Below are 143,172 nucleotides of genomic sequence, written 5' to 3' on the forward strand. Positions count from 1 at the left end.
CTGGATAGTATTCTTTGTCATTCACTGGACAGCTGCCTGATTGTATGTTGGTAAGTCTACAGGATATCTTTTATGCTCTAGAACTTCGTAAGGATCAATTTTTGAAAGAAAAATCAAATAAATATTAGGCATGTACGTACAGCTGCTCTCAACTATCTGTATACTGCACACAAGAGCAAGAACATTAAAATTATATTATTTCACACATATCTAGCAGTGAAATCCAGTTTTATGAATCTTGAGTTCAATTCTGCACAGAGTTATTTATGTTTACTAAAACTTCATGGTTTTTGTTAGTACCATCTTTTAACAAGCTCAAAAAACAGGAAATATGTTTAATGGTGTATTGAAATTTCTGATTAGAAGCATATTTATATTGAATACTGTGGAGATACTAAAGAGCAGTAGTTTTTTTTACTATATATTAACAGACCTTTCTATTACTCTATAGTGACTGGGTCCAAACCAAGTCATTTGGGACTTAAGAAAGAATCTAAAATCGTTTGGATTTGTGGAACAGAGGTCCAGAAAATGTGATGTACAAATAATTGCTGAAAAATAAATTCTGATTGATACATAGCGTTTCAGTTGATTTTGATTTACCAGACAAGCCAAAATATTTGTATTAAAATGTATACTGAATGAACTTACTTTTACACAATCATTTAAATAAATATGTATCACAAAAATTTATTTTTCTATAAAATTTTATTATTAAAATCTAGTTTAAAAAAATATTTTTTTAAACTTTCAAAATACAAGTTGTGTATGGGCCATGTCATTTTAACAGGTTAACCATCATGAGGGGTTCCTGAACCTGTCACTGCATTATCTTAAATTGCTGAGAGAAATGTCGGCTGGAAGGCCAATTTTGCTAGCATTCTTTTTTTTTGCTGTTATTAAGTATATTATGTTACTTTATGGGAAAGCATCCAGAATTTTACGTAACTGAACAGTAATAACTAAAAACATATGAGGGGTCAACAGACCTTTCCAGCTGTGGAGTTGACATAAGACACTTTATATTTAAAAAAAGAAATAAAATTCTCTACACCATTTATAAGCCTATGAACATTATAACATTTTGTATTTACTTTACCAGGTAACATTATCATTACAAATTTATGTCTGCCGATCAGTTCACCAACCTACAACTGAATCTACTTTTATTATATTTTAAAAGACTTTTCTTATATCCCAGTCTATAATTTCACTAACAAAATACGTTATAAAACACTAAATGTAAAATTCACTAAAGCACATCACCCATTTAATTTTGTTTTCTTGTCTACTTAGGTTTTTGCAGCATGTGTTTTATTAAAGCATATTGGTAATTAATTTATCAAAATTGGTAATATACATGTTTGTTTATAATCATACTTTGTAACTACATCAAATAAACAAATCACAAACCACAACAGAAAACATACATCTTGATCTGTTACAAATCTCATAAATTAAAATTACATTGTCTATTCAACCAATGTAATAAAAAGTTATGAAAACATTATTGTTTAGTAAGTTGTTCCTAGGGAATAGGTAAGATTTTATTATTTTGATTTAGTGGGTTGTAAAATTTACTAAAATCATGCTTTCCTAATTCTAAGGTACTTTCATATTCTTTGGAGTGTTTTACGCAGTTTAATATATATGTGCTGGTGCTGTATGAATATCTGAACACACCCAATCTGTTTCTCTTATTAGCTGATGTGAGGGATTGTATAACCCTTCAATGCAGTAGCGACACTTTTATCTGGGGGGCATGATAACCCCTTATAGCAATAATGGCACTAACATAACTGTCATGGCAGTCAATCTTTAAATCTCTTAGTGCTTATGACCCATTTTTTCGAAATAGCTTGGAATAGCAGTAACATTTGGAAACTGTTTTGTGTCAGAACATGTATAATCATTATGTGTACAGTACCTAATATACTTTAACCTTAATCATGTTATATTAAACATTTTTTATATAAATTAATCATTTAAAGATGTTTACTAGAAAATTATCAAGTATTCTAATGTGCTATTGCCTTCTAATTTTCTATTTGTTTGATAATCTACTCTAAAAGTCTGAAAGCTTGTACATGGAATTGCAGTCTGTAGATTATTGCATTAAAATAATCTCAAGCATTTGAAATATATATATTGCTTGTAAATATTATACACAAATTCTCCTGAGTGGTGAGGATCTCCATCAAAGTGTACTGTAAGTGCAAGAAACTGATCCCACAATGCCCTGCTCTCGTGTGTGTTAAAGTTGCTACTTTAGATTCAGTCTTTTCCATGTCTGCACATTCTGAAATTAACTTTACTTAAATTATTGTAGTAATAAAGCAATCATTTTTCATAAAAATATGTATTTTTTATGGCTTATTAAAGTTTAGTGACTTTTCCTGACTTTTAAGTCAAAGAAATAATCTTTTTGATTGAAAAATAATATAATCTTTTTTTGTTATATATTCTACTGCAGCTAATTAGTCAGCATTACCATTTTTTTTTCAAATAAATTAATTCTAACTAAAATAACTGACTATATAAATAAACTGTAGCTAATTATTATATAGATAGTAGAAATCTTGTGCTTGCATGACTCATCTGAGAAGAGTTGCCTTTAGAGCAGATGACTTTATCAAAGTCAACAGTCATTGACTTCATGAAGTTATTGGATTAAAAAACAAAAATTAATCTAGAAAACTTTCTTTTCAATTCTTATTGGATATTTTAACTGTGTACTAGTGTGTGTGTATATATATATATATATATATATATATATATATATATACACACGATTCCAAATATATAATATAAAATATGTAATACGCAACTGGAATTATAAGCACAGTAACTAGAAAAATATTTTGTAGGACTACAAATTAAAAAAACTTTTTTTTTAAAGAAAGAATACCTTAATTGATAAAAATAATTATCACCTAAATAAATTATTTCTAAAAACAACTAAGAAACAACTTTGTTTTTGCCATATATCAATTATTTTTTTGTTGTATCAACATGTAAAATCTTATCTTACAAAAGAATATATCTTTGCAAAAACTGATTAAATATAGTCACAGTTAAACATAATTTTTTATATGGTGATAACAAATTAACCTTTCATAATGAGAAGTACTTATGTTGTGACACTTTTTGTTTGTTTTCTCATCTCATAAATAATTTTTTTTAAATTTACAATATTGATTGTTTTATGTAATTAAAACATGTATATCCACATAATATGAGAGTTTAATTTAATTAAAAAAGTTTTTTTTTCTGTAATGTAAAAAATTACAAGCACTAATAAAACATGCACACACATAAACAAAGAATTTATAAATAATTTAAAACTGGTTATGAACTAGTAATTATTATAAAATAAGTTAGTAATAAATAAAAATGTTATAAAACCCATTAAACCAAACAAGTGTGCATCCTTTGCACCACCACATCCTTAAAATAATAATGTGTGAAATCCTAATTTAATGTAAATAAATTCAAACCAAATTCAGGGATGGACTGCTATCATTATGTGGTACAGTCAGGTTGTACCTATACAAAACAAAACTTTATCAATTTTTATGTTGTCATTAAATACCTGTGTACATAATTATAGTTAATATACAAAAGACTGCTTACCAGCAATTGGCTTTTGTAAATTAACTATAATTATGTACTTATAACAATGGGCCATGCTTAATAAAATTACCTGTGTATACCAATCTCTATAAATAATGATTAAGGTTCAAATCCTAGTAAGGTAGTTATTTTTATACAAATCTCAATACTAGATCATAGATACTAATGTTCTTTGGTGCTGTTTCAATTAATCGCACATCTTGGGGATGGTCGACCTGAGACTACAAGACTACACTCCATTCACATTAATGATTTCCTCTAAAGTAATCTTAACAATGGTTCTGGAGGCTAAACAGAAACAGAAAGAGCTTTACTCTGAATCTTATTAAACATAAAAAAAGAGGTTTTCTTAATGACAAAAGAACATGGGAGTGGTATGCTATTACCTAGAGCTGTAGGAAGTTATATAGATATTTATTTCTTTTAATACCTGTTACATTCGATGATCATATTTCACATGTGATCAGAAGCAATAAACTAGCGGCAATTAGGGAAATATTTTATGGCAAATAATAAAAATTATTATAATACCTGAATTTGTTACTGAAGATGAATATTACATGGATATCGTGAGAATTGTTCATTGATTCAATATAATTGCCAAATATGGCGTAAAGCTTCATCAGACTGGTCTAATGCTTAAATTACTTAACAACTGATTTTCGAATCAAAGGTTCTGAGGTTCAAATCCTAGTATAAGTAAGTTACTTTTTTTACGTATTTGAATAGTATATAGTGTATCAGTTTACTTTAATGGTTGAATTTCGATTAACAACACATCCCAGGAATTGTTGACCTTTTATTTTAAATTTTCCCTCATTTTACATTTCATCCATATCTCATTGGGCCATAGGAGGTTTCTCAAAAAAGATTGTAACATTCACAGTAGGACTTGCTTGTACTTATATTAAATTATATATTTTTTTCATATTGGATTATTATTTATTACAATCTGAGTTTAATAAATCAATACATTTAAATTAAAAAAAAAAAAAAACTGTTTCCTTGTATGATCCAAATTTTTCATTAATTAAACTGAAACTAATGAAAATAAGTACCACTTATAAGTGGTACCAATAAGTTCTTATTGAAACTTGTTGCTGCAGTTATGAAAAAGTCCAAAATCCAGATTTTTGGTACAGTTGATTGCAATCAAAAACGGGGGTGTATAACTAGATCCGAAATTTTAACATCCTACGGCTAATCGTTTTTGAGTTGTGCGAGATACAGACGTCACGCCGAAACTAGTCAAAATGAATTTTTCGCGATCACATTACTTCGTACAAGAAAGTAAAAATAAATGACTTTGAAGAACAAACCTAAGAACCAGTTGTTAATACAAACAGAAAAGTAACTTTGACAATCGGTTTACAAGTTTGTTTCTTGCTACATTGTTGACAGACAAGAAGCTAACTTTTATTGGGATGGTAAGGAATGATTTGGAATAGAATGATGGAATAAGAGATTTGCCCTTTTGGAAGAAGATACTGAACGACTGACAAACTTCCTGCAAAGATAGCTTAATTAGATGAAAAATCTGTAGCGCTTAACGCGTCCGTTGGTTCTACGGGAATTACGCATCTGTCGATTCCACAATTTAAGACCGGTAAATTGTACTTAACCCATCATCGCTACCAATATGAAATACGCTTACGAGGTATGCGAGAACTTACCAAAGTTATTTTTTTTCAAACAACAATATTATCCCCTTCAAAGTAGTTCCCTTGGGCAGCTATGCACCGGCGGAGTCGTTGTTCCCACTCCTAGTAGCAGCGCTGGAAGGCTTCAACTGGTAGGGCTTTTAACTGGTCGGTCACAGTCTTTTGAATATTCTCCAGAGTTCCAAAATGACGTCCTTTTAAGACACGTTTCAATTTTGGGAAAAGAAAAAAGTCACAAGGACTCAAATTAGGTGAATAGGGGGGGGTTGAGGAACCGTAGGAATGCGTTTTCCTTGATGGAAATGGCCGTGTAACAGGGGCATTGTCATGATGCATCCACTCTGTAATTCTGGTCTCACGCGAATCTCTCTTTTCCTGAGCCTTTCAAGGACACCTTTGTAAATCACTTGGTTAACATTTTGTCCTGGAGGAACAAATTCTTTATGCACGATACCCCTACTGTCAAAAAAGCAAATCTGCATGGTTTTGATCTTTGATTTGCTCATTCGACATTTTTTCGGTCGAGGAGATGACAGAGTGTGCCATTCTTCGCTTTGTTTCAAGATCGTACTCAAATATCCAGGATTCATCACTTGTGATCGATCACAGAATTGAAGAATTCTTGTTCCTCTCAAGAAGATCAACGCACAAGTTTCTTCGATTGCCCTGTTCCGTTGTGGGGTTTTTCGGCACCAATTTCGCATGTCAAAATTTGATGTACGGTAAAAGTGTTTAAATTTAACTCTCATCATCCTTATTGTTAAACGACGGTCTGATCTCACAAGAACCCTCACACGCTCAACGTTTTCGTCAGATTTTGAAGCTGAAGGTCTCCCTGAGCGAGGTTGGTCTTCAACGTGTTCTCGGCCTTTCAAAAATGATTTGTGCCAGCGGAAAACTTGTACTCTTGATAAGCAATGTTCCCCATAGACCTGTTTCAACTTTTCAAACGTCACACTCGCGGATTCCTCAAGTTTAACACAAAACTTGATTGCACAACGTTGCTCTAAATTCCGATGCTCCATTTTCGTAACAAAAATACAATTTCACTGATTACGCTATCAAAAATAATGTGTTGGCTAAACGGAGTTGAAACTCGTACTGAACATGTGGAAGAGATGAACAAACCGGTCTCCCACAGACCGGTAGACACAGCGTTGCCAGATCGCTCGCAGTGTTACCAATCTCATTTACTTTTCTCACACACCTCTTATGTTAGTCAGATTATTTACCCTGCGATATATTGTTCCTTTGTATTTGTCTCCAGCAGAAGTTAAAAAGGTAACTTCTGTCGGATTTCAACTTTCTTAAATATTTTATGCCAACGGCGAATAATTTATGCTTGGCATTGAATATTACGGACTAAATAATATCAGCGTGTAAACTGAATTTACAAATGTAGCTATAATCATATGGTAACAACTGAATTGCGTTTGCACGATCCTGCTGACGATGTTTTCGAATTTTTACGGCAGTGACATAAGACTTATATATATATAAGACTTATGTATATATATTATATATACCTTGTTCGTCTGGAAATCAACTTCCATTGAATCATTACTATGTGCAGAATCATATCCACCATTAGAAAAGGAAACTATATTAGGTTATGGTATAAAAAACAGTGCAATAACTGAAATTATATTCAATGCAAGTGTACATACAGGATTAAAAATAGTCGTACAAGCTGGTAATTAGCGACTACATAACGTATATTAAACTCAAAGTCATAGAGAAAACTTCTTTATTGCTTAATACTGATTAACGGTGTTTTTTTTGAGGATGTTTTTTAATTTACACCTGAAAAACATCACCGCCCATTAATTGTTTTAAATCCTCGTTAAAATACGTGTCTAACCTTGCCTCATTCCATATATATTTATTCATATATAGATTTGCACCAACCATAAACGGAAACCGTTCGTTTCTGATGCGATCATACATCCCGGATATACATAGATAGACGCTGAAGCTTCGAAGAAATACTTTTTACCAGCATTAGGTGGAGCGTGTAAATACAATTTGTTAAATTTGCCTTTATTTTCTAAAAGATATATTTTATAAATCCGCTAGAAATCGTTTATACGATTTAATTAGAAATCAAACTAATAAAGCAACATACCAAACAATATCCAAATTTTCGTTTGCGTCTAGATACATTTTTCGAAATGTATCGTGATCGCCAGCATTAATATATGGAACATTTCAGAATACATAAACATAACGAGAATATCTAAATTATAAATAAATGTAATTTTTTGAAAAGCGTATTTTATTAGTTTCTGTTTCATCTAATTGTTCAGTAATACTATTCGTTATCCAAAATATGGCATTGATAAGTTCTGACGGCGACATCTGGACTGGAGACCTTTTTCTTTATTTGATCTGTTGTAATTTTCACTAGATTTAGTATTGACAAAGTTCTCGATTAAAACTGAACTAATACTTTCCCGCTTATAGTTACATGTCCGCCACCATTACCGATTGGGTATCTCCCGAATTTTCTCTAGTGGATGCACTTCTAATTTCAAGAAGTGATTCCCAGTAACTTACTGCAATGACCAGGAATAATTTTTACCTTACTCTGAATGAAAATAATTCAGGATATATTACCTATATGATGAGTTGAGCTTGTGGACCTTAGTAACGTGTCGATGTCTGTGAGATCGTTTGTAAGCGGGGCGCCAGGAACATCGACACAAATTTCGGTGTCTTGTGTAAGAGTGTATGAAATGCAGTTATTACAGTCTGAGTTGCGACATTCGTGTTTACAGGTCATCAGCGGATCGGAATTTACGAATTCTAATGAATTTGTCTCAAATTCTTTAAGAATTTTATTTTAGTTATCATCGCTTCAAACGGGTGCGACTCAGTCACGCCTTTCAATGGCATCGTACCAAGGGGTATTGGCTAGAGTGAGTCAACATACTGAAGGTGTCGAAAAGCATTCGACTGTGTTCGTGTTCTTTCACCTTTCTTCTGATGTTTCGTTACGGGATTGCTTGTGGATTTAGTAGAAGGTTGTTTGTAGTCTTCTTGCATGTTTGCATTTTAGTTAACTGTCGAAGTTTAAAGAGTTCTACTTCTTGAGTCCGATAATCCGCAATCTGTTGACTGCCGTCTATGAATTGAGTTTGGTGGTCGGATGAATCCGATGGAGATATTTCTTTACACTAACTGGCTGCGTTTCAGCCTCCAATTCTTCATGTAACTTTTCAGGAAAAATACTTTACTCTTCCAACTGAATGACGTCGCCGGGTGTTTGAGTTCTTGTATATGGATATTTATTTTTGGTTCCTGTTTTTGAAATAAAAATGTTATTTTTTGTTTTTTGTTACCCGCAGATTTTACTAAATCAAATACCATCTTCTTATTCTGATGTGGAATTTTACGTAATTATGTTTCCTTTGTAGTATTATGAATAGCCAATACTGTTTCATTTAAAAAAGATTGTATTCATATTACAAAAATTGAACAGATTGCATGAATTTATGTTTTAATTTACACACACATTCCAAATAAAGATCCCTTGAAATACACGTGGCTGATGAAAAGGAGCAAAAGGAAAAGGTGGTATTATACAAAAAAGGGGGTATAGATTCTGCAGATAAGATGGGCACTACAATTTTTTTTTTGCTTTGCTAAATATTGCTATATTTAGTAAATGCTTGGGTTATCGATGGCAAAACATCCATGCCCAATTTAAAATCCAATTGCTAGTCAGATATTTAAAAAAATTTTAAATTAATATTAAATTTAATATTTTTTTAAATCAATGTAGAACTTTTTTTTATATGTACTAGAAAGAAAAATTCATGTACCACAATTTGATGTAGCAGATTTACTAAAGTACTAATGTAATTTATAACATACTGCAGCAAAGAACCAAGTTTTATTTGGTCATTGGAATAACCAATGAACAAATAACATTCAGTAAAAATAAAATAATGTTTAAATAAATTTAATATTCTAAGATTTTATTTTTTAGATATTAAACTAGTCAGCAAAGTTAAATTTTTTGTTTGTTAAGTGGGAGTGAATTGCTAACTCTTATAATATTTTCTATGCTGATTTCATGTATGTTAATAGCTTTTTTCTACTGAGCTCAATTTTTTAAGAATTAAAATTTTTTTGAAACAAAATATGTAAGGTGAACGTAATATGACAGTACATTACATGCACTTTGTACTCGCCTAAAATCTATTTCTTTTGGATTTTCTGCTGTAATTTGCTATAAGTAGATTCCTCTTAAAATTCCAACAGTAGTCAGCTAACACTTCTGGGTTCCATTTTCCCTGGTATCATAATTGTAGATATCTCCTGGTGAAAGCGTTCTCCATATTCATCACTGGTAGCACCGAGATTGTTAGAGAAAAATTCCAAATGTGAATGTAAGAAATAGATTTTGAGTAGCATGTTACACCCAAGTTCTATACAGTTTTGAAGGAGTTCACTAACAAGTTCTCTGTAGTTACTGGCCTTATGGTTTCCAAGGAAATTGTTCGCCACAGTTTGAAATGATTTTCATGCAGCAATCTCAAAATCAACATTCTTCAATCGCCAGATTACTCATAGTTTTATTATTTGTGGCCCAACAAATATAACTTCCTTTATTTTAGCATCACTTATATTAGAGAATTTGCTTTTTAGAAACTGAATTGCTTTAACAAAATTTTTTAATAAACTACCTTAACGTGTAGTGGTGTAAGATAAACCTTTTCTGGTTTTACTAATGCCTGACTAATATTCTTTTCTCTTACAGTTAGTATTGGCCACTGGTAGTCACTACTGTCTACTGACAGTCAGCACAGACCACTGACAGTCAGTACTGGCCTCCTACAGTTAGTGGTCTTTGGCCACTGCTCTTTTTTCCTATTCCTGCTGTCCCACTCACACAAAAGCAACAGAACTTAGTATAACCAAGTTGCAATCCAAGTGTTTCCATATGCCAACAATTTGCCATAAATATTTCTCTTACTGAATCCTGTTCAATACAAGTTTCATATTTTCATAAGACTCCTTCATGTGAACACGTATGCTAATGGTATTGATGAGTATTTATTTCTAATGTGAAGAAGAACAGCTTTCAAACTTGAAGTTTTTACAAGACAATAAAAATTTCCCATTCATCAGGATGGTGTGTATGTCCCAAAGCTTCCTGTAAATAGTTCACATCATTGCAATATACTAAGTTTTCATACTGAGAGATAAATGTTCAAATTCTGACTGGATGTCACAGAAAGCACTTATTTAGTGTTTGGTTGTAAAAGATGCCATCCTTTCAGTATTGAAAGGATGGCATCTTTTACGTTGGAAAGTCAGCACAAAATTTGGCATCTTTATCTAAGATCTGTGTTTCTGGTGGTACTGGAATTGGAATCTCTTGGCTATGTGGCACCCTCATGGCAGAGGAAATATCAGGGTATTTAACAGTACACCTTTTTATCAGTTATCCCAGATATCTTTATTACACATAAATAACTGTTTGTGGTTTGATTCTTTGGTCTCTCCAAACTTTTGGAATTGCAAATGGCATGTGACAAGATCTATTTAGCCAACTAGTCAGCAATGTTACACAAGAAGCACAGTAATTATAAGGATCCCAACTGATTTGTACTGATCACCTAATTTAATTCAAAATACAGTTTGTATGACATTTTTATCGATGGAGTTATATTTCTTTTCTGAGACTAGAATGTTAACTTACCAGAGATGTAGCAGAAATTATTTGAATGATTAATGCAACTTTGAGGCATTGTTAATATAATACAATAACTAATGTATTTTAAAACGAAACACTTTGTAAACACACTAATTTAATAAAAAAACACTCAATTTAATGAACAACATATACTCGCAAATACGAAAGTCAGCTACAAAACTGAATGTTACACACATGAGAACTCACACTTGAATGAGAATTAAAAATATTTCTACAATCTGCACAACAGTTTATATATAAGTAAATATGACAGAAATAACTAATGAGTAGATGATATCTTTATAGTAAGATGAAAATAGGAAGACCAACCAGAGAATAGAACCACCAAAGAACACCGATATCCACGATCTAGTATTCAAATCCGTATAAAAGTAATTGCCTTTACTAGGATTTGAACCTTAGAACCCTCAACTTTGAAATCAGCTGACTTGCGATGACAAGTTCACATTGGTGGGTCAATAGAGGTATACTGAAATCCAGGTGAAATATTTTTGCTAGCCTTAACTCTATGACATAGAGTTTTTGTACATATGATTATATGAACATTTTTCCTTATTTTAAGCTTTATAATCAATTCCCAAATTATTTCCCCCTAGTCAACATCACTTATTAGAAACTTGCACATATTAACTGTGAAGCTTTATGAAAAATTTATATGTTTCTTTTTAAATCAAACTTAGGATAAGGGTTAATTGTAAAAAAAGGTTTTTTTTAAAGTTTGTGTTAATTTCATTTTGCACTTTTGCAAGGATTCTAATACATATCTGTTTATAGGATAAGTAAAATGTGTATGAATAATGGCTAGTACATATAATGTCATGTTTTTGTGCCTTAATTTTACTTTCTATTCCTTACATGCAAAGTTCCCTTTAATTTTTTTAATAGCTGCACACACAAAAATCAATTGCCAAAAAAAATTATTCAAAAATCAATTTGTCCAAATTTTTTTATTATTATTTATATAATACAATGTATTCATATTGAAATATAAACAATTAAGTAACTTGTTTTATTTTAGATTAACATTTTTTAAACTTTTTCTCGTCTGTCTTTCATAGAAATCCATTGTTTGTAAACTTCATTTGTATTTACTTCTTGACCATTGGCTAAATGTAATATAATTTTCATAAGGTCACACAAGTGTTCATTTTCAAGTATGTTTTGGTATTTTGTTTTTATGGAGAAAATTCACATTTGCAGTCTGCGCTAGATATTTGAAAAGTTCCTGTGTTAAATAGAAAGTTAAGGTTAGATAATTCAGGGTTAGTTTGGACAAAGGTTAATGTATCACTAAAAGTCTTGAACAATCATAGTTAAGTTTTCTCAAGATTTGTAAATCTTAATTCTGAATATTAATACTTTATCAACATTTTTATTTCTCATAAATTCTGAATATTTTTTTTGAAAGCTGTATTATATTTTGCTTCATGAAATCAAAATTGTTTACTGAATTTATAATAATTTCATTATCAAATTCTTGCCAATCTTTGAACCATTGGACCACCATTAGGGAGAATGACAATTTTGTAGCATGTGAAAATACCATGTCTGACCAGGATTCGAACCCTGTACCTCCGGATGAAAGGTTGAGATCCTATGAAAGGCTGATTACTATCATAACTACATTTAATAGTTTAAATGATATAACATCATGTTATAACACTAGAGTTAATTATTCAAAAATTTCTCTTTTTGATGCCAGATCGGTGAAACATTGTGTACACACTTCTAATAAAATTATACATATATCCTGCATACAGTTACATTTTTCCATGTGTCATCCAATACTAAATCATCTCTATGAAACTACACATTGTTGTTAAGTTAAACATGATATTTCTCTTTTAAGAACTGCTGCTAGACCACTTTTCTTCCCGAGTATAACACTGGCTTCATCACTGAGAAGCATTACAACTTTTGTGTGATGAATTGCCGATAACTGAATACTGTTTTTGTTGCGAATAGTTATCAACGCCCGTAAGAAAGTTGCGGTGTATACTACGACGTATTCTCAAAGAAACGTGTTATTCAGTATACCTTAAATATTTACTATAGCTGATTGTAGATGCGCGGAAAATAAATTTCTCTGTGAATATTAATAGCAGTGTCTCTAAAAATATTGCGCGGTCGCGCACCCGCGCAACCTAGTGGAAACTATGCTTATACCTAAGTACATGAAGTACGTAGAGTATGTCAACGGTTATCCGATATGTTTCTTTTCTAATCAACATAAGCAATGTCGACTATCTATAAAAACGAATGATATAAATTAAGTTTGGCTGTGCAACATTTTTAGTTTTATTTATGGAGCATTCTATTTTTAGAAAATTAAAAATATATTAAAAAATACGTTCATTGAAACTAACAAAATTCATATGGTCATAGATATTTTATATCATTTCTTCAGACGTAATTATAGATTAACAATGTGATTTTTGGCATTATAATAAATTACTTTAGTAATAACTTCCCAAAGTAAATATTCTTTTTTTACAATGATTTGTAAGAATAAAATACCTTAACTACTTTTGTTATATATTTTTTTTAAATTAATATTTTTAAGAAGTAGTAATTTATAACTTTATCTCTTTTTCCATAGCAGCGGCATAGTATTTGTCATTGCTTTATGTGGGTGGATAACCTGCTTTCCGTTCACCAGAGTTGAGTTTCTCGAGTTGTGAGGTTATATTGAAATCGTTACATCGTTTATTGTATAAATAATTTCAGAATGGTAAGCTTAAGTTGAATCATTTTATATTCATCCTTTTTAAATAAAATTATATGCATCTTTTAATCATTATAATTACTTATTTAATGCACTTACGACGAACATGATAAACCGGATGGTTCACATGCTTGTAACTGTAAACTAAACTTAGAAATTTGTAATAGTACACATGTTTTGTTTTAAAACATTAGTTTGTTTTTCCTTTGTGAATGTATAGTCGGTTCAGTTGTAAAAATCAAAGGTAGTTAATTATTGAGTGAGTAAGTATGGTTTTTTATAAATATTTTTCATGATTTCGTACTAAATGGTTCATTTCTTCATTCGGTTTTATTTTGAAGTTAATGTACCTGCAGGACGTTTTTTTTATGATTCGGGGTGGTTCTAAAATTTGAGATTTTGTTAAAGTAAAGAGAATATTAATTGGTTAATCCGTTGTCATTGTTATGACACTCATTTATAATCGGTTTTAAGAAATGATATAAATACGTGTGAAATATAATGACGCTATTTTCATTTTATATATATATATAATATCTGTATCTAATATCCTTCTTAGCAGTAAAAATTGCACATTTACGCTGTCACAGAAGATTGATTATAGTCTTGAATGATCTTTTATGTCATTCCCAGGAATGGTAGCAGATTCTGTTTTTTGTATTTGATGGTTGTAAATGCCTATTCTGTATTTTGAGTATATAGAATGATTAAGTTTCATTTAGTTTTCAGTGTATAAGTCTTTATTATTATTTCAGGTATCTGATTTTATTTATTTATTTTTTAGGTGTCATTAAATCCTGTAAGAATATTAAAAAATGAAGCAGCTGAGGAGAAATCTGAAACAGCTCGTATGTCTTCATTTATTGGAGCAATTGCTGTTGGTGATTTAGTTAAAAGCACTCTAGGGCCTAAAGGAATGGATAAAATACTAGTTTCATCAGGACGCAATGAAGGTCAGGTTGAAGTTACAAATGATGGAGCAACCATTTTAAAAAATATTGGAGTGGATAATCCTGCAGCTAAGGTTTTAGTTGATATTTCTAGAGTTCAGGATGATGAAGTTGGTGATGGAACAACTTCTGTTACTGTGTTGGGTTTGTAAATTTCTATTAATTTATTTGCTTAATTCATTTAATATTTCATGATATTTTTTTTTAATGTTTATTAATTTATTTTCAAGAAAAGTTCGTTGAGCTCGGAAACTATTAATTAAAAAAAATTAACTTGCAGTGAATTTTTTGATTTTAATTAAAGAAAATTGTTTTCTAATATCTGTTAAAAATGACATTTATTGGTACTTACTGGTTATCTGCCTGCCACGTACAATCGTTTAAGTGAATGTTTTAACCAAACCACTTGCTAGTCTACTACAATTCATTGCAACTTACCTCACAAGTTTTTTGCAGGTGGCCAATGCTCTTAATCCCCTCAATTATAACGTCAAATGCATCGTTTTCATGAACACTTTGCTCCACATGAACTCCGCTAAGTATGACTCCAGATATAATGGTAGTCTGTGCCTCTGTGCTGCTTGTTCTGCTATTTTATGGAGCGTGTAGTTAGATCGATGAAGTTAAGACGGCTGTTCACTTGTAAGTGCTTGAATTCTGCATCTTCGATTTTATATGTTATATATGCCCTTCACAAGTCTGTGTACAATGTTGATCCTTCCATCACATACTTTTAATTTCTTTCATCAACATTGAAAATGAACAATCGGGAACGCAAACGAGAAAGCTTGGTTTCTTTACATGTATCGCCATAAATCCATTGTTATGACAAAATTCGCCTGGCATTATTTTTGCGCCTTTTAAACATGATTTCGTCCAATTCAATGGTTTTCCAACAATACCAATCTTTCGATCATCCTTTTGTAAGAGAACATCCATGCATATTTCACGTAAATAGTTAATCTAGTCAGCGGTCATTTCATCTGACATATCCAGTTCCCATTTACACCATGTAATCAATGATGTTTCTTGCTCCCACAAATAAATAAAATATACTTCACTTAAGAAAGGTAATCTGGAATTTTGGAACCAGTTTTCAGTACGTTATGCAACCTAACCCATAAGTACGTGGCAGGCAGATAACCAATAAGAACCCATTTATTAAAAAGTATTATTCTAATTTAATAATCTGTTGTAAAAAATTACATTTTCAGAATTTATTACTTTATCAAAAGCAGTTAGTAGAAAAATGTAATGGAATTAAGACAACCTACATTAGCTTTCATAAATCATGTTTTGGTAATTGTGTAATGTTTGTTGTCCACCTTGGATTTTTTTTAATCGGAATTCCTTATTTCATTTCTAATAACTCATTTTAGTCAGAATTTTTTGCTACTTGCAGGTAATTTACAAGTGTCATATAAATTGCTATGAAATGTAGATTATTCCATTTATGTGTGCATTATTTTTTTCAGAATTTTGCCTTATTCATCTACACCATTTTATAATTTTTTAACATTTGCAGGATTTTAGCTGTATCAAATGTGTGGAATGATGAAAATTTTATTTAAAACATTTAGTGTGTTATATTGTATTCTAGTATCTGAAAGTGTCAAATACTTTTTTATTAAACATTCAAAAAAATTCTGTTTACAGTTCTCTACAGTGGTGTTCAAACTAACATTTTCCATTGAATATTGTTAAATGATAGGCTAAATAATAAATGATTAAACAAATTGTATAGTTAAGAACATTTTATTAATAATTTTCTTTTTCATATACCTCAGATTCTTCAACCATTAATACTAACATTTCTTAGCCTATAATATTATATTCCAAAATTGACTTATGTTTATTGAAAATTACTCGTGTAGATAAACTGAGTTAATTTATTCTGTTACAGATTTAGTTCTTAATGTTAGGATGGTATGACATCATTGGTACTAACATAATATTCTGAAATGAGATATCATATATTATATTAATATGTTACCAAAAATGTTGCTTTTCTTTAACTCATAATGGCTTTTTTTCATGTTTGTCCTCAAATCTTGCATTCTTAATTTAATATACTTCTGACATTGCCGATTGATGAAGTTTAGCACAATTACTAATACTAAGGTCAGGTGGTGACAAAACAATATTCCACCATTACTTTTGCAATCACCCTTTACCGGAATAAATTAACAGTGTGGGTGTAAAGTTGCAAAATTGATGTTATGTTTTGAAATCCAAATTAACCTACTGATTAATGCAATGTATGATAATTTGATTAAAGTATGACTAAAAAGTATTAAGCAACTTTTTAAAAAAATTTTGTAATATTACTTATAATAATAATTTAATTAGAATATTTTGATCATAGCATGTGAGTCAAATAATGACGGAGTTTCAAACAGTGGTAGTATTGCAACAAATTATGACAGAAACATGAAGTATATGTTAAAATATGTTAAACTCTCCAAGAACCTTATCTGTTTATTAGATCTGGATATGAACTCCAGTAGTTGCCTTGCAGACATCAAGATGATTTTCAACTTCTTGGTATACAAGGCAGAGAACTGGTTGACATTAAAATAGCTCTGGTGATTCCTTCTTTTAAATGGTGCACTTTTTTTTATTGGAATAAAGAACCGCTCTTGTTTTGCATAACTCCATAAATAGAAATTCAAAGGGGTAAGATCTAGAGACTTTGCTGAGGAAATGTTTAAGATAATTCCACATGAATGTGACAAAATGTGGAGGAGCTTCATCTAACTGGAGAATGAAATTCTCTGGCATTTAGAGCACTGCATACCCTTTTGAGATATCCAGAAAGTTTCTTGCTTTCTGTTATAGTTTTTAACAAAAAGAAAATGAACAGTGTCTCATTCATTCAACTGCGCATCACACATTAACTTTCTGCTATCATGTTGATGTTCTATAATGACATTTTGAGGTTCAATTTTGCATATTTTAAAAATAGTTTAATTTTATCCTGTGGATAAATTTATATAAACCTGAATTTTATATCTGGTAAAGCATAGTTCGTGGCCATTGACCTTTGAACACAACATTGTGTGCTGGTACCAAAACTTATTTCCATATTGAAAACTGAGATAGTTTCTCCTCCTTTTAACTTAAACTTCATGTCCCTGTCATGTTTTATTGCCAAGTTTTGACCAATTGGTATCCCACTACTATTTTACAGATGGCCTTGGATATATAATTTTGATTTGGTGTTATAAAATTGCAATTTTTTAATTTGAATTTCTTTTATAATTTTTGATATTTGTGTATTCATGGTTGAGTACAGTTCACACTACTTGTTCAGACAGCACTGCTGTCTGGCATAATGTGATGTTAAATATTAGTTTTTCCTTCTTTTCAACATAATTTGTTTGTATTTTATTAAATATGTGTTTATTGTTTATTAATTATTAGTGCGTAACATGCAACCATACGATATGGCCTAGTCGCCAAGCTTGTTGGATTCAATCTTATTACATTATCGTAAGATGTGTTAACTTGTGCCGGGCAAAATGTTGAGACACAGCTGCTGGCAATTAACTCTGCCCCCATCTACACTATATAAGCCAGCTCAATATTAGAATCTGCCAGTCTCTCCTTGTCCAGTCTCATCTTGTCTAGCAAGTCTCAATCGATCATTTGAAGACTCATATCGTTCTGTCAAAATTTACACATCATACAGTAGACATGTATATGCATTAAATTATGTATTTTTTTCAACAATGTAATTCAAATTAAATAAAATAATGAACATGTTAATATATCAGTATATTAATTTTTAATTCAAATCGGTATTTGTTTTATTTACAGTCCACTTAACATAAACAAAACACTAGCTGTTAAGAGAGCTGGACAGAATTTTATAGTGTCATTTTCATGTAATTAAAACCAAGATTAATGTAAAAAAATTATATTTAAAATTACTCTCAATCGAAAGGAAATTTGGTGGTTGATTACCTGCATAAAAATTCAATCAACTTCTGTAACTTCTATGTTTGAAGTCACAGAAAGGTTGAGTACATATTTTGCTCTAAGATTCACTGATATTCTGTCTTATTTGTGGTACATATTTATTATACTTTAATGGTATTTAGGTACCAATCATACTTACAAATTCTAAAACACAAAGTGCTGATGTGAATAAAAGATAATTTCATTTACTTAATCTACATGTCAACTATTTCACTTTACATGGCTTGAAATTCATTTTAGTGAAATAAATACATAATATGGGTCCGATTAATTACATTGTTTTAAAGGAGTTTGTTGTTTTTACAGAATATCATTATACTTAATGAGGTTTATCACAATAATGGGATTTTCTGTAACTGTTTATTGGGTGTACTAAAAAGGAGTATCAGGGTTTAAAGTTATACATTCGGATGAAGTGTTAATTTAAGGCTTGAATCAAACCAAAAGAGACAGTTTTAGTTACATGGATGGCCATAGATTGATTCCCTATTTTTACACTTGACTGTCCCACTAGCAAAGATGTGACTCCTGAACAGAAAGCCGTTTGTATTTTACAGGGTTGTGAAATTTAAACCTGTAGTTACAGTTCAACTTACATCCTGGACAGTTTACAGTTATTAAAGGCTTTGAAGCCTACCATCTATGCTGTGCATGCTATCTTCACAATAAAAGTGTTGCAGCATGAAATTACGACTTTCTTGATCATATTGTGTATAGTAATGAATCAGTATTTCATCTTAGTGAAAAAGTTAACTCGTATAATGTCAATATCTGGAGGTCAGATTCTTTTTTGCTGAAGCAAGAGTAATAGAAATTGCTTATTTGGAAATTCTGTATATATAGCTCTTTCCTTGGTTATAAGATGGATCAGAGAATTTCATTTGCAACATGATTGTACGCATCCTCACTGGCATAACCGTGCATGGGATTGGTTGAATGATGTTTTCCTTGCTGCTGGATTGCTTGGCATGGATATGATGACAGAGTTTGCGGCGGTCTCCAAGGTCATCCAATTTGACTCTGTGATTTTTTCCTTTGGGGGTTTTATAAAGGATCTTGTGTATGTACTGATCTACCCATTTTGAGGCTAGGAATGAAACATTTGTGCATTTGTTAATTCCAGACTTGCTGTTGAAAAACAAGATTAACTCTTGTGTTGAATGGATGTATGCTGTGTAACAAAAGTTGTGTTCACATTGAACAAAATTGTGTGTGTGGAGTATTTTTCTGTAATATGTTTTTTCCCTTGAATAGCTGCTGAACTTCTTCGAGAAGCCGAAAAACTTATTGATCAAAAAATTCATCCACAGACCATAATTGCTGGTTGGAGACGTGCTACTGAAGTTGCCCGAAATGCCTTGATGAATGCTTCATTAGATCACAGGTAAGTGATGTTTGTTTATATGTTTACGTAGGTAGATTTTACCTTTATAAAGACAGGTTCTAGTATATTACTAAGTATTTTTTAGTTGGTACAATTATTAAAATCATTTATTTCTTTCATTTACAGATAGCATAATTACAACCAGGCATATTGTTTCTTCTAGGTTTAGAACCCAAATCACTTCCTTTTACTTAAATTCAATTCAATTTTATTTCCTCTTTTTAAATACATAGAAACACACATAATATTAGAATACAAGAAATAATACCTGCAAAGTAAAAACTGAGCGCTGGTATGAGTTACAAAGATTTACGTAAGAATATACTGTTATATAATAAAATTAAAGTTAAAAAAAAGATTGTGTGTACTTATATATGCACGTAAGAAGTTATATTTCTTTGGCATGAATAAAAAAAATTTTTTATACATTCAAACAAATTTGAACAGAGTCAAACGATCGATAGAAGACATTATATACCATGAATAAAAGTTTGAATAAATAACACTTAAATTAAATTAAGTAATATTTATTTTATACAGTTTAAAAATTATTGAAGTATTCGTTGTCATATAAAACAAAGCTCATCGAATTTATTTTGATTAGTTTAGTTCCATTAATTCTTCGGATGACGATTGATTAGGAACAAGGTTTATCAGTGGCTTATGATATGAAAAATATGATACATGTAGTTTTATTTTATAGTAGTGTATTTTTTCAAAAATTTTGTTTTTGGTAAATTTAAAATTATTTATGCAACATCAAGAATTTATCTGATGTGTGCTATTATTTTCTGTCATTAAAAAATATAATTTTGCTCATAAAAATAATACTTACATAAATATAACCTCAGAGCTTGATAATACAATTTTCACAAAAAATTATATATATATATATATATATATGCTGCAATATGAATAGTTTTATGAATATGAACAACAGTATTCACAGTTTAAAATATCCGTCTTCAGAAATCCGTGTTTTAAATATATGTTTATTACAACTCGGTATCTGTTATGTTTACAATACTTGCTAATCACTTAATTGCATTGAACAACTGACTGAATTAGACACTACATGCATGTGCATGCAAACTGATCCACTTGGGCTTGTGCAATCTTCATGGTGTGTTACATCGGCATGCACAAACTTGCTGAAAATACACGGATCAGTTTCTGCTAACGCGCCAAAAGAAGAGTAACTTCAAAAAAATAAAATTAATAAAAGATGTACTCATAAAAATACAATAGTACAAAAAACAAAACACCCGATAAATCAGAAAGTCAATACAGTATACTAGTAATAATTCACAGTAAACAATATCTATTGAAAAAAAACTATACTTTAAAAGAGCCTCTCTGTGATGCAATTCGATACAGTCCATTTTATCATATAATTATTTTTTTATTAAGATGCATATATGAAATTATTAGGGATGAAATTAATTTATTACAAATGCGGTGAATTGTCTTCTACAAATGTTTAAATTAGTATGACATACTTCAAAATATTACTTCCCTGGTGAATAATACTCCTTTCTTGGGGTACCTGGTTTTTTGGCAAATGTCTACATTTTGTGATCCAGCTAGTTCATTTAGACCAAAACACCATGTATATGTATGTTGTATAAGGTCAAATTTTATATCTCAGGATTGACCCAACCGATTTTCTTCAAATTTAGCTCAAATATTTCTGTATATGGGATATTGATCATATTAATTTTTTCAAATTTCATTAGTGGGTGGAGGATATTTTGAAAAAAACCAATTTTGCTCTTTTCAGACATTTTAGAGAAACTTTTATTATCCAAAAAGGATTTTTTTCAAAAAAGTCAATCCTCACCTCTTAAATTTGAAATATTTTAAGAATTTTTAGTTGTTGATCTTTTACTCTATCCCCCTTCAGTTTAAATATTTTTCAAAATCTTTTTTTGAAAGTTTATACTCTTCTGTAAAACTATCGAGAAATGTCTACAAGTTTCTTAAATTATAGAACCAAAACCAAAAAGACAGAAAAATGTTTTAAAAAATTTTGTTTTTCTTAGTTTAGCCTTAATTGAAGCAGATGCTAGATGTAGAGAATAAACTCTACTTAAGCAAATTTGTTAACTTTAACCTATATGAATATTTATAGAAAATTTATGTTTTTTTTTTATTTTCTTCTTCATGTCTAAAAAAATATATATTTGTTTTTTGTTGTTTGGCCCCTTTTAATGTATTTTTATTATTAAAAAGATTTTGCATATTTTTCTTCATCACTTAAAGTAACATTGGCACCTACATTATATTTTGGACCCAAAATTAGTAGAAGTAATTTTTCTTTCATAAAATATTTTTTTTTACTTTCATAAAAGTTATACTTTTTTCTCAATAATTTTAATCAATTCTTTTAAATTAATTTTTTTTTGTTAGGAATCACGTCTTTATAAATTAATTTTTCCTGAGTTTTCCTCACAGAGTAAGGAACCCCTAAATTCAACAATTTTTTATTCAAAATTTGGGAATTTTGTCATGCTTAAATTTTATTTGGGTGATCATGGCTTGACCGACGTAGCCAGAAAAGTCATGCAATACTTTGCCACCTTTTTTTTTTTTAGAATTGCTGTAAAAATTTAATATGTGTGTACCAGTGTTATTTTAAACTCAAAACCCATGGTTATTGAATTGTGGGTGCGTAACAGTGATATTTTACCAAATTTTCTTTAGACCTGAAAATTGTTGTTAGGTTTAAATTTATCTAGATAACTCTGTTTTAGGATGAGATGTAAAGCTTAACATGTTGAGTGCCACTTGATCTGACAAACCAGATTTTTAATTTTTTTAATAGTAATAATTTGGATAAAACAGGAGGTGGTTTATTAACATTTGTACATTGTATCATACATAAAGCCATAAGTGTGTTCAGTGCCATTGGCCTCCTGAATGAGAATGCCTGTTCCATAGGGCCACACACACCATTTGGTGCTGACTGGATTTAATGGTTTTGAAGTAATCGATGTTAGTTTATGTGTAATGTAATTTACTTTATTATGAATATTGCTAGCATACCCCATTGTGACTTTGCCTACAATATAGATGTAGCTTCACTCGCAATGCTTTTTTAATAATAGCAAACTTATTTTTTTATAAATAAAAAAATATTTATTCAACATATATTCAGATTTTCATTAAATCCTGATAAAACTGTAAATAAAAATTTTTAAGGAAAAATACTGAAGGATTATACGATAAACAATGAATTGTTGCCCAAAACTTAAATAAAGGAAAACAAAAAAAGGAAGATAAGAGAATTGAACAATATTTGTTAGACCAATACATTTTATGAATGAATTAAAATAGTTCAATATAAAAGTCCAATAAAGATAAACAAAAAATTTATTACAAGCCCAAATCTAGCATCCCCATCACGACTTCACACGTGCTCTATGGTTACTTGCGCTTGCTGTCACAAATCAGAGGGTCATGCCTTGCTTTGCTCTCCCTTTTCATTTTCTCTTGTTTCCCTTTCCTTCTCCCGCTTACTTCCCTTTCTCCTTCCTTTCCACCCATTTCCCTTTCATCCTTCCTCTTCTTTTTTCCATTTCCTTTTCCTCATTTTCCCCTTTTTTCAATTTTTTCCTTCTTCCCTTTTTACCCTCTTCCTTTATACATTTTTTGATTTTTCCCTTTCTCCCTTCTTCCTCGTGTGTAAATCAGTCCAGTAGTTTTTTAGTCTATAGCGAACATAAATATCAGAAACATTGCAATGGAATCGTAAAATATTTGGTATAGCGTATGTTGCTTTTACGACCAACAGATATAGCGCTGTTATTAAAAAAAACATGTTTTTTTTTATCAATTTAGTTTTTTATCAGTTTGAACCCTTAAAATCAAAATTTTGCAAAATCCTTTCTTAGTGCATGCCCACTTAAATATCTAAGTAATATCAGGGTTCTAAGGTACCCTGAAAATTTCAAGTCTATTTTAATACCAAATCATTTTCAGTTTCAACCAAGTTACCAATTTCAAGTTAATTCCAGGTTACCATTTTCAGTTACCAAGTCATTTTCAGTTTCATTGTGTACAGTTTGCACGGTTAAGTGTCAGTAAGATTTTCTTTTATCTTCACATCATTTTCACTATATGATGTGATATCACTGTCATCTAAATATTTATATTCACTTTCAACACTAAATTCACTGTTACTGCTCTCATTTTCTAAAATATATTTTAGTTCGTCTGCGGATAATTTGTTTTTAACATTAAATTGTTGTCTCTTTTGACAGAGACAAATCCAGAATTTCACAATTGGTCATTACGAAAATAATGAAAAAACCTGGGGACCACAAGCAATTTTATAGCACTAAGTATTTAACTTGCACACCACATAAATCAACAGCTGAACTGAAAGGCTAGCATAAGTAAAATGCATTCCATATTACTTATGCATAGACTGCTAGATGGTGCCGACAGCCCCTGATATAACTAACAGCCATGGGGCTCAACGTTAAACAGTGTGTCATATTTTAAAGCATTATTTTTCTGTATAAAATTAGCCACACAGTTCCCAAAAGTTAAATTTGGAAAAAAAGTCTCTTTACTTTGCTGTTTCATTTATCAGAAGTAGATAAACTATTTTTTAGGTATTGCTCATTTAATAAAATTCATTTATCACCCAATGATCTTCCTCTTCCTGATTTTACAGTAATTTCTACATTTGTAAATAATAATTTCAAAAGATGTATTTTATATTTTAGTTCCTTATTAAACTATTACAAAGGAGTTTCTGCTTCAGTGATTTTGTTTAATTTGTTTATTACTTCAATTTTATAATGTTTATTGCTTATACAGGAATAAGCATGAGTGATGTAAATTGTTTTAATGAACTTTCAGTATTTTAACTAGTCAGTGATTCTATATGATGAAATCATAGCAGTCTATTTCTTCTTAATTTGAAACAATAATCAGTGGGCCAAATCCCTCGTAATGAAACCTATATTTTTAGCTGTTACTCATGCTGGATAGAATTTAAAAAAACGTAATAGGATGTAAATAATTCTTCTTAAAAAGTAAAATAGATTGCATGCATCGAAATGAAAAAAATAATAGTTTTTTAATTACCTAAATTTTGACTTATTGATGTCAGCTCTCAATTAAAAACAAACAATACCAACATTGCATTGCTCCCTTAATTTAGGAGTCAAAATTTAGAGTGATAAAGTATTTTGGTAGAATTTTTTTACATCTTTAAAGTTTATTGCATAGTTTGCATATTTAATTTTGTTTTTATATAAAATTTGGTTAGACGTGTAAAAACTGTGTGACAAAACTGTGTTCTTAGTGTCACAAAAGTTTTGTGACGTTAAGAAAAGGAGTACTGAGAACTGATATGAAGAGACTTGTATCAAGTTCAAGTAAGGCTCTCTGGAATCTAGGAATATCAAGCATTATTTCACTACATTTTGATAGAAATAAGAAATTCAGATAAATTAATTTAAGAGACTGCTAATGAACATGAGCTAAGACTGACTAGAATGTGAGAATATGAATTGTTGATTTAATCTTAGTTTTTTCACCAGTTTTGTTGAATTTTCAAAATATTTTGAACTGCGAGTCATATTTGTTGTATTATTAGGAAATGAGCAATAAATTTTATAAGTAATGATGACCGAAGAAACAATTGTTAAAAAATACCTAAAAAAATAACAATATTGGTATTAAAATTTATTTTTTAATAAAAAAGGATCTTTGAATTATTGAGATTTAAAAATCTTATCCTTAGTCCTTAGTTAACATAGTCAAAATTTACATCAGAATCACAAAAGGAATTAATTACACAGGTCAATAAAGGTTAAGGTTCACTTAATTTAAAAATTGTTACAACAGGTTATATGCTAAACGTATTAGGAAGTAAAAAGTGTTGTCTAAATTATTTTTCCTTTAGTTGATATCAAATTTAACTTCATATATGCTGCATTCTCTTTGTACAGATGTTTTTTTTCATAATACTGTTTATGTTGATTGAATTATGTAACTTTCTAAATTGATTATTATTAAGGTTTAGTGTAATGTAAGTTTCTTTGTTATGGAAGTAAAATTTAAAGCTTGCTTTCATATAATTTTCCTATTAGAAAAGATTTTTTTTATAAGTAGTTATTTGTTTAATGTACTTTTACAGTTTTCCCTTATATATTTAAGAAATTTACTTTATAATGAGAAAAGTATTTCCAGTTCAGAATTTACTCCTTGGATATATTTTTATCAATGAAATATTGACTATTGGTGCCTCATGGTGATACTGATGAAAAAAAATTGTGGCATAAGGGTCACCATTAACAGAAAAAAATTGTATCTAAATGAGCTAAAGTAAGATGTTAATAATTTCAATAATATGATTTTTTTATACATAAAAATATATTTTAAATAAGTTCATTTTTTTCTAGTGGTGATGAAGCAACTTTCCGTGAAGATTTACTTAATATTGCTCGTACGACATTAAGTTCAAAAATTTTATCACAGTATAAAGAACATTTTTCAAAATTAGCAGTAGATGCTGTTCTTCGCCTTAAAGGATCCGGTAATCTTTCAGCTATTCAAATTATACGTAAAAAAGGTGGAACTTTAGAAGATTCATTTTTGGATGATGGTAATTTTTTACAGTTTTATTAACAATTTATATATATTTATAGAATGACATTGAAAAATTAACACTTTGGTGTGCTATTAATGCAGCATTCTGTTCCTAATAAAATAGATTAAAAAAAAGTCCACAAGTTAATCATTACAGGATTAAAAATGTCAGTTGTTTTTTCCTTGAATAAATTGAGGAATTTTTAAAGACAAAATCTTAAATATTCTTATTTCTCAAATAAATAAATGTTTTATATTTATATAAAAAAAACTGAAAGCATACATTTTGGTAAAGATAAAGAAGTGTAAAAAAGGAATAGAAATTTTAAACATAAAATTGGGAATCAATAAAAAATTAAAAGAAATCTGTGAAAGGAGGGATTTCTATGAAAAATAAGCTTCAAAACAAAACAGAGTAATGAGAGAAGAATTCAGGAAACAAACTAGTGGGAAAGGAAAAGGGGATTGGTAAAATGGAACTTTGTGGTTCATAAACTTTCTTATAAATTACTATTCTGTTTTTGCAGTTCCAGTTACCATTAATATGGCAAAAAGACTTCTTATCAACTGTGATGATACCAATTGAGAAAAAATATTTATATAATCAAGTGTAAGGAATTCAGAATCCTAAAGTTTGTTGTTTCATACAACTAAAGTGCTTCTGAGGGTTTTGAACAGAAGGATATGCAGCAGACTTTTTAAATCTGGTGCTGAAGAACAGTTTGCTTTTCAGGAGGGAAGGGATACATGAGATACATTGGATTACTGAAAACTGTTGGTGAAAGGTACATTGTGAAAGGAAGAGATGTATATATAGTTTTTGTAGGCTCTTGAAAATTTTTTCGACAGAGTAGAATCGATAAACTAGTGACCATTATAAAAAATAAAGATGTTGACCTTTACCTTGAACAAAAAGTGAAAGATCAAGTAGGAAATGACTTAGGGAAGAAGACAAGTTTGGAAAAGGTGTTAGACAGGGTTGTTGTTTTTCATCTGTTGTACCCTGTTAACATTTACGTTGAGGAGATCATAGGAAAGTGCAAGAAAGGAAAGGGTGTATGTTTTTGTGGGAAGAGTAGATTTGCTGATGACATAGTATGCTAGCAGAAAATATCAAGACATTTGCAGGATTGCTGGAGAACTTCGATAGAATGGGTAAGGACTTTGGTATGAAAATCAGTAATAAGAAAACTAAATCTATGATGATTGATAAAGAAAAAAAAAGAATGTTAGTTAACCTAGAAGGAGAGAGATTGAACAGGTGGAGTTCTTTAAATATCTTGGAAGCATTGTCTGTGATGATGTGAGATACACAAAGGAAATAAAAACTAGAATTACAGTGGGAAATGGAAGCTTTCAATAGGAAGTGTTGCTTGTTGTGTAGCTTGATAAACATCTGAGAAAAAGACTTGCCAAATATTTTGTATGGAGTATAGCATTATATGGGGCTGAGACAGGGACTTTTTGCAACGAAGAGGAAAGTGCTTGATATTAAGGTAGAAAGAAGTTATGTTCATACAAAAAGGATAGCTGAAAATAGAAAAGAACAGCGAGCTAATGCTGTGTAAGGACCTACTTAATAGTAGAACACTGATGATGATGATGATTTTAATATTTTGTCCTTATGAAGTAGCTCTGATATCATATCATGTTAGATTAAATACTCATGTAATATGAATTAAATTTTCTCTGTTTTTGAAATTTATTTTGACAAAAGTTTTGAATTTTTTCAAAATATGATGTCTGTGTATTACTAATATAAAATAATAATTGATAATGCTAATGCTACAGTGGTCATTTATTTCTACTTTTTTGTTTTATTTAGGATTTTTATTGGATAAGAAAGTTGGTCAGCATCAGCCAAAACGTGTTGAAAATGCAAAAATATTAATTGCCAACACACCTATGGATACTGATAAGATTAAGGTGTTTGGTTCTCGTGTACGTGTTGATTCTATGGCTAAAATTGCTGAATTAGAAGTGGCTGAAAAGGAGAAGATGAAAGATAAAGTGGAAAAGATTCTTAAGCATAATGCTAATGTTTTTATTAACAGGTACATTGCTGTTGTTTCTTACTAGTAATTAGTTTCATTGATATTCATATAATTGCATTTATTGATAAATTTAATTATTTTTTTTTTTTTTTACTATTATTACTTTATTTAATGTTCATTTGTAGGCAACTTATATACAATTATCCTGAACAACTGTTTGCTGATGCTGGTGTAATGGCTATTGAGCATGCTGATTTTGATGGTATTGAACGCCTTGCATTAGTCACTGGTGGTGAAATTGTTTCTACTTTTGATTTCCCAGATAAAGTTAAATTAGGTCATTGTGATGTTATTGAAGAGGTATGTTGTTTAGTGATAACATTTTATTTTATATTTTCTAACAAATTTTACTGCATAAATATCATTAATATATGTACTGTATTAATTATAATGTTTATAAATTATTAGATCATTTTTAAATTACTAAAAAAAATAGATTAAAGAATTTGTGAAATATTGCCGAATTTTTTTAAAATTATAAATGGATGTATGATAAAAAATAGAGAAAAATCTAGAATTATTAGAAATAAATAATAGTAATGAAATTTAATGTTAGGGAAAACATTATTCTTGATGAATATATTTGAGGGCAAGGTTTTGGGTTAAAAACCTAGAGGTAGACAGAGAGCAACCATCATCAATATTGTTAAAGAAGAGATGGGCCTTGGTTTGTATAATGACTTGAAAAGAGAAGTGGAGATGAGAGTGACGTGGCTAAATCGAGAAGGCGAAGCCTTTATTGAATGATGATGACTGTGTTGTTGGTTCATAGTGGTTTTTGAGCATCCCACGTGTTCATCATCTTGAATATTCAACAGTGTTTAAATTCAGCAACCAACTTTTTTGCTGTTGAAAATGAAGGAGGAAGAATCCTCTGAAGTGGAATTTTATCCATTTTTTTAGAAAATATCAAAACTTGTTTATATTGTTTGATTGCCATAAATGAGCAATTATATACAAGCATCTGAAACTTAATAGCATGCCACCTTAAAATCTTATTCTTAACATATATCAAAGTCATTTTGTCATACTTGCTCCATTTCTGTGTCAGGCCGAGAACTTTCTGAACATCCCTATTATATGCGTATCTGTGACTCAACATGATCTGTACCTTCTCATTACTTTTTTGCTGATCATGGAATAGAAATATTGTTAAACACCTGATTCCCTGGTGTTTGAAGATGACTTGATGGTAGACTAATGATACTATTTCATTCAATATGCTTGATCTTGGCAACATGACGTTGTTGGTATTATAGTTCATTGCATTACAGTTACCTGTATTTTTAGTCACTACTGAAATAACAAATATATTGTGGCATTTCTACCCAGGATTTATTTCTACCCTGTGACAAATTCAATAATCCAAATTTTCAATTTATGAAAAGAACCTATACTGCAATATAATTAGTAATATTCATATAAGGTTTTATTTTAGATTTAAAGAATGACTTTAGATTCTAAAGATTTTCAGATGTACAGATTTTGTACATTTTTAAACATGTATCCATTCAAATACACCTACTTAAACAAATTTTTTAAAAATTTGGATTATGTCTGTTTTGTAATATGAATGCGTAAATTAAAAAAAATATCAATTAAGCAGAATATTAAATATGCAGAAGATACTATTATATAATTAAAATGCTGTATGTGGGTTTTTTCTTTCAGATAATGATTGGTGAAGATACTTTGTTGAGATTTGGTGGTGTACCTTTGGGTGAAGCTTGCAGTATTGTAATACGTGGTGCTACTAAGCAAATCATCGATGAAGCTGACAGATCATTGCATGATGCTTTATGTGTTTTAGCAGCAACTGTACGTGAAACAAGAGTTGTTTATGGAGGAGGTCAGCATTATTTTTACATTAACAGAAAATATATTTCGTAAAATACTTTTATGATAGTGATGCATGTTTGTGATATGAACATGATATTATGCTTTTATGATTGGTGTCAATGTAAGAAATGAGCACCAAGTTTGTTTAGATACACTGTTTTGTTGCTGTCACTTAGTGTAGTACTATCTGAGTGTGGCTGGTGTTGCTTTTCACATTTGTTACTTTTTATGATTATACTTTGAACGATGTTGTAAAACTGTTTGTTACGACTTCAGCTGGAATTACATTATTAAAAAAAAAAACAGCAGTTGATGAAAGCTATATACGTTTAACTTAAAACATCTTGATGTTTGTTACATTAAAAGATTTGGTTCAATCCCTCTTAAAACTAATCATTCTGTATGTTATCTAACTTTAAGTTTTCTTAATATTGTTTAATGTATTTTAACTTTTTGCAGGTTGTAGTGAAATGTTAATGGCTTGTGCTGTACAGAGTGAGGCTACCCAAACACCCGGCAAAGAAGCTGTTGCTATGGAAGCATTCGCAAGAGCATTACAGATGTTACCTATTATTATTGCTGATAATGCTGGTTATGATTCTGCACAATTAATAAGCGAGTTGCGTGCTGCACATACACAAGGAAATGAAACATATGGATTAAGTAAGATACTTAATAATGTTGCAATTACAATATTTATAAGTTAACAATAATAATGAACATTTGTTAAAGAAAAGGAACAGAATTATTTATTTCAATATTTAAAAAAAAAGTTCTATAACAGAAACTTCAATCTTGATACCAAGAAAGTTCCGTAGCATTAAGAATCGTAGGAAAGTCAAAAATTCCAAAAAAAACCTCCTAGAGAGCTGACAAGGGTGATTTGAAAAAGGGACTTGAAAATAAAGAAACAGTTACCATTTGTCAATCAATTCACAATATCTCCTGATTAAATTGTTTGATTATAGTCGGCTACAGAGCGTAGCCAGCGGTTTATTTCAAAGAAGGCAGCCCTTCTTACCTCCGGGCGTGTATGCGGGACATTAAAGACCAAGGTTTTGATTCTTGACAAGCTAGGTGGGCTGATTCTTCTACTGGCCAACGGGCATGGTTGGTTATCCTTGTCCCGGGGGATGCGGTCGCGCTTCGACGGGAGCATTTTGTGAGCTAACGACATTGTCGGCGAGGCGTCTCTGGGTGCCGCTTCAGTGGTATGCAGTGGCGTTTTGACGGCGGTTTACGATAGATGGTGAATGTCACGCAGGACTGCGCGATGGAGCTGTGTGGGAGTAGGTGTTCATTCTCCTCTCCCGGGCAGACCGGAGCGGAGTCAGTTAGGAAACTCATACGAGTAGTAAGCGGGGTTCTTTAAGGGAACTAGGTCTAAATTTCGCTGTGTTAAGCTTTTTAGTGGGAAAGTTTTGTTATAGTGGTTGTTGCTTGGATCTGAGATATTCAATAAATTGGCTCATTAATAGTTAGTGCTAGGCGCAGGGTCTTCGTTCCGTGGTTAGGCTTCTAGCTTAGTTCTTGAGGGCGACGTGGTAGCTGCAGGTGTCCGTTGTCTTCTTTCTGAAGGCATAAACACTAAAACTATCTCGGGGTGAATTTTACCGATGCAGATGTCCCTCGGGGCATCTCTGCGGAGCCTGACCAGAAAGCTGTGGTGCGCAATCAGTTTGAGGGCGAGAAGATGTCCTCCGTTAAAGCCACTACTGGCTAGGAGAACGGAGGGGGTGGTGTAGCGACCGGACACGCTACGAGGTGGGATCTTCTCCCCTCGGGGGAACTCGAGATGTTTGATTATAGTGAAATAAAAATCTAATATAGGATTTGGGTCATTGACCTGGGTTGTATATGTTACTCTATAGCATAGAGTATACAAATTTCCACCAAATTTTGTTAATGAAATTGTAATTAAGTACTGCATTTGATGTACACCATAGGTCTATATTTTTTATGATGTTGTTCACCAAAAGAAAAAAAAATTTATGAGTAATGTAATTTAAGGTATTACACATCTGAATTATTACTTGACTCTCCAAAGTATTAAAAGGATAACTTTTAAGTAATAAACAAATAATCACTATTAGAAAAAGAATTTCAAAAATTCATGAATGGAAAAAATAGAAAAAATGGCAAATAGAAAAATATTTACTCTGTTGGTATTGTCATTATATATAACCCATCAAACATACCATCAACACACCAATGGTATGTTGAATATCTACATATCGTGTCCTTATTAAAACTATGTGTATGAGTAATAACATGTACTAATTTACTCTCAAACTCCTGTAAATATATTTCTGACATAATTGCTGATAGTAGAAATCTCATACATAAGATATTCTTTTAATAGTAAAATCACTTATAAAGATATGATTAATAGAACAAATACAAACATACGAGGGATATCTCTAAAGTAAAGACTACTGGAAAATTCTCTCCTTAAATTTGGTGAATTTGTGTCGTTCATGGCTATGCGTAATGTACACACTGCATTGTTGTCTATAAGATGCAGCGTTTTAGTATCTTTGATTACATTTGAGTTATTACGTTATAAAATGAATAGGAAAATCGATATTGCCACTGACTGTGAAATTTGTGGAGTCATACGTTTTTTAAACCATCAAAACGTTAAGCTGGCTGAAATTCATAGGCAGTTAGTTGGTTGCTGTGTACAGTGATAATGTATTCAATGAAAGAAACGTCCAAAAATGGTGTGAAAGGTTTAGAAATAACAGAATTAATGTGTATGATGAAGAACGTTCAGGGAGACCCCCTATAATCACTGAGGACTTTTTGAAACGTGTTGATGATGAAATCAGAAAAGATCATTACTCAATGATTTCCGACCTGGCTTTTCTTTTTCCTGATGTTTCAAGAGCTATTACTGGTCGCATTGTTCGTGACCTTTTAGGCTTCAGAAAGGTGGTGAAAGGTTAATCAGTGGCTAAACGAATTGGTGGCAGAAGAATATGATGAGGGTATATTGAAGCTGGCTTATCACTATGTCTTAATTCATGTGGCGATTTTATTGAGAAATAGTTTGTAATTTAAGAGGAAAAAAATATTTATAAAGTTTTCAGGATAATTTTTTTTACAATGAAATGGTCCTTACGTTAACTTTTTAGGTTATCTTTAAAATAACCTCTCATAATAACAAAAAAAAGTTAAATAATGAAATAAACATCATAAAATAATATAGAGGTTGAAAATGGATATGATACTACTGTAATTAATAATATTTATAAACAACTATCTAAATAATAAAAAAAATAAACTATCTTCAACCGATACATAAGACACAAAAGAGTGAAGAAATGTACATCAAGTATTTTATATTTAAATAATATCATTGAAAACATTACTAAAACTTTTAATAAGAAACATCAAAACTAACATACAAATCTAATAACCATATAATAAAATATCTACAAAACAAAAATAATGATTGTATGGTATTTATATAGGAAAAACAAATAAATCTTTTAAAACTAGATTTCTTAAATATGATAGAAATTACAAAAATAATAAATTACATTTATCTGATACGGAAGACAATCTAGTAAATAATAAAGATTCTATTTGTGATATTAATTCAGATTTAGAAATACAGTAGACTCGCAGTTATCAGAGGTAATTGGGACTGAGACCACCTCAGATACAAAAAAACGAAATGGAGGTTAAGTATGCTGTTGGGCTAAAAATAACGAAAAAACTAGTTAAAAATATACAGAATTAGTGTATTGTAAGAAAAAATGTAAAATAAACAATTACAGACCTGTAAGCATGTAGAAACGTAAGATTATTTTTTTTGTAAAACGTCAGATTGATTTTTGATTCAGCCTCTGTGCTGTTAGATGATGTGCAGTTATGCCAACACTGTAGAGACAGTATATCATGTGGTGTGCACTCTTCAATAATTGTCTTATCGTTGGTCTTCATTGTACCAATCACGAATATCTTCGCTGTTGATTTGATCTTCAACAGGTAGCTCATTGGCTAGTTGCACTAGTTCATTTACATTATCCTGTTCTGGCACTTTTGGGGGGGGGGGTCCTTCTAAGCCAAATAAATTCTTCCAAGATTTTTGAATGGAAGTGGTTTTCATCTCATCCCACGCTGAACCAATCCAGTATGCTACATCTTTTAAGGTGACTTTCTTTAAGGCCTCCCTAACAGTCATTCCTTCATCTAATTTTGCGATCAACGTCTGGAATAGCCTTTGCCAGTAATTTCTCTTTTCTACTAACCCCTGGTCTAGAGATTTTATAAGTGATGTCACATTAGGGGGCTTTACTATCACCACTACACAATTCTTTGGCATCTAGGTGAGATAGCACATTTTCCAATAATAAAATAGCTTTCCTGGGGAGCTTACTTTTCTTTAAAAATGCTTCAGTGACAGGAACAAATTCATTAAAGTACTAGTCACTAATCCATTCATGCACTCTTTGATTGCGGTACGTTGTTGGTAGTCAGTTGACTTTGTATTTTTAAAGGCTCTTGGGTTTTTAGATTTTCCAATAAGCAGAGGACTTCGTTTCAAAGAACCAGAAACGTTGCAGGTACTCAGAATAGTGACTTAGTCTATTTTCTTTAAATCCACAAGCAGTTTTTTAAGGTTTTACTTCTAAGGTTTTTAAAGGTAGCATTCAAAAGTTAAGACCAGTCTCATCAGAGTTAAAAATTTCTTCTGATTTTAATCTTTCCTTGAAATTTCTTCCATTTTAGACTGAAATTCCACAACTGTAGATGAGTCAACTGACACTTTCTCCCCACTAGTATTCAGCTGCCTTATACCATATTTCTTCTTCCATCTGTCCAGCCACACATCACTTGCAGTGAATGTTTCCTCGCTGTCTTTAAAGACCTGGTGGAACTCAAGCGTTTTAGCTTGAAGCAATGACCCACTTACAGGACTGCCCATCCTTCGTAGCTGCGAAAACCACAGAAAAAGTGCTTCAGACATCTGCTCATAGTTGTCCTTCTTCAGTATTTTGACTCAAACTGTTGCCTCTACTCGCACTTTTGTTTACAAATTTTTCAATCTCTTTCCAGTTATGTCTCCAATCATCAACAGTCACTTTCCCAACTCCCAAATCAACAGTGACCTTTTTAATTGACTCGCCATTGTCCAACCGTTTTATTGCATTAAATTTCATTTCAAGAGAAACTACAACTCTAGTTTTCTACTCATAGCGCAACACAGAATTCAGTAAAAGTACAGGCTTCAACACACTAACACAACCACATTTAGTGCAACCGCAGAGATTTCTGAAACTGACAGGTGACTGTGACTATGCAAAGATTGATGGGTGAACCCGATGATTTCTGAACTCAGTTGGAGAGGAGACATTGCATGTGAAGCATATGAATGTCGCTTCCCGCCTTGATTATCTTGCTTTATATTTATGTTTTATCTTCCTGTAACTAGCTCGGTTAACCAGAATTTGGATAATCATGAGTGCACTGTATTACAAATTTATAAAGATTACATAAAATTAATATATTATAAAAATATTACATATATAAATGTGAACAAAATTTCAGTTTGATAAACCATCAAACAGTGTTTGAGGGAGACAGCCTTATAAAAATTGTAACAGATAGCAGCACTTGTGTACATATGCAATCTTCATTATTTTAGTATTTTTATTACTCGATAACAGAATTATTTCAATCATGAGTGAGGATACAGGATCCCATAAAAGTACATACATGAAAAATTAAAATAATATTCTGCACTATGTGGCTTAATTAGTAGAATTGAAATTTATACATTATTATAAATTAATAAGAAATTGATCTCCAGTAGTCGTATCTTTAATTGTGCTTTTTTCTTGTCAGCCAGTGATATAAATTTATTAATTGTTGTTACAGATATGGATATTGGAAAGATCGGTTGTATGAAAGAACTAGGAATTACTGAATCATTTGTGGTTAAAAGACAAGTACTTTTGTCTGCTGCTGAAGCTGCTGAAATGATACTTAGGGTTGATAGCATTATTAAAGCTGCACCTCGTAAACGTGTACAGGATCGTGGTCATTGTTAAACAAATAATAATAATTATTATTACATTAATAATTTCTTATTAATTATATATTTGAAATTTTTCTTTGTAATTATCTTCTAAGAATATACAATGTATTTATTTCATTTTTCCGTGCTAATTAAAACTAATTAATTGCTTAATTATATATACATTACTGATTTTGTATTTTATATACATAATTGCACATGTTGCTGCAGATGTACTTTGTATTATTATTATTAAGTGTAGTTTATTACTTTCACTAAATATTTAATTATATTAATAAAATTAAAACATCAAATTTATAAGTATTATCATTCAAAAGATGATTATGGTTTTTAATAATTTGGTAATAATTAATTAAGAATATACATTTTTTATTATAATAAACTATTCAGCGTAATAAAATTGCATTAATTGTATTTATTTTTGCTTCATTATATTATCTAATATAAAGGAAATTTTATAAAATAAAATTAAAGCACACTTTTGTCTTTTTCACTCCATTTAAATTTTTAAATGTAAATCTGTGATAGCTTATAAAATTTCATTTGTTTTGATTAAAATTAGTAACTCAAAAACTTCATACTGACTACTAATGTAGTTTTCCATTATTAACTGGAAAATTTTTTTATCAAAGGAAATTTTTAGAGTAGTTTGTATTTATAAATATATCTTGAGCAGGTAAGTGAAATAGTAATGCTATCACTGAAAGTCATGAATTTTACAACCAGGAGTTGGAAAAATTATTTTAAAAAATAGGAAAATTATAATGCAGTTGCTAAAAATAGTATTTTTGTCAAAAGATTGTTGAAGTACATGTTGGATGTAGGTTCTTAAATTTGTTTTAAACTTTCTTCTTCGTGTATTTTTAATATTTACCATTAAATTTTAAAGACAGACAAGTTAAATTGTTGCCATCTAATAAGTCTACAAATATAAAGATATTACCTCTTCTGTGTGTCCTTTGTTATAAATTTAATAAGTACAGTGTGATTTAATGGTCTCATTTCCTACATACATTTTGTGTGAAGTTAGGAAACGCAATGTGTGTGGTTTCATGCCAAATAGATTAGATAACGCAGTGGATTTAATTTTGGCCATTGGTTTTCTGGCGGAAAAAAATTAAGAATGTTTTACATAAAGTTGGTTGTTGATATAATTTAGAGAACATTTTATGATTCTTTGAGTAGGAAAAAGTACTAGAAAAAAATGACTAAATTGAAATTGGTATCATATTATTGAGAAAGAATGCAGATAAATGATTAAGGAACTCCGTAGATTAAAGTAAGAACTCTTCATCTGTAATGATGGAAGTTTTCTATCTATTGTTCAGCATTGCAATGAAAGGAGTGAATAATTAAGCAAAAAGAATTAAGTAAAATTTTAGAAGGTTTATAAAAATTAACTCTTTAAGGATTTTATAACTTAATTTTATTTTATCATCATTGTGTGAAGTGAAGATAAAATGTCTTTTGGTGATGTAATGATAACAGCAGAAAAAGTAGAAAATGTAAAAAATTGGCTTAGTGTTTTGATTGATGTGATGAAATTGCAGTCATAAAATAAATATAGAGAACAAACTGAATATTTTTGGAAGAGATATGATAATAGAAAAAGAGAGTGCTGTGCAGGAAGGGCAAACTGTGTGAGTGTTCAAAAGTTTTACACGTTCAGGTAGTTAGATTTTTTAAAAGGGAAAAAATTGTAAATTTAGATGACTGCAAAATGTTTGTGCTTAAATCATTTTTCATGGAAACAGAAGGTACTGGAAAAAAGCCAACATTCTCCAGTGATGTAGAGAATGAACAACTATAAAGTCAGAGAAATGAAATCCTTGAGAGCACTAAAAGGGATACAAGAAGATATGGAGTGAGAAACATTGATGTAAGAAGTGATATTTAGCAACAGAAAATTTAGGGGTACGGTAAAGGTTATGATAAGATTGGTGTGTTATGAAAATGGACACAGAAAGGTTATTTTCCATTAAATTATGTTCTGCGAGTTATAACTAAATGTTATGCAGAAGTGAAATTTTGAGAAAACTAAATCTTATTTTAGTATTGTTATCAAAATTGGTTCAACTATATTATTGGTATATTAGCTATATTAGATTTAAATTTTTACTTACATTTTTGTAAGGTAGGCAATTGAGATAATATTTCACAACTGGTGCTATCTATTTAGCGTAATATATAATTAAAATTTTATATGTTTAAGTTATTCCCAGTTTGTGTGTTTTATTTTCATGTTATCTACACATTGCATACAAAACTGAGGCTAAAGAAAGGGCTTTTACCAGATTTTTTTTGACGTGAAAGGTCTTTAAAATCACACTGAAACATACCAGAACAGAAATTTGTAGCGTAACGAAAAGGTCTATATCATCCTGTCTTAATAACTCCCTAACTATTAGTCTCAAAGACATAAATGCGGCATCATTTTACAACTTACATGGTCAGCTTGCCGATACATCTGAGTTTGCATCAGTGGTTAGCAGGATCATCCAAAACTGGCGCTCTCGCTCATTACTTTCAGTGTAGCTCACAACTTAAACATGATAGCACATGGTGATTAGTGTGTTTGAGTTTAGTTTGTCGAGTTTTTTATTTTAATTTGGTTTCTATCTCAATTTGTGACTGTTCTATTGTATGTACAAGATTATGCATGAATAACAAAACTTGTTTTATGTGAACATGTGAAAAATGAACTTATTTAAATTAGATATTGGTAGTCTACAAGATTAAAAATTTTAGCAGTGTCTGGTATTTTTTCACTGGTGTAAAAATAGATTTTTGTTATTTAATTTCTTTACAGAATAAAAAAACCCTTATGTAAAATCTTAATCTCAGGATGAATTTTGAATTTGCAAAAAAGTTCTAAAGACCATTGGAATTGTGTATTTAATTTTAATGGTAATTCTTGAAATTTCAATGGAGGGAAATGCATTTGTCATTTATATGTTATAAATAGATGTAAAGATTTTAGGTAATAAAAATTAAAGGAAATAAAATTTGAAAAAAGATTTTGGGATTAACTGAAGGGGATAGCTTTTGGATAACAAAAAATTCTGGTACGTAAAGGAATTGAGGTTATTTTTCACAAAATTTAATTGAATCTGCTAAAATAAAGCTTACATTTTAAAAATATTTCTTTCTCAAGTATATTTTGATTTTTTAAAATCTGCTACAAAATTAATATATTATATTTTCTTAGTATTCTTTATTATGTTAGTAGTTACAAAGTTACAATTTATTTGACCTATATTAAAAATATATAAATATACATTATAGAAAAGCAAAATTCAGCACATACTAGTGAATAAAAAACTGTATTTGTAAATAAATAATGGAGCAATTCATCATTGGTGGTGGTTCACTTAAAATGCAAATTTCAGGCTAGTATTCAATATATACTTTGTTCTGTACATGGGGTATTCATTCTAATGAGATTTCATGATTTTTCTGAAAAGTAAAAGAGTAATAGTTTTATTTACTATTTATATTGACTTTTAAACTTAGTAAAAAGTATCTGTCGTATTAAAACCTTTATTTTGATTAGAACTTAAACAACTTTAATTGACAAATCACAGGCAAAAGATTACAAAAGAGGGTGAAATGAGTAACAAAAATTAACTTAGAATAAAAGTATAATTTTTCTAACAATAACAGATATGGTAATTCAAAATAATAGAATTGGAAAGTTTGGTAGCAGTAGTACATATTTTATATTTTGCTCCAGATTAAAAACTTGTAGAAGTTCAATCAAACAAAGGATATTTTATTAAGATTTACTTTACCTCTTAAAAGTAAAAAAGTTAAAGGTAAGTTATCTTAATGTCATTAAGATAACTTAGAAGAAAAAAGCAAAAGGTTTTTAAGTGTTAAAAAACTAGAACTGACAAAAGAAATTATAAGGCAATTTGTTTTTGAATAAAATTAAAAAGAAATAAAAAAACAGTTTTATTATTAAAACATCAGGAAGGAAATAAAAAGAAAAACAAGCACCAAAACTAGTAAGAACAGAGAAAACATAGATATATGTTTAAATGTATTTATAGAAACTAAAGTAAAATAAAAGAAAGATAAAATTGTAGAACCATAACATTATTTTATGATATTGGTGAGGGTTCAAGTCAGAGTGGGATGGAGGCCCATCTCAAAAATCATGCTTTTATTTAGCATAATTATTATTTAAAAATTTATATAAACTGCAAAATCACATGTTCTAAAAAAAAACCAAAATTATTTTGTTTTTAATAAATATTACAGTATGCAGTGAGCTATAATGATAGCCATTAATGCATGAGTGTGAAGTAAGTTATGATATGATCCTTAGCGAGTGTAGCTATTTAATCTGATTAAACTCATCTGATTAATCTAAGTAAAAAAACAGTAAGTAAAAATTGGTCAGTGGTTGAAAAGAGTAGGCTTTTGATTAGTTAAACACCTTTATTACAATGAAAATCTATTTCAGTATGATACAGGTTCTAGCCACATAATTCAGACTTTATAATACAACTGTAGAAAAATATTTTTAAAAAACTATTTTTTTTTGTAATATAAATAATAATAAGTTTGTTATATAATTTATAGTTAGCTAAAATAAAATGCATCAATGAACAGTATCATTACCAAGTAAATATAATTTTTCCCCAAAAAGGAATACTTCAGTTTGTTGCTTCACACTATATACCACATTCTTTCCTATGTATGTGGCATATGAAAAGCAGCTGTACAATCCTATTACTAAAAATTTATCCCACAATAACTAGCTGTCCTAAAAAAAAAATAGTAACTGAACAAATTTTAATTGAAATTGCACTATCAGTTCTAAGTCTGATGAAGGTTATAAACCAAGTGACAATATCCTACATTATTGATGTTGTCAAAAACTTGTTTAAAAAATTACCCATGTAAATCAGTGAAATTATAAATTTGTTCTATTAAAAGTAAATGATTACTTACTTAAATGCATACGCGTATGACAGTTTTGTGCGAAATGGCGAATCCGTAACTGCTGTTCAGCGAGATTTCCGCCATCAGTTTAATATCTATCGTAATGCAAGTGTCCCTTCTCATAACACAATATTGCGATGGGTAAACAACCTTCGAACAAGTGATTCAATATTGAAGAAAAAACCACCAGGTCCCTGACGAACTGCTAGCACTCCGGAGAACATCGAACGAGTAAGGGAAGCCGTTGTCAGAAGCCCACGCCGCTCTATTCAGAGGCATTCAGCAGCGCTTCAAATGAGCACAAGTACGGTAAAGATGAATTCCGCATACAGACCTGCATTTCCATCCTTACAAGATAGCCGTCGTGCAGCAGTTAAACGAGCAAAATTTCACGCAGCGATTACAATTTTGTCGACAAATGCTTACCGTTTTTGAAGAAAATGAAAGTTTGTTATTGTTAATGAGTGACGAAGACCATTTTCATCTGAATGGCTTCGTCAACAAACAGAATTGCCAGTATCGGGCAGAAAGAAACCCACATCAGCTTCACGAGAGACCTCTTCATAGCCCAAAGGTGACTGTCTGGTGTGCAATAGAAAAGGTCGGTTTTATTGAACCATATTTTTTTGAAGAAAATGACGCTGCCGTAACTGTAACAGCCGATCATTACATTACGATGTTGAATATGTTTTTCATCCCTGAGTTACAAAACTGGGGAATCGATTTTCAAAATGTGTTATTCCAGCAGGATGGAGCTACAGCACACACAGCAAGGGCAACGATGGCTATTCTCCATAACTTGTTTCCGGGATGGATCGTTTCCAGATTCGGCAACATTCGTTGGCCCCCTCGGTTCCCCGACTTGAGTAGTTGTGATTTTTTTCTGTGGGGGTTTCTGAAATCGCATGTGTTTGACAATAAACCGCGTACATTAGAGGACCTAAAGATCGCAATTTGTCATCACGTCACCCAGATTGATGTAGACATGCTGCAAAGAATTGAGGCCAGTTACCGTGAAAGGCTGCAACAATGTATTGCCCAAAATGGACATCACTTGCTGGACATAATTTTTCGTTCATGAGTAAATAACAAATACTTTGATTTAACAAGTGTTTCAGTACCAATAAAACTTTTTTAAAGTAAATATTCAATTTTTTATGATTATTTTAAAAACATCCGGTTCCCATGAATGACCCTGTACAATATATTGGTTAAACCACTTAAAACTGAACCAAGGTAGCTCGAATTACAGTTATTGAGTATCGCCTTTAATGCTGCTGCTATACTAGTGCCATTTTTGATTGTGTATATTATTTCTCTCATCTGTTGTCAGTTGTAAGCTGTTCGTGCTTCAGTGCAATATATTTTTGTTTTTCTAAAATGCCTTAATTCAGTTGAGTTAAAGGATTGCTACAGTAGAAGAATATATACGTTCTAGATTTTTTCAAGGAATGTGTCTATTATTTACAAAAAATATTCAGGATTCCAACAAAGAATAGCATATACAATTTGGTTAAAAATTGATTACAACAGGGTCTACACCTATGTAGAATAGCGTACACCTTCCATTAGGACTACAGAGATTGTAGCCAATATATAAAGAAAAATCTCTGCTAGTTTGAAAAAATCAATACATAAGTTAACATAACAAAGTGATGTAAAATGTGTATCTTACCATAAGATTCTTCATGACTTAAATTAATAACCATATCATGTGACAACGTTAGAAAATAAACTGTCTGGAACATCTTATTGTTTGTGACTGGCTTCTCAATAATATTGTTGATGGACAAACAGACCCATTGCTTATTTCATATCAGATGAGGCATAGTTTCATTTATCTGGGCATGTTAATTTACACAACACCAGGAATTGGATGACTGAAAATCCTCACTGGATGTTTGAGCATTCACTTCATGGTGAAAAAATTAGTGTATGGTGTGCTGTTTCTGATAATCACAGTGGGATCAATATTTTTTCAGTACAGAAGTGTACCATATAATTTTAAAAGAATTCTACTGTTCAGTTAACAAATTGAGGAAAAGAGTACAGCTTCTTTCAAGACTGAATTCTTTGAACAAGTTGAAACAGTGTGTCATACATCAAACAATTCACTACCTGCATTCATTTGGCTTTTACATTAGAACAAACCGTCGGCAGAGGGTGGCATTCATGTTCCCCAGGATTCTTTCCTTTGAAGCATGTAATTTGTGGGAATCCCCTTAGTAGTGATGAACTGAAGACAAACATTCATCAAGAAATCAATGGTATTGACTACAATGATTTACATCAATAGGGTCATTTGAGCACAAAAGGGCATTACTGCTCACTTCAAACATCTTTTGTAAAAATATGAAAAATTTGCTAATGTAAATACAAGAGCGGATCAACAAGTAACCTGTGCTGGGAATGAAAATGTAAGTTTTGTTTCAACATAATCTCCTTTTAACAGAATACACTTTTCCCATTTTCCCTGCCATTTTTTAAGCCCTCAAAAAAATACGATTTGTCAAACTCTTCAAAACAGGCTTCTGTCTCAACAACAATCTCTTTGAGACGAATTTTTTTGCTGCAAGCTACAGTTTCATGTTGGAGAACAGAAAGAAGTCATACGGAGCCAGGTTGGGCATGTACGGTGGGTGGAGCAGCAATTTATAGTGCGATTCATGCAATTTGGCTGCAACAATTCTGGATGAGTGAACTAGTAGGTTGTGGTGATGAAACAGCACTTTTTTCTTTGCCATGTCTGTTTCAATTTCTTGTTTTATCGGTCTAATAATTCACTGTAGTAAAATAAGCAAATTATGGATTGATATTGTTCTTTTTCCATTGTATCAAAAAACACCAAATAGAAATGGCTGCCAAATAAAAACTAACCTAAGAATTAGTTTGAAATTGTAAATTGCATAGTTTGATAGATGGTAGTATACTGTAGTAATGCTAACTTTCCTCAGCAACCTCACCTGTCTTCAAACATGTGTGCTTATTGATCCACCTTTGTATAGAATTTTTTTTAATTTACATTTTCATTTCATTCGTATAATGTTACATATTGCAACTGTGTTTAGTTTGTAGCAATTTGGTTTTAAGTTAATTACCAGATATAATAGGCCTGATCATTATGCCCTCCTCTATGAATCATGAGACCTTGCCGTTGGTGAGGGGGCTTGAGTGCTCAGGGATACAGAATAGCTGGACCGAAGGTGCAACCATATCGGAGAGGTATCTGTTGAGAGCCAGACTAAGGAATGATTCCTGAAAGAGGGCAGCAGCTCTTTCAGTAGTTGTTAGGGGCGTGAGTCAGGACGACTTAAACGGCCGTATCAACATCACTCAGTCCTCTGAGTACTGCGCAGCTGAAAGCAATGGAAAACTACAGCTGTTTTTTTTTCCAAGAAAATGTGGCTCTGCATTTTCAAAAGCAATAATGGAGGCGCCTTCCTTGGTAAAATATTCCGGAGGTAAAATAGTCCCCCGTTCGGATCTCCGGGTGGGGACTTTTAAGGAAGGGGTCACCAGAAAAGTTAAAAATAACATTCTACGAGTCGGAGCGTGGAATGTTAGAAGCTTAAAAAAGGTTGGTAGGCTAGAGAATTTAAAAAGGGAAATGAATAGGGTAAACGTGGATATAGTAGGAATTAGTGAGGTTCGGTGGGAAGAGGAAGGCGACTTTTGGTCGGGTGACTTTAGAGTAATTAACTCAGCGTCAAATAATGGGCAGGCAGGAGTAGGTTTCGTGATGAACAAGAAAATAGGGAGGAGAGTGGAGTATTTCAAGACGCATAGCGATAGAGTCATTGTAATAAGGATAAATTCAAAACCTAAACCGACAACGATTGTTAACGTCTATATGCCTACAAGCGCCCATGATGATGATGAGGTAGAATGTGTATACGAAGAGATTGATGAAGCAATTAAACACGTAAAAGGAGATGAAAATTTAATAATAGTTGGAGATTGGAATGCAAGCATTGGAAAAGGCAAGGAAGGAAATATAGTGGGTGAATACGGGCTGGGCAAAAGGAATGAAAGAGGGGACCGACTTATAGAGTTTTGCACGAAGTATAATTTAGTAATTGCCAACACCCAATTTAAAAATCATAATAGAAGAATATACACTTGGAAAAAGCCAGGCGATACTGCAAGGTATCAGATAGATTATATCATGGTTAAGCAAAGATTTAGAAATCAACTCGTGGACTGCAAAACTTACCCTGGAGCAGACATTGATAGCGACCATAATTTGGTGATAATGAAATGTAGATTGGGGTTTAAAAACCTGAAGAAAAGGTGTCAGATGAATCGGTGGAATTTAGAGAAGCTTGAGGAAGAGGAGGTAAAGAAGATTTTTGAGGAGGACATCGCTAGAGGTCTGAGTAAAAAAGATAAGATAGAAAATGTAGAAGAAGAATGGGAGAATGTTAAAAAGGAAATTCTTAAATCAGCAGAAGCGAACTTAGGCGGAATAAAGAGAACTGGTAGAAAACCTTGGGTTTCAGACGATATATTGCAGCTGATGGATGAACGTAGAAAATATAAGAATGCTAGTGATGAAGAAAGTAAAAGGAACTATCGGCAATTAAGAAATGCTATAAACAGGAAGTGCAAACTGGCGAAAGAAGAGTGGATTAAAGAAAAGTGTTCAGAAGTGGAAAGAGAAATGAACATTGGTAAAATAGACGGAGCATACAGGAAAGTTAAGGAAAATTTTGGGGTACATAAATTAAAATCTAATAATGTGTTAAACAAAGATGGTACACCTATATATAATACGAAAGGTAAAGTCGATAGATGGGTGGAATATATTGAAGAGTTATACGGAGGAAATGAATTAGAAAATGGTTTTATAGAGGAAGAAGAGGAAGTTGAGGAGGATGAAATGGGAGAAACAATACTGAGATCTGAATTTAAGAGAGCATTAAAAGATTTAAATGGCAGAAAGGCTCCTGGAATAGACGGAATACCTGTAGAATTACTGTGCAGTGCAGGGGAGGAGGCGATTGATAGATTATACAAACTGGTGTGTAATATTTATGATAAAGGGGAATTTCCGTCAGACTTCAAAAAAAGTGTTATAGTAATGATACCAAAGAAATCAGGGGCAGATAAATGTGAAGAATACAGAACAATTAGTTTAACTAGTCATGCATCAAAAATCTTAACTAGAATTCTATACAGAAGAATTGAGAGGAGAGTGGAGGAAGTGTTAGGAGAAGACCAATTTGGTTTCAGGAAAAGTATAGGGACAAGGGAAGCAATTTTAGGCCTCAGATTAATAGTAGAAGGAAGATTAAAGAAAAACAAACCAACATACTTGGCGTTTATAGACCTAGAAAAGGCATTCGATAACGTAGACTGGAATAAAATGTTCAGCATTTTAAAAAAATTAGGGTTCAAATACAGAGATAGAAGAACAATTGCTAACATGTACAGGAACCAAACAGCAACAGTAGCAATTGAAGAACATAAGAAAGAAGCCATAATAAGAAAGGGAGTCCGACAAGGATGTTCTCTATCTCCGTTACTTTTTAATCTTTACATGGAACTAGCAGTTAATGATGTTAAAGAACAATTTAGATTCGGAGTAACAGTACAAGGTGAAAAGATAAAGATGCTACGATTTGCTGATGATATAGTAATTCTAGCCGAGAATAAAAAGGATTTAGAAGAAACAATGAACGGCATAGATGAAGTCCTACGCAAGAACTATCGCATGAAAATAAACAAGAACAAAACAAAAGTAATGAAATGTAGTAGAAATAACAAAGATGGACCACTGAATGTGAAAATAGGAGGAGAAAAGATTATGGAGGTAGAAGAATTTTGTTATTTGGGAAGTAGAATTACTAAAGATGGACGAAGCAGGAGCGATATAAAATGCCGAATAGCACAAGCTAAACGAGCCTTCAGTAAGAAATATAAGTTGTTTACATCAAAAATTAATTTAAATGTCAGGAAAAGATTTTTGAAAGTGTATGTTTGGAGTGTCGCTTTATATGGAAGTGAAACTTGGACAATCGGAGTATCTGAGAAGAAAAGGTTAGAAGCTTTTGAAATGTGGTGCTATAGGAGAATGTTAAAAATCAGATGGGTGGATAAAGTGACAAATGAGGAGGTATTGCGGCAAATAGATGAAGAAAGAAGCGTTTGGAAAAATATAGTTAAAAGAAGAGACAGACTTATAGGCCACATACTAAGGCATCCTGGAATAGTCGCTTTAATTTTGGAAGGACAGGTAGAAGGGAAAAATTGTGTAGGCAGGCCACGTTTGGAATATGTAAAACAAATTGTTAGGGATGTAGGATGTAGAGGGTATACTGAAATGAAACGACTAGCACTAGATAGGGAATCTTGGAGAGCTGCATCAAACCAGTCAAATGACTGAAGACAAAAAAAAAAAAGATCATTATGCAAATTAAATATACTGTTAATGTATTCATGGTGTGATTTGAGTAATTTTACACATGTACATTTAATAGATGTAGCAAGAAGGGGATCCAATTTCTAATTTACTAAACCAATGCTGCCATTCCCACACTTAAAACATACTCTGCTAAAACTTTAGTAGCTCTCTCACCTTGCAGTTGCACAGGAAAAATTGTAGTGAATTAATTTACATGTGACTGCCCACTATTTTGGTAAAAAAAATGATTGCAAACATTGTAGGATTGGTAATAAGATTCAAAATTACTGTACCTTCATCAGAAATGAAATTAATCTTATTAGAAGAAAAAAGAAAACTGTTGTAAAGTCAAAAAGTAACATCTCATACTTTTAAATAATTAAAGTTGAAAATAAGATTATGGTTTTGGTGCTTTTTTCTTTAATGACTTTGATGATTTTAATTTTCAAAAGTTTTTTTTATGAAGAAAATATTAAATTTCAAGTGATACAGTTTTTGTTTTAGGTAAAATAATTTAGTTTTAAGAAAAAAATATTGGAAACTAAAAAACCTGGCAAAGTATTCCATGACTGCCGGTCAAAAAGTAGTGTTGTAAGTCATAAAGAATTGTACAATAAAAAACAAAATTCTAAAAAATTGTTAAATAAAAGAACCTTAAAAAGGTCATATGTTCTTGCATGATTTTTCTAAATTAAAAAGACATTATAACACTAATTCTCACCAAAATTAAATAAACTTTGAGATCCAAAATGTTTGGACCTCAAACTTTTGGGGCCCTAATATCAAGAGGTTCTTTTATTGATTGTGTTGATTGTTACCAAATAAGATTTAAACATCTAAATTCCCAAATTTTAAATATAACAATATTTGATTTATGGCTTCTTTATTCTGTGGGGAAAATTAAAGAAAAAATGAATTATAAAGAAGTGATCCCTAACAAGACAAAATTAATTTAATTGAGAATTGTGTAAAAGTATTGAAAAATGAAGTATAATTTTTTTCAAAAAAATTGCTTCTCATTTTGGGTCTGAAATATAGGTACCAAAGCTAATTCAGTTTTAATATCCCTTTAAGTGGCGAAGAAAAAAAAAATTAATAAAATTAAGAGTCAGAATTAAAATTATGTCAAAAATTCTATGCATAGCTAAACAGTCTGGAAGAATTATGAACTTCTAGAAGAAAAAGAAGTTACATGAAATGATATTTGTGTAGTCCTGGAAGGCTTATCCACACAAAAAACAAAAATAGAAACATATTTTAGAGGTGGAAATAAATTTTAAGAAATGTTTTTCAAAAAATATTCATATATAGTTTAAGTAAGCTTAACAAATTTGTTTAAGTAAAGTAATAAAAATTGTTACAATAAAATAGTTATTCTTAGGTTTTTATTATTATTTTAATATAGTTTATCTTTTATAGTATTTATCATGTTAAATTTTGCATATGAGTACATGTTTTAAATAATCGATTGAATGTTCCTGCTTGATAATTAGCTGTGAAGAAAATATTGATCACTGAATACAAACATTAGATATACAGTTATTATGAGATAAGCAATGATTAAAATAGAATAGTATAGTGAAATTTTGTTCATTAATTGTCAACAATTCAAAAAACATTTTGTATTAGAAATTTAATGAGTTTAATATACCAGGTATTTATTCATAGTTCAATCACATTTTTTATCTAAAAGTAGTTGTGTATGATTTATGCAAGGAAATGATTTTAAATAAGTTTATAATGGAACTAAAATGTGATAATCAGTGAAAAAATAATCCTTAACTGAATATTTTTTTAAAAATTCAAGTGTATGAGTTACTTGAGTAAATACAATAGTATTAAAATAAATTAATATTTTTTAATTTCCTTAGCAAGCTAAGCATCATAGCTTTAGCAACCACTCTTCTCAGATTGCTTTACACATGGTTAATGGCATCTCAGCTGAATATTATAAATGAAATTATTCAAATTTCCTTAAAGCCAGACCTTTTTTTTATATTTTAAAAGACCTTTTTGATTCTGTTCATTTTTTATTCAGACTGTCATCCAATTACAGTTGCATATAACATGAAATTTGTAGCACATGAAAAATGTCAAATTTGATAAAGATTCAAATCCACAGCCTTTCAGATAAAAGACATTACCATTTGCATCAGTGTTCATTTGCAAAGCAGCACTTTACTACAACAGACTCACATAATATTTTATTTAAAAATAAAATTTAATTTATAATTTTTGATTGTAGATTTAATGATAGATTTAAATTTTTTTTTTAATTCAATGGTTGATCGAATTTTTAATTTTATTTTATTTTGTGATCTCAGATTAGGTCACAATAATTTAGCATTTATCAAGCAACAAATATAACTATAACTGATGAATGGTGTGGATCTATAAAATAATAAATTTGTCAGGGGGATAATGATTGAAACGTATAATCTTGTAAACCAACAAATAGTTATCCAAATACAGTGTTAGAGAGTATATGGCATTTAACCAGTGTAATAAGATAAATATGGTACCATTATCAGACAACAATAAAATATTGTCCGATAATGTCAGACTCAATATAAAATATTGAGTCTGTTGTAGTAAAGTGCTGCTTTGCAAATGAACACTCTGAAGCAAATGGTGTAATGTCTTTTATCTGAAAGGCTGTGGATTTGAATCTATCAGATTTGACATTTTTCATGTGCTACAATTTTCATGTTATATGCAACTGTAATTCGATGACAGTCTAAATAGAAAATAAACAGAATAAAAAGGTCTTTAAAAAAAAACTCTGGCTTTAAGGAAATACTAATAATTTCATTTATAACATTCGGCTGAGATGCCACGAACCACGTGTAAAGCAATCTGAGAAGAGTGGTTGCTAAGCATTAAATGCTTAGCTTACTAAGGAAATTAAAAAATATTAATTTATTTAAATATTATTGTATTTACTCAAGTAACTCATACACTTGAATTTTTAAACAATATTTTTAAAAAATATTCAGTTAAATAAATATTATTTTTCACAGATTTATTGATAATTTTTTCACTGATTATCACATTTTAGTTCCATAATAAACTTATTTAAAATCATTTCCTTGCATAAATCATAAACATCTACTTTTAGATAAAAAATGTGCTTGAACTATGTGAATAAATACCCGGTATATTGAAATCATTAAATTTCTAATACAAAATTTTTTTGAATTGTTGACAGTTAATGAACAGAATTCCACTACACTATCTATTTTAATCACTGCTTATCTCATAATAACTGTATATCTAATGTTTGTATTCAGTGATCAATATTTTCTTCACAGCTAATTATCAAGCAGGAACATTCACTGGATTATTTAAGACATGTACTCAAATGTAAAATTTAACATGATAAACACTATAAAAGATAAACTATATCAAAATAATAATAAAAACCTAAGAATAACTATTTTATTGTAACAAATTTTATTATATATTTTTTTTATATGAAGTTAAATTATTTACATGGTAATTATATATGCAAATATATTAGTTGTTTATTTACATGTACTCTATAACCCCATCAGGCTGGTCTAGTAGTAAACTTGTCATTGCAAATCACTTCCGTAACAGAGTTGATTTTCCAAGTTGAAGGTTCTCAGGATCAAAACCTCGAAATATTGATTGCTTTTATACAGATTTGAATACTATGTAATGGATACTGGTGTACTGTGGTGGGTTGAGGTTTAATTACCCACACATCTCAGGAATGGTCAGCCTGAATCTATACTAGACTGCACTTCATTTACATCCTCACCTGATTAGGCTGGGAAGGGGACTGCTTATTATTAACTAGTTGAACAGATTGCAATATATATGTTAAGAAAAAAGTACTGTTTGCACTGCACTGGTATTATATATATATGTTTTTTATTTTTATTTTATTAGGTCAACCAAAGTATTGAATAAATAGAGTAGGATACCTTACCTTATTCTACTATGTATGTAAGAGCGCTGTCACAATTTATTCGGATCATCAACTGCATTACATATTCATATATTCATCTCAATTTCATTACAAACTTCATAAAATATAACTTATCATGCATTTTTCATTTTATTTAAAATTTAAAACCTTTAATGTTTTTATTTTAAGAATTTAAACTTTTATTCGGTTAAATTAAAACAAAATTTAAAAATTAATTAAAATTAACATTAAAAATGAAATTGTAAAAATGTTTACATATGTAAAAATATGACATCAAGGCGTAAAATTAAAATAATTTTAAGTAAAGCAATTATGCATGTTGTCCGTTTAACTGAACTTACTTTACTAATTACTATATTATTAAAAATATAGTAAAGTAAGTTATGTAATTTTTGCTTTAATGGCTCCAGAATATCATCAGAAATGATTATTTCGTTACGCGCCAGTTGAAAAAGAGTGCTTAAATTTTTATTAAAAAAATTTTTTCTCCTATTTCCCTAGATAATTCGATAGCTGTTCATTTTAGAGAAATGATCAAGAGAGAAAAAAAGTTTTGTTTTTAAATTTTACACGTATCTGTAAATCGAAAAATACATTATTATTGATGCAAAGATATTATAATCGTCAACAAAATGAAAAAAAAAGATTTTTGGAAATTTTTTTCGAATACTTCTATTATATACAGTACCTTCAGCTTTTGCCTCAGATAACTTTTTGATGTGATAAAACAACACGCCAAATTTCTATGAAATCGGTCTGATAGTTTTTGTACAATAATGTTGTAACATAGATTTCAAAAAAAGGTTTTTTTTCCAAATTTGTTTTTAGTGTCTGAAATAAAGTCTCTAGATACTTGAAAATGTAATCACATATAGAAGAGCAGTGAAACTTTCAGATCCATTTAGAAAAGTTTAAATCGGTTAATTTCAGGAAAGCCAAGGGAATTTTCCAAACACTTGCAATTTTAAGAAACAAAATTGTTTTTTTTTTTTTAAATTGATGTCTTGTAAGCTAAAAAGTTCAAATATCATACTGGCTAATGCGAATTATTGCTAAATATTGGTCTATTAATTTATTTATAATAATATATTCCAAAATGATGGTTACAAAATGGTGGTCAACTTTGATTGGTTATATCTCTGCAGATAATAAACCAAATCCACCGGGTTGGTCTAGTGGTGAACATGTCTTCCCAAATAAGCTGATCTGGAAGTCGAGGGTTGCAGTGTTCAAGCCTAGTAAAGGCTTTAGTTACTTTTGTACATGATTACTAGATCATGGATACCGGTGGTGCTCTTTGGTGGATGGGTTTCAATTAACCACACATCTCAGGAATAATCAAACTGAGACTATACAAGACTACACTCATTCATATCATCCTCTGAAGTAATTCCTGGAGGCTAAACAAGAAAAAGAAAAAAACAAGATAAGAAATGATGCAACTTTTTCCTATTCCTTATTTTTAAAAAAACACCTCAAAGAACACCATTTTGGAATAGTAGAAAACATAAAAATAATGTAACCAACCATCTGAAGGATATTCTGGTTTCTGTGTTCCAACACTGCTATCAAGAGTGGGAAAACCACTTGAAGCGTTGCGTGGCTTTGCAAGGGAACAATTTTAAAGGTGATATGAGTCCATATATAATTGGATTGTAAATAAAAAGTTTTTTCTTAACCAGTCTTATTACTTTATTTATGGACCTTGTATGCTCATAAATTATATTATTAATTGAATAATTAGAAAAAAAACAAAATGTTTTGATAGCCCAAAACCAATTCAGACTTGGGCCAATTAATGTAAGTAGCTATAATCAACATATATAAATAATCATCCCTTCATACCAAATTAAAACATAAAAGTTACAAATTAAATCAGTAGTAATGTATAAAGTTGGTTTAGTGGTAAACTTGTCGTCATAGATCAGTTGATTTTGAAGTTGAGTTCTATGGTCCTAAGAAAGGTAGTTGCTTTTATTCGGTTTTGAATACCAGATTGTGGATGTCTGTGTTTTTGGTGACTAGGTTTTAATTAACCACATGTTTCAGGAATGGTCGGCCTGAGTTTGCTGAAGACTACACATTTACTGTACAGTTACATTACACTGATAAGTCGTTAATGACCTAACTTGTTTTGTTGCTACTATAAATAAAAAATAATTTTTAAAAAATCACTAGCAAATTAAGTACAAAACAACTAGAAATAATTCAAAATAAATATAAATTAAAAAATAAGATAAAATACTTGAAAATAAATTTTAGTATTTTTAAAGTCAGTTTAGTATTACTATAACAGTCTTTTGTAAAATTATAAATGGATTTCTATTTTTTAATTTAATTACGGCATCTGTTGTTTTCTTGACACAGACTAACTTAATATCTAGTAAACAATAAAAGAAATGTTATATAGTTTGCATCAAGGAAATGAGAAACTTTGAAAAAATTGTATTGGTAGACCGCAGCCCCCTTACCTTGGTACAGCTGAGTAACATAATGAACTTAGCTTACAGTATCTTTCCATTAAGTTATCGTAGAACATTGGAATAGCATGCAATATATTACTTTTGTGTCTAAGCATTTTTCAAAAACAGTCTTAGTGTGTGTAGAAAATGTTGTCGTCACTCTGATTTAGGACGTCACAATCATATTCTATAATCATTTATAGTATAGTCAACATGTAATTATAGAAGTTTGAGAAAACAAGTTTTGCTCTAAAAAGACGTTTAGGTAGTGTATGAACTGGTAGTACAAAATTGAGACTAATCAGTTTGCTAGAAAAAGCCATATCATTCAACACATCTTTAAGAAGTGTCTGTTGTTTCTTTGCTTAAGAATTTGAAGAATGTTGTTACAGGACTTATATCACTAAGTTGGAGACAAATTTGGAGTACAAATTGGAAATCATCCAGGAACTTAAATCAAACAGTTATTTAAAGCAATAGCAATTCTGCAAACACTGGAAATGCTACATCATATTATGCAAAATATCTTTAAGAGACTGCAGGAATGTTTGTACAAAAATGCAGTTTACCTGCAATGTGTCACCTTCAAGAAATAAAATTTCTATTATGTGTCTTAAATGACATATTATAGTGTTAAATCTATTATTTAATATTATCTTAAATATAATAATTTTACTACAATTCCTTCCTTGAGACATTGTATTATTATTTTTCTTTTTAAATAGAAGAAATGTTATTGATGTATTTTTTATTACTTTCTATCAGTAAATTTAAAATTCAGCAAAAAGGTAAACAGAATAATATTTAGATACTGTAAATTTGTCTGTGAATAATTAATTTCTGCAGTTTTTTTAAGAAATGTAAACTTTTCTTTACAATCGTTAAATTAGTTTTAATAAACTAAATGTACTAGGCAGAAATGTATTTACTTTCTGTTCATTAATTTCTGTTATCTATACTACATATTAAATGTGCTAGTATAATGCCTGTTGCAAAATTTATATCCAGTAAATTAATGTTTTAAAATCAGTAAAGATACATGAAAAATTTCTCAATTTTTCATAAAAGTAAAAAAAAAACTATATATATTGGTTCTATATTTTCACTGATTAAATTGGGTTATGAAATACAGCATCAAGACTATTACATAAACAGTCTGAGTATGCCAGTGTGTTTTATTTTCAGAAGTTTTACTTCAGAGAAGTTTTTTTAGTTTATAAATCATTATATCTTGATATTGTAGCAATTATCAGATTATAATGTATTTTATGTGGAATATTATTTAATTATAATTAAATTATTTTACATGCAAATTGTTATTTAATTATTAAATAAGTTTATAATAAGCATGTGACTGCAACTAGATAATTTATTTTACTGATAAGACTTTAGCTACTCATAACTGGAATATATTACACACTTGTTACTGGATAAAAAGTCTATTAAAAGTGAAATTAAGAATTTCAATTTTTAATGTTAAATAAATAACGTATACATAGTTGAATTTTATGTAATTCTTATTATAAAATGAACGTATTATTTCTAAGTTATTATTAAAACCACCGAACATAATTTTGCACATTTTAAAGATAAAAAATAGTTTTTTTTCAGTGGTAAAATCGAACCAGATTTTTAAAAGCTATATTGTTAAGCTAACCACCATCTTTATCAACTAGTAGATCGTAATTTACAAGTAGAAATGATTTCATTATTTTTATACTTTACTCCCTGTCAGGTAGTGCATGAAATTGATTTAATTACGCTCGAAATGCGTGAAGCTTTTGTCATGGTTAATCATTGACATCTGTAGATAGAGTTGGTATTAAAAGAGTTGAGAAGATTTCGATTCAGATTGTAATGCAACGTCATAGTCTCGGATTTTACCTTACGATTTTTGTCGTAATATTGTAATACAAATGTATGACCAATGTATAAAATACATTTATATTATTACATTTTTTATATTTGGATTTTATTAAGTTCAGTTTACATTGGTTAGTTTGGTTGGTTGTTTACCAAAACATCAATGATTTTACGCAGGAATCATAGAGTGCGTTGTGTGGTACCAGTAATATTGTAGGCTTTCCGGTAATTCCCATAACTTGCTGTAATTTTGGAGTGATAAGATTTTGTGTTTTGTATTATGCATTTATTTACATCTAGCATTCTAAAGTTACCTCAGTAATTAACCGGATTTGACTGCTATTAGGGAGTTTATTAATTTACATAATTTTAATATCAATTTACTTAGGTAAGGAATTATACTGTATTTTTAATCGTTGTAGTTCCATATTTCTGTGGTTTTCTATGTTTAAAAACTATTAATATTGAATTTAACTAATGATCATAGTTTAGTTGACGTTATAACCCAAAAGTATTTTGGGTTTAATTACAAACAAAATTTTACTTTTTTGTTGGGACGTCTGATTTTGCTTAGTTATATGATATTCAATATTTCAATTATATGAAATTCTTTTTAATTTGTTAACAATTTTGTGTGTTCGGGACACCATTTAAGGTTTTGTTCTGTTTTTGTAAAGTGTTAGAAATTATTAGAGTAAAATAATGTGGTTTTTTAAGATTGTGAGTCTTTCTTTAAGAGCTATTTATTACGTCTTAAATTTAGAGTTTCCATACAAGTTACAAGTTGGTCCTTCGAAATTTGCATGAATATTTTTTTCCCTAAAATATGCAACAGCTACAAAATATGTCATTCAACATATATTGCAGCTGTTTAATTTGAAAAATACGTAATTTATGGGTTAGCGTGGTATAGTTAAAAAAGTATACTTCACTTTCAAAATACGCCTCTAGAAGAGAAGTTATTGTAAATTTAGAATTCCCATATTAGTAGCATTTAATAGTGGGAATAGAATTTCACTATTTCAGAATTATGTAAAACCGGTTTGCTTCTCTAATAGACAAATGAAAAATTAATTTTATAGTATTGAAGTAAAATGATGTTCCTTAAGTTGTAGAGGGAGGTGATTACTTTCCAGTAGAAGATTTATATTTGTATATTTTATAGCACCAAATGACTAGTTATTTCTTGTCATACACTTATACTTCATAATCAAAATTTTCAATGTTCAGTTAGATCTACGTAATTTTTTTAAATGTTTGTAGGTACATTTATTTTGGCAATTATTTACAATTGGGACTTGCCTCTGATTTTGATGGAATCTGGAATATACTTTATTTATGATCTAGTTGTTCATACAATTGAAATTTGCTTTCTGAAATATCTTTCATTCAAGTTATGTACCTTGTAAGTTTGTCACTACTCTTGCCAAAAATTTCATAATTCAGCGTCGTACAAGTGTATTATAATTATTTTTGTTCTAAATAATTGGTCATTGTATTTAATTTTGGGTTCAGCCTAACAATCGGTCAATTTAATATTTAAGGATAATAAGATGCGTGAAGTGAGCGTTATGTTTGGTTAGGATATTTTGATATCATACAAAGTTCAGTATATAGTTACCAAACCTAAACCTAATTGAACTCAATTAAATTTCACTTAAACCAGTTATTTATTCTGTAAATAATGTATATTGCATTTAAGTTTTACCAAACATAATTTAGTCTGAAGTGAGTCTGATCTCATTCTTAACTTAATTCTCAAACTTAACTAAACTATTTAGTCCAAAAATAATGTATATTACACTTATAGTGTTGAATTATAAACGTTTTGGTGAGGGTACTGTGTAACTTAGAAGGGACGTAACTTAGGTATAAGGGTGAAAATGAATAATTTAGGTCCTAAATAATGTATATTTCAAATTTCATCCAATTCAGATGTGAATCTCTAATTGTAAATAATTATCTTCAATTTGTTAATTTTTTTTACAAGTTAAATTTTCTAAAAAAAAAAAACGATGAAAGTTTTTGTATTTATTCAATAATTATAATTAATGTGTTTTATTAAAATTAATTTAATATTACATTTCCTATAGTTATAGTTATTCAAAATTATTCAGTATTTCTGAATTTGCTCCAATTATTTATAACTGGTTGTTTAATAAGTAAGTGTTTTTGGTTATGCTATAGCTTTTTATGAATTTTTAATAAACTATATTTTTTATAGTATTGTCTAAAGAATAATTAATTAATTTCTTGTTTTTAATTAATATTTAACTGTTGTAATGATTCCCTTTATGGTTGGTTAAGTACGTACTTTTTAGTATTTTTGAAATATTGAAAAAGTATATATTTTCTGATATTTCACTTTATTTGATTTTCCCCGGCAAGGACATTTACTGGACCCATCCCTGTGGTTGTCACTTGCTTTACTGAGTTATGCGTTTAAAGAATCTTATACTTAGTTTCTGATTTAAAAATGTACTTATTGGTAGTTATTTGATGCAGACAGTATTGGGCAATATTGGCTTGTTATATTATGAATTAGGTATCAGACAAGAGTTAGGTATCAGTTGCCATGGCTGGTGGAGTGAGCAAGACGGCAGAGATTTTTATTAAAACTGGTGGCGACAGGATGTGTGTTCTGGTGACGCTGGATGTGCGGAGTACATTTAATAGCATTCCTCACATTATCATTATGCACTCCTTCATGGTGTCCAGCAGTATCTGTGTAGGATAGTCCGGTCATATGTTACAGGATGTAAGATGGTATGCCAGATTCAAAATGGACTGTGGTTGAAGTGGCCCTATCAAGACCACGACATCAGTGACCACTATGTCGTAGATTCCCCTATTTGGAACCTCACATACGACAGCGTGTTCTGGATTGCCCTTCCTCTGGGAGTCATGCTTTATGGATATGCCAATAACCTGGCAATGGTGATTGATACCCTCACTCGTAGGGAGACTGTCGCTAAGATACATGACTCTTATTTGGCGATTAGAGCATGGGGATGCCGGGCTGGAGTTAGCACTGGAGAAAACTGAGGTGGTAGTAATCACTGCTGCTTTTTTTCTTTTAGGAGTAACTTATTGTTACTTGTCAGATTGTCTACAACCTTTCTGGTTTTGGTACTTAACATAATGTAAGTTTTGATCCCTTTTACGTATGCTGTTAATTTTGGTTTGCGGGTCAGGTAACTTGTAATGTGGTCATATAAGCATTAGAATCTGTTGTGTTCATTCATTTTATATATTGTGTTGTACAATTTGTTGATAATAAATTTAATAGTATGACCTAATGTCCTATTAATAGTATCATAATGTCCTATTAATTAGGATGTGTCAAGTTCGTGATTGTAAATGCTGCATTAAAATATGTGTATCAAATTTTATTGGTAATAAATTACATAGTACAATAATTACAATAGAATTTGCCCAGTTCAGGATATGCACTGTGTAAAATATGCATGTTATGTTTATAAAGTATTTATATGTAATTTCTTTGAAAAGAGATTGTTAGATTGTAAAAACCTAAAAAAAAGCAGTGATGAAGAACATTTTTGAGGATGAGTAATGGTAGACAGGCTTAAGTGGAGATCCACGATTGGCAGCCTAACCCAGTATGAAGGGAAGATGTTCTTATTTTAAGTTAAAATTAATATGTTAAATTTTTCAGGTATGACTAAGTTTAAATAGAATTGAAAAAAAAATCTAATGTCATTAAAGTAATATCAGCCCCAAAAATTATTATAGTTCAAAATTTTTCTGTATTTAATTAAATAAATATAAATAGGTTGGGTTACTTTGTATTAAAATCCCAGCAGTTTTTAGCGATGTATTACATTAAAAGGTATCAAGTGGCACATTTTTTATAGCTACTCCAGTAATACATTTAAAAGAGCCAGGAAAAAAATTACCATTAGTAAAAATAAAAAAAAACAAAAAAGTTGCTATGACAGCTTGGAACTGGGCTTTTCTGTTTTTAATATAAATTCTCAAATTTGTTATATTATATACGTTGGGCCTGTCAAAACTGATGGTTTTCATTTGGACTTGATGTGAAAAAAATGTATAGATTTAAAAAAAAAAAATTTATTTATCTATGTGCTACAATTTCATATATCAATATTGCTATGCGTATTATTATTTTTTTCAAAATTATATCTTTTAAATGATTTTCATCTGCTACTCAGTTTTATTGCTTAAATGCTAATGTAATTAAAATCGCTATTTCAGTTATAAATTATAACAATTTTTTTCAGTATCTCATACATCGTACAAGCTGAAAACTTAACATTACAGTGGTTTATTGCTTCTTAGATCACTCTGGTTATGTAATCCATCTTAGATTTTAATGAAACATTACATAAAATTAATCCAAGGACCGAAAGCTATCTTAAATATTTTTGCTATACGACTAATTTATTTCATTAGATTTTTTCATCAAATTTTTAGTTTTATGATACTGGTGTTATTTAACAGCTCAGAAAATGACAGTTCAAATGAATTTTTTTAATTAAAAAATTTTTTCTACTGTAACCACTCAAGATTTTAGTGTGAATTGTATGCATCTGTTAAGCAAAAAATAAAATTTTGTAATGTAACAGCTTTTTTCCTGAACACATGAGTAACCAAACAGCCTAAAAATCCGAAAAATTGAAAAATTCATAGAAAAAAATAGTCAAAGGATGACTGACTATTTTTTTAAAAATATCCCTAACCTATATTTAGGATACAGAATATCCCTAAAATAGGGATATTTTTACGAGTTTAATAACCACAATTATAAAAATGTGAGTTTTATAAAAATTTGATCAATATGTGTGTTTTATCAAAATCTAGTGAGTTACATTTTGACTTTTTAGGCTATTTGACAGGGAATGACTTCTTAAAAACAAACTTATGTTTCTATGGTTTTTTTTTGTTCATGTAATTAACTTATATAATTTTTAAAAAAATTTCTCCTGGTGAAGGTAGAAGGAAGTAAATTGTGCAAGTGTGGTTGAGCAGTTGTATTATTCATTTCACAGAATCTGGAAGGCAGTCTCTGGAACTCACTTATAATATCATATTCTGGCTTTACGGTTGCACTCTCTTACTAGATTATAACATCTGATTAACTCATAACATTTGATTATTAGTATTTCCAGTCATAGTTTAAATGATTTTTGTCATGTGATACTACCAACATGGAATCAAAGAAATTGGTTGTTCATTTTTGTCAGAATTGTGTGGGCTAGTAACCCCAAATTGAGCTACATCATGCAAGACATGTGATGTGAACATTCAGAAGAATTTTATGTGTATTTTGTCTATTTTCCTTGACCAGTAGTGAAAGTTTTGTTATTATACCCAGAAGAGTGAAAAGATGACAATAATATCATCTGACATTATTAATGAACTCAAAATATTTTGCCTAAGTTAGTTTTAACATGGGCTTTCTAAAGTTCACTTATTCCTGTTTATCTTGAGGTTGTAATTTATGAATCATTGCGATTTAGAGGGATCTATACCCAAATTCAAACACAAAATTCTGCAGTCTGATTTCTATGGAATTTGAAATTCAGTGTAGAAGTGTGAACTTAAATAAATAGCATCATTTACTCGCTCTGATTTTTCTGTGATGTTCAGACTAAATAACATCATCTACTTTTCTTGCGATATCAATGCTGGTTTGTCAAGTTTTTATCCAGTTCAAAATTCTGTTGCAAAATATTATAATGATGTATTACGAAAATTCAGATTTGTTCCTAAACAGCCGTTGTACCTTAATTACACATTTATTATTATTTAGATATTGCTTTACACAACAAATTTGATGTTGCTTTGATAAGTACTCTGTGTCAGCCAAAGTTGCACATTTATCTCCAACCACCCCAGTTAAAATTTAACATGTGGTACTGCCAACATCATGTGTCACATTTGTCAGATTGGATTGGAAAATTGTATTTTTAATTCCATTTTGAAAAGTTCTAAATATTTATAATTGTAGTATTACATTTTAATTTTTTTCATTTTTCTTATATGTGTTTGGTCACTATTTGCAATTCTTGGTTTATAATTTACTTAATTTCTGTCTATTGATCAATGTTATCTCAGTATAATGGGGGCTTACTGATTACTGTCTTGGAATGAATGTAGATTATGATGGAGTGTGGTAAGTTTTTCAAAAACATATGAATGATCTTTTTATTTATTAGTAGTAAATACAAACTATTGAATTTTGTACAGCCTAATGTTTTTAAAAATCCTATTGTAATGAAATGTTTGTGAATACACTTTTGAAGAGATTTAAAAGCAAGCATTCATGTAACAGACAGAATGTAGCAGCTCTTATTAGATCCTCATAAGTAAAGTTGCACCAGATTCATGGAATCTTAGATTATTGTGGAATTTTTCTTATGAATTTATTTTTAGATTTTTAAAAATTTGTTAACTAAAAGTATTTTAATTATATGTTTTGTTTTCAATCTTATTTTTTTATAGGTTATACTTACTTTTTGAGAATTTGTGATTAAAATGGCTGAAGAGAATATTTTACGGAAGCTGCTTTCTGGCAGAATTAACAAAAGTTCTGCAGGTCTGTGTGTGTTTATTTTTATTTAATTTTTTTCACAGTTTGTCTCTTGTTACTCCAGAATAGCTCTCTGGTTTTCATGAACTAAGTTTTGAAAGATGTATTTCACTCGAGTGGTACAAAATATATAGTGATTTGAAGAAAAAGTAGATAATTATAAAAATTATGATTTTTTTTTCCCAAACTGAAAAAAAAATTATTTTAATTCATCAATTCTGTTGCCAAATAAAATTATTGTAAACCAGATTTAAAAAATTAAAATCTATTTTAATATTCCAAAACAGTATTATACTTGAAAAACATTTTTCTTTGTTAATCATAAAAATAATTAAAAATGATTAATGAGTCCTGAGTAAAACTGTTTACTGTATGCTTTCTTAAAATGTGATTGTTTTCCTAATGCAAGGACTACCTCAGGACATAGCAGTTTTTTTTTTCAATTTTAAGGGAGATGAAATAAAGTGAATTATCGGTAGGTAAAACACATTAATGAACTGGTTTCTGTAGATCACTAAACATAAATAATGCTGGTTGCAGGTCACTGCACGTTGTTACAATTTAATTAATTATTTGCTAATATCTTAGCACATTATCACTTAAAATTTGTATAAAAAACAGATAATCTAAATTTAATAAATAATCAAGTAAAGAATAATTTTTGCTTGTGTCATGAACCTTTTGACTAGTCTGCACTTCTCATTATATGTGCCAGTTGTTGACATAACAATATTAATTGCTGTGTCAGTTATGTACAAATTTATTCAATAATTGCTAATTTTGTAAATATATTATTTTATCAATAATAAAAGTTAAAATACTTAAAAAACTGATAAAATACTGTTATAACATTTCGTTTTTTTATAAGAGGACTTTTATAGTGATCACTACTTCATCAAATTCAAATAAAAACTTTTTATGTTAAAAATTAAAATAAAAAAGAAATGTTTTGTCTTCTAGGTCAATAAAAATCTAGAAGACAAACACAATTTTTTATTTTAATGTTTAATGTAAGAATTATAAATATGTAAAAAAAAAAAATAAGTATTTATTGACCTAGAAGGTGAAATGTAATTCTTTCTATTTTAATTTTTAACATAAAAGTTTTTTGTTTGAATCTGATGAACTAGTGATCACTACAAAAGTACTCATATAAAGAACAAAATATTAAAGTAGTAAATGTTAAAACTTTTTTTCTGGTATTTTGTTATTGTTATGATTCATAATTGCAAATTCATTATTTATGTATATGAGGGTAAATCAAATATAAACGCGATTTTTGTTCATGAGCATCTATGGTTGGTAGGACTGGGCCTGCACTTCTAGGATCATTAGGAGTGGGCAGAGCCGCCGGCCATTCCACACTTCCAACCAATTTGTCAGTAACACTTACGATGTGGGAGCAAAGGTGGTGCACCCCTCTACTGCGCCATGCATAATTATAAAATTTCTTGCTCATGAAGGAGTTGATGCAATGGAAATTTTCCGGAGATTGATTGCACAGTTCGGGTACCAAACATTGTCAAGGACTCATGTGTTTGCCTGGCATAAAGAATTGAAGGAAGGACGAGAACGAGTGGAAAATCAGGAACATGATTGCCGTCCGTGAACCAGTTACAGATGAAAACATTCATGCAGTTCAAGACATTCTTGAAAACGATCGATGGGTAAGAGTATCTGAAACTGCAGAACAGGTCGGAATAAGTTTTGGGAGCTGTCAAGCGACCATCACAAATGATCTACAGTTCTGTAAAGTGTGTGCCAGATGGGTCCCTCGTCTTTTGACCGGAGATCAGAAGTTAAGACACTTGGAGATCTGTCAAAGGCTTACAGCAAGGTTTGTGAAAGAAGGTGATGTATTTTTGAGTTGGATTGTCACCTACGACGAAACGTGGGTCCACCACTACACTCCCTAGTCAAAACAAGCTAGTATGGATTAGTGGAAGAAAGGGGAGGGAGCCCCAGTAAAAGCCAAGACTCTACTGTCAGCTGGGAAGTTTCTTTCAACCATTTTTTTTTGACTGGTGAGGAATTTTGCTCATTGATTTTGTGCATGAGCGATGTGTAATCAGTGCTGCTTACTACTGTGAGCTGTTAAATGAGGTGAGGGCTGCATATTGGCGCTAAAGATGAGACCAACCGATTCGAGAGGTCATCCTCCTCTACGACAATGCCAGGCCCCACACTGCACCTCCTAACGGTCTCAAAACTAGAAGAAATGCACTGGACTCAACTTGATCATCATCCCTACAACCTGGATCTATCGACCTGCAATTTTCATCTGTTTGGGTTGCTTAAAGAAGCTCAAGGAGGACAATGATTTGAAGATGATGAGGGCATGGAGGGATTTGTGCGCAATTGGCTCCTGACTCATCTAACTTTATTCTATGATGCTGCAATTTTTTATTTATTTGTAATTAAAAACAATTATGATGAAAATTAAGTACTCAGTCTTATTTTTAATCAACTTTAAATAAAACTAAGTTTCCAATTTAACCTGTAATGAGGTTAATTGTATATTGATTGTACTATTAAACAAATGGCCTAATTTCTGCAATTAATTTGTATTCACTTGGAGAATTTTCTCTTGTGATCCCATTCCAAGTTTTTAAAGTATGAATAATTATTAAATGAAAAAATACATTTTCAATGAAAATGATTTGATGGTGATTTTCTATCATAGTCATCACTTGGTACTGGCCTTTTATAGTTAGCCAGATATCATTCTGTTTAAAATATTTTTTTGTAAAAATCCTTGAAATTTAGCTGGAAAATGTTATAAAAAAATTCATTCTAGAAATAAACCAATCTGTACATGCTGTAGCATTCTCATTATTTTACCAACAAATTTTAATTTTTTTTTATAAAATTGAGCTTTTTCTCTCATTTCTATTATATAAACATGTATTTAAAAAATCTACACCGAAATGATAATATTTCTTCAGTTCTTCTTTAAATTTACACATTTGAAGTTACTTTCTTTTTCTGTTTAGCCTCTGGAACCACAGTAATGTATTATCTCAGAGGTTGAATTGGAATGATATGTATGAATGTAAATGAAGTGTAGTCTTGTATAGTCTGTGATTGACTGTTCCTGTGGTGTGTGGTTAATTGAAACCCAACCACCAAAGAACACCGATATTCATGATCTAGTATTCAAATCTCTATAAAAGTAACTTCCTTTACTAGAATTTGAACCTTAGAACTCTCGACTTCAAAATCAGTCATGTGAAGTTACTGGAAAAATTAAAAACTTGCAACTAATTTTTAACCCATAATTACATCTTAATTACCAACTTTTAATTTGGTAGAGATTTCTAAATGTCAGAATTTTAAGAAAAGTTTAGATTATACCTTTTTTAGCACATTTTTTTCTAAATGTTTTATTATTTTTAAAAAAAATTTTATATTTTGTTCTTTTTTGTGTTATATTTTTATTTGTGGATTTATATGTTTGTTAATAGAAAGTAATGAAGAGAAGATAAGAAAAATTGTTGAGGAAACAATTGCCAGTTACCAAGAAAGTGCTAGTGCTGCTGCTTCCTCAAGTAGTGCGTGTAAGTTACAGTAACATTTTTCCTCTTTATAGATGAGTCGTTGGAGTTTTGGAAAAGCATATGAATTGCATAGCGCAGCTTTGTTATTTCAGTTATGATTTTACAGAATATTTTAACATGCTTCGCTTTTATAATTCATGAGACCATAAGTGAGTATGGACTGACATTTTTATTGTTTTTAAAAAAAATCCTTGCTGAAATTATAGAATACAAGTTATATTTTGATACCTTATACCATTTTAAAGCATGGTGGCCTTTCTTTCCATGTTTAGTGTTTTTCCTACATATGCACTTCAGATGTTAAATAAATAACAGAGTTTTAATTTGTTAGATCCCTTTGATGCGGTATACACTGTTGATTTAAGGCTAGGTTCAAGGAGCAAAAAGGACAGTTTTAGTTGTGTGCATGGCCGTAGATTTATTTCTTATCTTTCCACTTGTCAGTGCCACTAGCAAAGGCAACTTCTAAACGGATAGCTTTCTGTGTTTTTGGTGATTAGCCTTGGTGATTTCTGTGTGTTTAAATAACAATCAACCTGTCTAAATGAAGGATTGGCGACAATAGTAACTCTCTAAGAAAATTGAACTACATTTGCTGACTGCAAATTGTGAAACCAAAACACAGTGAGCACATTTTGCACCAGTAATTGTTCCATTTCTAACAACACTGGTGGCCAAATTTGGTACTAATGAACTATGTGAGTCAAAACTTGATGTGTTTTGCTATGAAATGAGACCTAAGCTGAATCTGTAAGACACGTAAATAAATATTTGTATGCTTTTAAAATTCGGAAATTCTTTTTGAATCACCTGGTTTATAGTATCTCTCACCTTTTACTCAGTGTGAGTGCGAGTGAGAAAGAGTTATCTCACAAATAACTGAAAAGAATGTCAGGACATATCCTTAAAGTGGAAATAAAAAAAAGTTCATATAAAGATGGGCTTGGAATTGCTTCATTTTTTGAATTACAACTTGTGAGAAATTTTTTGATATCTACTCCAAGGGTAAGTTAAAGCCATACTTAAATTCTAGGAATTTAAATTAAAACGTAAATGTGATGGTTTCATTTGGCTTTTGGCCTGAAAAATTGAATTATTATTATTATTTATTATTTTTTACAGATGATGTTATTCAAAATCTGACAAAAGTTATGAACTTCCATGTTGAACATGCAGTTTCTGAGAAATCAGAATTGGCTGCTGAAAAAGCCAAACGACTAGAAGCTGAAAAAGAAGGTTAGTTTAATTTCTTTTATACTTGTGTTTTTTGCAAGATTGTGTGCGCTTCCAAGTGTTTTGCCTCTTGAGAGTGAAAATAAAAAAAAAATATAAGTGTGGAAAAAATACAAAAAACAAGTAGAATTTGTGGAGGAAATTTTTAGGCAGGTTGTAACTAATATCTTTTTATCGTTACAGTCTTCTGGTGTTGGTATTGAATGTAGGATGGTACAGAGGTTATCACTTGGTTCTACACAGAAATAAATTATAAAATATTGTGTTAGGTAACACAAGAGTTAAAATAAAACTTTGCCTGACAATAGGCCACACAAGTAAACGCAGTATTGTTTGGTGCCTAACTTCTCGGACTGGAAGATGCCATTTCAAAGTTTGGCCTGGCTCTAGACCAAACAAATTTAAATTCTTATTAAAAAAAAAGGAAAAAAAAATTCATTTGTCATTCTTTTATTTGTTAATTTCTCTAGACAAAAATGTCAGTTTTATACTTGTTGAATAAGTATATCAAAATAAAATTTATGCCTGAACAGAAAAATTGTTTAACAAGCAATAAAAACAGAGATTGTTGTTCTTTTTAGACACAATCTATTGGTTGCTACCTATAATTTCAGATACTGTCATAAATAGTAGAATAACAGATTTTTTATTCTGAATATTGAAGTAGTATTGTGCTCTTTGGGCAGTGTAAAATTGTGCAATTAGTTGATATTGAAATCAAGAATTAAAATTTCACTTAATTCATTGTAATCACAGTTAGGTGGAAAAATTTGATTTTGCCACTTACTATTTTATTTAAAGTTGCTACTTACAAGTTTATTTATTTACTGTAGTAGTAGTTGTATACAATCTATGAACTGATGTTTGGTGTTTAAATAATAAACACTAAACAGCTTGTGATCAACTGCTGAAAAGTCACTTGGTTTGTCAGTGTAAAAAATAAGATTATTCAAACTGTAATGTATAGTGTTCATAAAATAACATTTGACATTTCTAGGGAGTTATCTAAACTGCCATGTAATGAGTGTAATTCGGATTAGCAAATGTTATAAATGTAGTCAACGTTATCTTGGATTTGGCATGTCACAGTTATTAACTAAAAATAAGTATACAGGTTTGGCAGTCAAAGGTTTTGTTCATAAAAATTATTTTGGACGTATGGATAATTCACTTCCAAAGATGTGAAGAAGTTGTTTATTTTCAATTGTCTCAAACTGTAGATTTTAATGAAAAAGTTTTCATTAAAATGTAAAGAAACAGTCACATGTTAAATACTTCATTCTGTGAATTTTGCTTTATCTTTGAATGTGATGTGTCATTCTTTTCTCAGTTAAACTATTACACCAAGTATCATATAACTTGGCATGTGATTTTGTCGGGTTATTCCGTTATAAAATGAGATCATAGAAAAAAATTAATTGCACTATTAGATTCATTATTTTTTTCTGAGTAATATATATATATAAAATGTTTTTCCTGAGACTTTTAGAAAAGTAAAGCTTAAGACAGTCTTTAAAAAAAAACCATGCAATAGAAATTTAATATTCCAATATATTTTCATTTAAACTTGCTTATCATTCTGTTGAGTATCAGTTCAATTAAACAATTTTTAATTGTAAATAAGGTTACAGATAACATGTATTTTTTTTGTCAAGGAAGCGCATTGTGGTATCTTGCAGGCATATTTGATAAATTTGCCGTCATTTGAATCATTGTGATTCAAATAAAAAAGGTACAGGTGGAATGGAGTTCTCTCATTCAAGTGCAGACTAGTTTCAATGCATTATGTAGCTGCAATTTGTTATTTATTATTAATTTGTTTACATTTTGTCAGAATATTCCATTGTTAAAGCTGAATGTATTGTAAGTAGCATTATAAGTACATAGTGCAAGAATATACTTGCTTTATCTTTTGGAAGAAGAACAGATTGTGAATACTTTTACATATATAAGAATGATTTACTAATTCAGTTATGTAAAGGACAGGGAAAACGTTATGCTTAATATATAATTTCTGTATTTTCACCACCAATATTTTTTTATGTAAAATGTTCATATTTTCACTAGAAATTATAACTGCGTAAAACAGCATAATTGGTTGGGATCTGAGTAAAATTTTGTGTTGACATTTACTTTTCATTACCAATTTCTGTATTAGAAATTTTCCTCTGTATTTTAAATGTATAAACGTACAGCAAAAGAAGCTGTGAGAATGAAAATTAAACTGTGACTCATTAGAGTAACATTATTATAATGAGGCAATATTTTGACTACATTTGTTTCACCCTACTATCCGATGATTGAATGTTGTTTATATTGTTTCAAATTTTAAGTTTTAATAACATAATATTGCTTTAATCAATTGATTGTAAGAAAGTCTGATAGATTTATAAATTGTAAAATGTGTTTTAATTTTTTTTGCTTTAGCTGAAGAACTCAGAAAAAAACTTGAAGAACTGAAATTGCTGGAGAAAGGAAATGCTGATAAAGAAAAAGGTAATTTGAAACTTTATTATGCTTTTGTTATTATTAAATTTAAGGTAATATTGATTCTTGTGGTTATTAATTACTGAATTTCAACAGTGTGATATTATTTATAAAAAACACTGAAAAGCAAGTGTACTTCTTTAGCTATATATGTATAACTAATTTAACTAAAGGTAATATTTTGTTTGCCGACTTCCGTAGCAAAGATATCGTTTCTGCCTTTCATCCAGAAGATTTTGGGTTTGAATTCCAGTGAGGCTTTTTTCACTGTTAAATAACAAGCCTTTATTTTTAACTTATGAGATATGATTAGCCATTTTTATAGTATTTTGATGTTGGAATGTGATTCATCTTCTAAGTTGTACAATACCACCCACTGTTGACAGAAATCTTCCTCAGGTATGTAAGGTCTTTGCAGAAATAGTTGTCTGATTAAGTTGTCTGTCAAAAAAATTCAGTTTTGGAATATGTGGCTTTCATAAATCTTTTATCAGTATAGTATAGTATAGGATAGTACAGTATAGGATAGATCAGTATAGTATTATCCTTACTTCCACAGGAGCTGAATATTATTTATTCTGCAGCTTTCATTAATCTCTGACTCTGCAAACATGAGTATTCCTCTTGTATATTTATTTTTATTAGTGTTAAACGTTAAGACAATCAACAGAACAGTTTTTAACGTTAAAACAGTAAAAAAAAAATGTATTACTCCTGTTTACAAAATTTTATGTAAATAATCTACTGTCATGCACAAGTTAATGGTTTGACGGTTTTAATGAATTTAATTGTAAAATACAGTTTATTTATACCGGTTTATAGTAATTAAAAAAAAAATCATACTCTTCTGGTTGTAGTCAAAACCAAAAAACTAATCTTTTGAAATTAAAATTGTTTTCAACTCATGAGTCATGCATGCTGGTTAAAGTTCATTCGGTTTTGTTTAGACTCTGATATGTAGAATAGTAATAAAAGTATAGTCTTTAATGATACAATATCTCAGTATTAGAAAAGTTTCCTTCACAAAACAGGCTGTAGTTCTTATAAAATATTATTTATTATATTATTTATATTTCTTATTGGGTTTATAAAACAAAACTTGTATAAATTTGTAATACACAGAGATAACAAAACAATTGATGGATGATGCGATTGTTTTGTTTTATTAAATTTTTATAGTATTATATATTTTTATGAAATATGGGCGTTCTCAGCATGCAAACAGGTGTGATATTGAATAAACAGTTCAGTCAGTCAGCCGGGCAATGCCAAGGCTATTTTTGTACTTCATCTAAAACACTTGCTCATCTTTCAAATATTTGTCCTTGATTTTTTTTTTTTTAACGTAACAGAAATAATTTACATTTTAAGTTATTTCATTTATTTTTATTTTTTTTTTTACTGAATCTTTACTTTTAGAATTAAGTCTTTTTTTTTTTTTTAAGTATTTTCCTTGACATTTTCTTTTAAAGAAATTATTTTTTTTTTACCCATTTTATCACTAATATGCTTACAAAGGTATATTCCTTTCCTGATAATTTATTTGGTGCAAATTAATAATTATAACAAATATAAAGTTAAAGAAACAATAAAACTATAACTGTACCCTAAACAGGACATTGAAAACAACACTAACTCTTAATTCTCTTGAATTTCTTGATTCAAATGGTTATGGTAAAAACATAATCATGCAAGTCAGGCAACAACATACATTTACAAAATCCATTTAAAATATTACAGTTCATAGTGTGAAATTACATTAATTCAGTGTTTCTCAACCTGCGCAAATGTGTATAAATGCTGCACCTTGTTCAATTCCAGCCAGTCTCAGTGGAGTCGATCCTTCAATCGCTATCGAATCTATTGTGAATGTGTATGTTGTAATTTGCATGTTAATTGCAATTCACAGTATTAAATATTCATGACAGTAGAATTATACAGAATCATGGATATATTTTTATATGGGCGTAAGTGAGTATTAGAAGATAGTGAAGCATCAAGTGCAGAGATGAGCGTGGTTTTGAAAATAAAATGAAGAAAATATTCTCAAGAATACTTAAATTTTCGGTTTATCAGTACTAAAGTAAATGATGAAGAATGTGTCATTTGCCCAAAAATGTTGGCAGAAGACAGCATGAAACCTAATAAACTTAAATGACATTTAGAAACACTTCATAGTGAGTACGTTAACAAACCCCTAGAATTCTTCAAATTAAAATTAAAATCATATGAAAAGCAAAGCAAACATCGTTTTAAACAAAATTTTGTGAATGAAAAAGCTTTACTTTCCTCATTTCAAAGTTTCATATAAAATAGCCAGATGTAAAAAGCCTCACACCATTGAAGAAGAGCTTATTTTGCCAGTTGCAATTGAGATTATAGAAACTATGTTTGGAGATAATTTTCCAAACAATTGCAGACCATACCTCTATCAAATGATATTGTTGCCCGTGTAATCTCGGTGATATAGCTGAAGATGAAGAGCATCTTTTGGAAACTTTTTTGGAAAGTTGTGTGAGAAATTGTTTTCATTTCAGCTTGATAAGGCAACAGATAACAATAAAGATGTAGGATGATGATTTTCCTGCACTGAATACAAGAGCATTTCATATACTATTACCATTTTCAATATCCTACCTTTGTGAAACCAGATTTTCTACGTTGGCTGCTTTGAAGATAAAATATAGATTTTAGCTAAACATAGAAAAAGAACTCATGTCTATTTCTAGTATTAAACCTTCCTTCGAAAAACTTTGCTCTGCAAGACAAGGCCAATGGAGTTACTAATAATTATTAAACTTGTTAATTAAGTATTGATAAGCTAATTATTAAATACACTGTGCAGTACTGATACAATCATGTTTATAAGTGTATTATGTCAGAGTGTATTTTGTTTTGCTTTCCTTTCAGTAAATTTATACATTTTTGTAATAATATTTTCTTTCCAATATGTTTGTGGCATCCATTTAGTGTTATCACAAACCCTCTAGGGGAGCGTGCCCCATAGGTTGAGAAATATTGCATTAATTTGAAAAAAAATGACTTAGAGTGTTAAGTGTAAAGCTATATTGGAATGAAAGATAGCTACAAAAAAGAGGAATAAGTTTTAATTTAAGGGAGATAATAATAAAAAGTGCTGTACGATTGCAAGGACTTAACCCCTTTTCTTTATGCAAACCATATCAGTTGCTTATTTTTAATAAACTAAGGGAGTCATTATCAGTAGATTGTTATAGTGAGTGTTATTTATGTGTATTGTATTACTAGTGAATAATAAATCTGTTAATTGCTTATTTTTTCATATTGGTACAACTAAAAAAAATAACAGGAAGAAATTTTAAGTCATGCAAACCGAACAAGCTATATCATATATTTTAATTATTAATTTTTCTAAACCAGTTTGTCAGACTATGAACAATTAACTGCAGAATGTGTTTGGATGAAACTTTTGTTTTTGTAGTGTTTGATATTCATAGGAGTATTAATATTATTTTAATTTCCTAGAATATTATGACGTAATTGTTTGTGATTAAACATTACTAATTTATAAGAAAACTTGATTTATAAGAAAACTTTTTATTACCGAAGTAGACTTTAGTTGAAAGAAAATTCATAAGAATAAACATTTGTTTTTTTTTTTTAAGGGATGAGTAATTTACAGGACTCATGGCTGTCTCATAATCTTTTGATTCACGTATACTTTATTCTTCAATACTCTTACTATATCACTCTCAGTGTCACCATGATTTGTCCTATCCATTTACCGTATGTTCTTCCTCACCTGTAGGTGGTTGTTATTTCAATACTGTCTGGCCAATATTCCTTCTTCATTCTTTGTAGATGGCTGTATCATTTCAAACATCTTTCAGTTTTCTCATAATATCTCCCTCCATTGATGTTTTTTTATTTTTAATAATAATATTTTTATTATATATTATATTATTTTATTATATATTATTATTTTAATAATATTTTTTCTATTTTTTATCTTATTTATATCACAGCAACCTTGAGAATCGGCAGCTTTCTCCTTAAAACTATCTTTACAGCTCTGAACCTCTTTGTATTGTGCTTGTTATATTATAAGTTTCCATTCCAAATAACAATACACTTTGCTTCTTGTACTCTTTTTAATTTTTCTTCCAGTTTTCATTAGATTTTATTGAAACCGGGTTTCTGTAAAAAATAAAGTAAGAAGATAAAAACATAACATTAGTAAATAAGCTTATATTATTCTGCATGCCATTAGTGTGTAGTCTTGTCTCATGTAATTTTTGCTAGGTGTATAAGGAACTGAATGCATGACAAGGTATATAATATTATTTTCCGTTTTAGTCGAAAGAATTGAAAAACAATTGATTAAATTGGAAATCAAAAATCCTACTTATGAGGGTAATTTTTTTTATTGATTTTTAGAAATATTTTATGTGTGGAATTATTTGGTATGAAGATTAGATTGGTATTACCAGTTGGACAGTGAATAATTATGTAACTTGTGCCTTAATGAAAACCAGTAAATTGCCTTATTCTCCTGGTACAGTTCCCTTTTACTCTGTTCTCTGAAATCTATTGTAGTACTAGTACTGAGTTTGGTCTAGCAGGTATACACTTGATGGGGTCCTAGTTCTGATCATTGATATACACTGCTATGACTATAGTTGAAGAATTAGGTGATTGCAGTCAGCTACCGTCTGATAAGTTATGATTTGAATTGTGTAAGGATAAACATTGCACAGGTGTATCCGGACATGTATTTATTTAATTATTGATTAGTAATGTTAAAAAAAATTTACATTAATAATTGTTTTATATGTATCATATCACACATTTATATATATTCGTTTTTCCTTTTCAGTCGAAAGAATTGAAAAACAGTTGAATAAGTTGGAAACTGAAGGTAAATTTTCTATTTATTTTTTTAAATACTTTATGTCTGGAATCTTACTAAAAACTAGTTAACAGCCTTTAGATATGTTAATTGTATTTATTTGTAGTTACTCATTGTATGTTCAGCTGTATGTTTAATAAATTGCCGGTACAGATCGTGCAACTTATTTCTTAGTATTTTTAATGAATTAGAGATTCTATGTTAAAAGATGCTTTTAAAATGCAGATTAATAAAATGCACTATGGTGTCATGTTCCTATTTCATTATAAATGTAAAGAAATAAAATTCTTTCTATGTTAATTCATTCTCTCAAATGTTTAATTATGGTTATTTGTTTGATTATGAAAGTTCCAGTATAGTGTAAAAAAATTTATGCTAAGCCAGCTAAATGAAAAGTTTGTAATGCTAGTATGAAAAATTTTACAGGGTAGATTTCAATTAATATTCCAAATTATCTAATCTAACATTTGGATTTGTATTTGAGGTAATGAGATTTGTAATGAGGTAGGGTGAGCAACTTAAAAGTGAACTGAGCCAGTTTGAACTCTTCTTTTTTGTTTAGCCTCTGGAACCACCATAAGGTATTACTTGAGAGGATGAGTGAAGATGATATGTATGATTGTAAATGAAGTGTAGTCTTGTACAGTCTCAGTTCAACCATTCCTGAGATGTATGGTTAATTGAAATCCAATCATCAAAGAACATCAATACCTATGATCTAGTATTCAATCCTGCTTTAGTTACTTAAGTCTCACTTTTAACACTGCTACTACTAGCACCACTATTAGTTGTGTATTATTTCTCTTGTCTGTAGTTGTCAGTTGTAAATTTTTCATGCTTCATTTCAGTTTAGTTTTATTCTTTGCAGTTGCATTTTTGTAAAATGCCTTATTTGATTGATGATAGGGTTGCTATAGTAGAAGCTTATGTGGATTCTGGATACTTTCAAGAAATGCATCAAATATTCGCGGATAAATTTCTAAATGCCATTGTCTCAGCTGAGTTGTTGAATTCAGTTAGAGACATACCATAAGGTTGGCTCAGATATGAAACAAAATATTCAGTCTTCCATTAGGACTTATAAACTTTTATTCAAAGAAGAATATTTGCCAACCTGAAAAAATCTACATTTAAGCTATTTCAGCAAAGTGGTATAAAATACTCATATTCCTATAGGATACTTCTTGATTTAAATTTGGATCATATATAACTGCAACAATGTAAGTGTACGGACAAACCAAAACATCTTAATTATTGCGAAAATGGCTTCTCAAAAACATTGCTGATCAACAGATAGACTTGATGTTGTACTTCATGTTGGACAAGGCATGGTTTTTTTTATTGGGCATATTAATTTGCATAATACCAGGTATCAGATGACTGAAAATCCTTACCAGATGTTTAGGTATCCGCTTTCTGATGGGAAAATTGATGTATGGTTGCTGTTTCTATAAGAATATATTGTGGCCATTATTTTTTGACCGTACTCTCATTAAAGAGGTACAATTTTCAAAAGAAAATTTGCTCAATTAATAGACTGAAAAATAGTACTTCCAACAAGACAGAGTAATATATCAGATATCAAACAATTCAGTTACACACATTCGTGTGACTAGAAGAATGAATGTCAGCAGAGGGTGGTGGCCTCCGCATTGCTTAGATTCATCTAGTTGCAATTTATTTGTTTGGAGCAGTATGAACGATAGAGCTTCTGAATCGAATTTCCATCCAACATCCATACATTCTACATGTATACATTCCATACAACATAGTTGAATTTCCATTCAACTAGAAGTCAATTGCGTAGACTACAACATCTTACGTCCAGTGATTCTCATTGTAATCACTCTAGCACAAAAGTGCACAGCTGTGCAGGATGCTCACTATCAACATCTTTTGTAAAACCATGGTAAATTTGTAAACCTTTGCTAATTTAAATACAAAATTTAATTTATGTTTTCATTTCATTCATAAAATGAATGAAATGAAAACATAATATATGTTAGTTATATGTCATAACTAACCACAGTTATGACATATAACAATATGTCATAACTGTGGTTAGTCTCTCTCTCTCTCTCTTATTTATTTTTTCGCTACAATTTAACATTTTTTTATACAAATATATTTTGAATTGTATTTTATATACAGAGTGTTTCATGAAGAGACTGAGAAACTTTTAGGACATATTCTAATATAGAAAATAATAAATAAAGTTCATATGAACATAGATCTGGAAATGTGTTTGAGTTAAGCTAGTGAAACATTTAGCCTGAATTTCAGCTCTGCTAATAAAAAGAAGCCCTACTGTAATTTTTGGAACTCAGATTAAGGATTAAAGTTGGTGGTTTCTTATGTAATTTGAGCTAGGAAATAGGATGAAACAGATTCTGAAATTGTAACTGCAGTAGTTTTTAAGATATCCGATGTAAAAATAAGTCTGTGTTGAAAAACAAGTTTTTTTAGGTTTGTAGTACAGTAGCTTTGTTAAATGCCTAATAAACGCGAAAAATGTTTAGTAACAAAACAAGTAGGAAATTTAATTCTGAAAAAATTAATGTAAATACAGCCAATATAAAGTAAATAAAAACTTTTAAAAATTCCTTTTTTATTGAAGCAAAACTGACGAAAAATAGACAGCAAAAAAATAATTATTTTTACTGCTTATTTTTTTAAAAACAAAACTGCTAATTGCTGAAAATGGTTTTAAAAGAAATAAAAAAATTACAAATATATTACATTTAATAATTTATACAGTTAAAACAAAATAAGTACATAAAAAACTAAATTGAAATGTATGTTAATTTTGAAATATCTAAAAAAAATTTATTGTATCGGTTGGCAATATTAACAGCTGGTCAATAATGAAAATTGTGTACTTTGTTTGAGTCTGTTGTCATAAATTAAATTATTATACAGATAAAGGAAATGTAGTAGTGTAAAAATGCCGTTTTCAATTTTCTAACGAGGAATATGCTGGTATAATTTTTTTTTATAGATTTTGTAATGGAAATTCTAAAGCTGCTTGACTTGAATATCAGGAGAGCTTTTCCAGTACAGTGGTGCAACGTACATTTTTCTTTAGTTGCTAGAAATCACTTGAATGCTAATTTTTTAAACTGGATTGGATGTGGTGGATCAATCTTATCGGCCACCATGATCATCTTACTTAACACCTCTATATTACATTTGGGGCCATATGAAAATGATTGTATATCGATAAAAAGTTAACACTAAAGAAGAGTTACTCATTAAAGTATGAAATGCTATTGAGTTTATACGAAATGATCCTGAGATGATACGGAAACCCACCGGAAGTATTTTATGTTGAGCAGAGTGCTGTGTACATTGTGAAGGAGGAAATTTAAACAGTTATTGTAACTGAGGTTTGTTATTCTGTTTCTATTTGTCGTATCTTTCGTATATTTTATTCTTTTGTTTTGTTACACGTATATTAAGTGTAACAAAACAAAATTAGTAAACAATACTAAAACATATTAGTAAACAATAATATTGTTTATTAGGAACAGAAAGAAGAAAGAATAATATGATTTTCTGTTTATTTTTTGTCTGCTTTGCTTTAACAAAAAACCGATTTTTAAAAGTTATTTACTTTTTATTGACTGTATTTACATTAATTTTCTCAGAATTAAATTCTGTACAAGTTTTGTTGCTAAATCTTCCGCATTTATTAGTAATTTAACAAAGTTATTGTACTATGAAACTAAAAAAAAAAAAAAAAAACATGTTTTTCAACATCTAATTTTGTGGTTTACATTAGATATCATAAAAGCTATTCTGGGATCTGTTTATCCTATTTCTCCACTCAGATTACATAAGAAACCCTTACTTTACTCCTTAATTGGGGCCCAGAAATACCTGTAATGGTGAAATCGTTCCCTGGCCGTAACTCTAAAACAAAGCGAGAAAGAGTGAGAGTGTACACACGCGCGCACACACACACACACACACACACAACACATGCACATTCCATTATTTGTACTCATTCCATTTATAAATTTACATTCCAGTTTATTCTATTGAATCATATGACTATGTAGAGTAACTATTTATGTAACATATTTAGTTGTTTAGTGAACAAAGTAAATAAATACATTAGTAATAAGTCTATAAATACATGTATTTATAGACTTATCTAATGCAAACTGATTTAAATTAACTTACTGATTACTGATTAAATTAACTTTAATATTGTTTATTTAATTTAATAACTGCCATTATTAAATGAGTCAATAAACTTATAGCTATTCTGTTTTAATTTTATGTTATAATCAGAACACAAATAAGAAATTCTGTTTGACTATTCACTTCTTTTTAATAGCTTTTATACATTGATGATTTGCTTGCATTTCGTTAGCCACTTCCCATCTAGTTCACCAGATCCAGGTTTAGACCTGCAGTCTATTATTATGAACTCTTATTAGTATAAAATTAGAGTAGCAGTCAATTTATTAAATAATAATAAAAATTTAAGGTTATTTATTTATAGCTAATAAAATTACTTAATGGCTTAACTACTTTTAATGAAACTTCATAGATTAGCTTGGTCTCTGCTGTCTTAAACTTAGCTTAAAATTACAAAAATGTGCGAGGAGCCACCAAACCCTGCTTGGTCATAAGATTTTATTTCTTGTTTGAATATTTTGCCAATAAATAACACAGGCAAACCAAAAAAAAAAATAATTTGGGACTGAATCCTAAAATGAAATCAGCTTTTCATCACCCTCAGATTTTTAGTTATAACCCTTTAACATATTAAGAAACTTCTTAAATAATAGAATACAAAAATAATAATAATTACAATTAAAATTCCTACCTTTATTTTGCAGACATTTACGTTTATCTTAATTTCTTTTTTTTTCATTTTCCTTTTGTGTTCAGTGAAGTCTTTTTTTATCATACAGCAGTAGTCACCATCATAGATTCATACCATCTATCTTGATAACATTGTTGCATCTGCAATATATCTTGGTGTAACCTTTCTCCTTGTTACCCAAGTATAAAGGGAAAAAGTTCAAATGAGAATGTCAAAAATGAATTTTCCATGAGATTCTGCAGCCTAAATTATTTTACTACACTAAGAGTTCATTTATAAGCTGATCATGGTTTTCAGCGGTTTTTTCCAAGAAAATTAGTAACGACATCTTTGAATGACTTCCATGCTGCTAGTTCTTTAGTATTCAGTTTGCTGTCAAATATATTTTCACAAATTAATTTTCTTATTTGTGGCTCAATAAATATTATTCCCTCTTTTAATTTGGCTTATGAAAAAACCTCGGCTAAATATTTAAAGCCGTCTTCATCTTTATCTAACATGTTTATAAAATTCTTCATCAGACCTAGTTTTGTTTGTAGAGGTGGTAAAGTAACACGATCTGCTTCAACAAAGGGAATATTAAGAACATTTTCCTTTCCTGGGATAAACTGATTTCTTTTTGGCCAGTCTTTAACTGTGTAGTATTTATCTATAGCCAGACTATCCAACAAACATAAGAAACACGTATTTTGTAAAGCCACTCTGGAGACTGAGAAGAAGCCACTTTCAGGTCAACAATGATTCGCCATGAGTGTTCATCATACTTTAATAGCTTTTAAAATTTTTGACATGCTATCATATGTTTCTTTCATTCCTACAGCATGTGCTTCCGATATATAAGAAGAAAACTTTGAGTTGTGCAACACTGCCTTTAAGCTTCTTTTTGATGGGTCTATAACTAAAAGCTGATCATGAATATCATATTCAATTTCCAGTTCAGACATTAGCCCCCTAACATCATGGTAGGAAGGAACAAGTTAAACCATCTCTTGTAAAGTATTTCAGTAAATTTTCATTTGGATTTCTATATACTGCAATTTTAGTATCTTTGTTTAATAAATTCCATTGTTTAAGATGTGAACCTAGGAGTCCTGCATGTTGTTTCGACAAATACAAGTCATGAATTACGTTGCTCAGTTCTGCTTGTGTTATGAGGTGAGGTTCAGTATTTGATTTTCCTGGAAAGTAATTAATATCAATTGAAGTTGAGGATTCATCGATTGAGCTTTCTGGGGAGTCAGAAATTACTTTCCAAGAAGTTGGTGCATTCGGAATCTGTAAATGGTGTAATGTAATGAAAAATGATGTAAATCTTTATAATATGTGCATGATAAATTGCTACCACTACTAAAGAATACACCGAGTAATACCAAGAGCTGAACTCATACTGAAGAAAATTTCATCACATTGAATTACTCATTACTGGACTCACTGACAGTCTATACATGTCTGGCTTGACATGAAATGACATCATTCCTGTTATGTATCAAATTTAGACCAACAGCATGCATCACAATATAAATGAATAAGCAAATATACAGACATACCAACTTATTTGTATTGTTTTTTCCACGAATGATGGAATAAATTAATTTAAGGGGTTGTAATTTAAGAATGTTACGTGATACTTTCGGAATACTTATTCAGATTCAGCATATAAAATATTACACTCCCTTTTCAGTTCCAAATTTTATGTTGACCAGTGTAATTAATGAATTTTTTAAGTAAAAAACTGTTTCAATAAATTTCACAAATATCTGGTTATTGGAATTTACCTATAAGAAAACTAAATAAAATATGAAACGAAGAAAAAAAAAAAAAAAAACCAGTAGTAAACACAATTTTTTTTTTAGAGTGAATAAATGAATGTTTTTTCACCTGTAAACCGTAGCGAACAATGTCATACTACTGATTTAACTATTGACATCAGTTTTGTAACTATCCAAAAAAGATGTAACATAGTATCTACTTTGTAACTTAATAAATTGCCTATACAGTGTGTGTAATTTATTTCTAAATATTTTTGATGAGTTAGAGATTTTATATTAATAGATTGCTATAATTAATTATCAGAATTTAAAATTAAAGCGTATGCTTTTAAAAATACACATTAATAAAACGTGTTATAGTGACATGTTCCCATTTCATTATAAATATCAATGAATAGAATTCATTCTAATTAAAAATATTACCATCTTTAATAGACTTTATAGATTAACAAATTTAATTTCATTAATGTGCCAGGCATATTGCAAACAAAAAAATAATAATAGATTGTAATGGGTATAATAGAAACGGTAGAATGAACTAAACAATGTTAGGTATTAAAATCCATCTTGTAAAAATAGACTGAAAGACTAGGTTGGAAAAAAGAAAATGCTGAAAGCACCATTAAAAAAAAGTTACTTAAATCTAGATGCATTTTGATTGTTACATTTATCATCAGTAGATTCTTAGGAATTTGTAGTGATATATATATATATAATTCTAAAATCGATCCTTTCGAGAATCATATTCCTCTGCACTGTAAAAATTATGTTAATCTGATCAACCTAAATACAGAATAATAAAATAGGATGTCACCAACTACCTTATTCCATAATTCAAGCAAGAGCGCTTTTGTGGGTCCCTTGCATCATCAGTTGCTCTATTTAATTTTTCAAATCAATCGTACAAAATTACACATTAAATTGAAATTAAAAATCGTATACTCTACATAAGATTTAAAATTTACAATTGTTAAAAGATCTTTTACCAAATTAAAATCAAAACAGAAATTAGAACTAAAAATTTTTAAATTCAAACATTTAAAAAATTAAAATTAAAAATTTCATATATATAACAAATATATGAAGTCGTTTAATAACATTAAATTAAAAAGTCAAATTTAAAAACAAAATAGAAATTCATGTGAACTAGCTAGCCAAAGTTATGTAACTGTACAGAGTTGAAGTATTAAGAATTATCAATCACTAAAGAAGTGCTGCTATTTACAGCAGCTTTTATGATTGTGTCATCTTCAACTCTGTATGTAGGTAAACTAGATTTCATGAATACTTTAGATATAAAAGTAAAAAATTGGGTTTCTTTGATGTTTCTGATCAATATCCGATATTTATACAAATTTAGAAATACTAGAAATTAAGAAATACAGTATTAATACAAATAATAGGATTTTTGACATTTTGGAAAGATTTTATATGTGTAAATATAAAAGTAAATTTAATTTGATAATTTCTATTTTGTTTTTATTATTGATTTTAATTTTGACTTTTTAATTTAATTTTATTAAATGACTTCATATATATACAATTTTTAATTTTATTTAAATTTAAAAAAAATTGAATTTAAAAATTTTTAGTTTTAATTTCTGTTTTGATTTTAATTTGGTAAAACATAATTTAAAATTTTAAATCTTATGTATAGTATAAGATTTTTAATTTCAATTTTAATGTTTAATTTGATATGATTGATTTGAAAAATTATATAGAGCAACTGATGATAAGGACTTGCGAAAGCGATCTTGCTTGAATTATGGAATATGGTAGGTGTCATTCTATTTTATTTTATTTTATTATTCTGTACTTAGGTTGATTGGATTGATATATATAATAATGATAATATAATATTGTACAAAATTAATATGAAATTTTATATAATATATTATATGAATATTTTATATTGTATGAAATATAAACCACCAACACACAGTAATTAGATAAGTTAAACTTACCACATTAATTTACAGTAATCGATTTGCAGGATAGGATCCCGCACTTTCAGTTTGTATTGAAATCTATAACTACTTTAAAACAAATTCATTTTTTAATTTGTAAATTTGTCAAGATATTTTCTGTTTAAAAATTTTGAAATTTATTATAAACATATTTGCAAATTTGATAGGAAAATTTGAATATGTATTCATAATACTTCAAAAATTCAAAACAAAGATTAATTTAAAATAAAATTAAAATAATATTTTTTTTTTGAAGATTAATATTATAATGTAATTATTTTACTGAAATTAATCTGTTTAAATTTCATATTATTAATTAAATGTAATGATTATGATGATATCTTTATTGAAAAAACAAACACATCCTTAAAAATAAGAGTCCTTGAACATTATAGAAATTTCAAAAATAATAAATCTATCTAATATAGCATACCATCTAATAAACATAGCTCATACAAAATTAATACATTATTAACATTAATTAATAGATTAATTCATTATTTTAGTATTTTTATTTTTAAATTTTTATCATGCAATAACAGAATTATTTTGATCATTACTGAAGATGCAGGATCCCGTGAAAGTACTTTCATGAAAAAATAGGTAAGTTATGTATTATCTGAGTATTCTGTAATTGTTGGTTTATTTAATAGAATTTAAATATAATGTAATTACAGAATGCAATACCAACTGAAGATCTGGGATGCTGAGAAAATCGATTCTTGGGAATTAATATGGTAAATTTAACTTATAATTACTGCAGTTTGGTGGATATTTATGTCATATAATATTAAATATACATATATATTTAAATAGTATTAACGCAAATAAATGAAAAAAAAAAATTATATTGAGGAAGTAATACATATTGATAAACAATACTTGCAAAACTTTACAAAATGATTACTTTTACCAGTTTTTATAGAATAAAAGTAAAAACAACTGTTGACAAAAAAAGTAACATTTATCATTTTAGGGAATCTCAATCAAAAACATAAAGTTAGCCTACAAACAGTCTTCCAACTCAAATTGCCCATTTCAACCTGATGCCACCCCCTTCCTTTATGAGTTGGATGAAATAAAAATTTATTTGCAAGAGTGGTAGAGATTGCATGATCTTAAACTGATCAGAGACGGAAAGTGATAACTGTTTAATGTGCCTTTAGTAGAAAATCACAAACAGCTACTACTCAAAAATTGATGTGTAAAAGATGTTATCTTTTAGTTTACTTACTTACTCAATAATGAAGTTATATAGATAAAATTACATATGAAATAAAGTTGTCCTTGAGTTCAGTTAGTGTAGTACTAAAAGAATTGTTGAAATCAGCTCATTGGTTCTTGTTTAAGCAAATATTGGTACTTATTTGTAAAAATAAATAAATGAAGGTACATTTTGAGGAAAAATGTTTTAAAAAAAAAATCTTTTTTGTTTCAAAAGATGAGATTTTTCTTTATATATTTTTTTTTCACTTTTTTCAGCTTTGTTGCAGAAATTTATTGAAAGTTTGTCATTAGGAAATACAAAAACGTAAGTTGAACAAAAAAATTTACTGTGATCAATTGAACAATTTTACTGTGTGAATAGATTAAAAAAAAAAAAAAAAAAAAATGATTCTACCATTTCATTAATGTGAAGGGAAGAATACCCTTTTCTGAATTTAATTTTTAGTATCTACAGTCTAATATTTTTAGTTATAGTGGGGTATCTTAGGTTTGATAAATTTTTCTGTCACGAGGTGATCCGTATAATGCTATTCCTTTTTTTTTAATACTGTAGTTTATTGATACGCTGTTACTGGATGAAAACTTGCTCAAAATTAATTTTTTTTTAATATAATTTTGCTCAAAAACCTGTGAGACGTGAAGTGTATTTTTACAATAAAAATTTGGAAAGAGTACAGATATTTTTGACTAATTTGTTTGTACACTTCAAAAGTCATTCTTTAAGAAATTCTTTGTTTCTCTTTCGGAATAGGTGTATATTGTAATAAAGAAAAGTATTGATAAAGGTTCAAAAATATTTTCTGTAAATCTTAAATGGTTTCAAGATGAAGGATGGAAGTATAAATATGAGGGGCAGGTGATAAGTAATGGACAATTGCATGTAATGGGTGAACAAAACATTCCTACAGGGTGATGCATGCTGTCATCATGTAGTTGCATTTCCCTACTACATGCCAGATCTCATCAATTCCATTTTCTTGTTATTTTCAGTAGCCGTTGGAATGTGCCTAATTTGTTAATGTGTTTAAGATAACATGCACAGATTTTGATCTTTATAGATCAAAAAAGTGAACTTTAATGGTGATATTCATTGTTTTCTAGCTATTTATGGTTTTGAAATCATTGATCGTGCTAGTATAAGTTGATAAGTAATAACATTTTGTACATCTGGTAGGGTGAATGTTGAGGGTGAACCTTGTAGCGGTCAACTGGTTACTGACAGTTTTTAATTTGCTTAAAAACAACATGCAAAAGTAACATTTTCAGAAGCAGTTAATTTTAGTGTGTATAGACCTTATAACAAACTTATGGCACAAAAAGCAAAGTATCTTGTTATAAATTTTTGCTATTTAAAAAAGCTTTCATTCTATAAGCCTTTACCTTTATTGTTGTATTTATTATTTCTCAACAGATCACATTTTGCGATTTTTTTATTTATTTTTAGCAACATTTAAACTGTTTTCTTGTATTTTTCCATCACTCAGATTATTTTTCGGACTACTTCTATTCATGTTTCATTATAGTTAAGTTACAGTTTTCATGTTATTGGCATGCTATAATAAAATTACTTAAATTCTAATTTACAAAATGAGACAAGGATATTTTATTTAGTAGTTTAACAAAAGGGACTAAAGTTCTTAGTTGAGTGTTTTGTAAACATATTTTTAACCATTGGTATTGATAATTTTTTTGTACATTCAGTTCCTTTGATGGTTTTTAATCAGTTTCTTTACTGGTAAAATTTATTTTGTGGTAGATTTTTCATATGTAAGAAAATTATTTTTGTCTACATACACAGTAATTAAATTTTACTACTGCTTATCACTGGTAAAAGAATGTTTTACTTTTTTTTTTTATAAACTAAAAATTTTTTTTAACATTGTTATTGTTTCTATTGAATTATGACACTTGAAGATGTATTAAATATTTCCTTTAAAAAAAATATGAAATTTTTAAAGTGATAGATGAAAAAATGCCCTTAACTACATATTATAGTTAAAGTATATTATGCTTAAAATTCAGCATGTTGATCATCACAGTCAGCTTATAAATTTAATTATTATGATTATAATTGTTTTTATATATTCTTAAGTTATATTTTTAATTTTTTTACAGTGATTTTTTAAAAAATATGAAATCAGAAAGTAACACTACCGAACAAAATAAAAAAGTTTATGATGATCCTGATTGGTTTCCTGGAACAAGTAAAGGAAATGAATTTTTAAATACTGCAGCCCAAAAAAACATTTTAAGTAAGGATCCATGTTCTGCATCGGCTCCAGTATTCAATAATCTTTCACAACCTAATTTTCCTGGAAATTCTGGAAATACGGGTGGATACTCTGGTAATCCATTTCCTAAACAACTAGGACCATTTCCTAGACCACCAACAGGTCCATTTCCTCGACAACAAGGTCCATTTCCTGGACAACAAGGACCATTTTCTGGACAACAAGGACCATTTTCTGGACAACAAGGACCATTTTCTGGACATTCAGTATCATTTCCTGGGCAGCCAGGACAACTCCCGGGACAGCCAGTTCCTCAACCTCTTATGAGCTTATCGTATAATAATGCACAGTATTCTAATGCTAATCAACAGTTTCACGGTCCTTTTCCGTCTGGTCCTAATGGGAATAGTATGCCATCACCGCACCAATTTCCACCCCAAGCAATTCATAATAGGCTAAGGGGCCCAGGTTCTCAACAACGTGGATTTGGTAATCGTCCATTTAGACCTAATTTAAATCAAGGTCCTGATCAACTGAAATTTACTAAAAATGCCCAAAAATTTAAACAAAAACATTTCCAAAAGCAGCAAGAAAATAACCAATCAAATCAACAGCAGCGAAACAAACAACAACCAACTGAACAGACTCAGAAAAATAAAAGATCCAGAAATAGAAATAAGTGTAATATACAAAATTCAGAAGATGGTTCCACATCCACAATGTAAGTATTAAAAATATTTACAAATTAAAAAAAAAATTATAGTTTCTGAAAAATTATGAAGTATAGGAAGTTCGCCAATATATATACAGTAAGACTACACATCAAAATCCAGTGTAGCATGGTTTAGTCTAATATTAAATATTATATTTAAAAAATAGCATATGTTTTTTTTTTTCAAAAGAGGAGAAGGAAAAACATTAAAAATCTCTTTATGTTGTAAAAATAGAGTAAAACTTTTCTATAAACAAATAATGTGATTTTTGTGATAAAAAATGGGAAAAATGTGTAACAGTTACAATATAATAAAAAATGATTAAACAATTTTTTTAACCATCTTACCAGCAAAAAGTTGTATTTTCTCAAGATTTTGGAACCATCAGCAGATTAAAAATATTGTAATAAGTCAAAAATTAAAATGAGAATACAGTCATGACTGTTTGAATGTCAACAGTATATTCTACAGTCAAGGAGTATACTGTTGACAAGGTAAGGTGGTTAAAAAAGTCTTTAATTATTTTTTATTACTAAAATATATCAGTGGAAACCATGTTTAAGAAATTTATAATTACTATATAATTATCACTTAATTGAAAGAAAGAACATAGTTATTGCATAATTGATTATTACTGGTTTGATAGTTAATCGAAAACGAAATAAAATTTGATCATTCTTATAAATGGTAGAGTCTCATTACAGAATATGATTTTTTTACGCAAGATATTTTAAATTAAAATCTCTTCTAGCCATATCTATGGCAAAATTTGTTTCAGCAGTATTAAAAATCTACAAGAGTAATAATAAATTTCCAAAGCCTCCACCTATATTGAGTAAAGTAAAGTTTACAAATAATTAAAAACAAAACTAATCTACTATTGATTATAAGCAATTTAGTAAAGACAAATTAATTTTTTGGAGTTTAAAATGACAATTGTTAATTATAGCCAAGACATCGCAACATTTCAGGATGGCTTTTTGATGGTGAAGACTGCATAAAGTGATATTATAAAGGTTAATAGGTACCCAAGTTTATTGGAAAATTGAATATATTCAATGGTTTGTTAGCCCATGACATGAAAATTAATCCATAATTATGCAACATGTGAAGCCTCCAGTTTTGAGTTTTATTTTAAAATCCTTAACATTATAATTGTGTTTTAATCATAAAAGGAGTAGGAACTCCTGCAATAAATTTTGATGTAGTTAGTATTTTAAGCAGAATATTCTTTACACTGAGAGGAAGCAGAGTACAAAATTTAGAACAAAATTTTTTCAAAAGAAGAAATTTTGTTCTAGATATAATATTTGATTTTGAAAGTGCTACATGAAGCATACTACATGGATTTTTTGTCTTTTCATTGCTTGGCAGGATTGTTTGGCTGAGTGCTATAATAATGACTAAATCAGATGGCCAGATGTAATGTTACAGTTATCTATACATATTTCTTAATTGCAGTTGCCATTTATTCAGCTATTCTGAATTATAGTTAATGATTTTATATAAACATTTTTGGAATTAAGAATAGGTATTGAATTTATTTAAAATAAAAAAACATAAAGATAATTATTTTTTTCTTTATATATAAATTTTATATATAAATACAAATATATATAACTTTATATATAAATACAGGATGATTCAGGAGGAAAGGGAAATAATTTTGAAACTGATTCTAGCTTGAAATAAGGAAAAACATACACACACACACCCCACACCCCACACAGCTGACAAAGATTTTCAACTCCCAACAATACAAGTTTCAACATCAGCATAGTTTTAATTAGCGTTGAACATGTTGGGTTTTGTACCTGCAGACTACGATTTGTGGACAGCATTGATTTTCTGTTACCATTTGAAGAAAACTGCTGCAGTATCACATCAATAGCTTGTTAATACTTATGGTGAGCATGCTCTTGGTAAATCACAGTGCTTTGAGTGGTTTAAAAAATTCAAAAGTGGCAATAGAGTTGACATTAGAAATGAAGAACGTGGAAGACCACCGAAAAAGTTTGAAGACAACCAGTTGCAAGCATTGTTGGATGAGGATGACGCTCAAACACAACAACAACTCATGGATCAATTAAATGTAACATGAGAAGCCGTCTTCATATGTTTGAAAGCCATGGGAAAGATCCAGAAGACGGGAAAATTCAGTTCCACATGAATGAAAGACAGCAAGAAAACCGAAAAACCACTTGTGAAATGCTGTTCGCCAGATACAAAAGAAAGTAATTTCTCCATAGAATTGTGACAGGTGATGAAAAGTGGATATATTTTGAGAATCATGTGTAAAAGATCATGGGTAACTCCAGGCGAACCATTGACATTGATTTCAAGGCCAAATTGCTATGGAAAGAAGAGAGTGCTCTGTGTTTGGTAGGATCAGAAGGGTGTGATCTATTATGAGATGCTGAAACCTGGTGAAACCGTTAATACTGAATGCTACCGACAATAAATGATCGATTTGAATCAAGCACTGCATGAAAAACGACCATAATATCAAAAAAGGCAACACAAAGTGATTTTGCATCATGATAATGTACCATCACACATAGCAAAACCAGTCAAGGAAATGATGCATTCAGTTGGGAAATACTTTTACATGCGGCTTACTCACCAGACTTAACTCTGTCCGACTACTATTTATTTGGATTGATGGGAAATGCACTTGCTGGCAGCGCTTCACCACTTCTTATGAAAATGGCTGGATGACTGGTTTGCCTCAAAAGAGCAAACATTTTTTTGGTGTGACATTCATAAATTGTCAGAGATGGGAAAAATGTAGTTAACGATGGACAATATTTCAAATAAAACATTTTCATACAATAAACGTATATTTTCTATATAAAAATTCCGATTTTATATTTACACACCTGGTAAGTGGTAAACTGATGGTTTCTTGGAACTGAAAAATTGAATAAAACAGGTCTGAAAATTGTATCTTCCATAGTTTTACAATATCCAATGTAAAACAAAAATTCACTGACAAAAAGAAGGTTTATTTTAGCTTTGAAGTCAAAAACTTTATTAAATGATTGATAAATGCATAAATTTTATTGTCAGAACTTGTAGAGAATTTAATTCTGAGAAAATTCATGTAATAAAGTTTGTAAAAAAAAGGACCTTTATTATTAAAAACAAAATAGAAAAAAATATTAATTATTAAACAAAAAAAAAAACAAATTAACAGAGAAATGTTATGAATTTGTTAAAATTAAAAATACCTGTTTTTGTTACAATAAATTTAAATCTTTTAAAAATTAAAATATTTTTAATTTACTCTAAAAAAAATACTCACCGATTTATTCTGTATTAATTTACTATAAATGTTATAATTTACTATAAATGTTATTTACTATAAATGTTATAATTTACTTAAATTTTCTGTTGTCAACCTAATGATATCTTCATGTTCCTTGATGAGGGCAGCAGCGATGAAAATTTAAGCAATCAGTTCATTATATTTTTCTACTTTTTGTTTGTATATCTCGCATTTCATCCCATTGCCATGAACCATGAGTATATAAGGAAGTAAATTCCAGTGATCTAGATGGCTAATTTACCAGCCCTTTACTTCCAGTAAACTATTTACCAGTAAATGTTTCATCTAAGAATTGTCTTATTTCATTCCTGAGATATTTTGGTACTCTTTCAAGTTGATAGTACATTTCAGTTTGTTTCACCATTGAGAAATTTTCAAGCATTGTAAGAAATTCATTATTTAAAAATTTGAGATAATTTCTCCCCATGACATGTTATAGTATGATTTTTAATTTTTTTGAAATTCATAACATTTTTCTGTTAATTTTTGTTCTCTTTTGTTCTTAATAATAAAAATTGATTTTTTTTTGTATTTCATAGAATTTATTTGTATCGATTTTCCCAGAATTAAATTCTCTAGAAGGTAATAAAATTTACCTTGCAAATATTATATACTATATAATAATAATATTATATACTATATTATTTAATTGTTATTAAATAATAATTTTTATTTGATAAAAAATTTATGCATTTATTAGTCATTTAACAGAGTTATTGTACTTCAAACCTTAAAAAACATGTTTTTTGTTACAAATTTTTTCTATTTTACATTGTATGTATATCATGAAAATTAGGAGCAATACAGTTCTGAGATTCGTTATTCAATTTTTCAGGTTAAAAACTGTAGAGACCATCAATTTACCCTTTTATATAGTGCCTTAAAACTTTCAGTATGATCTCATTTCACCGGGGAACTGAAATCCTGGTGAAATTTTTCGCTATCCATATCTCTATAACAAAATATTTTCAAAATATGTTTGTATGAACTTTTATCTTTATTTCAAGCTCTAGAATTAGTTCACTAATTATTTTACTTTCCTCTTGAATCAGCCTGTAGTACAGAGTAATAATAATTATAATGCCCTATTTATTATACTGTTTGCAATGAGAAATAGAAAATAAGAGAATTACAGTGAGTAGTTTAAATATTTTTTAATAATTTTATGTTTTATTTTTTATATCATGTAAACAATTTTTACATGGAGTTAAAGTTTAAATTAATTATGAGAATTTTTTCCTGTGAAATTTATATAACTACAGTATGATTAATAATGAAAATTAGCAAAATAAGAAGATATTTTGTAATGAAATATCTGTTTATATGAGAGCAAAATATTTTATTTTATATAATCTCTTTGATTTTTATTTTCTTGAAATTACTTTTTAAAATTAATTTCATTCAGCTTTAATCTATTACAACTTTGTATACTTTGCATAGGTTGTTGAGAATCATCATACCTGTTGTGTGATCAGAACAATGGCATTTGTATACAAATTAAATTTAATCTTTTATTTCATTGATTGTCCCTTTTTTTATCAAATACTTTTTAAAAAAATAAATAACCTCTTTAAAATTCTAAATAAAGAAAAAAGTATGAAAAAAAAACATTTGCTGGGAAAGTTACATATTATGACAGTGGCTTTAGATAATGCAAAATACTTAATCAGAACAGTTCTATTTATTTATTGAATCATGAGTAAAAATAAAACTTGTCTCTTGGATTGTCATCTGAATCCTCATAGATTTCCACAAGAAGCACAATTTAGAATAAATTTCTGTTTATGCTTCTGCAATCCCACTATATTAAACATCGCATTTTGGATTGCATTATACACATTTTGTACACAGATATTTTGAATTGTTTTCATTGATAAAGTTCCGATTCTATTTACTGATGAATATGGAACCATATTTCTCCATATACATTTTGTCTCTCGCTACATAATTTCATTTTTTTTACTAAAAAAAATCATTTTTATTTCTTTTGTTAATCCTATTTTCAATTAAATTGTCTACAAAATTCTTTTTGAGCTGACCGATTGGATTTTTATTATAAACATTTATTTACTACAACATGCTCGTAAATTGTTTATGTCTCAACTAGTGAGCATATTTTGAACTTCCACACTTCAGTGCATTCAGTAACCTAATTGCCTTTTAGTACATAGTTATAAAGGAATGAAAATCTTACACTTATAGTACCACATCTGTTTACTTTATGATTTGTATGATGAATTGTAAAAAAAAAAATATATTTTTACTGATGCTTAACTAATTTTTATTATATGATCTAAGATTTCTTTTTTTGTCAATTCTTAAAAAGTCTGCAGAATTAACTTTTTGTTAGTATAAAACACCTATTTGTATTTAACCAAATTAAATAATTTTGTTTGAAAATATTGCTAGTAAAGATCACATGCTAATTGATTTTAAAGTATTTTAAATATTATACAATATTTTTACATTAGTAACAGTTTCTTAATTTGTTGCTTTATACTGTATGCAACAGTCGATCTAATATTGGCTATATACTATAAAAAAACCTTTATATACATATAAAACACCTCAGGTATTAGAGTTGGTAATGAAAGTAATGATATTGTATGTACAGCAGGTAGTAAAGGTTTAATGTAGTGAAGGTTTTACGTTAAGGAATGATTTTGATGAACTTACCTTGCTGATGTGCTAAAATAAGTTTAGCTCATTGAATAAAATGTTGGAAAGCCATTAACCTGATGTGAGATGCTTGTTATTTTGAGTTGTATATGTCAGTTCACTTAGAATTTTTTTTTATGGCATTTAATATTCTATTACCTTTTTTTGATTTTAATCTACTTTATACAGTTTCTGTTTATGACTTTGTGATATGCAGAGTAAGATTTGTACTTGATTTCTTTAATTAATATTATAATTATGTCCTGTTTATCATTGCTTGCCAAAAAGTGGATGGATGAAATGAGATAAATATCTTCCAATAAGTCTGAATTATTTGAAACATAAAATATTGTCAGTAAGTATGTATGTATATGTATATTTTTTTCTTTAACAATTCGTTAATAATGTAATTTTTTGCTGTACCAATATATAATTCATGTATGACTAACTAGAAATTTAAAAATTGGTCTGTAGAATGCACCAACCTGCTTGACTTAGAAAGTATTAAATTGCAATTATATATTTCTCTTCATTTGTGTTTATAAAGCACCATTAAAAATTCATTTGGAATGATCGTTGTTGGATGATTGACATGATTATGTAAGTATAGCAGGGTGTATAAAAAAGTGAAGCAGATATAGAAATCTAAACTACTATTTATCCATATACACCATGTGCACCGAGGTTTGGAAAGTTAAAAAAAAAATATTGTTACATTTTTGTATTTTATCAACAAAATCACCATAGAAGATTGTGAATGTATACATTGTTTGTTATTTGCATGTCAGTAAATCTGTTTACACTGTAAATATTTAATTAAAAGTATAGAAATTGTAGAGGTTTTATCTTAATTACAGTCATCATTGCTTGAGTTTCTGTCATCTGTACAATTGCAATTATCTTCGTAATCATTAACCAAAAGTATGTGCATACATTTCTTGAACAATTTTTAATGAAATCATCTGGAATTTCTGACCAAAATATAATCCTAGCATTAATTTATTTTCATTCATCCCTTTACTTGTGCTTGTATGACAATATTGGGTAGAAGATTTTCACATTTCAGTAGATGTTTTCATATCTGAATATTCTGTACCTACACTTCAATTGTTGTCAATAGCATTTCAAAAGTCACCTGTGTCTGGTTTGCATTCTCAGTTTGATCTAGGAAATTATTGTTATTTTTTCATAAGTTTATGACATTCCTTGAAATTGTCAGTTTATCTTCATATACTTCTGGTAGCTGCTGAGCTATTGTTGACCTTCAAATAGAAAAACTGAGGAAAGAAATTGATGAATCCCACTTTAAGACTAACTTTACATTCATCCCTACCCATATTTAATTCATTAGTGATTTCCTGGGCTTTCATCTGACAGATTATTGTAAAAATCACTTATTGAAACTGATGTATATTCCATGTACAAATCTCTTCTATTTCCAGGTATTTAGTTTTTTTTTTTACATTGAAATGTTTTTGTGATCGAGAACACATGATGGAAGTGTTGTGGTGGAGGACCCAAGTCTTGTCTTTTCAAATTTCAATTCTTGTTTTTTCTGTTGTACATTTTTGTACTTTTATAGTATTCTTGATTGAATATCTGCCCCGTAGAGGCAAATTTATGGTGCACAATATCCCTAAAATTGAAGAATACATTGTCTTCATATTTGATTGACTTTATCACACTTTTTTCAGTCGTGCTGAACTTGGACATTTCCACAGTAATGATTGTGCATTTGTTTCTGGGTCATACCCATAAACCTATGATTTGTTGCCTGTAATTATTACCTTATTTAAAAAATGTGGGCCAGTTTTAGCTTGATTAATTCTTGGGACACTTCAAGTCAGTATTGTTTGTGCTGTTCTAACAATAATTTTGGAATGAATTTCACAGATATTCTATGCATGTTCAAATCTTTACTTAAAATTGACTGAACCGCTTAGAAATCTTAATTCAGTCATTCATTTTATCTGGATGAAGGTTTACAGCCAAAACAAATAAGTTAGTATTAGAATTATATTTAAGGATTGTTTAATATATTTTAAGTTTAATGGTTACATCATCAATGTGAAACCTTAAGATACATGTATGTACAGGCTATTTTTGCAACCGTCATTTCTGTTGGACATGGGTTTATACAGTATTGTTAACATTGTTATTTACACAAACTTGCCAAAAGCTGTTGTTATATCTTAGATTCGTTTATTGAATACATGTTTAAAATGTTATAAATAACAAAAAAAATTATATTTAACTTATATAATAAATATATTACAAAAGAATATAGTGACCAGAAAACATTTTGAAGCTTTTTATTGTATTGAATTTATTTTTTTGACTTCATCAAATGGACTTAACTATTTCGGGTAGTCTGGGAATGAATTATTTGATTCTTGTCAGAAAGATTCTTGCATCTTCTATTACTGCACATTGTGCCTAAAATTTCAATTTTTTTCATTGATATTCATGTGGTGTGATCTGGGTTGTTTAAAGACCAAGTGAAAATTTTCCATTTATTTTTTATCACAGTTAGAATCGATATTTATGGTATCTCCTCAAGGCAACAGAAAGTCAATAAGAAACTTTCCCCAGAAAAAAATTTCTATGTTAATGTTAAACTTTTGAAGTTATTTTTACATTAACTTTTGATTATTCTCTTGTGTTATAATATATCCCAGAAAGCTGTCATCAAAGAATATTTGTGCTCTAGCCGGTTTTTCTTGTACATTATGTAAATTTTCCATTAGCCTTAGGTTTTGATAGTAATTCTTCAATACTTCTGTACATCGTTCATGAAATTCATTAATGGTTGAGTGTCTGTTAGAATTAAAAAAATAGTTTTCGAGTCCTTTGAAAATCATTTTCTATTTAGGACACTACTTTTTCACGTTGACTATTTATTTTTCCCTTGTTGTAAATAAGAAAAAAAGGTAAGGAATGACTGAATTATTCACATAGAAAAAGGATTGGAAGTGATGTGGTGATTTTTATTGAATTGCAAGTACCATATTGTTGCAAATTAAATGTTCACTTAAACTCCATGTAGATAATCTGGTCAGACCCAGCAGTGTTGCAAACTGAAAAAAAAAAAATTGCCATTTAATTTTTATTAACCTTATATTTTATTTTCTGAATACAGTCATAGCAATCATGGTTTAACATTTTAGTTGCACATTTATTTCATTTATATATATATAACTAAAACCCTCTAAACATTTTTTTTTCTAAAAAGTTTTAGTCAGGACATACCTGACTAAAAATTTCAATATTCCCAATATTGTGAATTAATAGAATTAAATTATATTATTTTTTAAACAGGTTTTTTCTGTAATTTCCAGTATAGCATGCAAACTATTTTATGTATTCAAACGTAGATTAAATGTATCATATTGTTTAGTTAAAACTATTTAATTGGAATTTATGTAACAAGTTTGAATTATTGTTTCAGAGACAAACAATCTCGTAGTACTGAAGCTGTTAATTCTGTGAACTTCACTGCGACAGAGTTAAAAAATGTTAAACATGCACTTAATACAAAGAAGTAAGTTATAATTTATTATATATATGTTTAAAATGTTAATATTATTCTTAAAATAGCTATCTCTGTGAAGAGGTCTTTTTAAAAAAAAATGCTTGTGTTCTCAATCTAAAAAAAGTACCAGAAATGTTTAATTTTTTGCCATTTTTTAGCTTTTTCCATAAAAATATTTATAAATGATTGATGATAGTTTTAATTAATTATTGAACTTGTGGTGTCAAAATATATTTATTGTGTAAAAAATAAATTGTCAGGATAATTCAATAAAATTAACAAAATATTTAAGCTTTGTATAAAGGGCACTAGGGAAGTTTTGCAATACAATTAAAATAATTAATCAAAATAATTTCCATTACACATTAAACACCCTCTATTCTTTAAAACCAGTCTTCAAAGAAACCCTGCTATGTTTTGTCAGAGATCTGGGCATACTCAACTCCCAAGCTCTAAGGAGGTCATCACTGCTTGTAAAATGCCTCCCTTTCAGTCTGTTCTTTACTTGGGGGAACAGTGTGGTCACATGAAGCGAGGTCAGGACTATGGGGAGGGTGTTCTATTTCAGTGCTGGCCAAATACTTAGAACAAACTTTAGAGCAGTGTGCTGGGAAGCTTTATTGTGGTGAAGAAATTATTTGTGCGTCCTTTATTTCTGGTACAGCTTCTTGAGCGTTTCAATAAAATTAGGCAGGCACGAAGGCATCTTTCTGTATAACCCACGGGGTTGGTCTAATTGTGAATATGTCTTCACAAATCAGCTGATTTTGAAGTCGAGAGTTCCAACATTCAAATCCTAATAAAGACAGTTACTTTTATACGAATTTGAATACTAGATTGTGGATACTGGTGTTTTTTGGTGGTTGGGTTTCAATTAACCACACATCTTGGAGAAATGGTCGACCTGATATTGTACAAGACTACAGTCCTACATATAATCCTCATTCATCCTCTGAAGTAATACCTGACAGTGATTCCCGGAGGCTAAACAGGAAAAAAGAAGAGAGGCATCCTTCGGTATACCACTTTCTGTAACTAACTTCTGAATTTCCAATGCAACTCCCTCTAAAACTCTCTTTCCTTTTTTCTCCATTTTCTTTTTCACAGATCTGAATTCTGGACAGCCACTGATATCTCCTCACCTTCGAACACACATACTTGGTTTTCATCTTTGGTCAGGATGTCATAATACTGCAGCTACTTTTTGTCACTTGTCACGCTACTATTGAGATAGGGAGATTTACAATTTCATACTTCTACAGCATTTCACAGCACTATGAAACACGACTAGCCTTCTGATCATTGGTCAAGTTATCTGATACCGAAAAGGTACAAAGCTTGACATGAAGGTGATTTTGCAGAATAGTACGGACTGCTGGTGTAGCAATGCTGAAGGACAAGTATGCTTGGTGGTAGGTCACGCCTGTCTGCCTCAAGCATTTTTCGTACTGCAGCAATGTTTCCCTTAATCACAGATGAATATGTTTGATCTGACTTTAAAGCGTCCTCAAGAGCAAAATCATCACCTCTTTCATTGATGTCATTCAAAATATGGTTACACGATGAGGAAAATCCTGTCTAAGTACAGGAGTCATTTCTTTTAAACTTGTTCGGTATTCAGTTTTCGACCACGACGACATTACTACCTCTTTAAACTAACTGACTGAGTCAGTGAGTAGAATGGCTACAGTACAGGTTTGTGACCTGTCTAAACACGCACTAACTTGTAACCGCCTATGATGATCTGTAAAGTCTATTGCAAAACATTCCTAGTGCCCTTTATAATTCATATAAATTATTCCTGGCTGTTAAAATGGTTACCAGAAATAGAGACTGAAAATCAAAAAGTATCTTTAGGCTTTATCTTAAATTGACTAATATTCAATGTGAAATCTATCCCTGCATTTATAACAAAATATCATGATTTAACCCTTTCAATCCTACATTTACAATATTTAGTAAAAAAAAATTTTGACGTAAATTTCAAATTAATGAAATTTTAACAAAACTCATTTTAAATGAGTTTTAAGATACTTAAAATTTATTTTTCATCACCGGCTGTCAAAATACTTTGATGGTTACAATTGTGTATATCAGGTCTCTGTAGTAACCCACCGGGTTGGTCTAGTGGTTAACGTGTCTTTCCAATTCAGCTGATTTGGAAGTCGAGTTACAGCGTTCAATTCCTAGTAAAGCCAGGTATTTTTACACGGATTTGAATACTAGATCGTGGATACCGGTGTTCTTTGGTGGTTGGGTTTCAATTAACCACACATCTCAGGAACTGAGAATGTACAAGACTACACTTCATTTACACTCATACATATCATCCTCATTCATCCTCTGAAGAATCATCTAAACGGTAGTTACCGGAGGCTAAACAAGAAAAAAAGAAAAAAGAAGAGGTCTCTGTAGCAATATTAATTGCTGCAACTTTGAATGTTATTTCATACACTTACTCTTAAGGAATATTAATGTTATTTATTATTAAGTGAATTACTGTAAAGATATTCAAGTTGATTTGTTAGAATAGTTTTTTAAAATATAAAATATTTATTATATTGATTATTAATTCTGAATATCAAAACAAAATTCGTTAGAAATCTGAAATCAAGTGAACAAAAATACTGAAATACTAATAAAAAAATCTATATTAGAAATTTTTGATAATTTTTACTTTCTTATAACCAAATAAAATTGGTTATAATATAAATTGTCTCGTAATTGACTTTAAGATCTATTGACTCAAAATATAAAAAATAGACTTAACTCAAAAGTTTGTTGTAATAAAATATTTGTTTATTAATATATATTAAAATAATGCAGTAGCATTTACCCACTAAACTTGTTAGTTTTACAGATTTTTATTAGAAATTTTATTTTGTATTATAATATTAGGTTATGAAGGAAATGTCAGTTTTCTTTTATAAATAACTAGAGATAAGTAAAAAAAATTGCAGTTATTAATGGAATGTTGCTACTCTACACAACTATATCATTTGTTTTGTTATATTTTTGTTCCTTGTCAATTAACAATATTCAACGCATATGCTAGTTCAGCAGTAAAGAGCGTTTGTTAAAGAAATATTGTTGGGTAATAAAACAGAACAAATTATATTATTTAAGATTGAAAAAAATTCTCATAGTTAACCAACAATCGTAATTTAAAATTTATGAATATTTACATGAAAAGACTACTTACTGTAAATGTATAATGCAAAATGTAGGAAAAATACTAGGGCGTGCTAAAAATTATCTACACTTTTCATTGTACAAGTTATTTACACAAAGCTAAGGGTTCCACATGTACTTCATTTTCCTACATTGTCACCTCCCTTGTCAATGCTTTTGGGCCATTGGTCCACAAACTTGTGTGTTCCTTTCAAGAAGAAGGTTTTTGGTTGGTAGTTAAGCCATTTTTGCACTGCTTCCTGCATATCTTAGTCTGAGGAAAATTGACAACCTCGCAAAGCATCCTTGAGCGGCCTAAACAAATGAAAGTGAGAGGGAGCAAGATCTACGCTCTAGGGAAGGTGTTCCAATACCTTAAAATTCAACTTGCTGGTTTAAACAATCTGGCGAGCCATGTTCAGGCAGGCAATTGACCTCTGCGTTTGTTGCTGGCTTAGCTTGTTTTCCAACATTTCATTGTAATGTGCTGTTGATCAGTCTTCTTTTCCATGAAGTCTTCCGGTATAGGCTCTTTTGCATCCCAAAAGGCAGTTATCATAACTTTACCCATCGATGGCTCAATCTTGAATTTTTCTTTGACAGAAATCCATACTCTGGGGGTTTGATTCTGACTCATAGTGATGAACACATTTCATCACAGGTGACTATTCTGCTGCCAAAAAAATATGTCTTTCACCTTTCCTTGTTGAAGGGGTTGAATAAGTTTTGCAGATTTAAACAGATATGAGCTTGTGCCCTGCACTAAGCTGTACCCATCACACACAGACTTTATGGAAACCAAGTTTGTCATGGATGATTTGATGGGCAGAACTGTGACTGATGTTCAATGAAGATACTTCCTCATTGATGGTAACTCACCTATTTATCATAACCATCTCTCAAGCTTGCTGAATCTCTTTCATGGAGGAGGTTGACAGGCATCCTGCTCCCTCTTCATGCATCAAACTCATCCGGCCACTTTTAAACTTCTCAATCCACAAAAAAGTTTTACATGATAAAGCATTGTCCTCATATTGTGATAAGATGAATTTCAGTTTTTTCATCCCCTTAACCACATAAATCATATTACTGCTATTGTTCTTCCATGGTGCAACCTGCTAGTGGAGCAGATATGTTTACTCTGTAATAGCCGGAAGGCAAATAATGCAATCAAGATCAAATTTCACACATTTCACCATAGTTATACCACCTCTAAACACTAGTGCACAGAAAGCAGTATGACAACCTTGAAGGTGTGTTATGGTGAAAGTGCAGATCATTTTTGACTCGTACTTATAGAATGTACACGCAGTTTAAATTTAATAGTGAATGTGTGGTAATGAAATTCAAATATCTGGATAAATATTTGCTAGCAGCCAAAGAATTCCATCAGTTATATTAAACATAAGGTATATTGTAAAAATATAATTAGATTATTCTAAAAAAAATCCCTAACAACATATGCATCTTTTAAATAACCCATCTCTGGTTTTAAAATTTAATGTATACTCTTGCTTTGATTGATAGTATTTCACAATCAAGTAGCAAGATCATTCTTCTATCCTAGCCTCAAATTTTACATTTCCTTATTCCTACGGGCCTGAAATCAGCTTTGTTTATTCTTTCCTGGAATAAAAAAGAAAATTATAAAAAATAAATTATAATTTAACATTACTGTCTCGTAAAATTGTTCCCATGCATTTTACAAATTTGCTGAGTGTCTTAAGGAGAGGTGTTTTTTAAAATTAAAAACTGAATTATAGTTCAAAGTTCAGGGATGGAAGAAGGATTTTGTATTCTTGAACTACATTAATCTGTCAGTTGCAAATTTACTCCTAAAAAATTTCTTGTTTTACCTCAAAGTTTGTTTATGTTATTATATAATGGAAACTTTGTGTTATTGAAAGGTACCAAGTAATTAGGATTTGAAACCTGCAGGACCTTTTGCTAAAAGATTGTTTAGCCATAGAGGTCAAAGTTTTAAAATATTTCATTTTTTAATAGAGGTTAGCAAGTATAGCATAGTTGCAAGAATTTATCTTCTAACTGCATAAATGTCAATAGAGTGTTGGAGTTAAATGGGTAAGAAACAAGTTATATATATGTAGACTGAATAAAATATTACAAACGGCTGTTAAAAAAGGCTACTGTTTGTATGATAATATTTAATTTACTGGAAAAGAATTGTTTATTTCATTAAATACTCTTTTCTTTTTCAGACTCAATGATGATGTTGCTAAACCAATCAAATTAATTAACACTAAAACTTCATTTAAAAAGAAAAAACAATCTAAAGGCAACCAGAATGAACAAGGGTATGTAACATTTAAACTTATTAGACAAAAACTACCATGTTCAAAAACATATCAAAAACTACTTATCCATGTTCAAAAACTCCTTACAAAATGAGATTTAAGAACTTTACTGTTCATTTTTTTTCTAATAACATTATACTACTGATAACAATTGCATTAACCACAAAAATGTTTACTAGCAGTATTAGTAAAAAATGAATTGTAAAATAAAAATAATCCACACTTATGAAGTAATATGAAAAAGTTTTACCTGCCTTTATAAAATATAAAACAAAAATTGAGAACTCTAAAAATTAGTGGTCTGCAAAAATTGAGCTATGAGCAGTAGTCTACTTCCAAGTATTAAGCAAGAGATCAGCTTATAATCTAGATGAGGAGAATTTACACCCTAAATAATCAACTTTAACAGGCCATATCCATCTCTTTAGTCAAGACCTTCCCGTCCTTGAGAGCAATGTAAAATTTAAAAGATTGAATCACAGATTGTACTTCAATGTTAATAAGATTGTTTATTGTCACTGTTACATAAATGCAAACAGCATTAGTGCATAAACGAAAAGCCAACAATTAACCAGCAATTAATAACTGGATTGTAATATTACTCTTGTGTACTACGATTCACTATTATGCTTGTTGGTAAAAGGGTATAAAAATTATCCTTTTTGAGAAATATTTCAGCAGAAACATATCTTTAACTTTGTACATTAATGAAACTAACAAATATTCTTTTAAGCCGATACTCAAGAACTGCAGGATAACTGCAGTATTGTAATATCAAATTTAATAATTATCATTATAATAACTCAAATTTTAGTTTCCATAGGGCAGTGGCCTAAAAATAGATTTGTTTATTTCTTCCTGTAATAAAAAAATAAATTATAATTTAACAAGCTTATGAGATTTACAAGTTTGACTGAATCTGTAAGCACAGAATTTTATACAGGAAGTGTGGGCTTGTAATCTATTGGTGGTTAGCATTGCTGACTGCTTGTGCTAGAGTTTCAGTTTGATTACCATTATTGATGGAAATTTTCACATTGTGAAAAAAATTGACTGGGATAAAAAAGACTTTGCCTAGAATCGCACATACATAACAGTCAGTAGAGTTTGTTGATTGAGCTGGCAGTCCCAGGTTTGATTCCCAACAAAGATTTGGATTTTCTGGCCAGATAGAAATGGTGTTTTAAAACCAAATTAATTGTTTGATAATATGATGAATATAGTAATTTAATTAAGAAGAAAAGAAAAACAAAAAATATTGTAAAGTTTCTTGTAGGATAACAATCATTGACGATAAAATATTTTAGGTGTGAAGGTTTCCTGAAATTGAAATCATTATGCTGCGGGTATTAGAAACTAGCTGCTCAAGTAGTAATTATATTTTTATTTAAATAATTATTAGGAAACCTAATATTGTCCTTGCAAAGGCAGTTGTCATTAAGATTATTGTGTAGCTGTCTTGACGGGAAACAGAGTTTCTGAGTCAGTACAAAGTTAGGCCCTCCTATTATATTGCATGAACGATGTGTTGGATCTTGGCTAGATCTAATCATAGAACTGAAAATTAGGAAGAAACAAAGTCAAGGAAAAGAGTGGGGGTATATTGCAAGGGCAACCACCATCAGAAGAACTATAATGTGAAGCAAACTACCCAACAAAAAAAAAAAAACCTGGGCAGCGTTTCCATTCTGTTCATGATCCCTTCGGGGACAATTTTATCCTAATAGTTGTACAGTTATGATAAATGTTTTTGCATTGATCAGTTTAAATATAGGCTGCAACAAAAATTATTTTCCTTCAAACAGTAACGTAAATTCTTTCTATGGGTAATATTTTATATCTGATCAACCTTCCATTCAGAATATTACTAAACAATTGTTTTGTTGTAATTATAAACTAGCTGGTTAACCAATCTGGATTTGTATCTTTTTGTTGTGTAATTATAAACCTTCTTGAATTGATAATAATTTTTTATTAAAAAGTTTATTATTTAAAAAACAAAAATTTAATTTATTATTCCAAGGCGTCTATAGCATCAGTTCTATGTAAAAAGCTTGACGTTGGTGAATAGTTCTGTTTGATGAAGCTGTGTTTTGGAATTTGTAGTTATTTTTATATTTTAGTAAATTTTACAAAATTCACTTATTAATGATAAAAAAAAACTATTATTACAGCTAACAGAATTGTATAAAAACTAATTAATTCATAATAAAATAAACTCAGTAATCACATTTTACATAAGCATTGAAAAAAAGAATTAGAAAAACTGAGTACATTAATTTGTTATGTACTCTGCGTGTTCCAGTCTTTCTTATGGTTGTGACATGTATAAAATGACATACAATATACAAGTAACAGTCCCTCTAAAGATTATTTTCTTTTAGAGTGATGATGTTCATAATAAAACCAGTTCTTGTGGTGAACAGGTGAAGGTACTTCTTGTAGAGCACTGAAAATCATTGGCTTTTGGAGATCTTATCATTGTGATATAAAACAGTGTATTTTGGTCTGTGATAAAGGCAACAGAAACCACTTCACTTCTCGCTTGCTTTTCCTAGTAAACCTAGTTTGTTATTTATGGGAATGCATCTGCAATTTTTTTTTTTGAGTAGCTTGTTTTAATCCTACAACCGTTAAAAATTATAGCATGTGTTACATATAAGTTTAATGATTTTGAAAATAATAATTTTAAAGTAAAAAAAAAAATATAATTTAGAATATTAATTACCAATAAAATTATAATATTAAATACTATTTTTTACATTTGTTTCATTGTTTGTGTTAGAATCATAATAGGAAAACAATTTTTAATGCTATTTTCATATCTTCAAATTTATAAAATTATTAGAAGAGTGCAGATTAAAATAGTAAAGAAGAAAACCATCAAAGTTATCAATCATTATCTTATTTGTTTATTTATTTTAAGATCATGACAACTAATTGAACCCAGTTAATGTTATTTTTTTAACGTTAACCAGTTTGTGTGACACACTTGACCATCAGGATTCAGACCCAGAACCTCCTTAAATGAAAGGCATCATTCCATTACTATGGTGAGTGCAATGGTGTCAAAACCTATTTTCACAATTTGTTTCCCATTTTCCTAGAATGGCCTGAATATTATGAGTATACCTTTCTTACATGTTGGTTAAATAAAGACTATACTACCATTATTTTATTTATTTTTATGTAATACCAGATTACAGAATAACCCAATTGTTACGTGATATCAACAGTAGAGATGCTAAGGTATCTGTATCCAATCTGGCACGTAAGTGTAAGTATGTAGTCCTGAACAGACTCAGGCCAACCATTCTTGAGATGTGCGGCTAATTGAACTCCAACCACCAAAGTTCACGTATTTGGATCTAGTATCCAAATCTGTATAGAAGCAACTACCTTCACTACGATTTGAACCGTAGAACTCTCGATTTTAAAATCAGCAGATTTATGATGAAGAGTTCACTGCTAGACTAACCTTGGTTGGTCTATTATTACTTTAAATGTCACTGCTAGACTGACTGGGTTGATATATTGTTTCTTTAAATATTACTTTTCATCCTTATTTTAACTTGGATGGACCAGTCCCATTTTTTATTTTTTATAAATGATAATTTTTATATTTTCCTTATACCTTGTTAAATTGTACTTAAAAAAAATGATTTTGTTATTTATTTCAGATCAGATTGCAGTGATGATGATAATGATGATGATACTGCAAACAAAGATTGCAGTAAGAACTCAGAAACCAAAGGTTTATTAACTTTATTATTTTAATAAAAACTTTGAATACTACTTAATATTTATACATTATAAGAATTTTAAAATGTAGTTTTGCACGAAGCAAAACCAAACAGTTTTAAATTAAGTTTATCATGAATAAATTTCCAAAATTCAACTAAATGTGTATAATTATACATAGATCTATGTTATTTATTTTAAATTATTTACACGTTTTTATTATAAATCTGTATAATTATAGAAAGCAACAAAATGTAAAAGTTAGATGAATTTCTGGCAGTTTGTTACAGGAGAAAGGTCACTTTCAGCAGTTGTGTACTAGTACATTTAAAAAATATTTTTAGGGACTAAAATGAAGGTGGGAGTTCTGGTTATTTCTATTAATTTTTAAATTCTGCCATTAATTTTTGAGGGGAAAATTTGTGTGTGTGTGTGAGTGTGCATGTGCGTGCACGCATGTAATGTCACTATTCTTGTTTAATTTATCATTAATAATATTTAATTAATATTTTTTTAATTCGTTTTCCTATTTTAGAATCAGAGGGTCAAACTCCAAGAAAACAGAGAAACTCTCAAGATGTTGGAGGTGCTAGGAAAAAAGATGGGTCAGGTAAGAAATAGCAGCGTGAAAGTATGGATGATAAAAGAGAAGCTCGTTGAAACTTGTATCACTTGATGGAAAAAAATTTACCATACCGTGTACTTATAATCTTTGTGTGTCATATTACAAGTTGGAATTTACTTTAAGAAACTGCAGGAATTAAGTTAAAAACTACACTGTTCTTAACATGTTTTGCTGGTAGTACAATTTCAGTGTCCTATAACTTAAATTCATTCACAATCTTTGCTGTTCACAGAGTGCCTGTGATCCTTCCGAAGACATTTACACTTAACACAAGTCAAACCCTCACTTTTTTGGAGACTGCTCACAGAAGTAAAGCCAAAATGTATTTGAAATACTTTCCTGGTGTCGGGAAGTGGTGATCCCATCACCCAGCACATTGCAGCTACGTGCATCAAGCAGCACCATTAACATGGCTTGTTCTTACTTAATTTCTTAATTATTTTTTATATTAAAGGAGGAATATTCCAAATTGCAGTTAAATTTTTTTCATTGGTGAAATTTTAACAAAAAAGGTTCATTTAGGTAATTAATTGGTTTTAAATGGAATTTGAAGACTGTGTAGTGACCAGTAGTTATATATAAAATTACACCCAGAAATAAGTTGGTTGAGAAGAGATAAATGATGTTTATCATGTGTTTTGCGATGTGTGTAAAAAACATTTTGGACTGGGCAAAATGGATCGAAAGCAGTAACTTTTTTCTATAAAGGAAAACAGCATAATGAAATTATTAAGATAATGAATTCAGCTATTTTATCTCTCAATGGTATTCCAACTCAGCAGACTAAAACTTTGATCAACAGTTGTGAGAACGATGGTTGTGATACATATGTGTGTTCATTGCCCGGATTTTCTGGTCAGAGTAATAGCATTTCAGCTGCAAATGATACATTTGAATCATCAGCTTCATTTATGCAAAATGACAACATAATTACTTGTTTTAAACAATGTTTTTAAGGTGGAGATTATGTGGGTTCTCAGTGTTGTACAAATAAGTTATACTAGCTTTAACAAGTAGACCAGATGGTGCAAATGATGATAGTAAAGAATTGAGAGATAGAAGAATTTGATTAAATTTTTTTTCATTTATTTTAGCAAAAAATCCAAAATATGTAAACCTGTGAGAACGGTAAACAATTTTTCACGTGGAAACTTAACAGTCAGAAATGGCTTTTCCATTAACAAATCTTGTCTTGTAGAAAATTTGCACCAAGAGACAGTAATTTATCGATGCAAAGTTTTTATGCAATTGTAGATGCTGGGGTCAAGAAGAGTTTGAATGCTAGGGTGTGGGTAAAAAAAACAAACATTAATTTACTTTTTTGTTCATGTTTCAGGTATTGATTCAAATAAAAAGAAAACAAATAAAAATGATAACGCTGGAAAACAGGCAACCACCCCTGGTGCCAGCAATTCAAAAAGTGGGTTAAGTTTGTTCATCGGTGATAAGTTCCCAACTCTTAAAGATGTTGAAACTGGAAAATTATCAGTATGTATTTTTACAGTTATTTTTTTAAATTAAGATGGTTTTTTCAATACCTTATGTAAACAAATAAGTATTGCATTTATATTTATATATAAAATTATAGAAGCGTAAAATCTACCGCTAGTTTTAAATATACTATTGTTAAATTTAACAAATTTGAATAATGCTCTGTAGTGATAAGCGACTTCAGTGCTCAATGGAAGTAGTTTTGACATTGATATTTTTAATGCAGTATGTGCTGTCGTACCATCTATAGCCACAGCAGCTTTACCGGTATATGCACAAGCTATATACACATTACAATATCCATCAGTGTTAGTAAATCTATTATATATTTCCATTATAAGTTTAATCACAAACGTTTTTCCACAGCCAGCAGGTCCTGTGAAAAATATTTGCAATGGACTTTCAGGATCAGATAACAAATGGGGTATGGTGTGCGAAAGAAGTTCTGCCATGTGCATTAAATTACAGAAATCTTCATGGGACGACATTTAACAATAGGTCCAAGTTTATTAAGCATTGCTATACGTAGATCTTTTTTTATATCTGAGTTTGGATTGTTGTATAATTGTTCAAAAGGATTTGTTTCTGGAAGTCTATTTGCGATATTTTGTATTTCTTCTTCATCACATGGAGTTTCTTCGCGGCATAATTCACGACAAATTATAGAAATAAACTGAAGTCACAAAAGAAAATGATAATAATAAAAAATTGGACATTTTAGAAAAATATATATAAATATAGACAGAAATTCAGCTTAATCAATCTGCAGACAGAGTTTGATAATGGTTCTCTTATCAAAACTGCTATAGATAGCATGTTTTTTAATATTAGGTAAAGTTTATATTGCATTAGTACAGAGTTGTATTTAGTGGTTGGCCACAAACATGTTTATAAAAAAATGTTTTAATGTTTTTTAAAGTTTTTAAAGATTATAAAGGTTTTTAATTAATTATTATTTGACAGCATATATTATGTCACATATGTAATAATATTATGTTTAGTGTTTTATTAATGTTTTAATGTGTAATTAATTTTTAATTTTAGTCAACTGATGAGGTATTTCCTCGAAAGCACTTTTGATATATAGAAAAGAAAAAAAATATAATGAGATAAGGTAAAAGCTCTTATTTATTCTGTATTTTGTTGGATTGTGCTGAATTTTGTTTATGCAATTCAGAGGATGATGGTCAAAAAAAATATTTATTTTACTAAATTATTATATCTATGTATACTTGATGATCTTTATCTATATATCACGGAACAATAATCTCAATGCACCAGTTCTAAATTTCAAACAGTTGCCCATCTCCTGCCTGCGGAGGAGGCTTTACAGCCTTGTGATGGAAGCATGGCAGCAAGAATGGCACACGACGACTAAGGGAACCGTGTGGGAGTTCCTTGATGCGGTTGCTTTGTTTGACCGACATCAGTAGTTTGCCTAAGGGAAAAGGCTCCTACCACGCTGCTGTAGGAAGCTAACCAAGAGATGTGGCTGGCTACCAGCCAGATTAAGGCTCCAAGCGTTTTAATGGTGGACAGGTACTTGCTGGCACTCAGCGGCCTAGGCGTGGCAGCGAATTGCTGTCATTGATGAAATAAATTTAATTATTGATTAGTCATATATGTTTTAGCAGTTGACGGGGTGCGTCTACCTGTTTTAGTGATATATGACAAGCGGGCAGTGGGACATACAAGTGAGTGGTATGATACCACGCATATTCCGCTCACGCTTTTAGGTTAGCTATAGGAGCTAGTTAGGACACTGGTCGCTAAACTGTTTTGAGGCTCGGTAGCCGTTTGTGGCACAGACATTCGGTCTTATGCTTTAGGGTGACCGAATGGGGTGTGGTGGCGGGAGAAATGCCAAGCAAACCAACCAATCTATATATACACACACACATACATATACCCATATCCATATACATATACATATATATATATATTGAACTAAAAATTTAATTTTGTAGTAAAAAATAATCCTACAGTTTATTTACGTACTCATTCATCTATATGGAAAAAATATTGCAATCAAAACATTTTATGTTGAAATCTGGTTGGTGTATTCAAGAACATATGTATTTGAATACATAATATCATTGTGACTGAGGTTTATTTTCTTTATAATGTGAATAAATTATAGTAATAGCATTCTGATTACAGTGTTTCCTGTGTATACCATTATTTTTATTGTATTGTAATCACATGTTATACTACTGATAACTACTGAACATTGATTTATACCTATGTAGAAGTGTAGTGTAATTTTTTATTCTACCCTGTTGGATGTTCTCTATAAATAGAAAATGTAACAAATTCATTGAGTGGATATGTTAAAAAATAGTTATTTCAGCTTATGGTATAAAAATTAAAAACATACTACCATAAGTGTGAAATTTTAATATCATTCTTAACAAGTCATTTTGCAGGATAGGCAAAAAATGTTACAAATAGGAAATTATTACTACCAATAATAGTAAAAATAAATTTTACAAAATTTTAAATGCAGTATTTGATTTTTCACAAATTAATGGAATCTGCTACTGTTCCATGTATCAGTCTTTTAAATTTCTTTTTAACGATGAAGACAATGAATGACCAATTGATAAGTACTAGTTTGGAAATAATCCATTTCATAATTTAGCTTTGATTGAATTAATGCAAGATCTTAACGCATAAGTAAGAACATAGAAACAACAAATAAAAAAGATAAGTTTAAAAGAGAAAAATCAAGATTAATTTATTTCCAGAAAATGTTAATTTATTAGTTTATTTTCAGAAAATGTTATCAATCAGCAATATATTTTACACATTTTTTCTTCTCCATGTGTCACATGGTTCGAATTAACCCTTGTGATTATTATAATTACTAATTTTCTTGTGCTTTCTTCATGGTCCCTATATAAATGTGTATATTTTCTCTATTTTAATAAATAGCAACAGCAGTATTAATAAATGTAGCATGTAACGGAGTTGTAAAATAGAATTAACTAATCGATAGACACTCTTTTAGAAGGTGGTCCAAATTTTTAAACGATAACCTTTTAAGAAATAAAATGTAGTTTAATATCATTGTTGCTAAAAATAATATATCTTTAAAAAGGAAAAGAATATATAGTAAGTCAATATACAAGGTGCTATCCAAACATTCCCAAAATTGTATTACGTGCACAAACGAGTGCTAGTACAACCAAACATTACCAATGTTTGGTTTACATTACCATTAGCAATGTAAATACATCCTTTATTGGTCAATATGCTTAGCTATTTTAATCTAAGAGGATGTGATTGTGATAGTTTTCCACTGTAAAACTTGCTTGTGATTGGGATTTTACATTGATCAATCTGAGTGAACAGCATATGTATCAAGTTCTATTGTAAACTTGGCAAAACAGCTGCAGAAAAAAAAAATGTTTTTGCAAGCATTCGGTTACAATGCTTGGGGTCAGATACAAAAGTATAATCGGTTTACTTTTTGAAAACAGTCAAGATCACATGTTGATGAACATTCAAGACACTGACTTTACAACAGAAAATGTTATAGCTGCTGTCAGAATGTGTTTGTGGCAAACCATTGATAATATCTGTAATAACATGTGATTATCATGTAGCACATGACAAGCAGTTTTTTCACAAGAATTGAACGTAGAAGAATTGCTGTAAAGTTTATGCCACAATTGTTGAGCGATGAATAGAAACTGCGTCGCATAAATTGTCTGCAGTAAACTGAAAAAAACTACTTTAAACTGACCCATATTTCCTTCCTAAGCCATTATAGATGATGAAAGTTGGGTTTATGAATATGACCCTGAAATTAAATAGCATTCATCCCAGTAGAAGTCCCTACCTTAACTTTTTCGCAAAGATAGACTGTCAGATCAAGATCAATATCGAATCCTTATTCATTTTGTTTCTTTGATACTGATGGGATTATTCAGAAGGAGTTTGAACCTCCTGAACAAATGATTTATGGAGAATTTTTTCCGGCTGTGCTAAGGCAAATGAGTAAGGTAGCATGTGAGAAGGAAATGCCCGGAGGAATGGTGGGTCTTCCATCACGACAATATGACATTGTCTGTTATTATTTTCATCATGCAGTAGTTTTTAGTGAAAGAAAAAATACCAGTTGTTCCTCATCCACCGTACTCGTCCAACTTGGTTTCATTTTTCTTCTTTCTGTTTGCAAAGTTGAAAATGAAGTTGAAGAATGAAGATTTAGCACAGTATCAAAGATTCAAGTAGAACAGTTGTCATTGTAGTATTTAAAACCAACTAATTATAGTTCTATTTATATTCCTTAACACTGAATCTATTTTTTTTTCCAGTTGACGCAAAACGTAAAAAACATGATTATGGTTGCAAAACTTGATGATGGTAAGCCAGTTACCGAAGTTCCAGAAACTGTACAAGATATGATTTTATTTAATATGAATTATCCTGATGCAAGGATTGTTGTCACAGAGTAATTTTTCTGTGTATAACTTAAACATAAGAAGTTGCAGTATAACATTGATATAATTTAAATTTGTTTTTATTTTTATTAATTTTTATATTCAGACTTGTCTGGTTTGATGTATTGCATTTTTTTATACTTCGCTATTTTCTTTTTGATCTTTGTTAATCTTTTAATTCATTACATCTTGTAAGCATATTAGCATCTTGTAAGCTATGTGTTAGCATATTAGAATAGAGAATATATTTTTCTGTGAAATGGAGTGAACAAATTCATTCTTATTGTTAATCAGAATGTCCATTGTACGTAGAAGTTGTACAATCCACTATTATATATTACTGTTATTTTAATTTTTATGTTTATTTAAAGCAATAGTTTTTGTGTTTGGATTATATTTTATACACTGCAGTACATTTAAAACAAAATATCAACTAATTTTTCGTGCCTGTAAGTTACTTTTTTTTACATTATATGTTAGAAGGAAAATTAGAAAATATTGGTAAAAATGAAAAAAACTCAGTAATATTAGAGAAAGAAGTTTAAAAAATATATATATAAGATGTATTATTAAATTGAAACTTTTGTTTAATTGCATCAAGTGGATGAATAATTTGTAATTGTTCATAAGACCCTATAATTTTTCATTTGATGATACGACGTGCAGATTTTCATTTTTTTGTAAATAAATTTTGTTGGGTGACAACTAAACCTTTAATAATATAATTAAATGGATGATAAAACAGTTGTCAACAATGTAATTAACTCTTGATTGATTGTATTAGTCTTTCATCTAGAGATGAAAGACTTTCATCAGGTTTGAATCCCAGTCAAGCATGGCATTTTTCACACACTACAGAATTCATTTATCATTTAGTAACTGTTAAAGGGTATAAGCCTGTTATTACTATGCAAATTTTCTTGTCTTCAGTCATTTGACTGGTTTTGATGTAGCTCTCCAAGATTCCCTATCTAGTGCCAGTCGTTTCATTTCTGTATACCCCCTACTTCCCTAACAATTTGTTTAACTTATTCCAACTGTTGCCTGACTGCACAATTTTTCCCATCTACCTGTCCCTCCAGTATCAAAGCGACTATTCCAGGATGCCTTAAGTGACCTTTTTAAGTCTTGTCTTTTCTTTTAGCTATAGTTTTCCAAATGCTTCTTTCTTCACCGATTTGCCACAACATCTCTTCATTTGTCACTTTATCTACCCATCTGATTTTTAACATCTCCTATAGCACCATATTTCAGAAGCTTCTAATATTTTCTTCTCGGGTACTCCAATTATCCAAATTTTACTTGCATATAAAGCTATGCTCCAAACATTTACTTTTCTTTTCTTTTCCTGATGTGTAAATTAATTTTTGATGTAAGCAAATTATATTTCTGATTGAAAGCTCGTTTCGCCTGTGCTATTCAGAATTTTATGCTACTGTTTCGTCCATCTTCTTTGTTATTTGGGAAGCAGTAATTCTGCTTCCCAAATAACAAAATTCTTCTACCTCCGTAGTATTTTAACGTAGTAATTCTTGCATAGGACTTCATCCATGCCACTCATTGTTTCTTCAAATCTTACTCTCGGCTAGAATTACTATATCATCAGCAAATTGTAGCATCTTTATCTTTTCACCTTGCACTGTTACTTCAGATCTAAACTGTTCTTTAACATCATTAACTGCTAGTTCTATGTGAAGATTAAAAAGTAACAGGGATAGGGAACGTCCTTGACTCCCTTTTTTATTACTGCTTCTTTCTTATGCTCTTCGATTATTACTGTAGCAGTTTGGTCACCAGAAAAATGAAAAATAATCTACAAGCCTATGTAAATAAATGATAAAAATGAATAAATGTTTGGAGATTTTAATGTAACAACTGTGAAAACATAATTATTCAAATATAATATTTTACGTAATAAATATTTAAAATTTTAATTCTCTACTGTATATAAAACGTAAGAAACGTAATGCGCACAAGAAAATAAACTGAATGTTAAGCAAAATATTTCTCAAACACTTACGTGCATCAGATGAGAATACCTTGTAACTAACATGAAGACCTGTTAAGGCTTTTTGTCTGATTTGCATTAAAAAAATTATAGTAATACTTTTTTGTAGTAAAATAACAGAAATGCTTATTAAAAATAATAAAGGCAGTAGTAGTGAATATATATTTATTTTTGAGCTTCTTTCGATATAGCCTGCTGTAATATTTTAAAACAATTTTTTAAAGTACATGAAAATATGTACAAATAGGAATGTTTTATTTTAGATTTTGTTTAACTCAAAAGAAATTGGTATTTTAATGAAAAATAAAGTCGATCAAAATAAATTATTATAGATTTATTACTGATATAATTTAGTAAATATTTACTGTAAATTAGTAAATATCATAATATTTACTAATTTTACACAAAATTCTGATAACATGAAGTACAAACTATATTTACACAAAATTCTGATAACATGAAGTACAAACTATATTCCAGTGCAGCTCCTAAAATCGTATTGAAAATTTTCCTAGCGCCAATATTAAATATATATATATATTTAATATTGTATGAATTACAAACCATAAAACAGTAATTACATAAGTTTAACATATAAATTTTGAAGAATCAATTTCTTTTCACGGCATCCCACATTTTCAAGTTATTTAATTCTATAATTACCTTATATATAATTCTATTAAAAATTTATTTTTAGTTCTCTGTTTTAAAAATTTTTGAATATATAATGAACGCATATGCAGATTTTGCTGTCCAGTAGTATTATCCTTTGTTTTATGGACATTATTGCCAACTGTTAGATTGTAATTTTATTATGATTTTAATTTAATCATCATCTTTGAATTTGATGATGTTGACCATTGTGGTGTTATTAACACAGTGGTCAGTATGTTAATGAATTATTTGAATTTAAAAAAAAAGAAGTAGAGTATGGTATAAATATATTTATACATGTAGGGAAATTGTATCAAATGTTAATTCAATGAACTATGGCAACTTCTGTTGTTATTAAAGTAATATTTTTATACAGTTATAAGTTAATATTCTTATATAATATATATATATAAAACAACCTTTACTGTTAAATTATTAATTGTGATAAGGTTAAATGTTTTTAACAGAAATATGTTACAAATTATCTTCTTCCTTAGCAGGTCATACGTATAATTATTTATATTAAGCATTAGAAAAAACATATATAAGGCACATTCATAAAGTAAGGGTCGTTAGTTCATAAAAAAAATTAACTTTTAGAAAAGGTTTTTACTTAGTTTTTGCTTACTACATATTTACTTCTCTTTTCCACATAATCATCATTCAGTTCTAAACACTTCATAATGCTGCACCAGTTTTTTTAACCCCTCTGCATAGAAGTTTGCTGGCTGGTAATTGAACCAGTTGACAACATTATTCTAAGTTCCTCGTTTTCAAACCGTTGTCCACCAAGCCACTTTTTCAAATGCAAGAAGAGGAAGTAGTTGCTAGGTAAAAGGTCGGGACTATATGGAGGGTGGTCAAAAAGTTCCCAATAAAAATCTTGATCTTCTTTTTGGTAAAGGCAGTGGTGTGAGGGTGTGCGTTGTCTTGAAGAAGGATTACGCCAGACGACTGTTTCTTATGTCGTTGATCTTGGATCGCATGTTTCAGTTTGGTGAGCGTTTTGCAATTCACATCAGCTGTAATTGTTGATCCACGTTCTGTGAAATCAGCCAAAATGATGCCCTTTTTGTTTCAAAAACTTCTAGCCAACATTTTTTAACTCAATTATGGAGATTGCTTAAATTTCTTCAGCCCTTTTTGTTTCAAAAACTTCTAGCCAACATTTTTTAACTCAATTATGGAGATTGCTTAAATTTCTTCAGTTTTGGAAAACTTAAATGGCACCACTGCATTGACTATTGTTTTGATTCTGCATCGGTGTAGGATATCCATGTCTGTAGGACTTTGCCCGTAACAGTGTGGGGAAACAAATCATCCCCATCTGCCGACTTCTGTGGCACAATGGTAGCGTCTTGGCCTTTCATCCGGAGGTCCCGGGTTTGAATCCCGTTGAGGGGTGGCATTTTCACACGCTACGTGTCATTCATCTCATCCTCTAGCAATACCTAATAGTGGGCCTGGAGGTTAAAAGAAAAAGAAAAAATCATCTCCATCTTGTCAATAGCAGTCCAAAAACGCTCGTCCACTGCACATTCTTTGCTTGTTATGTTGGTCGGTGAAGATTTTCGGCACCAACCTTGCACACAATTTGTGATATTCAAGCTTTTCTGCGACAGTCATATAGATAGAGGTGCATCCAACTTGCAGAAATTCATCAGCCAGAGTACTAATCAATCACCGATCACATTGCAGATTTCAGTTCACTTATTCAACAATTTTGTTGGCCTGAATGCTGGGCCTGCCACTCCGCTGTTTGTCATGTGCATTTGTGTGGCCATTTTTAAAGTCTCGACACCATTGTCTAACCTTTCCTTCACACATTAGTGTAGGTTCACACACTAGACACAACTCCTGATAAATTTCAGTAGCTGAAGCTCCTTTTACACACAAAAATTGAATCACAGTGTGCACTTCACAACTGATGGGAGAAACGATTGTTGCGGACATTGCGTTCTGCATTCACTGGCAGGCAAACAACTACTGTTTCAAAACAATAACTGCAATTGCTTCGTAAATAGCCAGCCCTGCATGCATGAAACTGTGTTCAGACCTGCTAATATTTAAATATAAGCCGATGTCCTTGTATGAATATGCCTTGTAGATTTAACTTGGCAAAGTTAATTTAAATCTCGTCTTATCTATTTCTGTGTAACATTTTTACAAATACTACACAAACTGTATGTCTATCTCATTGTCCGTAAGTTACAGATTTTTAACATGACTGATAATGTAACTTACGGACAATGAGATATAAAATATTATAAATAATATAAAATATTATGTTGTAACCTGTAAATATGCTTGTACAAGTAGATCTTTTCAGATCCTTTAATTATGTCGGCTGTCATTAAAAAATACACTAGACCCTTGTGACTTATGATCAAACCATATGATGGGTCACAAAATCACAAGGGATATTTAGTTGTACATAGGTATCCATACAATACTATTACAAAATATTACTTTTATTATTATGTAGCAAGCAGAGTATCTAATAAAGTTTAAGTTTGTAGCATCATTATCATCAACATGGATAATTTAACAAAATCAGATCTAGATTAGATTTGATAATTACTACTATCTATTCTCTGTCGATAATCTATGACTATTCTCTGGGGTCGAATTAGGTCATTCTAGCAAGGAATATTTTTTATATTATATTATTTTTGTTTATGTACATGGGGATGTCTTTATCAAATTGAGACCGATTCAATTCTAAGATGGTGTCATCGATTGGAATCCCAGTGATTATAATATATTGTGTTTCTTATAGTAACCCATAGATATTTAAATATAGCAGCATATATTATTTATAACATGAATAATTAAGAAACAATGATACTCATTGCTAATTGTAATAGTGAGTTTTTTAGTTATCTGGATACTATAATATATAAGCCATTAATTAGAGTTTGTATTAAAAAGCATTGGACATTAACTTGACTCTTGAAGCTGTTTTTCATTTGTTCTTCCCTAAAAAGTGACATATTTCATATTTTAATATGAATTTTTTATTAGTTTGTCATGAATTGCAAAAGTCTGCCCAGTCCAGGTGAGATCTTTATTATGAAAATTTAAGTCAGACCATCCATGGTTGGTTTTAATTTTTCTGCAGTTGAATTTTAGGGAGAATAAAATGTCTGCTTCTTAAGAGAATTCTCATTTGAAGTATGAGGAATTGCAAGTTTATATTTTAATTTAGATGGAAATCCATCGGTTAAAGAATTCATAAATATGAATGAATCATTTTGTTGTATCTGTTGTGTAGTGATTTAAATTCACTCGCAAAGATTTCAATATTTTATTATAAAAACATTAATCTAGATGAAATAAAATTTCTCTAGATTGATGGTCTAGACTTATAGAGAATAATGAGTGGAGTTTTAATTTTTACCATTATTCAGACCTATTTGTCTCAATTGATTTGTATGTATCGTTTAGGTACATATTAACCCGTTATTCTCATAAATTGAGATATGTAACTAATAAGATTTATTAGATTTTTTTTCTTTTAGTTATTCCAATGAAGAGAAACTTATACTGTTTTTCATTGGTTGTCTATGAAAACTGATTTTTGTTTTTATATATCTTAGTTTCTATGTTTAGTTATAAGTTATGTATTAATATTGGCTTAGTGGTATTACATGTGTAGTCTCAGAAATTTCTATTTCCAATTATTTCTCACCTGAACTGTTAACAGTATATGCTGATCTGTTAACAGTATTTTCTCTTAGTCAGGAAAAGAAAAATCAAGTATGATGTTACCTCAATTTAAAATTTTTCTGTATTATTTTTCAATATCTTACATCATTGTACTTTTAGTACGATGATGTATTATATATGTACGACGATAATGTATTGATGATGTACTGTATACATATAATGTATTAATTAAAACTATGTTTATTATTAATTACATTGTTCGCTAAGTGATTTTAAGTTAAAAACAAAACTTGATTAAACTTAAGCAATTATATCACAAAAATGTAAAAAAGAAAGTTATATTAAAGTAATAATGAAACTGCTATTCTAATTATATATAAATTTAACTTTACCAAATGAAGATGAACGTTAAAGAAATCAAAGGAACAGTGGTGCAGCAAGGTCGGGTAGATCCTGTGCAGAAAATTTCTTGTCACTTCCACATTGAAATTATTAAAAGAAGTTACAGTTATTTTCTGTTTGTTTACTTTTGTGAGTAAGCACTTAAAACCATTTTTTCCTAACTTTTCTCTCTGCAAATTTTGAAATGATATAAAAATCAATTTCTTTCACTACCTTGTTTCCATTTGACAAAATGGCTAAAGAGCTGAGCTTGACTCACAGTGGACTGAAGGTAACATTAATTTCAGTTTTGAAAACTCCTTTCACATGATGCTACTGAAACACATAATGTTAACAATAATCTTAAGGCTGAAGTCAGATGTGGTACAGTATCTGAAAGTTCATATCAAACAAAAAACTAAAAGTCTTAAAGATTTTCTTTTGAAACTTTGGCATCTTTAGATGTATTCTTAGTCATAGAATCTCTCTAAAGATACATCTTCAGAAAGTTCATCATAGTTTATGACTAAATTTTTTATTAATTGCAGGTCATAATGTAAGAGTACATTTTATGATAACACCGGTTGTTTACTTCTAGCTCAAGTATATCCTGCAGAAACAAACTTCGGTGGAAAGAAACACCTCCCCTTTCTTATCCGCTTTCCTTTCTCATATGCTTACCATTACACATTGTATAGTTCATCTACATTTCATTGTGTTTGTTGACTGAAATAACAAATTTCAATACATAGTTATATTGACTGGTTAATTAATTGCCAAAGTTATTAAACTTGTTTTAAATAATTTCTTTTTTTAAAGTGTCGTGAGCCCAAAAAAATATTTTAAAACCACATATTTTTGCCATTTTGTCACCCTCTCAGAGATGAACGAGGGGTGTGACCCACACCTACTGCACCTGCCTTCTTGTAAGCCACTAAGGACTAATAGTAAAATTAATACAGTTTTCAAGATATGTAATTTTCTTAAAATAATTTCTTTGTAAATAGATTTTATTGTGTTTTTTTTTTTAAGTTACTATATCTAATTGTAAAAACATTTACGTACATATTTTTCGTTTATTTCTGCAAAAATATACCATGTAATAGAAATCTAATGGTTAGATTTTATTTTTGTGTCAATTAACCTGCTAACCTGTTATTTCTTTTGTATTAGAATTTAATTTAGTTTGTAGTTAACAATAATGTGTTTAGTTTTTAATTTTATATTTTGTAATTGTTATGTTGGGTGCTGGAATGTAGCCAGAATTTATTTCATTTTTTGGAGGAAGGTCATTTTCAAAATGAAAAATTTCTAGAAGTCTAGAAATACTTAATTTCATGATATCCTTTTACATATGGTGGTTGGCATATTTTGCCTGTACTTTCACTTATTATGGAAGAAAATAAATAAACTTTATTTTGGAAAGATTTAAATAATTTTCCATTCCTTCATATATTTCAAGGGACTCCTCCACCTGGCACATATCTTTTAAGTTAAAACTGTTATGTATTTTCTTTTATTTATAATACAGCTTTTTACAATGGATTGGGTTTAAATTTTGTAAATTTATTTATAAGAGAAATATGATTTATAAGGAAAAAAATGTTGGTTATTTGATCTTTCCCTAATACTATTGTTTTTTTTTGTGTTCCTACCATTCTTGAATATTTTGTTTTGTTATTAATAAACGTTTTATGTAAACTACTAAAATTAGAATGACTTTTTTTACCACTTTTCCAATTTTTATAACAAATGTAAATTGACTATTGCATAAAAAGTTACTAATAATCTGAGAAAAGCAGATCTCATGAAAATATTTTCTAATATTATTTATCTTATAATAAATTTATCTTATTTAATTTTAGCATTAGGAAAGAAAATTCATTTTGACACAAATTTTAAAATAGTTTTTATTCTTTCCTGGGCATTTAGCTGACCGAACCTAACCGTCAAGGGATTTGAAATAAATCTCAACTGCCCTCTTGTAACAATCACACTATGACTCGCGCAACCTCTTACAATTTGATTTGTGTTGACACAAATCGGAGCCACTTTTTTCTGCGGATAGTCGTCATGCTTATGGCCCTCTTCACCACAATGCGCACAGACCGATGCATTCTTTTGGCCCTATAGCCGAAGCGACAACATTTGAAACACCGCTGCAAGTCAAGGTATTCCTTGATGTGAAATCCAGAAAAATTCTACCCTCTGACAAGAATTTCAGGAAGAGACCAGCACCTAATTCAAAAACTCCATGATACCGAGTGGCATTATGATTTCCTGTTTTGAAGACTAGCCTACACTCCTTTTTAAATGTAGTCTCGTCCAAGTCAGTGCTCTGGTTCCTCATCAGGGTCAGAACCTCCTTATCAGAGAGACCACGGTCAATGTCATTAGACTTTGACAGGGGGCCTACGACCTCGTTTGGGGTGTACCTTGACCTCAAGTTTCTGCACTGCAGGAGAGTCCTTGATGACTTGGACCGTCTCCTTGTTGTCGGCAACCACAACTAGACCCTTGCTGGTCTCTTTTATATCTCTAATATGCAGGCCCTTCTGGCTGTCACAAACAGCAGCCTGGAAGTCCTTTTTCAAGTCAGAACTTGCCTTAGTTGATTCCTCTGCCTTGTTGACAAACAAGACCTTCGGTTTTTTGACCTGGCTGGCCTCTCTTTGGCACGATGTCAGCAAAGGACACCGCTTTCTTAAATGTCTCTACTGCAGGGTTTGACTTGCCTCGGCCAGGTGTCCCTGTATCCATTTCTGAAGCCTCATCTGCCGACGAGTTCGTAGGAATGGGCATCGGCTTTCTCTTCCACCTGGACTTACTGAATTCTGATGTGGCTGGCCGGTGATTCCCTAGCCTGTCCTGACGTCAACGAGACGCTCACTGTCTTTCTCCTACATCAAAAGTTGGACATGCCCATTGGTGTGACTACTACCCGCAGCAAGCTACAGGCAGCTGGGGACCTTCTGTATTTCCCTGTCATTCTATGTACCTCTTGGCTGCTACTGGATCGATTCAAAAACCACAGATTACAGCCTTCATTCTGAAAAGCATGCAAGCAGGACTAGGAAGTATTCCTTTGCTCGTTACAGGGACCTACATCCAGGAGTTGTTGCCACCTTTCAGCCGCAACAAGGTGGGTATGCGTCGATAAATCAGCACCTAGATACCTATGCAAAAAATCGAAATAATGAGTCTTAAAATCAGTGATAACTGCCTAGATCCAAAAAACAGCCTGATGCTGCTGGAGGGTACACACAAAACCGGAAAGCCTGAAAATAGATGAAACTAGACAACAGCTACAAACCTCTAGATGTACTTAAGGAGACGAGAGGATAAAACCAGTGACAACACACATTCACCATTCAGTATAGCAGTTTACACTTAACATTCAACACCCACAAAGTTTACTTCTGTAACTTTCTTGTAATTGTGGGAAAACCAATAAAATTTAAACCAATGGCAACACTCATTCGACTTTCAGAACCGAATATTATATTTAACATTGTTAACACTCAATATTTACTATATCACAATACTAAAGCTGCTAAATATAAACCAAAGAAAACGCACATTAACTTTCATTGTTCAAAATTACGCTTAACGTTGTTTTCTTTCCATGATCACATAAATCCAAGCAGAACAGGACAGCTGATAGAATGACACATGAAACCAATGACAACACATTCACCTTTCAGTATCAGAGATGAGAAATAACATTAATACCTCCCACAGAATACTTCAGTGAATAGTTAATCAGATATTAATTCTGATAAAATAAAAAGAGTGAAAAGACTCATTCATTTTTTAGTATCGAATATTACACTTAACGGTGCCCATTCTCAATTATTACTAAATCCAATAAGAATAAGAAAGGCAATAAAAAAAAAATGAAAACACATTCACTACTAAGTATCAAAGATGACACGTAGTATTGACCACTCTGATTACTTGACAATTGACTGATTATTTAATACAATCAGAATAGGAAAGCCGATAAAAGTTAAACCAACATCACACAGTCACCTATCGGTATCAAAGATTACACTTAACTTTGGCTGCCCACAATGATTACTAAATCCAATCACAATAGGAAAGCCAATAAAATGTAAACCAATGTCAACACACTTTCACTTATTAGTATCAAAAATTACACTTAAGTTTGCCTGATTTCCAAGATTATTATATCGAATCACAATAGGAAAGCCAATAACATGTAATTCAATGACCATACACATTTAGTTATGAGTATCAAAGATTACACTTAAGGTTGCCCGCATTCAAAGATTATTATATCGAACCAGAATAGCAAAGCCAATAACAACTAAATCAATGACAACACACATTTACCTTTACCTTTCAGTATCAAAGATTACCCTTAACGCTTTCGGCCCTCAATCATTTCTAAATTCGATCACAGTAGGAAAGCCAGTAACATGGAAACCAATGTCGACACACATTTCCCAATTAGTATCAAAGATAGCACTCAATGTTCCCCAGGCTAAATGATAACTACATCCAATCACAATAGGAAAGGCCATATAATGTAAACTTAAGATTAGATACATTTAACATCAGTATCAAAGATTACAGTTTATGTTGACCGCCATCAATGACTACTACATGCAATAAAAGAGAAAAGCTGATATGATGTAAAACAATGACAGCACCCACTTCCAAATCTGTATCAAAAAATATACTTAATGTTGCTCGCCCTTAATGATTTTTTTTTTTTTTTTTTTTGTCTTCAGTCATTTGACTGGTTTGATGCAGCTCTCCAAGATTCCCTATCTAGTGCTAGTCGTTTCATTTCAGTATACCCTCTACATCCTACATCCCTAACAATTTGTTTTACATATTCCAAACGTGGCCTGCCTACACAATTTTTCCCTTCTACCTGTCCTTCCAAAATTAAAGCGACTATTCCAGGATGCCTTAGTATGTGGCCTATAAGTCTGTCTCTTCTTTTAACTATATTTTTCCAAATGCTTCTTTCTTCATCTATTTGCCGCAATACCTCCTCATTTGTCACTTTATCCACCCATCTGATTTTTAACATTCTCCTGTAGCACCACATTTCGAAAGCTTCTAACCTTTTCTTCTCAGATACTCCAATTGTCCAAGTTTCACTTCCATATAAAGCGACACTCCAAACATACACTTTCAAAAATCTTTTCCTGACATTTAAATTAATTTTTGATGTAAACAACTTATATTTCTTACTGAAGGCTCGTTTAGCTTGTGCTATTCGGCATTTTATATCGCTCCTGCTTCGTCCATCTTTAGTAATTCTACTTCCCAAATAACAAAATTCTTCTACCTCCATAATCTTTTCCCCTCCTATTTTCACATTCAGTGGTCCATCTTTGTTATTTCTACTACATTTCATTACTTTTGTTTTGTTCTTGTTTATTTTCATGCGATAGTTCTTGCGTAGGACTTCATCTATGCCGTTCATTGTTTCTTCTAAATCCTTTTTACTCTCGGCTAGAATTACTATATCATCAGCAAATCGTAGCATCTTTATCTTTTCACCTTGTACTGTTACACCGAATCTAAATTGTTCTTTAACATCATTAACTGCTAGTTCCATGTAAAGATTAAAAAGTAACGGAGATAGAGAACATCCTTGTCGGACTCCCTTTCTTATTATGGCTTCTTTCTTATGTTCTTCAATTGCTACTGTTGCTGTTTGGTTCCTGTACATGTTAGCAATTGTTCTGCTATCTCTGTATTTGAACCCTAATTTTTTTAAAATGCTGAACATTTTATTCCAGTCTACGTTATCGAATGCCTTTTCTAGGTCTATAAACGCCAAGTATGTTGGTTTGTTTTTCTTTAATCTTCCTTCTACTATTAATCTGAGGCCTAAAATTGCTTCCCTTGTCCCTATACTTTTCCTGAAACCAAATTGGTCTTCTCCTAACACTTCCTCCACTCTCCTCTCAATTCTTCTGTATAGAATTCTAGTTAAGATTTTTGATGCATGACTAGTTAAACTAATTGTTCTGTATTCTTCACATTTATCTGCCCCTGATTTCGTTGGTATCATTACCATAACACTTTTTTTGAAGTCTGACGGAAATTCCCCTTTTTCATAAATATTACACACCAGTTTGTATAATCTATCAATCGCCTCCTCCCCTGCACTGCGCAGTAATTCTACAGGTATTCCATCTATTCCAGGAGCCTTTCTGCCATTTAAATCTTTTAATGCTCTCTTAAATTCAGATCTCAGTATTGTTTCTCCCATTTCATCCTCCTCAACTTCCTCTTCTTCCTCTATAAAACCATTTTCTAATTCATTTCCTCCGTATAACTCTTCAATATATTCCACCCATCTATCGACTTTACCTTTCGTATTATATATAGGTGTACCATCTTTGTTTAACACATTATTAGATTTTAATTTATGTACCCCAAAATTTTCCTTAACTTTCCTGTATGCTCCGTCTATTTTACCAATGTTCATTTCTCTTTCCACTTCTGAACACTTTTCTTTAATCCACTCTTCTTTCGCCAGTTTGCACTTCCTGTTTAAAGCATTTCTTAATTGCCGATAGTTCCTTTTACTTTCTTCATCACTAGCATTCTTATATTTTCTACGTTCATCCATCAGCTGCAATATATCGTCTGAAACCCAAGGTTTTCTACCAGTTCTCTTTATTCCGCCTAAGTTTGCTTCTGCTGATTTAAGAATTTCCTTTTTAACATTCTCCCATTCTTCTTCTACATTTTCTATCTTATCTTTTTTACTCAGACCTCTTGCGATGTCCTCCTCAAAAATCTTCTTTACCTCCTCTTCCTCAAGCTTCTCTAAATTCCACCGATTCATCTGACACCTTTTCTTCAGGTTTTTAAACCCCAATCTACATTTCATTATCACCAAATTATGGTCGCTATCAATGATTAGAAAATCTTAATCCCTTAATGATTAGAAAATCAAATCATAATGTGAAAGCATTCCATGCTTTCATATTGTGATATGATAACATGGAAAAAAAATGACGCTACACATTTCCCTATCTATATCAAAGATTACAATAGTTGTTATTATGATGCATGAAATTGGCATTCCAGTTGTGATTTGAGGTAGTAATCATTGAGGGTGTTCAAGATTAACTGTAATCTTTGAAACTGATATGGAATGTGTGGTGTCATTGGTTTACGTGTTATCGGTTTTTCAATTTTAATTGGGTATAGAAATGATTGAGGTAGTCAACATTCAGTGTAATCTTTGATACTGAGATAGAAGTGTGTGTGGTCATTAGTTTGCATGTTATCGGTATTCTAATTTTCATTGGATATAGAAATGATTGAGGTGGTCAACAACAATCAGTGTAATTTTTGATACTGAGATGAACAGTTGTTGTCATTGGTTTACATGTTATCGATTTTCCAATTTTTATTGCTTATAGAATTGCTTGAGGGTGGTCAACATCAAGTGCAATTTTTAATACTGATATGGAAATGTATGTTGTCATTGGTTATCATCTTTCATATTTTCATTTGATATAGAAATCATTGAGGGAGGTAAACATTAACTGTAATCTACATTTCCATATCAGTATCAAAGATTAAACTTATTATTACCCAAACTAGTGATTACTACATCTAATCAACATTGGAAAGACGATAACATTTACAACATAACACATGACATAACATCTACATAACATTGTAGATGTTATCAACATTTGTAGATAACATCTACAAATAACAACAAATATTTTCGTGTCAGTATCGAAGATTACTGTTTATGTTGACCACACTCAATGATTTCTATACCAAATCGCAATATGAAAGCTGATAAGAAACAAACCAATGACAATATACATTTCCATCTTAGTATCAAAGATTACACTGAATGTTGACCATTTCAATCATATATATATCCAATGAAAATTTGAAAACTGGTAACATATAAACTAATGACAACACACATCTCCATCTCAGTATCAAAGATTATACTTAATGTTGAACACCTCAACCATATCTTTATCAAATCACAATATGAAAGCTGATAACAAACAAACCAATGACAACATACATTTGTTTATCCATATTTAAGATTACACCTAATGTTGACCACCATCAATGATTTCTATATCAAATCACAATATTAGGGGTGATAACAGAAAAACCAATGATAAAGTATATTTCTTTATCGGTATCAAAAATTGCATTGATTTTGACCCCCTCAACGATTTCTATATCAAATCACAACATGAAAGATGATAACGAACAAACCATTGACAACATACATTTCCATCTCAGTATCTAAGATTACACTGAATGTTGACCACCTCAATCATTTCTATATCCAATGAAAATACTGATGAAAGTACTGAGATGTATGTTGTCATTGGTTTACCCGTTATGGGTTTTCCAATTTTTATTCGATATAGAAATGATTGAGGAGGTCAACATTCATTGTAAGTAATCTTTGATACTGTGATGGAAATGTATGTTGGCATTGGTTTGTTTGTTATTAGCTTTCATATTGTGATTAAATATAGAAATCTTTGAGGAAGGTCAACGTAAACTGTAATCTTCGGTACAGATAGGAAAATATTTGTTGTCATTCATATATATGATACCGGCTTTCCAATGTTGATTGTATGTATAATCACTAGTTGTGGGTAATAATAAGTATAATCTTTGATACTTCTGGGAAATGTCTGTTGTCATTGGTTAACATGTTTTCGGCGTTCTAGTTTGTTATTAGTGATGTAATTTCTGAAAGTGGTCAAAATTAACTGTAATCATTAATACGGGTGAGAAAATGTGTGTAGTCATTAGTTTACATTTTATCGGCCATCCTATTTTGATTTGGTTTAGTAATCAAATCTCTGATAATTAGATCGAAATGTATGTTGTCTTTAGTTTACATGTTATTGGTTTTCCAACTTTCATGTGGATATATAAATGACTAAGGTGGTCAACATTCAGTGTAATCTCTGATACAGAGATGTAGAAATGTGTTGTCCTTGGAATACAGTTATCAGTATTCCCATTTTTATTGTATATAGAAATGATTGAGGTGGTCAACATTCAGTGTAACTTTTGATAATGAGTTAAAAATTTGTATTGTTGTTAGTTTACATGTTATCGGTTTTCTAATTTTCATAGGACATATAAATGCTTACGTTAGTCAACATTCAGTGTAATCTCTGATACAGAAATGGATATGTGTGTTGTCTTTAGTTTACATGTTATCGGTTTTCCAATTTTCACTGGATATATAATTGATTGAGGTCTTCAACATTTGGTGTTATCTTTGATTCTGTGGTCGAAAGGTATGTTATCATTGGTTTTTTTGTTATGAGCTTTGATATTGTGATTTGATATAGAAATCATTCAGGGTGATCAACATTAGCTGTAATCTTTGATGCGGATTAAGGAATGTATGTTGCCATTGGTTTACATGTTATCAGTATTTCCATTTTTAATGGATATAGAAATGATTGAGGTGGTCAACTTTAAGTGCAATCTTTGAAACTGAGGTCGAAATCTTTGTTGCCATTAGTTTACATGTTATGAGTATTCCAATTTTTATTTGATAATATAATGATTGAAGGGGGTAAACATTTAGTGTAATCTGTGATACTGAGATGGAAATGTGTGTTGTCATTAGTTTACATGTGTGTGGTTTTCCAATTTTCACTGGATATATAAATGAATAAGGAGGCATCATTTAGTGTAATCTTTGATAATGAGATGGAAATGTGTATTGCCTTTGAATTACATTTATCTGTATTCCCATATTTATTGGATGTTGAAATGATTGAAGTGGTCTACATTCAGTGTAATTTTTGATACAGCGATGGATATGTGTGTTGTCTTTAGTTTACATATTACTGGTTTTCCAATTTTCATTGGATATAAAAATGATTGAGAAGGTCAAAATTCAGTGTAATCTTTGATACTTAGTTCGAAATGTATGTTGTCTTTAGTATACATGTTATTGGTTTTTCAACTTTCATGTGGATATATAAATGACTAAGGTGGTCAACATTCAGTGTAATCTCTGATACAGAGATAGATATGTGTGTTGTCTTTAGTTTACAAGTTATCGGTTTTCCAATTTTCACTGGATATATAATGTATTGAGGTCGTCAACATTTGGCGTAGTCTTTGATACTGTGATGGAAATGTATGTTGGCATTGGTTTGTTTGTCATCAGCTTTCATATTGCGATTAAATATAGAAATCTTTGAGGAAGGTCAACGTAAACTGTAATCTTCGGTACAGATAGGAAAATATTTGTTGTCATTCATATATATGATACCGGCTATCCAATGTTAATTGTATGTATAATCACTAGTTGTGGGTAATAATAAGTATAATCTTTGATACTTCTGGGAAATGTCTGTTGTCATTGGTTAACATGTTTTCGGCGTTCTAGTTTGTTATTGGTGATGTAATTTCTGAAAGTGGTCAAAATTAACTGTAATCATTAATACGGGTGAGAAAATGTGCGTAGTCATTAGTTTACATTTTATCGGCCATCCTATTTTGATTTGGTTTAGTAATCGTTAAGGGTGGTCAAAATAAAGTGCAATTTTGGATACTGATATGGAAATATACGTTGCCATTGGTTTGCATGTTATAACCTCTCACATTGTGGTTTGATATAGAAATTATTGAGAGTGGTCAAGATTAACTGTATACTTTGATACGGATAAAGAAATGTATGTTGACAATGGTTTACATGTTATCAGCTTTTATAATTTGATTTGATATAGAAATCATTGAGGGTGGTCAACATTAACTGTTTTCTATGATACGGATAAGGAAATGTGGGTTGACATTGGTTTACATGTTATCAGTATTCCCACTTTCATTGGATATATAAATGATTGAGATGGTCAAGATTCCGTATAATCTTTGATACTGATATAGAAATGTGTGTTGTCTTTGAATTACAGTTATTAGTAATCCCATTTTTATTGACTATAGAAATGATTAAGGGCTCAACATTCAGTGAAATCTTTGTAATGAGATGTAAATATTTGTTGTCTTTAGTTTACATATTACTGGTTTTCAAATTTTCATTTGATATAAAAATGATTGAGAAGGTCAACATTACACTGAATCTTGGTTAATTAGATCGAAATGTGTGTTGTCTTTAGTTTACAAGTTATCGGTTTTCCAATTTTCACTGGATATATAATTGATTGAGGTCATTAACATTTGGTGCAATCTTGATTACTGAGGTGGAAATGTATGTTGTCATTGGTTTGTTTGTTATCAGCTTGGATATTGTGATTTGATACCGAAATCATTGAGGGTGGACAATATTAGGTGTAATCTTGGATAGGGTTACAGAAATGTATGTGGTCATTGATTTGTTTGTTACCAGCTTTCATATTCTGATTTGATATAGAAATCATTGAGGGTGGTCAACATTAGCTGTAATCTTTGATACGGATTAAGAAATGTATGTTGCCATTGGTTTATTATCAGTATTTCCATTTTTAATGGATATAGAAATGATTGAGGTGGTCAACTTTAAGTACACTCTTTGAAATTGAGGTCGAATTGTTTGTTGCCATTAGTTTACATGTTATGAGTATTCCCATTTTTATTTGATATAGTAATGATTAAAGGGGGTAACCATTTAGTGTAATCTGTGATACTGAGATGGAAATGTGTGTTGTCTTTAGTTTACAAATTACTGGTTTTCCAATTTTAATTGGATATAAAAATGATTGAGAAGGTCAACATTCAGTGTAATCTCTGATAATTAGATCGAAATGTATGTTGTCTTTAGTTTACATGTTATTGGTTTTCCAACTTTCATGTGGATATATAAATGACTAAGGTGGTCAACATTCAGTGTAATCTCTGATACAGAGATGGATATGTGTGTTGGCTTTATTTTAAAAGTATAAACTTTCCAATTTTTACTGGATATATAATATATTAAGGTCGTTAACATTTAGTGTAATCTTGGTTACTGAGGTGGAAATGTATGTTGTAATTGGTTTGTTTGTTATCCGCTTTGATATTGTGATTTGATACAGAAATCATTGAGGGTGGACAACATTAGCTGTAATCTTGGATAGGGTTACAGAAATATATGTTGTCATTGATTTATTTGTTATCAGCTTTCATATTTTGATTTGATATAGGAATCATTGAGGGTGGTCAACATTAGCTGGAATCTTTGAAACGGATTAAGAAATGTATGTTGCCATTGGTTTACATGTTATCAGTATTTCCATCTTTAATGGATATAGAATGGATTGAGGTGGTCAACTTTCAGTGCAATCTTTGAAACTGAGGTCGAAATCTTTGTTGCCATTAGTTTACATGTTATTTTTACCCCATTTTTATTTGATATAGTAATGATTGAAGGGGGTAAACATTTAGTGTAATCTGTGATACTGAGATGGAAAAGTGTTTTGTCTTTAGTTTACATGTTTGTGGTTTTCCAATTTTCACTGGATATATAAATGAATAAGGTGGCATCATTTAGTGTAATCTTTGATAATGAGATGGAAATGTGTATTGTCTTTGAATTACATTTATCAGTATTCCCATATTTATTGGATGTAGAAATGATTGAAGTGGTCTACATTCAGTGTAATTTTTGATACAGAGATGGATATGTGTGTTGTCTTTAGTTTACATATTATCAGTTTTTCAATTTTCATTGTATACATAAATGAGTAAGGTGGTAATTGAGTGCAATTTTTGATATCGAGATGGAAATGTGTGTTGCCTTTAGTATACAAATTACTGGTTTTCCAATTATCATTGGATATAAAACTGATTGAGAAGGTCAACATTACACTGAATCTTGGTTAATTAGATCGAAATGTATGTTGTCTTTAGTTTACATGTTATTGGTTTTCCAACTTTCATGTGGATATATAAATGACTAAGGTGGTCAACATTCAGTGTAATCTCTGATACAGAGATGTATATGCGTGTTGTCTTTAGTTTACAAGTTATCGGTTTTCCAATTTTCACTGGATATATAATTGATTGAGGTCGTCAACATTAGGTGTAATCTTGGTTACGGTTTGTAATCAGCTTTGATATTGTGATTGATACAGAAATCATTGAGGGTGGACAACATTAGCTGGAATCATTGATAGGGTTGCAAAAATGTATGTTGTCATTGATTTGTTTGTTACCAGCTTTCATATTGTGATTTGATATAGAAAGCATTGAGGGTGGTCTACATTAGCTGTAATCTTTGATACGGATTAAGAAATGTATGTTGCCATTGGTTTACATGTTATCAGTATTTCCATTTTTAATGGATATAGAAATGATTGAGGTGGTCAACTTTAAGTGCAATCTTTGAAACTGAGGTCGAAATCTTTGTTGCCATTAGTTTACATGTTATTTTTACCCCATTTTTATTTGATATAGTAATGATTGAAGGGGGTAAGGTAAACATTTAGTGTAAACTGTGATACTGAGATGGAAATGTGTGTTGTCTTTAGTTTACATGTTTGTGGTTTTCCAATTTTCACTGGATATATAATGTATTCAGGTCGTCAACATTTGGCGTAGTCTTTGATACTGTGATGGAAATGTATGTTGGCATTGGTTTGTTTGTTATCAGCTTTCATATTGTGATTAAATATAGAAATCTTTGAGGAAGGTCAACGTAAACTGTAATCTTCGATACAGATAGGAAAATATTTGTTGTCATTCATATATATGATACCGGCTTTCCAATGTTCATTGTATGTATAATCACTAGTTGTGGGTAATAATAAGTATATTCTTTGATACTTCTGGGAAATGTCTGTTGTCATTGGTTAACATGTTTTCGGCGTTCTAGTTTGTTATTGGTGATGTAATTTCTGAAAGTGGTCAAAATTAACTGTAATCATTAATACGGGTGAGAAAATGTGTGTAGTCATTAGTTTACGTTTTATCGGCCATCCTATTTTGATTTGGTTTAGTAATCATTGAGGGTGGTCAAAATAAATTGCAATTTTTGATACTGATATGGAAATATACGTTGCCATTGGTTTGCCTGTTATAACCTCTCATATTGTGATTTGATATAGAAATCATTGAGAATGGTCAAGATTAACTGTATACTTTGAGACGGATAAGGAAATGTCTGTTGACAATGGTTTACATGTTATCAGCTTTCATAATTTGATTTGATATAGAATCATTGAGGGTGGTCAACATTAACTGTATTCTATGATACGGATAAGGAAACGTGGGTTGACATTGGTTTACATGTTATCAGTATTCCAACTTTCATTGGATATATAAATGATTGAGATGGTCAAGATTCCGTGTAATCTTTGTAATGAGATGTAAATGTTTGTTGTCTTTAGTTTACATATTCCTGGTTTTCAAATTTTCATTGGATATAAAAATGATTGAGATGGTAAACATTTAGTGTAATCTTTGATACTGAGTTACAAATGTGTGTTGTCTTCAGTTTATATGTTATTGGTTTTCCAATTTTTATTGGATATATAAATGATTGAGATGGTTTACATTCAGTGTAACCTTGTATACTGACTTAAAAAAATGTATTTTCTTTAGTTTACATGTTATCGGTTTTCTAATTTTCATTCTATATATAAATGATTAAGTTCGTTAACATTGAGTGTAATCCGTAATATTGAGATGCATATGCGTGTTTGTCATTGAATTACAGTTTACAGTATTCTAAATTTCATTGGTTATATAAATGACTATGGTGGTCAACATTCAGTGTGATCGTTGATACTGAGATGTAAAAATGTGTTGTCCTTCAAATACAGTTATCAGTATTCCCATTTTTATTGGATATAAAAATGATTGAGGTGGTCAACATTAAGTGTAATCTTTGATACTGAAATGGAAATGTGTGTTGCATTGAATTACAGTTATCAGTATTCCCATATTTTTTGGGATATAGAATGTATTGTGGTGGTCAATATTCAGTGTAATCTTTGATACTGAATTAACAATGTCTGTTGTCTTTAGTTTACATGTTATCGGTTTTTCAATTTTCATTGTATATAAAAATGATTGAGAAGGTCAACATTAAGTGTAATCTCTGATACTTAGTTCGAAATTTATGTTGTCTTTAGTTTACATGTTATTGGTTTTCCAACTTTCATGTGGATATATAAATGACTAAGTTGGTCAACATTCAGTGTAATCTGTGATACAGGGATGGATATGTGTGTTGTCATTAGTTTACAAGTTATCGGTTTTCCAATATTTACTGGATATATAATTGATTGAGGTCGTCAACATTTGGTGTAATCTTGGTTACTGAGGTGAAAATGTATGTTTGCATTGGTTTATTTGTTATCAGCTTTGATATTGTGATTTGATACAGAAATCATTGAGGGTGGACAACATTAGCTATAATCTTGGATAGGGTTACAGAAATGTATGTTGTCATTGGCTTACATGTTAGCAGTATTTCCATTTTTAATGGATATAGAAATGATTGAGGTGGTCAACTTTAAGTGCAATCTTTGCAACTGAGATCGAAATCTTTGTTGCAAATAGTTTACATGTTATGAGTATTCCCATTTTTATTTGATATAATAATGATTGAAGGGGGTAAACATTTAGTGTAATCTGTGATACTGAGATGGAAATGTGTGTTGTCTTTAGTTTACATGTTTGTGGTTTTCCAATATTCACTGGATATATAAATGGATAAGGTGGCATCATTTAGTGTAATCTTTGATAATGAGATGGAAATGTGTATTGTCTTTGAATTACATTTATTCCCATATTTATTGGATGTATAAATGATTGAAGTGGTCTACATTCAGTGTAATTTTTGATACAGAGATGGATATGTGTGTTGTCTTTAGTTTACATGTTATTAGTTTTCCAATTTTCACTGGATATATAATTGATTGATGTTCTCAACATTTGGTGTTATCTTTGATTCTGAGGTGGAAAGGTATGTTTTATCAATGTTTTGTTTGTTATGAGCTTTGATGTTGTGATTAGATATAGAAATCATTGAGGGTGGTCAACATTAGCTGTAATCTTTGATAGGGTTACAGAAATGTATGTTGTCATTGATTTGTTTGTTATCAGCTTTCATATTTTAATTTGATATAGGAATCATTGAGGGTGGTCATTGATACGAATTAAGAAATGTATGTTGCCATTGGTTTACATGTTATAAGCATTCGTATTGGTACTTGGTTTAGTAATCATTGAGCGGTCAACATGAAGTGCAATTTTTAATACTGATATGAAAATATATATTGTTATTGGTTTATTTGTTATCAGGTTTCATATTGTCATTCGATATAGATATGATTGAGGTGTTCGATATTACGTGTAATCTCTGATACTGAAATGGAAATGTGTGCTGTCATTAGTTTTCATGTAATCCGTTTCCAATTATCATTGGACATAATAATGATTGAGGTGGTCAACATTCAATGTAATCTTTGATACTGAGATGGAAATGTGTATTGCCATTAGTTTACATATTATAAGTATTCAATTTTTTTTTGATAAAGAAATGATTGATGTGGTAAACATTAAGTGTGAACATTGATACTGAGATGGAAATGTGTGTTGTCATTGAATTACAGTCATCAGGGTTTCCATTTTTAATGGATATAGAAATGATTGAGATGGTCAATTTTAAGTGTTATTTCTGAAACTGAGATCGAAATCTATGTTTCCATTAGTTTACATGTTATGAGTATTCCCATTTTTATTTATTATAGTAATGATTGAGGTGGTCAACATTCAGTGTAATCTTGGATACTGAGATGGAAATGTGTGTTGTCATTGAATTACAGTTATCAGTATTTCCTTTTTTAATGGATATAGAAATGATTGAGGTGTCAACTTTCAGTGTAATCTTTGGTACTTAGATGGAAATGGGTGTTGTCATTTGTTTATATGTTATCGGTTTCCCAATTTTCATTCTATATATAAATGATTGAGATGGTAAACATTCAGTGTAATCTTTGATACTGAGTTTAAAATGTTTGTTGTCTTTAGTTTAAATATTATCGGCCAATTTTCATTGGATATATAAATGATGGAGTTGGTCTACATCCAGTGTAATCTTTGATACTGAGATGGAAATGTGTGTTGCATTGAATTACAATTATCAGTATTCCCATTTTAATTGGCTATTGAAATTATTGAGGTGGCCAATATTCAGTGTAATCTATGATAATGAGATGTAAATGTGAGTGTCTTATATGTATAGTTTATATGTTATTGGCTTTCCAGCTTTCATTGGGTATAAAAAGTGTTAAGTTGGTCAACTTTCAGTGTAATCTCCCATTTTGAGACGGAAATATGCGCAGTCATTAGTTTACACGTTATTTGTTTTTCAATTTTCATTCGATATATAAATGATTGAGATGGTCAACATTCAGTGTAATCTTTCATACTTAGTTAAAAAAGTGTGTTGTCTTTAGTTTACATGTTATCGGTTTTCCAATTTTCATTGATTATAAGAATGATTAAGGTGGTCAACAATAAGTATAATCTTTGAAACTGAGATGAAAATGTGTGTTGTCTTTAGTTTACATATTACTGGTTTTCCATTTTTCATTAGATATAAAAATGATTGAGATGGTCAACCTTCAGTTTAATCTTTGATACTTAGATGGAAATGTCTGTTGTCTTTTGTTTACAAGTTATCGGATTTCCAAATTTCACTGGGTATATAATTGATTGAGGTCGTCAACATTTGGTGTTATCCTTGATACTAAGGTGGAAATGTATGTTGTCATTTTCCAATTTTCATTGTATATATGACTAAGGTGGTCAACATTCACTGTAATCTTTGATAATGAGATGGATATGTGTGTTGTCTTCAGTTAATAAGTTATCGGTTTTCCAATTTACACTTGATATATAAATGATTGAAGGTGTCTACATTCACTGTAATCTTTGAAACTTAGATGGAAATGTGTGTTGTCTTTAGTTTATATATTACTGGTTTTCCAATTTTCATTGGATATAGGAATGATTGAGGTGATCAACTTTCAGTGTAATCTTTGGTACTTAGATGGAAATGTGTGTTGTCTTTAGTTTATATGTTGGTGATTTTCCAATTTTCATTGCATATATAAATGACTATGGTGATCAACATTCACTGTAATGTTTGATAATGAGATGGATATGTGTGTTGTCTTTGGTTAATAAGTTATCGGTTTTCCAATTTTGACTTGATATATAAATAATTGAGATGGTCAACATTCAGTGTAATCTGTGATACTGAGTTAAAAATGTGTGTTGTCTTTAGTTTACATGTTATCGTTTTTCTAATCTTCATTGCATATATATATGATTAAGGTGGTCAACAGTGAGTGTAATCTTTGATACGGAGATGGAAATGTGTGTTATCATTGAATTACATTTATCCGTATTCCCATATTTATTGGATATAGAAATGGTTGAAGTGGTCTCCATTCAGTGTAATCTTTGATACTGAGATGGATATTTGTGTTGTTTTTAGTTTACAAGTTATCGGTTTTCCAAATTTCACTGGGTATATAATTGATTGAGGTTGTCAACATTTGGTGTTATCCTTGATACTGAGGTGGAAATGTATGTTGTCATTGATTTGTTTGTTATAAGCTTTGATATTGTGATTTGAAATATCAATCATTAAGGGTGGTCAACATTAGCTGTAATCGTTGATACGGATTAAGAAATGTATGTTGCCATTGTGTACATGTTATAAGTATTCGTATTGGTACTTGGTTTAGTAATCATTAAGAGTGGTCAACATGAAGTGCAATTTTTAATACTGATAAGGAAATGTATTTTGTTATTGGTTTATTTGTTATCAGCCTTCATACTATCATTCGAAATAGATATGATTGAGGGGTTCGACATTACGTGTAATCTTTGATACTGAAAAGAAAATGTGTTCTGTCATTAGTTTTCATGTAATCGGTTTCCAATTTTCAGTGGATATATTAATGATTGAGGTGGTCAACATTCACTGTAATCTTTGATACTGAGATAAAAATATGTGTTGCCATTAGTTTACATGTTATGTGTATTCCTATTTTTATTTGATATAGTAATAATTGAGGTGGTCAACATTCAGTGTAATCTTGGATACTGAGATGAAAATGTGTGTTGTCATTGAATTACAATTATCAGTATTTCCATTTTTAATGGATATAGAAATGATTGAGGTGGTTAACTTTCAGTTTAATCTTTGGTACTTAGATGGAAATGAGTTTTGTCACTAGTTTACATGTTATGGGTTTCTCAATTTTCATTCTATATATAAATGATTGAGATGGTAACCATTCTGTGTAATTTTGATACTGAGTGTAAAATGTTTGTTTTCTTTAGTTTACATGTTATCGGTTTTCCAATTTTCATTATATATATATCATTGAGATGGTCAACATGCAGTGTAATCTTTGATTCTGAGTTAAAAATGTGTCTTGTCTTTAGTTTACATGTTATCGATTTTATAATTTTGATTGGATATATATATGATTAAGAAGGTCAACATTCAGTGTAATCTTCGATACTTAGATCGAAATGTACGTTGTGTTTAGTTAACATGTTATTTGTTGTCCAATTTTCATGTGGATATATAAATCACTAAGGAGGTCAACATTCAGTGTAATCTCTGATACAGAGATGGATATGTGTTTGTCTTTAGTTTGCAAGTTATCGGTTTTACAAATTTCACTGGGTATATAATTGATTGAGGTCGTTAACATTTGGTGTTATCCTTGAATCTGAGGTGGAAATGTATGTTGTCATTGGTTTGTTTGTTATAAGCTTTGATATTTTGATTTGATATAGAAATAATTGAGGGTGGTCAACATTAGCTGTAATCATTGATACGAATTAAGAATTGTATGTTGCCATTGGTTTATATGTTATAAGCATTCGTATTGGTACTTGGTTTAGTAATCATTGAGCGGTCAACATGAAGTGCAATTTTTAATACTGATATGGAAATATATATTGTTATTGGTTTATTTGTTATCAGGTTTCATATTGTCATTCGATATAGATATGATTGAGGTGTTCGATATTACGTGTAATCTCTGATACTGAAATGGAAATGTGTGCTGTCATTAGTTTTCATGTAATCCGTTTCCAATTATCATTGGACATAATAATGATTGAGGTGGTCAACATTCAATGTAATCTTTGATACTGAGATGGAAATGTGTATTGCCATTAGTTTACATATTATGAGTATTCAATTTTTTTTTGATAAAGAAATTATTGATGTGGTCAATTTTAAGTGTTATTTCTGAAACTGAGATCGAAATCTATGTTTCCATTAGTTTACATGTTATGAGTATTCCCATTTTTATTTATTATAGTAATGATTGAGGTGGTCAACATTTAGTGTAATCTTGGATACTGAGATGGAAATGTGTGTTGTCATTGAATTACAGTTATCAGTATTTCCATTTTTAATGGATATAGAAATGATTGAGGTGTCAACTTTCAGTGTAATTTTTGGTACTTAGATGGAAATGGGTGTTGTCATTTGTTTATATGTTATCAGTTTCCCAATTTTCATTCTATATATAAATGATTGAGATGGTAAACATTCAGTGTAATCTTTGATACTGAGTTTAAAATGTTTGTTGTCTTTAGTTTAAATATTATCGGTTAGCCAATTTTCATTGGATATATAAATGATGGAGTTGGTCTACATTCAGTGTAATCTTTGATACTGAGATGGATATGTGTGTTGTCATTGAATTACAGTTATCAGTATTCCCATTTTCATTGAATATAGAAATGATTGAAGTTGTCTACATTCAGTGTAATCTTTGAAACTTAGTGTGAAATGTGTGTTGTCTTTAGTTATATTACCGTTTTTCCAATTTTCATTGGATATAAAAATGATTGAGATTGTCAACATTCAGTGTTATCTTTGATACTTAGATCGAATTGTATGTTGTCTTTAGTTTACATGTTGTTGGTTTTCCAACTTTCTAGTGGATATATAAATAACAAAGATGGACTTGTTATTTCTACTACTTTTCATTACTTTTGTTTTGTTCTTGTTTATTTTCATGCGATAATTTTTGCGTAGGACTTCATCTATGCCGTTCATTGTTTCTTCTAAATCCTTTTTACTCTCGGCTAGAATTTCTATATCATCAGCAAATCGTAGCATCTTTATCTTTTCTCCTTGTACTGTTACTCCGAATCTAAATTGTTCTTTAACATCATTAACTGCTAGTTCCATGTAAAGATTAAAAAGTAACGGAGATAGGGAACATCCTTGTCGGACTCCCTTTCTTATTACGGCTTCTTTCTTATGTTCTTCAATTATTACTGTTGCTGTTTGGTTCCTGTACATGTTAGCAATTGTTCTTCTATCTCTGTATTTGAACCCTAATTTTTTTAAAATGCTGAACATTTTATTCCAGTCTACGTTATCGAATGCCTTTTCTAGGTCTATAAACGCCAAATATGTCGGTTTGTTTTTCTTTAATCTTCCTTCTACTATTAATCTGAGACCTAAAATTGCTTCTCTTGTTCCTATACTCTTCCTGAAACCAAATTGGTCTTCTCCTAACACTTCTTCCTCCCTCCTCTCAATTCTTCTGTATAGAATTCTAGTTAAGATTTTTGATGCATGACTAGTTAAACTAATTGTTCTGTATTCTTCACATTTATCTGCCCCTGCTTTCTTTGGTATCATGACTATAACACTTTTTTTGAAGTCTGATGGAAATTCCCCTTTTTCATAAATATTACACACCAGTTTGTATAATCTATCAATCGCTTCCTCACCTGCACTGCGCAGTAATTCTACAGGTATTCCGTCTATTCCAGGAGCCTTTCTGCCATTTAAATCTTTTAATGCTCTCTTAAATTCAGATCTCAGTATTGTTTCTCCCATTTCATCCTCCTCAACTTCCTCTTCTTCCTCTATAACATCATTTTCTAATTCATTTCCTCCGTATAACTCTTCAATATATTCCACCCATCTATCGACTTTACCTTTCGTATTATATATTGGTGTACCATCTTTGTTTAACACATTATTAGATTTTAATTTATGTACCACAAAATTTTCCTTAACTTTCCTGTATGCTCCATCTATTTTACCAATGTTCATTTCTCTTTCCACTTCTGAACACTTTTCTTTAATCCACTCTTCTTTCGCCAGTTTGCACTTCCTGTTTATAGCATTTCTTAATTGCCGATAGTTCCTTTTACTTTCTTCATCACTAGCATTCTTATATTTTCTACGTTCATCCATCAGCTGCAATATATCGTCTGAAACCCAAGGTTTTCTACCAGTTCTCTTTATTCCGCCTAAGTTTGCTTCTGCTGATTTAAGAATTTCCTTTTTAACATTCTCCCATTCTTCTTCTACATTTTCTACCTTATCTTTTTTACTCAGACCTCTTGCGATGTCCTCCTCAAAAATCTTCTTTACCTCCTCTTCCTCAAGCTTCTCTAAATTCCACCGATTCATATGACACCTTTTCTTCAGGTTTTTAAACCCCAATCTACATTTCATTATCACCATATTATGGTCGCTATCAATGTCTGCTCCAGGGTAAGTTTTGCAGTCAACGAGTTGATTTCTAAATCTTTGCTTAACCATGATATAATCTATCTGATACCTTGTAGTATCGCCTGGCTTTTTCCAAGTGTATATTCTTCTATTATGATTTTTAAATTGGGTGTTGGCAATTACTAAATAATACTTCGTGCAAAACTCTATAAGTCAGTCCCCTCTTTCATTCCTTTTGCCCAGCCCGTATTCACCCACTCTATTTCCTTCCTTGCCTTTTCCAATGCTTGCATTCCAATCACCAACTATTATTAAATTTTCATCTCCTTTTACGTGTTTAATTGCTTCATCAATCTCTTCGTATACACACTCTACCTCATCATCATCATGGGCGCTTGTAGGCATATAGACATTAACAATCGTCGGTTTAGGTTTTGATTTTATCCTTATTACAATGATTCTATCGCTATGCGTTTTGAAATACTCTACTCCCTTCCCTATCTTCTTGTTCATTATGAAACCTACTCCTGCCTGCCCATTATTTGAAGCTGAGTTAATTATTCTATAATCATCTGACCAAAAGTCGCCTTCCTCTTCCCACCGAACCTCACTAATTCCTACTACATCCACATTTATCCTATCCATTTCCCTTTTTAAATTTTCTAGCCTACCAACCTTTTTTAAACTTCTAACATTCCACGCTCCGACTCGTAGAATGTTATTTTATAATTTTCTGGTGACCCCTTCCTTAGTAGTCCCCACCCGGAGAACGGGGGACTAGTTTACCTCCAGAATATTTTACCAAGGAAGGCGCCTCCATCATTGCTATTTGAAAATGCAGAGAGCTACATTTTCTTGGAAAAAAAGCAGCTGTAGTTTTCCATTGCTTTCAGCTGCGCAGTACTCAGAGGACTGAGTAATGTTGATATGGCCGTTAGTCATTCTGACTCACGCCCCTAA

The 143,172-nt window shown here is 30.1% G+C and overlaps 2 protein-coding genes across 3 annotated transcripts; both read left to right on the plus strand.

Moving 5' to 3' along the window:
- Window positions 1-13,618: 13,618 nt before the first annotated feature.
- On the plus strand, window positions 13,619-37,010 carry LOC142332524 (T-complex protein 1 subunit beta-like). The gene is made up of 9 exons (XM_075378973.1): window positions 13,619-13,750; window positions 14,529-14,838; window positions 19,930-20,059; window positions 26,479-26,681; window positions 28,491-28,719; window positions 28,845-29,019; window positions 30,391-30,568; window positions 31,018-31,221; window positions 36,448-37,010. The coding sequence occupies exons 1-9, from the start codon at window positions 13,748-13,750 to the stop codon at window positions 36,618-36,620; spliced, it is 1,605 nt and encodes a 534-aa protein (XP_075235088.1). The 5' UTR covers window positions 13,619-13,747; the 3' UTR covers window positions 36,621-37,010.
- A 19,334-nt stretch (window positions 37,011-56,344) lies between these two features.
- LOC142332320 (uncharacterized) lies at window positions 56,345-121,454 on the plus strand. 2 transcript variants are annotated; one of them, XM_075378689.1, is made up of 14 exons: window positions 56,353-56,628; window positions 62,727-62,820; window positions 66,279-66,371; window positions 67,494-67,607; window positions 70,032-70,100; window positions 74,947-74,988; window positions 85,035-85,083; window positions 86,895-87,731; window positions 97,158-97,250; window positions 102,632-102,727; window positions 106,408-106,481; window positions 107,004-107,078; window positions 108,430-108,581; window positions 112,907-121,454. In XM_075378689.1, the coding sequence occupies exons 2-14, from the start codon at window positions 62,760-62,762 to the stop codon at window positions 113,045-113,047; spliced, it is 1,896 nt and encodes a 631-aa protein (XP_075234804.1). In that variant the 5' UTR covers window positions 56,353-56,628; window positions 62,727-62,759; the 3' UTR covers window positions 113,048-121,454. The 2 variants fall into 2 exon arrangements, with proteins under 2 accessions (XP_075234805.1, XP_075234804.1); XM_075378690.1 differs by lacking the exon at window positions 102,632-102,727 and having other exon boundaries at window positions 56,345-56,628.
- The last annotated feature ends 21,718 nt before the right edge of the window (window positions 121,455-143,172 follow it).

Source organism: Lycorma delicatula, chromosome 11 (assembly GCF_047948215.1).
Source record: "Lycorma delicatula isolate Av1 chromosome 11, ASM4794821v1, whole genome shotgun sequence".
Taxonomy (NCBI): Eukaryota; Metazoa; Arthropoda; class Insecta; order Hemiptera; family Fulgoridae; genus Lycorma; species Lycorma delicatula.

What these genes read in the sequence shown, in the direction of transcription:
- LOC142332524 (XM_075378973.1), top strand. An exon ending in AAGAGTTGTTTATGGAGGAG is followed by an intron (nt 30,569 to 31,017) that starts GTCAGCATTATT and finishes AACTTTTTGCAG; the next exon opens with GTTGTAGTGAAATGTTAATG. An exon ending in AAATGAAACATATGGATTAA is followed by an intron (nt 31,222 to 36,447) that starts GTAAGATACTTA and finishes TTGTTGTTACAG; the next exon opens with ATATGGATATTGGAAAGATC.
- LOC142332320 (XM_075378689.1), top strand. Translation starts at nt 62,760, where the DNA reads ATGGCTGAAGAGAATATTTTACGGAAGCTGCTTTCTGGCAGAATTAAC. An exon ending in AATTAACAAAAGTTCTGCAG is followed by an intron (nt 62,821 to 66,278) that starts GTCTGTGTGTGT and finishes GTTTGTTAATAG; the next exon opens with AAAGTAATGAAGAGAAGATA. An exon ending in GGCAACCAGAATGAACAAGG is followed by an intron (nt 102,728 to 106,407) that starts GTATGTAACATT and finishes TATTTATTTCAG; the next exon opens with ATCAGATTGCAGTGATGATG.